Genomic DNA, 117,879 nt, shown 5'->3' on the forward strand with positions numbered 1-117,879 from the left:
CCTTCCTGCTCTGCTCCTACTGAATTAATCTCCCTCCAGCCCTTCTTTCTTTTACTTTCTTGGACTCAATGAATTGTGGTCAAGGCCATTGTAACGTGAGCACTCCCTGGGATGGGATTGGCTAAAGGAGTCTCCGAGAGGCCCCTTTTCACAGGGGACTAATTGCTTTAGACCACCAGTATTTGGGAGCTACAGATGTCTTCCTTAATTTGCCTAGAGAGCACAATTGGCCCCATCTGTTGCATTCTCCCCCCCTTCCCCTCCTCCCTCTCATGTCGCCTTCTTCCTCCTATCTCCAAAGGGCCTAAATTGAAAACTCATCAAAAAGTAATACAAGAGCAGTTTGGCTGGAAAGCCACTGCCGAGGGGGCTCTGGCTTTTAATAAGAGCTCCCCTGCTACTTCTGTGCACAGGCCGAAGGCCAGAGAAAAGCGTTAAGGAAGCAGAAATGACCCGGAGGAAGAATAGGAGTTGGGTGGGGAGGAGTTACAAACCAAGAACCAGATGGGATACTCGCAGGAAGAATAATTTGATGTCATAGCTAAATGGGGTATACAGAGGAAACGGCATGTGTTTTGATGTACACACACAGCAAATAAAAAATATAAAAAAATAGACGGGCTTTCGGAAAGTTCAGTCGAACGGCCAGGGTCATTCATTGGGAGAATATTCATTGCCTTTCTATTTATCACCTACCCAAATGCACCTGTCACTCCTCATCCTGCCCCCAACTAGATTCCCCACATAGGCTTAGCTAGGGGTCGCTAACAACAGGTGAGGTTGCAAACCTGTTTCTGACGTTCACATAAATGAAAGCTTTTCCATAGAGCAGGGAAAATCCATGCACTTAGAAAGCTAGCATGTTATCACTTTTCTCTTGTTTTCTATGAACTGGGTTGTTGTTTTGTTTTGGTATTTAGTCTGTGAGTTCCCATCTGTAGTCTGAAGTAATACAGTGGTACCTCAGGTTACACATGCTTCAGGTTACATACGCTTCAGGTTACAGACTCCGCTAACCCAGAAATAGTGCTTCAGGTTAAGAACTTTGCTTCAGGACGAGAACAAAAATCATGCTCTGGCAGCGCAGCGGCAGCAGGAGGCCCCATTAGCTAAAGTGGTGCTTCAGGTTAAGAACAGTTTCAGGTTAAGTATGGACCTCCGGAACGAATTAAGTACTTAACCTGAGGTACCACTGTACAGGGCAGTATTAAACTAAGCATTTGTACTAGCGCAGTGGAACTTTTACCTCTCTCATTCCTCTCTGCATGCGCAACACCATCCCCATATTTGCCCTGGAAGCTTGTGGGAATTCTCAACACAGATTGGGGGGCACAGGAGGAGGAGGCGAGCGGGAGAACATCTCATTGAGCAAGGAGAAATTGTTGTGCTGACAGAACATTCTCCTTAGCACTACGTTGAATACAACCCATAGTCCATAAACAGTTTTGCCACCAGCTTGGTGTCATGGCCTTGAGATCCACCTTCCCATCTTCAGGGGACGACATGGTGGACCTGAAGCAAGGAGAAGATGGTGAGAGTGAATTGTTCACAGAGTAAGCTAAGATGGTCCCCACTGCCCCAGAATGTCCAGCACTTGAGAAAGTCAGTTTGCTAGTAACCCCTCTCCCTTCTGAGGAGGCTGCATTGTCAACCTGACTGAAGTTCCAACAGAACCACAGTCTAAAAGAGGAAGGGTCCCTTTAAACAGAAGAGCTCCTCCCCATGGTGGGGGGTAATTGAGTGGTGTGGCTAACCACACAGAGCTCAGTTTGAGGTCACCTGGTGCTGTAGCAACATTCTAGCCTTGCTCCAGCTCCAGCATCTGAGGTCTGTTTGGAATGCCTCACCTCCTTGGTCTACTACAGTCATCACTGAAGGATAACATTTCACTGTTTGTAAGAATGTGGTCATTTGCACTATGAGTCAATGTAACTTTCCTGTGTCTGTTCTGCATCTGATTATTTCTTTTCCGGCATCTCTTTCCTTCACTTTCGCTATTTCCCGTTCTGTGGCTACTTGGCAGTGGGGCTCTTCACCTCCAGTACAGCCCATTTTAGCAAAAGGACAGGAACTTACTCATCTTCTTCTGATGAGTGGAGGTAGCTGCACACTCTGGGCACAATGCAATGAAAATGTTTGCAAGAAGTGCTTTGCTGCCTCCTACATGAAAGGCTGTGGCAATTTTCTTTCAGTTTACTAAAACTACAGCATCGCTTTCCTTCTGGTCATGTTGGAACTAGCAAGAAGTCTGTTGGCTGCACCTGCGTGCATTTCTTCCATTTAATTGCATGGAGATTTACAAATGCCACACAACTAGTGTTGTAGCTGGGCCAGTTCTGCATAGGTCTGGCAGTGACCCAGGCTGGAGAGATAAAGATTTTCCTTTGCAATCTGTGCTAATATCAGAACTGACTAAAACACCTGAAAGAACTAATCCCATCTCTTCTCTTCTCTTCTCCCACCCTAACAGTCTCAGAGATAATGTAGGTAAGGTGACACCTTTCAGAAGCAACATATGTGGACGAGGAATTAATCTGACAACCTGAGCCTCATTTTCACTCCCAGCTAAATCCCCATCTGAGCCTAGTACAAGTCAATAAGCAAACCCACTCACTGCTAGAGATATCACACTTACACTTCTGTAGAGGTTACTTGAATCTCATAGTAAAGTTTTACATTTACTCCCCAGAGCCGAATTATACATTTTTTTGGTCTCAATGCATAGCATTGAACAATATCAGCAACCATATTGCTCTATTGCTGTTAGATAAATGCAGGGCAGTCTTGGGGGGGGGGGGTCCTTTCACACTTTACCCGAAATGCTGGTGGAGCTGCTACAGTATGAGTCTTTCCCATTTTACTTAGGAATATCAGAGGTAGAATCCCATGGAGAAGAATTTCATGCCATGGCTCCTTCCCATGCCAGTGTTGCTCCTCCTTAGAACTGATAGGACACTAGTGTGGATGAAAGCTATAGTGAAGTAAGAATAACCAAGAATATGCCTGAGAAGACTGCATTATCTGTCTGTCTGAGCATATCTGTTACTCAGTGGGGGCTGGTGCCCATTGGGACTGGTAGGGCAGAAGGCAGGGAGACAAACAGAAGGTGGAGCCAGAGCCAAGCGAATCTCAGTTTTGTTCCTCACCCTTCTAAATGCTGCGCTCCACAAGGGCAACATTGAGACTAAGGAGGAAGAAGCTGGCAGGCCTTGCCCCTCACTGACTTGGTTTTAAGCAGGACGGTAGGTGTGGGGGGGGATTGTTGATAGCAGACTGAGGTTGGTGGGCAGTATCTCATTTGCCCTAATAGAACAACCTCCACTGCTTATAAATGGAGCCTTTCAGATCTGAGGTTAAGGTCCAACAGAGTGGGGAGAAGAAAGGGGAATGCTGGGCAAGGAGTTGAGATCGCCTTATACTCCTCCCTCAGACTCAGAATGAGGGCTAACCAAAGCAGAACTAATATAGAAACAGCATGGTTTGGTGGACAGTGCTGGGCCTGTGCTTGGGAGAACTAAGTTCAAGTCTTTTCTCACCATGGTACCAGGTAGCCTCAGACCTCTCCATATTTAATTCCCACTGATTCTGCTAGGACTTACACCGTAGGACTGCAGCCTCAAAAGTGCTGACAAGGTGGTAATGGTAGGCGATGTTACTAGTCTGAGAAGCAGAGGCAAGAGCAAGTCACAGCATTTTAATATTGCAGCATATTGCTGACCATGTACCACAAAGCTCTGGATTACCCCACTCAGTGGTTTCATGTAGATGTTAAACAGCATAGGCCATAGAGGAGAAAACTGAACCCTGAGGAACGCCAGATCGAATACTCCATGGGGCCAAAGAACACTCCCCAAGCATCACCATCTGGAAGCATCCATCCAACTAGGACTGGAACCACCACAAAATGGTGACACCCACCCCTAACTGGGACCGCTGCTCCAGAAGGATACCATGGTCGACTTACAGCTGGCCAATCACAATTAGTGGTAGTGAAGAGCACCCTGAGATGGACAAATTTGTCACCTCTAGCAGAAAACAAAACGGATAACAAAGCTGAAGTTGAACTTTGTCACCAAGGAATACCTATAAGCCCAAGATTTCAGAAATAATTTTTAGTTCCATCTGTCAAACGACTGTACCTTAATTTGTTCCTGAATTTTCTCCCAGGAGATTAGCACAAAACACCAGATTTTAAAATTCATTTCAAAGATTAATCCCGAACCTTTGAATGTTTGATCCAGGGGAAGAAAAGGACCGTGCTGTGTCTTAAAGGCAGGGGAACAGAAAGAAAAGGAAAGGAAAGCCTACTAAGAAATAGGTTATCTGTTTGGCAAGATCTCAGACCTTTTGCTGATAACAAAAGCCGGTGGGTTTGACATTTCCATGCAAGTTCTGTGTCATGAGATCCCTTGAGTGACCTTGCTATATAGAAATTGCTACAAATGCTTCTCTATTTCAGTGGCCCCAGGAAAGGGTAGGAGGTTGGTCACTTATCGGAGCAACTGTCTCCTTGGGGACAAGGTGTGAATGACCTTCCTTGAGTTGAGTTATTGGATAGTCTTGGAGAGGTTATATGACTTCCTACTGGGGTGACCCTGAGTCTGCCTTGGCTATTCAAAACACTGTTTCTGTTCCTTTTCTTCTTTTTTTTTTTTTGAGGTAAAAGATATAAATCCAAGAGCTTTCTCCTGTGATAGAACTTCATCAAACATTTCCGCAAGAATAACAGAAAATGGCATTCGTTCAGCTAGGCTAGGCTGAATCTCAAACCAAGGACACCCAATCGAGGATGGCAATAAGAATGGGGTAGGCCCTTACATTGTCATAGCTTTGGCATCACCAACTGGAAAACAACAGCAAACAACAACACTTGCTGTGCAATAGCTAACACAACAAAGGAAACAGCTCAAGCGCCCTGCCCTCCATTTCCAAAAAAATACACACTTGGACAGAGGAACAGGGAGAATTGCAAACTTCTATCCTAATAACCCCTGCCTGTGCTAATAATTAGCTTAGAAAAGGCAGACTTTAAAGAGGCTTTGGCTTTTTGTTCACTAGCATTGTGGGGTGGGGGTGGGGAGGTGGGGGCTAGCAGAGGCTTTTCTCATTTGAAGATCAATGTGAATCCTGGAAAATCCCATTATTCCCCCTTTAGATCAGCAGCCTGAGCTGCTCAGCGTTTCCTCTCCCCAAGGCAACAACTTTCTCCTCTTTGTGCATCTCGTGTCTCTGTGAGATCTGAATGCCTGGGATAGTCCACTGTGCACACATGCACTCACAAACACACTCCTGCGCCCCAGCTCCAAGTTCTGTAGATCATGTCCACTGACGTGAAAAGCCTTCTTCACGCGGGAAGGCAAGCAACAAATGCAGGTTGGGAGAAGCATTTCAATGAAAAAGCGAACTAATTTTTTTAAAGACTATACTACTTAATTATACAAAGATTTAGTCCTAAATTTCAATGAGCTTACTCAGTACATTTTTGTTCTAAAAAAATGTTTTGACTCACCTTTTTATAGTTCCAATCGGGAAAAATAAATACAGCAAATGGACAAAAGTACAAAGATTCACAAAATGTTTAGGGGTATGCATACCCCTGTGTCTCCCCCCCCCCACAAAAGCACTGAGCTTACTTAAAAAGATACCTGTGTGTAAGTTCATCATGGATCCAAGTTGCAGTTGACTGCTACTTTCACCACCAGCAGAAAACACAAAGAGTTATAAGCAAGCTGTGGAACATAGAAAGCCACATTGACTTTTGCTCTGGAACCCAAAAGCAGTAAGAGCAGAACTCACCTCCAAAAATAACCTGATGCATCAAAAATAAATAGCACACAATGTTGTTTTTGTTTTGCCTGCTATCTTGGTTCCAACTGTCTGAATGGATTTAAATACACACACCATCTCTTAGGCATCTGCCTCAGTCATGTATTACAGTGGTACCTCGGGTTACATGCGCTTCGGGTTACATACGCTTCAGGTTACATATGCTTCAGGTTACAGACTCCGCTAAACCAGAAATAGTACCTCGGGTTAAGAACTTTGCTTCAGGATGAGAACAGAAATCATGCAGCGGCAGCAGCGGGAGGCCCCATTAGCTAAAGTGGTACCTCAGGTTAAGAACGGTTTCAGGTTAAGAACGGACCTCCTGAACGAATTAAGTACTTAACCCGAGGTACCACTGTATATGACCATGCCATCATTCTTAAACTGAGGCTTTGTATGCATAATTTCAGTAAACATAAAGCTACAAGCGGCAGCTCCAAATATATCCACACAAGGGATAACTGATAATATACTGGGGTAGTGGAAGAATTGGTTCAGTTTTATACTTTGTACTGTTGACTTTCCTTTATGCTCATGTTATAAGCTGCTTTAAATGGCCTAGTTTAAAACATTATTATTATTATTATTATTATTAATCATCATCATTATTATTATCACTATCCATAATTTCTACACTGTTTAACATATAGGTAAGTAAGTGGTGAACAATTAAGATAATTTATGTTGCAACTAGCACTCCACACACATTTCACTGAAATTAAGATGAGCTTTTGCTGTCTGAGAATGCTGTGATCTTTTGCATTTATTTTCATTCATTACAAACATTTCTAGCCCACGCATCATACCAGGGCAGAGAACGTGAAATCAAAACAACCAACCAAATCATAAAAGAAATAATATGTATTGAAATGCGCCATCAAACAAATAAGGCAGTTTAAAAACAAAAGGGTAGATTAATCACTCATCAGTTTACAAGCCTGAAAATGCCCTGGTAAATACATTTTGCAACCATTATCCATACTTACCTCCCAGCTGGATGAACAGTGCTCCATGCATGGGACTTCCTTTGAAAATTGCAGCCATAACAGCTCAGGGAGATTTTTAATGGGGACTGGTAGATACTAGCACTAGTGGTTTCTCATCCAGAACAGCTTTTGCTCTGTTGCAAGGCCCAATTAAAATGTGGACATTAACCACATAAATCCCTAATTAGCTAGGGGCTGTTGTTGTTTAGTTGTTTAGTCGTGTCCGACTCTTCGTGACCCCATGGACCAGAGCACGCCAGGCACTCCTGTCTTCCACTGCCTCCCGCAGTTTGGTCAAACTCATGCTGGTAGCTTCAAGAACACTGTCCAACCATCTCATCCTCTGTCGTCCCCTTCTCCTTGTGCCCTGCATCTTTCCCAGCATCAGGGTCTTTTCCAGGGAGTCTTCTCTTCTCATGAGGTGGCCAAAGTATTGGAGCCTCAGCTTCACGATCTGTCCTTCCAGTGAGCACTCAGGGCTGATTTCCTTAAGAATGGATAGGTTTGATCTTCTTGCAGTCCATGGGACTCTCAAGAGTCTCCTCCAGCAGCATAATTCAAAAGCATCAATTCTTCGGCGATCAGCCTTCTTTATGGTCCAGCTCTCACTTCCATACATCACTACTGAGAAAACCATAGCTTTAACTATATGGACCTTTGTTGGCAAGGTGATGTCTCTGCTTTTTAAGATGCTGTCTAGGCATATACAGGTATCCCAGCTAGGGGCTAGGATACCTGTATAACCCTGCCAAAACCTTAAGATCTTCACTGGAGGTTATTCTATATGCAGTGAGGTGAGGCAAAGAGAAACGAGGATAAAGGCCTTCTTGGGAGTCACACCTTGACTATGGTTGGAATCACCAGGCCTTTAAAAGCCTTTAAAAAAACCCAAAATTCTCCCAAGTCTTTTAATAACTGTTGCTAGTACATTTTAGTTCTTAACTGTTTTCCTTTTGCTCTTTGCTGAATCTGAATGCTTCTTTTATTTTTCTGGCTGATTTTATACATTCCTTGTGGTGACCTCACGCTGCTTCACACTGATCTTTGGACTGATCCAGCTTTTAGTATATGTTGTTTTTCAAGTTGGCTATAGTGATATCTTGAGTCAAACTCATGGACATGATTAATCAGACTGCATGTAAATGCTCCCAATACAAATGAATAATATTCTAGGAACATGCTGTTTCCTGCTGTACCTTCTGTGGTCTGGGTGGATTCCAAGATAATTTGTTTTACTTTATATTCTGGCCTTGGTTTACATTTGTGGTCTCCAATATGGCACCCATGGGCAGCATGGGATGTTCAGACCCCTCTGAAAGCAAATTAAAAAGGTAAAGGGACCCCTGACCACTAGGTCTAGTGACCGACTCTGGGGTTGCGGCGCTCATCTCGCTTTATTGGCCAAGGGAGCCGGCATACAGCTTCCGGGTCTGGTGAACCAGAGCAGTGCACGGAAACGGCATTTACCTTCCCGCCAGAGGGGCACCTATTCATCTACTTGCACTTTGAGGTGCTTTCGAACTGCTAGGTTGGCAGGAGCAGGGACCGAGCAACGGGAGCTCACCCCGTTGCGGGGATTCAAACCATTGACCTTCTGATCGGCAAGTCCTAGGCTCTATCGTTTAACCCACAGCGCCACCCGCGTCCCTAAGAAAGCAAATTAGTTGGGTGTATATTGGGAGCAGAGTACAGTGATACCTCTGGTTACAAACTTAATTCGTTCCGGAGGTCCGTTCTTAACCTGAAACCGTTCTTAACCTGAGGTAGCACTTTAGCTAATGGGGCCTCCCGCTGCCGCCATGCAATTTCTGTTCTCATCCTGAGGTAAAGTTCTTAACCCGAGGTACTACTTCCAGGTTAGCGGAGTCTGTAACCCGAAGTGTTTGTAACCCAAGGTACCACTGTATTGGCTAATTGGTGAAAGTGTTGCCTGCTTTTTTGTCTTACGTCTTATCTGTTTGGGGTGGGGTATTTTTCCCGTTGGGGGGTAGTAGTCTCTGAGCATCACCAGTTTTTCTTCCGTGAAATGTGTCCTGATGTCCATAACAGTTTGTTTAGATTTCCAAATGTGCCACAAACTGAAAAAGGTTGGGAGCCTTTGATTTATATAGCTGAGCATATACAGCAGTGGTTAGGAATCCACCCAGTGATTGTTGGACTCCAGCTCTATCAATCACAGACAGCATATCTGAGATTATATAAATTGTAATCTCAGCAACCTTGGAAGGGGCACATAATCCCACTGCTGATACATAAGGAGAGTCCTTCTGTTTATCACTAGCAGGTGGTAGCAACCAGTTTATTTCTGATAACACAACAGGAAGTATGGATTCAGAGGCTGGGAGACTCACCCAGCAACCTCTAGGGGCTGAGATTATACACAGGACCCTTTGACTATTGCAGCCACAGAACTCATTGCTAGCAGGTTTTCTGTCATTTCTCATCCTCAGAGTTAGTTTGGGTATGTGATGGTATCGCAAGGCCAACTCAGACTTAGATCGGGATCATTTATAGCTCTTATTTTTGCAGGGCACTGTGACGACTGACATGTTGTGATGTTCTTTGTTGGTTGTATAGTTTTATTGACCTAAAAATGAATTAAAAAACATTTTTAAAACAGCAACAGTTGCAGACTGATATAAATATTAATGCATTTGATATATCAAAATAATTGAGTAGCAGTTAGAAACAAACAATATATATTGATATCCAAAGCCAAAGAATACAGTTTATAAAGAAAAATATATCCACAAACTCAGCAAATGTAGCTCATAAAATATCACATAGCACCAAACTGTCAACAAACTGAACAGTTTATTGACATTTGGTGCTCTGCATTACGTATTTCTTCCCCCGGCCTGGCCACAAGGAGGAGTCTGGAGGCATCTTAATTCCACTTTTGCAATTTACAGGAGTTCTCCATTAGGTTCAAACGGGGGAATTCTGGCTGGTTTAAACTATGGTTTATTAACAAGCTGGGATCAGAAGCCTCACTGGCGGATAAGAGGGGAGGGAAGAGTGTGGACATCTGAGTCCCCTGCTGCTGTTTATGCACACAGCACCAAACTGTGGTGTGGTGTTGCATGAAAAACCAGCCTATTTGAACCAGCAAGATCCACTAAAAGTTCCTGCAGGAGCAACCTCTGGGAAACTATAGTAGTAAAAATATGAAGTTGCTCAAGTAATATCAAAAAATGAAATGACATCTCCTCTTAACCAGCCAAAGTGCGGTGGGTGGCGAGGCTTTCTTAAGAGTGATATAACCAGAGTTAATTGATCTGGAAAAATTAACTGTTGGCAAAAACAAGAGATGGCGAATCTATGCACCTGCACATTGTACTGGCAAAGACTCTGTCTCTGCACACACACCCTTCCAAATCTCTGATTAGTTAAAGCTCTGTAGAATTAATTGGTTCACAGCTGGTGCGTTAACATCTTAATGATTGGGGAAGTTGAGAACTGGTGTGCTGTGTTGGCTTGGACTAGACATTGTGAGCCAGAAAGCCCTGATTCACATCTTCACTTTGAGACTTTACTATTTATTTATTTCATATTTATACCCCGACCTTTGAAAAAGATATTCCACACTGACTTAACAGAACTGATAAAATGATAACAGATGCAACAAAGGCAATTGGGTAAATAAAATTATAGCAGTAGTGCATGGGGGGTGGGTATCAGCAGTGGCAAACTCTATAGTGTCTGGCTGCCACTGCCAACCTGGGTGCCCACAACCTCACTGTGCCCTGTCCCTGTCCTGGTAAATACAGTAGTGCCACCATCACCAAGAGGGTCCTGCTGCTGCTGCTGCAACCTCCAACATGTGCCACTGCTGTCTGAGCACAGCAGACAGAGAGAACTGCTTAAAAGCAGCTATAAGGGATTAAGAATTAATATTGAATTTTAATTTTTGTTTGTTTAGAGTGACATCATAGTGACACTATTGTAGGTGCCAGGAGAACATTGCACAAATGGGATGCCCACCACTCTCTGGCCTTCTCCTCAGTCACTAATTGCCACACCTTAAGGCAACAGAAGCACCCGAGAAAAGCCTCCAATTATGTTCATATGTACATAAGTACATAAACCTCAGCTACCCCAGTCCTAAGCCACCAATACTTTCAAGGCAAGCGCTGCCACTTTGAATTGTGTCTGTAAGTGAAGCAGGAGCCAGTGCAGGTGCTCAAGCAGTGGTGAGATGTGATCCCGTAACCTGGTTCCAGTTTGCAGCCTCATGGCTCTGTGTGGATCAAAATCTCATCTCTGAACTTTCTTCAAAGGCAGTTGGATGTACAATGCATTTCAGTAATCTAACCTGAAGGTTAGCAGAGCATGGATAACTGAGGCCAGGCTATCTCTGTACATCTGGTCCATCAACCTAACAGGTGAAATGCATTCTGGGCTGGTAACAAAGTTGGAATTAGCAAACACCTCCCCCATTTCCTCCCTCCTACACCCTGCTCTGTGTGGTTGTGAGACACAATATTGGTTTTCACCCTCTAACTGCAATACTTGTATACGCTACAAATATTTTTGTTTTGAAAGACAGCGAGAAATGGAAATTAATATGTATCCACTTAAATGAATTTGTTTCATTGATATGATGTGGATGCAATCTTTTACTTTCTGTTACCCTTCTGCAGCGCCGGATTTAGGTTTGATGAGGGCCTAAGCTACTGAAGGTAACAGGGGCCTTTTATATGTCCAGCTGTCCTTTGTCAGCCACAAATTGTTGCTGTTTTTTTGTGTTGAATATATGCTATATGGTAATTTATGGACCTAATAGGTATCTAAAGCCATTTGCACATGCAGAATGTAGGCACTGTATACAGTGGTACCTCGGGTTACATATGCTTCAGGTTACATACGCTTCAGGTTACACACTCGGCCAGTGGCGTAGCGTGGGTTGTCAGCACCCGGGGCAAGGCAAGTAATTTGCGCCCCCTAACCCGTGGATTTGCGCCCCCTAACCCGTGGATTTGCGCCCCCTAACCCTAACCCCCAGATGTTGCGCCCGGTGTGGCCGGGCCCCCCTGCACCCCCCACGCTACGCCACTGCACTTCACTAACCTAGAAATAGTGCTTCAGGTTAAGAACTTTGCTTCAGGATAAGAACAGAAATCGGGCTCTGGCGGTGCGGTGGCAGCAGGAGGCCCCATTAGCTAAAGTGGTGCTTCAGGTTAAGAACAGTTTCAGGTTAAGTATGGACCTCCGGAACAAATTAAGTACTTAACCCGAGGTACCACTGTATATGGAAATGAGCAAACCAGTGATATTTTAGTGAGCAGGCTAGCAGGCAGGGCCCATTACTTACATCATAGGAGCCTACACAACACAAAACACTGTTGCTGTATGTAGGTTTTATTTTATTTGTTTTTTATCTTATATTTCGGAAATGTACATCCAGTTTAAATTTGGGGGGGCAAGAGAGTGGGGCCCTAAGCTATAGCTTGTTTAGCTTATACAGTGGTACCTCAGGTTACATATGCTTCAGGTTACATACGCTTCAGGTTACAAACTCCGCTAACCCAGAAATAGTGCTTCAGGTTAAGAACTTTGCTTCAGGATGAGAACAGAAATCGTGCTCTGGCGGCGCGGCGGCAGCAGGAGGCCCCATTAGCTAAAGTGGTGCTTCAGGTTAAGAACAGTTTCAGGTTAAGAACGGACCTCTGGAACAAATTAAATACTTAACCCGAGGTACCACTGTATGTAAATCCGGCGCTGCCCTTGTGGCATATTTTAACTTTCACGGTGAATGACAGCAAGAGATTGGGTGTTTCTGAATGATTTCTTTCCAAGTTTTTCCTCATACCTTCGGGGTTTATGCTGAAGGTGGATCTCATGACAGAAGAGTCAACATTATAAGCTCTTAGAAAGGTCTGAGTGTCTTGTAGATGGTCTCAAGTGGATGCGCTTTGAGAAGACTGTTATCGCAGCTTACATTAGCAGCTGAAGGGACTTTGTCTCCTACCAATGCCCTGGGCTGACCTTTGACCCCCACATCTTCCCTCTGTGAAGATCTGAAGGGTGTGTGACCACAGTCCTAAGAAATGGAGAGGTCTTTTGTGTGCCAAAGAAAGAAGAACACAAACATGGTGTGTTCTGAAAAGAAACAAAATGAAACAGGGGGGGGAAAGTCCTGTCCCAGGAACAGGGAAAACTATAGAGAGGGAGATACACATTCAGAGACACTGTACACACAGAAAGCACAAAGCTCAGCACTACTGCAAGGAAGAATCGAGCCTTTGCAGCCCTAATTCAATTATAACTCAAAATAATAATAAAAAAGACTGGTTTCATTTCGACCTTGCCAAAGGTCCCTGAGACCTTACGCCAGGATACATTCATAATGTATGTTATAGTTTTAACTCTGCCCTAGCTTTTCAGTTACATTTTCTTCCTGTTTTGATCTGTATCTTAGTATTGTTGAACACAGTCTTGAGACTGTGTTCAGTGAAAGAATAATGGGAGCAAACATTACATGCTTACACCATTTTACATATCAACTTCCACTTTCACTTCCATCAGAATTAAAGTGCACGTCATGTGTCTGTCACAGCCCCAGCCATCATCTTCCTCACAGGCATTTAGCAAATATGCAATATGACCAGTGGTTTATTAGAGTCTGGAGTTCATCCAGGGGGCTGGGAGAGCCCAATCCAAACTGAAAGGGGTACTGCAGATGTCTTATCCCTCCCCCAAATAAAAAAAATCCCCTTTCCATACAACGAGAGGTTAATTTCTAAAATGAATGATAGTCAAATTGCTTGGAAACCACTCATCTCTTCTCAAATTATAGTGTAGGAAATGCCCTTTGAACATGCTCAAAATCACTTACTGATATTTTTCAGGAGAGACAACAATGAATAAAGAGAGAAAATTCTGAAGTATGCTGAATATAATAGGAACAGTGCTGTTAATTATAAATCTGACCCAGTAGCAAAGGGGACCCATAGCTATATTTAACAGTACATAATGTTTGGCTATTTATGATGACTTTTACATAACCAAACTTGATGTGTCCATTTATCTTGCATAGAACTTGCTTAATAGACAAGCACAGTGTGTGTGTGTGTGTGTGTGTGTGTGTGTGTGTGTCTGTGTTGTGCTCTCTCTCCTTATTCCCAGCTGATCAGCTCAATGAATCCAGAGTCAAATGGTCAAGGCCATATGCGTATGAAAGAATGGGTTGAGTTTCCAGCCATTCACTCAACCTCTGCATGGATTTCACACTTTCTATCCTGTTAGGGTGCCCACCGTTTACTTGAATGCTGAGGGCTCCTTTTCTTAGGGCATGTGTTTTCTTTTTCTCCCCCCTTGTGTCATCTGGGTTTAATCTAGTTAGGAGATTTTATGCCCAAAGTTGCACTGTTAACAGCAATTGTTTAAAATTTGGATCAGGAAAGAATGCTTTAAAATCTTTGAAGCCTCCCCCTCCCTCCCTCCATTCCAGCTTGAGCTTCACATACCTAAGCTCTGCCCCAGCTGCATAATTTAAGCTTAATACCAAGAAGAGCTGGGTGTAAGGGGGGGGGTGCTCGATGGAGGCTTGCAAATGGGCGGCTTCGCTGCCTTGAAAGCATCCACTGCTGTCTTCAGAAGCACAAACAGATGCAAATGTCTCTGCAAAAACATGACACAATGCAATTCAGTGAGACTCTGGCCTTTCAGAACCTCTGAATCGCTCTCGAAAGCCAGCCTCATTAGAGTAAGTAGAGGTAATATGCCCACTTGGAGTTTCCCCCTTCAAATTGCCCCCTCCCCTGAAAAGGCTGCTGCTGAGTGACTAGTGGAAGGCATAGGCTGGAGTTGGAGAGGGTGGGGGGGAGAGAGGGAGGCAGAAGAGGGTGCAGAAGATGTCCTTGTTAAGTCATTTGTACTTAAAAGCAGTGGGATGGGGGAAGTGGGGGAGATGTTTTCTGCCCCCTTCTGTAAGGCAGGCAGAGGCATCCCACCAGGCTACACATCTGAGGGAACATGGGGGGGGGGGGGTTGTGATGTTGTGCTCGTGTCATTTGGAACTTTGGTAAGTAAAAGAAAGAAGGCGGGGGAAGAGAAAGAAATGCAGAAGGTACTAGGTTGAATACTTGGGGTAAATCAGTAATAGAGCTAAAGGGCATATGCCTGTAGGGAATATGTTGGCATAAAAGAGCTTTGAGAGGGGCCATTCATACGGACAAAGGGAGATCTGAATTGCTGCCTTCACAATGGCATGAAAGGATGAGCTCAGGGTGTTCTGAAACAAAGTGGAAATCATACTGCCCCGAACAGCTCTAATAAGCTTTTAACTATTTTACATTATGGCTTTACCTCTCTTGCCCAGCCCCCTCTTTTTTTTTGTGAACCAAGTGCCAGGCTCACTTAAAAGTCTGATTTATACTCCCCCCCCCCCCTTCATGGTAACTTTGGAGAAAAATAGACACGGACTCAAAGGCAGTAATTCAGCTTTTTCAAAAGTGAGAGGAGGGGGAAGATGCCATCCCGGATGGCTCTGGAAAAGGAGGCTTGTGTGCATCGCGCTCCCTTGATTTACAACACAAGAGAAGGAGAGTACGCCATGCCACCGACACATCCGTGGCTCCCTAGGCAAGCAACCGGAGGCCTCCTTGCCTGGCTCCACTGGGCTTGTTGGTAGAGGATTTTGGAAAAGGAAACATTGGATCAAAAGAATATCCACAGTTACTAGTACTGGGCAGCGACCACGCGATTCACCTGGTATCTGTAGCATGCAGGCGTAGCTTGATGTCTTTCAGAGCCACACTGTTGTCTGGTTTGATTCGTTATCTGAATCCAAACCTGACCTGTCAAATCCGAAGCTTTGTTTCACCCCCATTGACTACAATGGGAAATCTAAAAATGGCTATAACTATTGCCACATAAGTGGATGGTTTTTTTCAACCAAAAGAGTCCCTCCAGAGAGGATTAGGTCTGCCAAATTTAACGTTTTTTTTTTTTTTCTGACAGAATTGGATGCAAATTGGAAACACGCTCTCCTCTTCTGAGGGAATGTTGCCTGCCAAAGTTGAGACAGGTCCAGGAGCTACCGACTAGAGGATTTCCCCTTTTTAAAATAAAAAACTAGGGAGGTCACGGTTATTTCCCCCCTCAACTTCCTGGATGGATGGTCTGTGAAGAAAAAGGAGAGAGCTGTGATTTTTAATTCTTTGTGAGAAAAAATAATAATTGGGAAAGAAGCAACTTGCATTCTGCTCTCACAAGACTCAGTGGAAACTGAAAGCTCTTGTGAAGAACAACTCTTTCTATTTACTTACACTTCTCTCCCCCAAAATATTCTGATGGGCCTTAGAAAATAACTCACTATGATTATAAGCTAAACATCATAATCAAATGGGAAGATTCACACTACATACTGCTCTACCCTCAATTCTCATTTCCACCCTTTGCCTTATTGCGGGCACGTCCAAAGTCTGTTTTGGGGGCTTAATCTGGCTGCCAGTCAGTTTAATCCGGCCCGCGAGGCAGTTTATTTTTGGGGGTAAAATCCTAAATAAAGCTCAATAACTTCAATCCTTAAAAAAAGGCTAACAACTTTGGTTGGCCCTTTGGTCGGCCCTCACAGCCCTTTACTTCATCAAATCTGGCTCTCTTTGAAAGAAGTTTGGACACCACTGCCTTATTGAAAATCTGGATGTTTCCCCTGTCAGCTTCATTCTGTTTCTTGGAGTGGAGGGAGGTGTGATTAACCTTTTCCAAAAAATGAAATCATAGAACACCTTGGAAGTATGATCTTAAGTTGCCTTGTTAATGGTGTGATCAGACTCAGGAACAAGAGATCATGACCTGAATTTCCCCAGTCACTCCATTATCTGGGGTATGCCCAGAGCCAAAGCACACCCCTAACAGTTACTATTTCTGTTTCTGATCTTACGTCAAAATTGTCAATGTGCCTGCCATTTGGGTGGGGTGGGGGGATCCTGATCTGTCGATACCCGAACTAAACTTTATACTCAAAACAAAATATAAAAACAAAATACTCAAAACAAAATATAAAAAAATTCCTTCCAGTAGCACCTTAAAGACCAACTAAGTTAGTTCTTGGTATGAGCTTTCGTGTGCATGCACACTTCTTCAGATACCTATCTGAAGAAGTGTGCATGCACACGAAAGCTCATACCAAGAACTAACTTAGTTGGTCTTTAACTTAGTTGGTCTTCCTATCTGAAGAAGTGTGCATGCACACGAAAGCTCATACCAAGAACTAACTTAGTTGGTCTTTAAGGTGCTACTTAGTTGGTCTTTAAGGTGCTACTGGAAGGAATTTTTTTATATTTTGTTTTGACTATGGCAGACCAACACGGCTACCTATCTGTAACCTAAACTTTATACTGTGTTCTTCTTAATGATTAAGAGGAGCTGTAGAGCATTCCTGGGCATTCCTTCAACATCAAGAAAGTCCAGATCATTGCTGGAGAACCAAAATGAGCTGATGGTGTCAGAGTGCAGATGCCCAGGAGAATAAGAAGCAGAATTATACTTACGGTAGTTGATAGCAGGCTGCCTTGAACCCAGGGTGTCAAATATTTGAAAACAGCACATGCACTGTGCCAGAGGCAAGCGACCCTGAAAACTCTGTTTTGGCATCAGCTTGTTTCTTCAAGGGTGGAAGCTGCTGCAGTGAAAGCAAACTGATGGCTCAGGCTATGTGTTGACAAGTAGTTTTGTCCTTTGTACGTATTTTATTTCTTTGGAGCACCACACAGTGGTTGTCAGACCAAAACACGAGATACGTTTGTCCTGGATGTGAGTGGCATTGTTGTAAGGCATGGGGAACCTCTGGCGCATGGACCAAATTAGGTATTTGATTGAATTATTATTGTAAATAAAAGTAGTAGTGATAATAATAATAATCAAGAAGCTACCCTTGAATATGATAATATAAAATTGCAGGCAGTGCAAAATGTCGTGGCTCCTCTTTGGAGTGGAGCTGTCAATGGGAACCTGAAAACTCAAAATGACTGCCAATATATTTCCAATCTGAGTTCAAGTTTATACAGATGGCATATAACGTCCTGAAAGAGTGTCTCCCCTATATGTTTCTGCCTGAGAGTTAAGATCCGTCTTATCCTGCTGTTTGAATCTACACATTTGACAGTGACTTAGTGTGAGCCTTTTCAGCTGTGGCACCCGATCTTTAGAATTCCTCACCTTTTGAATCCATCTGGCAGCTTTGATGTTGGCATTTAGATGCCAGCTTGGCTTTAGAGGCCAATACAGTGGTACCTCTGGTTAAGAACTTAATTCGTTCTGGAGTTTAGTTCTTAACCTGGGGTACCACTTTAGCTAATGGGGCCTCCCTGCCACCGCACAATTTCTGTTCTCACCCTGAAGCAAAGTTCTTAACCCGAAGTACTATTTCTGGGTTAGCGGAGTCTGTAACCTAAAGTGTCTGTAACCTGAAGCGTCTGTAACCCGAGGTACCACTGTACTAAGGTAACACTAATGTCAGCTGAAATGATATCTGGGGCATATTGTATTTTTAAATTTCTCCTTGTATTTTTAGTGATTTTATTATCATGTTAATTCTTATTTAATTATATTTTGTTGTTAACTATCCTGAGATCTTCAGATTAACGACAGGATATAAATATGAATAGGAAATAAATAAAAGCCTTATTTTCTACCTTAACATTCATGTACCATTAGGAATAAGATAGAGTTTTAATTTTAGAAAGTTTTCCATGTGGTGAAAAAAGTGCACACACTGTATTTAGGGGGACATTTCCCCAAGCTGATGTGTTTGTTCCAAACATTCTCTTTTACACCCATTAATGTGATTCCTTGCCCATCGGCAGTAAATGCAACGTAAGAGCGATAGTCTCGTAATCTGGGGAACCGGGTTCGCGTCTACGCTCCTCCACATGCAGCTGCTGGGTGACCTTGGGCCAGTCACACTTCTTTGAAGTCTCTCAGCCCCACTCACCTCACAGAGTGCTTGTTGTGGGGGAGGAAGGGAAAGGAGAATGTTAGCCGCTTTGAGACTCCTTAAAGGGAGTGAAAGGCGGGATATCAAATCCAAACTCTTCTTCTTCTTCTTCTTCCCAACTCATCTGATAGGTTTAGGTGCTAATGTTCCACGCTGGCGCAATGGTATCCCAAAGGTTATCCACCGAATGCCTATAAAAAGGACTGTCCATTTGTTCCTAGACTCTGGCTGTGTATAGAATTTCCATGATCTATATCTCATTCCTCCTTGGAGTTCCTACAGCGGAAAATGCACACACATCACACAGTGCCTCTGTTGGCTCAGGCTGAATGAGAGCAGCTGCTGCCGTCTGGCCTCGATTGACAGCTCCCTTTGCCAAGCTGATGCACCCGATACACTGCTCTGAGTCTCCAAGGACCTGAACAAGTGCTCCCCATTTAGGAAGTGACATGGAGAGTGCCGCAGGTGATGATGCAGAGCCATTCAGGTAACACAGATCCTCCTCCTCGAGAGCCACTCAGGACTAATTAGCTGCCACTTGACTTATCAAGGAGCCATTGTCACTCTGTTGGTAACATGATGTTTCTCGGGGAAGGACAGTCCCAGCTGAGCACAAACAAGGGGAGAGGAAATTGTACTGTCCAAAAATTGATTAAAGACTCGTTTGCCTTTCCCTTCAACCTGCTGAAAGCTTCAGTGACCTGGATAAACAAACAGGCAAACTGGTTAGTCTCCCAGAAAGCAGTGGATAAATGAGGGAAGAGAGATCCGTCCTGGCAGACAGAAGCGCCGACAGGAAAATTTCACCCCAAGCCTGAAACACAAGTTCGAAGCAAGTCCTGATACTTAGGAAAATGAGGAAAAATATATATATATATATATATATATATATATGAGGAAACAGCGGTGTCTTTAGCAGATGCGCCGCCGGGGTGCAAAGATCTGCCCAGTGCGTTGAAGCGCCGCCGCTGGCGCAGCGCGTCTTTGGTAAATGAGCACACAAAGTTGAAAGTCCTTTACATTAGGTATACATTTTGGTAATACCTAGGTATATATGTATTTTGTTTTTCTAGCTTGATCAAAATTATTTATTATTTCATAACAGGTAGATAGTTAAGAGCTTCAGCAGTGGGCACCTGGAGCACCCCATAGTTTGGTGCCTGGGTGCCCCACACCTTCAGGTAAAGACAGCCCTGTGAGGAAAACAGGTTTTGTTTGTGAAGAAGAGTAATGATGTATGATATATACATTCTAAATCAAAATCCAAGGAACTTGTATCGAGAGCTTCTCCTTAACTGAACAAAGCACTTAAACACAGCTGAAAATATTTGAGCACCTGCATGTGGGTGTCTGAGGTAGAATGGATATGTATGTAGCTGAGCCAGTCCATCTATGACTATGTGAAAATATAACAGGGGATTTTATTTTATAAAAAAATATATATGTTATTTTGTATTTGTATTTATGGGCTGGGAGGATTGTTTAGGGGGGCTTTTGTGGGGGGGTGTATTTTTATTAGTTTGCATACATTAGTATTGTTTACTGTTTTAATTGTTTTTACTATTGTTTATTTTGTGCTTTTTATATTGTAACTTTATGTTGTGAACCTCCCTGAGACCAATGGGTATAGAATGGTATACAAATTTTAATAATAATAATAATGCCATGCAGATGTGTGAATGTGTTTGTAAACAGAGATGTTTTCAGTGTTGTCCACAGGTGAAATAAATAGATAAACACAAATTGCTAAGAAGAACAAAATAGACTGAGGTAGGCAAGGCTCAGGTGTGCATGAAAGCCCACACCCTGTGAGCTAAAGCCTCATCCCAGCCCGATAGGGATGTGGGTATGTGGTAGGGAGGAAATGTACATACATACATAATTTTATTTCTATGCCACCTTTCCATAGTTAAAGCCTCTGCCAACATCCCAGCAAGAATACCCATGGGAGGTTGAATATGTGACCATACCCCCATAACAGAGGGGACAGGGGCTGTGCTACCTGTTTGCTTCTTGCAATCGCTCTGTTTGCTTGTCATTTAGTGAATAATAATAATAATAATAATAATAATAATAATAATAATAATATTTGGGCGGCTCCCAACAGAATATTAAAAACGCAATAAAACATCAAACTTTAAAAACTTCCCTAAACAGGGCTGCCTTCAGATGTCTTCTAAAAGTCAGGTAGTTATTTATTTCCTTGACATCTGATGGGCGGGCATTTCGCAGGGTGGGCACCACTACCGAGAAAGCCCTCTGCCTGGTTGCATGTAACCTCATTTCTTGCAGTGAGGGAACCACCAGAAGGCCCTCAGAGCTGGACCTCAGTGTCCGGGCTGAATGATGGGGGTGGAGACGCTCCTTCAGGTATACAGGACCGAGGCCATTTAGGGCTTTAAAGGTCATCACCAACACTTGAATTGTGCCCAGAAACTTATTGGGAGCCAATGTAGAATGTGGGAGAAAGGCTCTAAACAGAAATGCCATATTAAGTGAAATAAGCTGTTTGTTTACACAAACGGGGACTATTAACTAATACCAACTGAGCATAATCCATTATTTGTGCAACATATCATATGGTTCAATAATAGCCTGAGATTGCTTTGAGCTAGCCCTCAATGCCCTCTTTCGGATTGCAATGTCCTGTAGCCTCCATCTGGAATGTCAAGTATGCTATAAGCTGAGAAATAACATAGCAAAGTGTTAGGAAGACTAACAAATCCCCATTTGGAAAAATATACTCTGACACAATCAGTCGTAGATTTGAGAGTAACAAAAACCTGCACATAAAGGGATTTTAAAAGATACTCTTATTTTTACTTATTTAGACTCATCTCAGCATAGCTTAACTTCTGCAAGGTGCTTCATTCAGAGGGCCACGCTCAAAGTTGGCCAACCCTCTGAGGACCAAATTTCAGGGGTAAAGGTAAAGGGACCCCTGACTGTTAGGTCGAGTCGCGGATGACTCTGGGGTTGCAGCGTTCAACTTGCTTTATTGGCCGAGGGAGCTGGCATAACAGCTTCTGGGTCATGTGGCCAGCATGACTAAGCCGCTTCTGGTGAACCAGAGCAGTGCACGGAAACGCCGTTCTACCTTCCCGCCAGAGCGGTACCTATTTATCTACTTGCACTGCGTGCTTTCGAACTGCTAAATGTCAGGGGTAGTCAAGGGCACCACATGTACATGCCACACATACTCCTGCTGCGTGCGTGCGTGCATGCACACACACATCATACATGCAGTACCTACACTCACCAAAGGCGACTAGTGCAAACTTTAGGTGTGTGCCTTAGCACATACGCTATTTGTACATGTGCAAGCAAAATGGATGCTTTTGTGAATTGGGTTCTGCTGTCTCGCCCGTTGACCTTCTCAACCTTGGAAAGTGCTGGTAGATGGAGCAACTGCGGAAAAGCTGCCTCTCTGACAGCTTTAGGAACCCTGCCCTAAATCTTTTGACTAATAAGATGTTTTGCTCTAGTCAGTGTGCTTTTCTAATTAATTAACATTAAACAGCCATTGATCAGTTAGCTTAAGTGGGCTATGTGTAGCTCTCCTAAGTCACACAGTCATTTTGTTGAATAATACCATAATCATTAAAAAAAAAAAAAACCCATCTTGATCAAAAGTGCTGAAACCATGTAAGTCTGTTTTCCTTCTTCATTTTTCCTATTCTGCATTTTAGCCCTCAATGTTGTTAATGTGCTAATCCAGCCTGTGTGAGTTTACGATGGAGGTACTACCGTGAGTACTAGATGTGGTGTGTTAACATGTCAGCTAAGATGCCTGGGTGCCAAAAGGCATCCATTAGCTACCATTTACCCTCAGTGGCCAACAACTTGAAAACATTAGCCTGCGAGTGCTCCAATTGCTTTGAAGACGCTTGAACTCAGGACTAAAGGGAGAAACATGCTAAGAGGAAGGCACGCTTGGCAAACTTGGCTACAAGTGATGGCCAAATAAGAAGAAAGAAGACCCTCTGTGGCTATGTGGCCAAACTCTTCAAGGACCCTCCAAACTTGAGGGCCCCCACAACTCCAGATCCCCCCTGGCCCACTCCAGGTTCAACCTTCAACAACAACGGCTTATGCCCCTGTGGGGCCTCAGGCTTCTCCATTTGTGTTACTTGAAATTCAACAACAACTTCCTCCCCTGTCTTCTGCATTTGCACTTGCTCCATCAAATCAGGTTCTTGAGTTGGCTCCTGAGTAATTCCTGTATAAATATTCACTGTTTGTCCAAAAATTTTAACTGCAACAGTCATCAAATTCATCTTCTCATGCAACTGTTCTAACAGGGCACTCGTCTTGCAAAGAGCAAGCACCAAAGTTTCTTCCAGATACATATTTGTTCAAGGTCACAGTCTGTTCCCAGGAACCTAATCACCGCAGCTGGAAAAACCCCAGATCCACTCCAGCAACAATTTAACAAACTCCCTCTAGAGGAGGCAGTTTCTATTTGTATCCATCTTAAAAGCAAATCCAACAAAAGAAAGTTACTTTCACTTTTCGAATTTTTAGTTCCTTTTAAATGCAAAGGGCAACATTGAAGATAATTTGTATCTCTTCTTTAGCTGTCTGTCAAAAGATGTTTCTTTCACGGTCAATGAACTTCGCCAGAAGTCACTGTCTCTGACACCCCGTTCCCAGGTTTAAGACGGTGGAAATTTGTCTTTCTTTACTCTCTCTCCTGCAGGTATAAACAGTCAAATTTCCCCTCTTTACTCCTACTTCAAAGAGGGGTTTGGATGGTTAAAACAGAAGGAATTTTAGATCCTTATGAACAGCTTTTCAGGCTTTAGCTTGCACAATTTTTGCTTCAGATTATTTACAGAAACGGAAGGCGGACTTCCTGTTTAGAACCTTCCCGCTTGAGTGCCAAATTAAAATGTTTCTTAGCCCAATTTTCCGTTCTACTCACGGGTACTTGTTTTAGAGTCCAATTGCCCACAGGAAAAAGTCAGTGCTCTCCGGCAATGGCTGTGCGGCTTCACTCCGTAAAAATAGCGGTCAATTCAAGACACTGCGCCACTCAACCCGACGTCGCTTCAGACCCCCCAAAAAGGGGTCTCCTTGCATGTAGGGGGGCGCTCCTGGTGTCAGCCAAATCCCACGTTCCCAGGCTTCCTCTGCCTGGGATTTTTAAGGGGTCTCCACCTTCGCCGCGGTGGCAAGACCCGATTTTCGCGGAGCGGGTTCCTCTGGATCAGAGGAATTCCACCATTGCCGATGGCGCTAACCCGGAAGTCCTTTCCCTAGCCTTTTTGGTCCAACCTATTCTCCTGGGAAGTGGGTGGCGCTGTGGGTTAAACCACAGAGCCTAGGACTTGCCGATCAGAAGGTCAGTGGTTTGGATCCCCGTGACGGGGTGAGCTCCCGTTGCTTGGTCCCTGCTCCTGCCAACTTAGCCATTTGAAAGCATGTCAAAGTGCAAGTAGATAAATAGGTACCGCTCCGGCGGGAAGGTAAATGGCATTTCCGTGCGCTGCTCTGGTTTGCCAGAAGCGGCTTTGGCATGCTGGCCACATAACCCAGAAGCTGTACGCTGGCTCCCTCGGCCAATAAAGCGAGATGAGCGCCGCAACCCCAGAGTTGGTCACGACTGGACCTAATGGTCAGGGGTCCCTTTACCTTTACCTTTATTCTCCTCTTCTCTTCGATCAGGAAATAACCAGATTGTACTTGCTGAAGGAAGCTTCCCATGCAACCACTTGCAGGCGCTGGCATTAAACCTAAGCTGGACTCCAGCCCAGTCCATTTTGTGGTGACCACCCATCGTACTTGCTTCCCACCAACATGTTTGGTTCACAGATATACTTGAGTAACATACAAAAATTGAAATTGCCTTTAAAATCAGTGAAATTTGTCATCATGGTTGCTTTAATCCTCCAAATGATTTATTTTGGATTTCACAAGCCCCCAGTGAGAAAGGGCTTCACGCTGAACATTTTAATTCTCACCTGCTTCTGCCTTTATAATCTCTTCCCCGTATACAAATCAATCTTAATGGTTCATTAGAGTGACTGAGATCTATAATTATAGTATTACCTTTCATGTGCTCACAGGTACCAAAGTAGGCTTTCAGAGAAAGTCGACATTAAATCAAATCTATAGCAGATTACCATTCAAGGAGATCCCTTATTATAGAGATGCTCTTGTTAGTTGTGGAAATCCAAGTATTGTTCAGGGTTTAATACCAGCATTAAAGATGCTTTAGTTTTTCAAGTAATATCCCAGTTGGCAGCAGGGAACTTGCAGGCAGTAGGAAGTATTGAGTTTGGTATATAATAATGGGATCTGGTTTTAGGCTTGGGAGACGTCACAGATGTTCCTTTACAAAGGAGCAGTGCAGTATGTCAACAATTAAAAAGTGTGCAGAGCAGAAGCATCCTATAAATCCAAATTATGACTATGTTCAGTTGCCTGTGGGAAATTTTGGTTCTGCACTAGACTTTTGCCAAACAGAAATATCAGCAATTCAACTGTCATTTTTATGCTGAGATTTCTGCCTATTAAAACTGTTGCTTTAGTTTGGATGGAGAATTCCATGCAGTGATCGCTGGCCGCAGATAATTGGATATAAAGTTTTATTGCCTTTTCCAGTTGTTCAATATAGATTTTGTGTGCACACATTACATACGAGCAAAGATATCAGCAACAACATGGCACCCCTACCAATGTACAAAGAACCACAGAAAGCCCATTGTCCGCTCAAAAGCCTACTGTATGAGAAAAATCTTACACCCTCTTCAAAAAAGCCAGCCATGATTACAACACAATCCTAAACATATCTACCCAGAATTAAGTCCCGCTGTGCTTAAGTTAAGTGCCTTCCTTGGCTTCTTCTGGAAAGAGGTGCCACAATTTTGAGGCAATTGCTGAGCAAGCCCAGCTCTTCCCTATTGCTGTCCAAACCTGTCATAGGGATGACACAGGCAAGAATCCTCATTTAGATCCATACTGGAAGAGAAGGTCATTAAGATTTGAGTGCCCCAGACTGCGCAAAGCTTGAAATAAAATGAGCATCATGAATTGGGCCCAGAAGCAAATTAGCAGCCAACCTAACAAGGGCAAAACAGATGAAAAATCTGCATCTCTAGATAATAACAGAAAGCCCAAGTCTTGATAAATGGATAACTTTTTATTGTGTATGGTAGCATTACCATGTAGCTGTTGTGTGTGACATTTTACCTCTTTTATGTTTCTAAACACTACTAGCATTTCAAATTAGTTTGCTGTATTACTAATCATATTTAGTTTGTTTCTTATCTCTGTCGGTTTAGTTGAATTTCCCTTTCCCTTGCCTTCAAATTTTGTACTGTTAACTCTTTTAATATTTTTAAGTGTACTAATATCTTATTTTTTTGCTCTTGATCCTTTTTCATTTTAATACTATTTCATAGTCCATTTTATACTGTTACTGTAATGATAATGAAAATAATAAGAAAAAATATGTGCCTGTCTCCCAATACCTGTCAAGAGATATGCAGCGGTGTTATGTACTAATTGAAGCTAGCAACTCATCTTTAATGTTTCAATGCTTTGTTTATTCTCTGATATTGAAAATGTGCGTCTTAGGTCACCTGTGAGTTTACAGGATCTTTCATCTCCATGGAGATAGGCTAAATTTCAGTCCCTGAAGGGCATTTTCCCTAATTTTCAAGGGCATGAATTGTGACTGCGTACATCAAGACTTTATACAAATCTGTGTTTGAGATACATTCATTATATCTGCAAGACCTGAACTGATGATTTAATAAACATACAAACACTTATTTGTCACAAATGGTCCATGAAATCCATATGCCAAGTGGTAATCAAAAGTTTGCAAACTATGTGGGAAATAAGCCAGGAATATCTCAAGATGTTGGATCAACAATATTTCAACATCACAAAAATATACTTTGCAAAAACATACGGACTGTTTCTAAAATCTCTCATAGAATTATTGAACTGCAGCTACCCACAAATCATGTCACACTTAAAAGGCTGCCGTCACACTTGTTTCCATTTTAGCCAATGCCCAATACCTCTTTTGTTACAACTTTGCTAGCCTCTCCTCCCCTCTCTCTTGATTTGTGACATACTTTATAGGCAGACCCATTGCAATCTGTCCAATGGAGTCTTTCAAAACTACAATCTTAGCAAACGGGGTGTTTGAGGTTAGCGAGAGCAGGCTTGCTGTCAAGACATCTCTGTAGCTTTGAGCAGAATCTCAGGCTTTTTGACTCTGCAGGTGCACAACCTATACAGTTTACGGGTGACATTTGTGTGAGAGACGGAGAAGCAGCTGGTCGTGCCAATTCCTCTGCGTTAACAGGTTGAGTGTCCTTATTTGAACTGCACTGGGCCTGGGTGCTGTGTTTTAAAACAACATTCTTAGGCACAGCCATCTCAGCACGCTTCCTTGCATGCAGTAGCAATCATCCATTTGATCGCTCCCGTTTATATTCAGCAGTGCTGCAGCCAGCTGCCAATTCAGAATTGCAATTGCACCGTGTGCTCTCCTTGGAGCAGGATGTGAACCGGGGCTTTTGGCACTTGCTTCCTGGTGCGTCTCCTGAGGGCTTAAGGGGGGAGAAAAACCAGTGTTCTATCCCAGACACGTGCACCTACAGCAGGATTGGAGAGACCCCTTGCTGGAGTCACAAATAGAGGATTTACCCTGCGCTATAGAAATGGAATAAGCTCTCAAGCAAAAGGCTGAGCTGACTCGCTTCCAAAGAGTATAATGGGAGCTCCAAATCCTGTCTCGCACACCCTACGCCAGCTATTAAAGGGAAGGAGCAGAACAATTCAAATGGAGAAAAGATGGACGAGGTAAAGCGAAGATAATTTTCAAGTCCATAAGTTTACTTCTGCGAGTCTCAAAATAGGGGTTAATCCATCTTTATTTTTTATTTATTTTCTCTGCCCTAAGGCCAGACTTTAGTTTCTTTGTTTGTTCTCCTTCGGATCACAACCTGACAATCTTTTCACACATGAAGTGACATATATACAAAGACAAAGCAACTTGGCTTCTACCCAGTGTACGAACAATTTCTCTGCTGAACAAAACGGCTCTTTTCATACCGGTGCACTGAGCATGTTTGTCCCAAGTTGCACGCTATCACAGATTGACGTGCCTCAGGAAGGAAAGCAGTGCACACCAAAATAGCTATTTATTTTTATTTCTTCTCTGATAAGGATTTTGCACATGGTCGTACTTCCCCCAAGGCCATATTTGATGGGTCATGTGCCGCAATAGAGAGAATAGTGTTTTGAGAATAGTGTTTTGAGCTTGTGAGATCCCCTTTCACTCCTTCAGCATAGCACAAGGAGTCTGGGAACTTTTGTTTCCGTTTTTTTAATAAACCACAGCCTGCCATGTCATCAAAACCCAGACAAACTGTGGTTGATCTTAACTGTGGTTAGTTTTAACATGCCATATTCAAGCTATAGTTGATGAAACTGGCTCGCTTTTGTTCACTATAGTTAAGATTCACCACTGTTCAGGATTCAGACTTAAGGCTTAGCCAGGGTCTCATTTTCTGCAGTTTCTCCTCTTCATGTTAATCATGATGCATTTTGCAGTGGAAAAGCATTGCCATGTGGTGATGCAACCATGTGGGAACATTATGGAGTGGGAAGATTTGGGGGTGAATTTCCTTGCCAGTACACTGGCTCCAAAGAACATGCAGTTCTAGGGTTGGGAATTTATATTTACCAGTGCCATTTCATGAAGTAATACAAGAAGGAAGGAAAGCATATTTCTTCTCTGGGGAGCTCAGACTTATATTTTTACAGCAGGGAGGGGAGAGACAAGGACAACAAGGGAGCAAAATGAAGCCACACACACACACACACACACACACACACACACACATGGCTTTGTTTCAGCTGGGGAAGGGGGCTAAGGATTATAACACTTTATCCAAAAAGCTAGATTTTGACTTACCACACATATTACCCTACCCATGTGGTTGCTGATTACAAACATTGGTATAACGCTACCTCACAGGGCTGTAGTGACGATAAGATGGAAAGAACCACTTGGGCTACATTGAATCACAGCCAAGGAAATGCAGGACATCAGTGTAATATAATTAAGCATGGCTGTGGTGTAGAGCCCCCTTCACACAGAAAGGCAGAGCTTTCCAAACTGTTGTGACACATTACTGTGTTGGCTGCCGTGTGTCGTGTGAATGCTCTTATAAGGGGTTAGCTTAACCTCCAGTTTGCTAGTAAAACTGAATTACTGTGCCACAAAATGATGCATGTCCAAAAAGGGTGTCACCAAAATGAAAAGTTTGGAAAGCTCTAGTCTAACCTATCTGAAAGGGTTTTTTGCAGGGATAAAATGAGCTAGCTTCCCATGCGTGCTGCCCTTAATTCCTTGAAGAAGAAAACAAACACAATACAAACTGGAGCAAAAAAAAGATAATTTGTGTGCTTAAGAAAACAAAAACCATTTTAAACACCTTTATTAGCAATAATCTAAAACATGAATTGAAAGGTGTTTGCATGAAATGTAAAGTTTGTTTGGGGATGTGTTCCATGTTATTTCAATATGCTGATTAGTTGTTACTTGTAAAAACTCAGTCCAAAGTTTTCAAAAAGTTTAATTTAACTAAAGAGGAAGGATTAAAAGCTTGAAATCTTCAAGAAAGGTCCCCTTCAGAAAGTGCAAAACTATAAAGCCTTCAAAAACCCATTGCTCTAAGGCATCCACCTGTCACTTCCCACTTTCTCCATAATTGTCACTTTTTATTGACCCTTTTAATCCCTTTTTCTTTGAAAATCTGTTGCCAGCTGATGTTTCATTACACCAAAGAGAACTCTGTTTTTTAGTATGTGTATCCCCACAGGTAGCCTCATGCTGAGAGCTAAACCATGGCCACCAATTTTAATTTGCTTTATTGTAAGTATTAATAGCTTATGTGTGTGTCCAAATTTAGATGATGTAAGAGAATTCTATGGTGTATATTTATTGCTACCTGGATAACTGCTTTTAATTTGATTTCAGATGTTTGTGCCATGACACAATTTCTCCTGTTCGCTAATAAAATGCATCGCCTCCTCTGACAAATGCAGGCTCATTTTTATGAAATTACAACCTCTGGAATAAAAGATAAATCCAAATGCACCCAAATTATAAATGTATAAAACAACATTTATTTACAGCAAGATTTTCTTTATATAAAAAGTACAGCATCTCATTTTAAGACAATGCAGACATAATAATAATAATAAAGCTCTTTATGTACAAAAATACAATTTTCATATGAATGAAAGTTCTTGAATAAATTAAGCTAGAATCAGACCCCGTCAGTGAATGCTCTGTCTAATCCTACTCAAAAACAAGACAGAAGCAGCAGAGGTCAAGATCCATAATGCATGAACCCAGTTCCTTGTCTGCCCTCTTTAGGGACTGATCATGTCAGGGTTCAGAGCTCTGCCAAGAAAAAAGCAAAGCTCCATCCACAGCAATTAGAGTCATTGAGAATTTTGTGAGCTAAGTATCTAGCAGGAGGCCCTGTGCACCCAGCCAAATCAGCCCTCCCTAAGCCTTTTCATTGTATTGTCAGGGCGTTCAAACCAAATTTTCATGCTCATTTTTCTTCATTAGAGTTCTACAAATTGTAAAATTGACTTTTCACCTTGTCTGTAGCAGCAAATCTGTCCCTTTTATTCCCTTTTCTAAATCATATTGATGCCCAAGAGCTCAGGGCCAGTGGAAAAGAAGGAAACAAAGTGGGATTTGTGACATTCAGAAAAGTGCAAAGGAAAAAAAAATTAAAAAGCAGGGGCAGGGAGAGAGAAAGAAAATCTTAGCAAAGGGAGCAAAGTCTTCTAGTGAGCTGGATCTTGATGCCATGACAGCGAACTGGAGGCCAGCCTAAACACTGCATTACGTTGTTCACACATCTGGGTGTGTATGCGAACATTTCTTAACATCACTGACTTTTTGGGTTGGAGATGACATTAGTCTGAGGTTGCTTTGATGTGAAGAGGCCCAAAGTACACCTCCCCACCCTGTGTTTTCATGGGAGCCTAGAGCCCAAGCAGGCCAAGCCACCGGGGCAAGCACTGATCGTTTCGCTATGCTAAGAGAAGGGGCACTGCCCACCCAAGGAGCAAACCGCCCTTGTCTAATGGTACTGCACAAAGCAGGAAGTACTCTGCAACAAGTCTTTGTGGAGGCAGCGGAAGGAGAAGAGGTTCTCCGTATGGCCATAACAACAGTCTTCTGATGTTGTTGGGCTGCCAGGGCTCGAAGTGCAGGCAGAGAGGGAAGAGGTGGCTGGAGAGGCAGTGGATATCCAGGAGCCTGCGTCACTGCCGGGGCTGGGCGGGTCTGCGGAGCTCAAGAAGCTGGGCAGGACCATCTCTTTGGAAGGTTTCTGGAGGCGCTGATCAGCCAGCCTCAGCGTCTCAGAGAGGGCCCAGATGTAGTTGTGGGCAAAGCGCAAGGTCTCTATCTTGGTCAGCTTGGTGTCGTCAGGGAAGGTGGGGAGGACGCTCCTGAGCTCGTCCAGGGCTGCGTTGAGGTTGTGCATGCGGTTCCTCTCCCGGTCATTTGCCTTGACTCGCCTGGTCTTCTTGATCGTATGCAGGACAGCTTCGTTCTTGACCTTGGTGCGCCCCCGACGCCTCTTCCGGTCCTTCTCTTCCTCGCCCTTCACGAGGCTGCGCTCTGGGGAAGCGAGACGCTTGGGGGCGGCCAGGGAAGGGGCCTGTAGGCCGCTGAGGCTGCCTTCGTCATCCGTGAGGCAAAAGGGCACGTCGCTGCTGCTCTCCAGGTCAGAGTAACTGGTCTCCAGGGCCGAGGACATCCTGTGAGGAGGAGGAAGAGGAGAAAAAGAAAGGGGGCACCATTATTACCAACTCTAAAGTGGAAACAGAACTACAAGGGAACTAGAGAAAAGAAGAAAAGGAGATGCATTGCAGAGAGTTGGACCAGATCATCCTTGGGGTTCCTTCATTTTTACAATTCTATGAAAAAAGGAAAACTAAAAATGAATTTTTTAAAAATAGTATTTTTTAAAAACCCCACACGAAGCACAAATAACGTGTGAATGTGAGGGTTGTTTTTTGTTTTTTTTTTAAAAAAAAGCCCAGTCAAGAAAAGAAACTGTAAGAAATGTTTAGCTTTTATTCTGCCAGCGTCAGTGTCGTTTCCTTTCAGGGCTGAAGTTCAAGTTTGTCGTTTGTGTCCAGCCAGCAGAGCTGCACCCTCTTCTGCCCGCCCAGCCCCTGCGCCCATCCCTCCTGCCTGCCCCGCTCCTACTCACTTGCTCAGGGCGGCCGTCCGCACATCCACGCGCGCCCAGCCCCCGAGTGCAGCAGCGGGAGGACGCCGAGAGCGCCGAGGTCTCTCTTCCTCGGAGATCCCGGCGGGGAGAAAAGCGACGGGCGGGACACGCGACCCCTCTTGTCTCTGAAGTGATCTCTGCCGCTATCAAGTCGTGTGAGCAACGAGTGTGGCACACGACTGGCCTCAGACATCTTATATACCCCGTAAAACAATGGGCCTCTCTCGCGCGGCTGGCCCCCGGCGCCCCCCCCCCCGGCAAGCTCCGGCGGGATGAATGAATGAATCCAGGCATCAGGTCTGCCCCGTGCGGCACTTTCCCCTATTTGCATAATTTATGCGCCGAGGATTCCGGGCTCTCACGGGAGTGTGCCTATAATTACCGCCGGCCAATGGCGAGGGAGAGCTGCCGGGGAGCCACGTGAGCTATCACTGGGCTAAGCCTACTTGTTTGAGCTTCATTAGTCTATTAAAAGGGGAGGGGGAGGGGGAGGGAGATGGGAACAAAGTGATTAGCCTTCGCGAGCCCCCGGAGGAGCCTGGGCGAGCGAGGCCGAGCGCTCGCAGCCGAAGGTTCCAGGGGCCATTCATTCATTCATTCATTCAGCGGTGCGCCAAGCGGGAATGCGGGGGGGGGGGGGAGGAGGAGGTTTCTTCCTCCGCCTCCCACCTCATCCCATCCCCGCTTTTCTCCTGCGGGGCTTAGTTCTTTCAGAGGGGACCTTTTCTGTCACCTCGTGAATAAAAGCGCGAGGGATCACTGGAAGACATCAGCAGAGACATAGTATCACCGCAGATTTCCAGGGAGGCACAATGCTCGCTGCTTTTACGGGGTAAAGAAAAATCACCTCCGTTTTGAGGTCTCTTGTCTTCTCTCGACCGACCCCGCAGAGAAAGAGGCCGGAGGCAGAACGGGGAGCGGATCTGAGATATAGTATAAGTTCTTCTTCCCTTAGGCAGCCAGCCTTGTGCTGAAACTCCAAAATACATCTCAATTTAAAGCTTTCATATATTTCTGGCTAAAAGAACGCGTTTGAACTCTGTTGCATGTAGAACACACAGATTTGATGAGAGAGAGAGATTAAGTCTGGTCCTATGCAGGGTTACTCAGTCCCACTTGGTCGGTTGACACTTGGTCCCAGAACCAAAGAACTGGAAGGGACCCAGTGGGTCATCCAGCCCAGCCCCTCAATGAAGGGATCTTTTGCACAACGTGGCGTTTGAATCTACAAACTTGGGCTATTGCAGGTTGAATCGTGCTTTATTGTGTTATTGAAATTAGTTGCTACTAAAAGTGCTAAGCTTTGGTTGCATCACACCCAAATATAACTGGCCATTTCCTCTCAGGAATGGTACCCCAAAATTTCCTACCTCACCTTGCCTACTAGCCAGCCTTTGCTGGGTGTATTTTTAAGCAAATGCTGAATGGCCATCTCTCAAAGTGCAGATCCTAGCAGCCATTCTTGTTGACCCCCAAGGTATCTTCCAACCCTATGATTCTAATATCAGAAAAGTATGCTATTAGATCTGCCTGAATATTATTTGATTGATTGATTGATTGAATTTACATCCCACTATTCTTCCCAAAGGAGGAGGTTAAGGTAAATGTGAAGTGATGTTTACCAATACTTTCTGCTGCAATTTATGATTTGCATCAGGGATTAGCATACTTTTTTTCCTTTTGGGGGTAATCTGGGAGAGGGGGCACATGTCAACAATGAGTGGTGCCAGAGCCCAAAGTTTGATCGGGCCACCCCCCCCTTTTCTATCACCCCCTTTCATACTCTTTTTGCTACCCCCTTCCCTTCCCTTCCCTCCTCTCTCTTTCTGTCTCCTGCTTCTCTCTTTCCTCTTCCTGTCCAATAGGCTACTGGGGAAGGGACAGACGATCTGTTCAAGTTGACAGAGCTCTGAACCCACCACTTGCAGAAGGCTTTTGAAATTAGACCAAGGGCCACCTGCAGCCCTTAGGCAATAGGTTGCCCACCCCTATCTATATAGGGGTTTTAATTTGTAAAGACCGTTAACCATCTTTCTTGCATTTTCCATTCACAACATCCCTGTGAGGCATACCACTGCTCCCATTTTGCAGAAGGGTAAATGCACAAGGCCATCTATTGATGCAAGTTACAGGTCTCCCAATGAGAGGTTTCAATGCACTTACTATAGTAAATATATGCTTCTCTTACCTATGCGAACTTGCACTAGTTGGCTCCCTTTGAAATGAGCAATTTGCCAGTAAAATTCACACAACTGATTATTTGCTTCAAAATGGATCCAGAAGGATATTCTTTTCACCAGTTCCTAGCTATAGTCCAAATTTCTGTTGTTTGTTTAAATAGATTTTTGTCTTCAACCAGCCAGGGGTCAGGCAGAAAAAAAAGTCATGTGCTTTATTGATCAGTACCAATTCACCATAAATAGAAGAGATTTTTGGAAGCACCTATAGGTTGAAATTTGTTTGCATAATAATCTATTCAGTGAACACTTATGAATAGCAAATGCCCAGGAATAATGAGGACTAATTCATTTGCAAACAGAAAGAAATGCTAAATTTATTGGATAATTTATTCCCAATGAATAATTCAGATTCGCTCAATAGCAGGCAGTCTACTAATTTTGTGAATAAATTGTGCAAGCCGGCAAAGATAATACCACTTGCACTTTTGGGGTCTGCGTTTGATGGAAGTCAATTGGAGAAGACTCATTGACATGTAGAACATCAAGAATGGGCATTTGACTGGAGAATATATTAAGATAGTTCCTAGCCTGTGCTCAGATTTCCCTGTTTCACTGAAAAATATTTGAAAGTAACTCCATTTCCGTCACAACATCAGCTTATATTGTGCTTAATTTTTAAAATTTTAACATTGATTGGTATTCAAGGGATGTAATATTAGCTTTGATAATTGATCTATTTTCTGGTCTTTTGTAAAATGATTTTTTCCTTTCCCCCAACTGTTCCTTATTCAAAATGGTTTTTGAAACAGTGTAAGTTTGTTCCTAGTTTTTTGCATTCTGATGCCCAGATAATTTGCTAACATTCCCATCCATTTGGTGTATAAGTTGCTTCACAAAATTCAGAACGCTTTTTTTGTAGAAGTTACTGCAGTTGTTATTGATCAATTGAAAATATTTCTAGTGTGCATTTCAGGGCCATGACCTCACAAATTGGCACACACAACAAAGAAGATGTATAGACAAGAATTTGATAATCAAATAATTATGAATTGCTAAGAGGTAATTCATAGGTCTAAACAAAGCCACAAGATTTCAACACAGAAAATACATAGCTCAAATTCACATAACCTAAAACACATTAAAGGAAGGAAGCCTGGAAGATAAATGTTTTAAAGACCTGTTTGAAAGTCTGCACTAAACAAGCCAAGCATAATGAATTCAGAACGCACTTCTGTAACTGTCAGACCACTACGAAGAAGACCCTGTCTCTCATAGCATCAAGTTTTCTGATCTTAATTGGCTGCCACACAAACAAGATCTCCATATAGGTGAAGGCTGTCATTTAGAAAACATCCATAATTAAAATAAAACATTCACTTAAAAACATTAAAATAGGAATATACATAATTAAAACACACAATAAAACAATCTCATTAAAGTGACACAACAATAAGAGTTTCTCCATTCTTTGAATCAATGGCTGTCATTTTAGAGTTTATCCAGACTCTGGCAGCTTCTCCCATGGCTGTTTCAATGCCTTGATATCAGCTTTTAATTCAATAGTTATATAATATATGTCTATATTAGATATAAAATCAGTCAATAACCTTTTCCTACAAGAGCAGGCTCAGAATGAGTTCTTGTGCAGCACAGTAATATGCATGTTTACTCGTGGGTTGTGGCCTGATTCAAGGTGGGTTGCAACAGGAGCACTAACACCACAGAAGAGTTTGGATTTGATATCCCGCTTTATCACTACCTGAAGGAGTCTCAAAGCAGCTAACATTCTCCTTTCCCTTCCTCCCCCACAACAAACACTCTGTGAGGTGAGTGGGGCTGTGAGACTTCAAAGAAGTATGACTGGCCCAAGGTCACCCAGCAGCGGCATGTGGAGGAGCTGAGGCGCGAACCTGGTTCCCCAGATTACAAATCTACTACTCTTAACTGCTACACCACATGCAAATCTATGGTGAATGAGTAAGAAATGGTAAGTGTGTTAAGGATTACAGCCTTAGAAAATTAATTATGGTTCCTTTTTCAAAGTTTCCAAAGTTCAGATCTCAAATGTATCTTGGATATGATAAATAATTCCATGACTCTTGGAACCCAAAGAAACTTACCGGTAATTTCCATATTTAGAATTCCAAGCATCATGCTTGCTGAGTATGTTTTTAGGTGTATAAATGTTTAGTGATAAGGGTTATAGAGACAGATGTGCAAATGGTGACTATGACATTTGGACAAATGAACTTATTGTTTCAGTGCTGAGGATGTGTAGATTAAGAAAGAAAGAGGGAGGAGACAAGCACTGTATATTTACGATGCTTTCCTGTCCATTCTCTTCTTAAAGAGATTATTCCACAACTAGAGCTTTGCCCGTGCTCTATGTTTATTGATACTGTGCAGCTGGGTGTCCTTTAAGGAGCTGCTCCTCAAAATGGTGGGATATCTTGAACACCGTCATCCACTGAGAATTGTCACTTCTGAGCAAGCGAACAAGAGACATCAGGGGATTTCCCCATGAGACATATCGGAATCACTTTGCAGTTCAATAGTTAAGAGTATGGAAAGAAACAGAGGCTCTTGTGTTTGCTGACACATGATTAACTAGTTAAAAGCAGTCCAGCCACCTTCCCTGTTCAAAATCATCATTCAGCCCAGTTTACCCAAGCCAGACACTTCACTTTCGAACTGCACACACCAGACAGTGTTCGCAGGTTGATTCTCATCAAGGGCATCAACTTCTCACTGCACAGACCTGTCACTTACAACCCCACCAGGCCACTGCAAATCTCCCCGAAATGACCTGCAGCAGGCTGGTGAAATTGGCACATCGGCCATGTTATGGTTAAGTGACTGCCCATGGAAAGTCGGTTTTTAAGGGATTGGTTTCAAGTGGCCAACATCTGGATGCTCCAGTACTCACAGGCTTAATTCACAGGCTGCCACAGCAGCACTGGAACTAATTCCAGACGGTCTGACCCCACTCCACTCTGGTAATACCATTCAGAGGTATGTTTAATAACAGGGTTACTCCCCGTGCCAACATTGCCTACCCCCAGGAAGGGTGATAATGCTGGCATGGAAAGGAACCAAACAATTTGTCTGCCTATGACTCTTCTTTCTTTGGTGATCACTTGTAGCCGAGTAAGATTGTCTTCCATAAACACATTGTTTTAACAATGAGTCCATAAGTGACTGTGGAGGCCAATTCTGGATCCACACATCCTTCCACAGTAGGGCCATAGGTTTTGGGGCGGGAGTTGATCATGGTGTGGATTTGCCAAGCGTGCCTTCCTCTTAGCACGTTTCTCCCTTGCGTCCTTAGTTCGAGTGTCTTCAAAGCCCATGACACCTTTGGTAAAGGCTGTTCTGCAATTGGAGCACTCGCAGGCAAGTGTTCCCCAATTGTTTGTGTTTATACTACATTTAAAAAGATTTGCCTAGAGACAGTCTTCAAACCTCTTTTGTTGACCACTAGCATTACACTTTCCATTTTTAAGTTTGGAATAGAGTAGTTGCTTTGGAAGATGATCATCAGGCATCTGCACAACATGACCAGTCCAACAAAGTTGATGTTGAAGAATCATTGCTTCAACACTGGTGATCTTTGCTTCTTCGAGTACACTGGTACAATCCCTGTCATGGTGGCAATATATGAATCATGCCCAAGCCCTTGTTCCTCAAATTTAAGGATGATAATAGAAATAAATTCTCAGATTAATTTTCAAGCTAAATGATGCAGATCTCAGTTCTAAGTCATTTTCAATGATGTTATGTTTCATTTCAGATTATACATTGCAGCCAGCATAGCCAAGGGACAGAGATGATGGGAGTTGCAGGGCGGCAAATCTTGAGGGCGAAGTATTCCCCACCTCTGGTATGTTACTTCTCATTTTCTCTTAAATTTTATGTCCAGAGTTTGGGAGTGTTGATTAAAACAGTCCTTGCCTTCCCCCCCGTAAACTGAAAGGGTTTTAGTATCTGGGAAGATAAATAGTCAGGAAAGATGTTCCTAAGGGATTTTGCATACACACCACATTTACATGGAAATTGTAGTGCAGTGATCTACATTCTACACTCACAAGTTTGGAAGAGACGCAGTGGTTCCATATTTCCTCCTTTTTATTTTATACACATTTTTGGAACTCATACTGGATTAGTGTTCCCTGTGAGCACCGTGTATTTTGTTTGCAGCAATTACAATGTTTTAATGAGACAACCATAAAATCAACCATTAATTATTTTGTTTCAAACACTTCTGTGTCCTTTTGAGGCAGGTCTATTTAGAAATAGTTTAGAGAGTAGCCTGCAGTTTTATTCTTTCTTCAGTATTATACACAGGAGTGGAGAAGTCATTTATAAATAATTACACAATGTTTTGGGTCTTTGGGCTTGTATAATATATCAAAGCGATTAGTACACTCATTGTTCCATTGTAAATGGGGCTTTCCCCCCTTTGCTTCCTTTCAGTTTCACTTGCCCTGTATTCTATCCAAACCTTTTTCTTGAAATCCTTTGTCTTCTTCATTCTTTTAGCGTGTTACAGTGCAGAGGCACTCTTATTCTTCTTCAAACACTCACAGCATGAGCAAAGAAAGCTACTTCTGTCGCATCTTAAGTTTTTACCATCACTTTCGGACATCCCCCCCACCTCCACTTCCAATTTTCCCAGACTATTGATGAGTGGCCCAATGAAGAATTATAACATCCATCAATTATTGGTGCTCCTGGTGTATATTAAAAGAGGGAGCTTTCAAAGTCTCACTTCCTTGGTGGTGGGGCTTTCTTTAAAGAAGCAGGAGAGAGTGAGTGAGCACGCCGACTGATAACCATTGGCTGGGTTTTGTCTCCCTCAACAATATTCCTATTCCACGGATTTTATGGTTATCAGGGTGTGTATTTGAGGAGGGTGAGGGGTGGGGGGCTTCGCAAGGCATTTAACTTATTTCTTTTATGAGCAGCCTAAACAATACATTTTCAACCCAAACAATATCTGTGCCCGAGTAACAGTTTAAATGTCAGTCAAGCTCTCAGTGGTTGAAAATAAATGATCCCGACACAGGACAGTGTAAAAGCTTCCCCACCCAGCAATTGATGGAAGAGGCCATTTTCAAAGAGAGTCTAATGTTGACGGTAATGTTGTATTGGCAATAGGTGCAATTTAACCTTATTACCCCCTATAAAGTGACAGAATACGGTACTTCTTTTTTTAAAAAAAGCTAGATTACAATCTTGGGGAGAAAGGCCTGCAGCATCTTGAGTTGAAGAGGTCCTTGTGTCTGGCGTTTCTGCCTGGGGATGAAAGAGATCAGCCAAGAGGATTCTACAAGGCGATCCTCTGATAGGATTAGACCTGCACGAGATAGGATTGCAATTCAATACAGGGCCACACGAGACAGGGAAAAACAGAACTTCTTTTAAAAAAAAAGTTTCAATGAAACACCTACGTTATTCAAAAATGTGCCGTGGGAGAAGTTGGGAGAGGAGACAAGAGAATACAAGCCTGGAAAAATTGCTAGAAATTTAGTATTAACTTTGACTGTAGTTTTTCTCCCACCATGGTTAGAACATCAGCAGAGCTTTAAGAAAAACCCGATTTGATTATTTCCTCATTTGTGTGTATTGCTTTATATGGGAACACTGATGCAGCCTCCCCACCCACTTTTTTTTAAGGATGAAGAGACAGATGTGGTAGAATAGAAATGAAATTTTAAAAAAGAAAAGAAAAAAACACACAAATTACTATAGTATTGAACTAAAATTTACACGGAGTAGACCATGACTAAGTTATGTCCATTAATTCCAGTAAGTCCCCTCTGAGTAAGGAAGGAAATAAATAAATATATAAGGAAGGAAATAAATAACAGGCTTTTGGTAGGATTTGAGTGATTGGGCCATTTGTTAGTAGATTTCATTGCTTCCTGTATATTTACTGGGTTTGGGGTATGGTTGTGTGTGTGTGTGTGTGTGTGTATAACATTATTTATTTATTTAACAGGATTTGTGTCCCTGTTAATTGTAAATAAACCCTCTTAAGCAGTTTACAAAAAAAGACAAACTATGCATTTTGGTTGCTATTTGATTATATTTTGCATTAAGCCTTTTTAAAACAAAAAAACTGGTTTTATGTGTAACATGCCCTTCTCTCATAGTTTCATGAAAGCTGGGCTTTTTAATCAAATGCATGGATAAGGTAGGAAAGGAGACGAATATGGTATGAGAGTGAAATTAAGGGCAAGGGAAACAGAAAGGAAGTGTAGCTGTGTGACGAGGTTTGTTTCCCAAATGGCAAGAGTGAGGAGTTCTGGTCAATATCGGCTTTTCCTTGGTTAGCATTTAGCAATCTATCGGGTCTTGAAGCCTGTTTACATATGAACAGCCTGCAAACCCTAACCTTCAAGCCGAATGAATGCACATTGCTTGCTTTGGGCCCTGCCTCTTCTTCCTTTCTCCCTCTCACTCCCCCCCTTCCCTCAGCAGAAGTGGGGATGGATTTGCTGTCATTTGCATAGCAGGTGCTTGATTCTTGTTCATTCTTCGTTAAAGAACTTTTAATATGGGATAAATTGCTAGGAATTAGGTGGAGGCAGGAAATAAGCAGAGGGACTGTGCATAGGGTTCTCCCAGCCTGGAAGGGAAAGTAAAGCTAAAGACCGTACTGATCATCAACAACAGCCACAATATTCTGCACTTTCTCTTGGAGTTCAGTAAAAACAAAATAACTTTCTTCGGCCTGTCTCTAAAACCCAAGCTCGAATCTGGTTAAGCAATAATCCCAAAGAAGACAGTAATACGATTACTGTCCCACAGATCTTTGAGTCAGAAACTCTGATAGGAGAGTTTAAAATGTTAATCCCTGGCATAATCCTTTCCTTTGGCATTGTACAAGTGCTGCAGCCACAAGAGATTTTCCTATTTTTCTTCTTCTCTTGTTTTTTGAAGGGGGGAAAAGGGAGGGGGGAATCAAGCGAGGCAAAATAGGCCCATTGCTTGGAATTATAATGAATGCTTTACTTCAGTGCTTCAATTGTGTTTCGTTGCAGCTCACGATCCTGGGAGGGCTCCCCTTCATCTTGGTAGGAGAGGGGCTGACCGGGAGGGAGGGGGCACAGTGTGTGCACAGCGATGGAATTGCTGGGGGGGGGACCAGAATGCCTGTGCGTTTACAACTGCTGTAGTATCTGATTCCTTTATAACTTGGTGTTCAGGCACTATCCTACTGGAAACTAGTATCATGCCTTCTCTTTGGCAACCTCTGCAAAGTTCCACACAAGCAGAATTATTCTTCCTTGTAATTTGGCTTGCTCATTTTTACAAATTTTGGTTCTTTAGAGCACTGGTCTTTTATTTTATTGCCAGTTTCATTGCCAAAAAACAAACAAACCCCAAAAGAAAACCAAAAACTCACACACACTCCAGAATACAACATAGGCATAATGATATCTCAAATAGTTTCAATTATTATTATTTCATGTATATATCCCACCTTGAAACATAAGCAATCAAAGCAATTAAAAGGGAACATACTAAAGTACATTGACATTAAAAAGTTCTAAAATGGAATGCAAAAGACAGCATCAAACAAACAAACAAATGGCTTGGGAGTACAAAAAGAGTTTCCCACCACATCTAAAGTTGGCACTATTTCCCCAAGGAATTAGCCCACAGCTGTGGAGCCACCACCCAAAAATCCCAGTCAACTAATGTTGACACCAAGGCCATAGCTGTCAACTTACAGATTTGAAAATAAGGGACCAGCAGCCTTGAAAATAAGGGACCAGCAGCCAAAATAAGGGACCTGCAGCCTCACCTGTTCCAGACACTCCAGTCTTCCTGTCCTCCTGCAGTCTGGTCAAACTCATGCTGGGTAGCTTCGAGAACACTGTCCAACCAACTTTGTAACCAGAGGTTCAACTGAATAGAATCTGAATCACATGCACCACAAGGCCTATGCAGCCTCAAGTTAAGATGGCTTCCTGGCCTGGCTTTGCACTGCAACGTTTGCAGCAGCACTTGCAACAAAATGGCATCCGTCATTCAAAAACCTCCTCAGCTTGCATTAACTAGCCACACACAAGGCATGCAAGCTCCACCCCCCCAGTTGTTCTTAGACTTCTTATTGGGTGAGCAACACAGCCAAGCAACACAGTTGGAGCCTCCCTCCTCCCTGGCCAGCAGGGAGTGAGGGAGAGGAGCTGCTTCCTTTGAAATTTAAGGGACATCATTTAAGGGACATCCATCAATAAGGGACAGCAGCGGGACATGGCGCTGGAATAAGGGACTGTCCCTTCAAATAAGGGACACTTGACAGCTATGACCAAGGTCGTAAGGTAGTTTCTCAGCACTACCATCTGAGAATGGAGAACGTCCCTCCAGAAAGGACTGGGGCCTCCATTAACACACAGCACCTGCAAGACCTACTTAGGAAAGGTAACCTAGAGGATTCCATAGTTGAGGTCATCAAAACCTGCTAGGAGATTCAGGAAGATCACCAGGGTCCCATTCCCAGGATGACCAAGTGCTGAATGAGGATTGGAATGGATAATATAATTCTACCTGAATTGCTAGAGAAATAATAAAATAACTCTTTATCAGTCTGGTGAAGAATGAGGTATACTTTTAATGTACATGTGACCCTTTTCCCATGTGATATAGCTGTTCTAAGAGCACAACTCCCTACAGGATGCCATTATACAGTGGTACCTCAGGTTAAGAACTTAATTCGTTCCAGAGGTCCGTTCTTAACCTGAAACTGTTCTTAACCTGAGGCACCACTTTAGCTAATGGGGCCTCCTGCTGCCGCCGCACCACCGCCGCACGATTTCTGTTCTCATCCTGAAGCAAAGTTCTTAACCCAAGGTACTATTTCTGGGCTAGCGGAGTCTGTAACCTGAAGCGTCTGTAACCTGAAGCGTCTGTAACCCGAGGTACCACTGTATACAGAAAACAAAAAAGGACACTGGGGCTTTCTGTGCATGGAACTCACACAAAATCTCCTGTACACAGGCAATGAAAGCATCCCGTGTTAATCTATCCTAATCATTCTTCCCAGCAGTGAAGTGGATGTATCAGAAGCAGGTGGGCTGGACCCCAAAATGAACAGAGGCAGTGAAGACGGCCCCCTCTGAGCTTTGCAGACAAATCCTGCATTTTGAGGGGAGGCACCACCACTTTCCTTAAAGATCCCTTGAACTGCGTGCAGGAAACAGGGAAAAAGTCAGAAGGAAACTGAAATCTCTGAAATAAACCCAGAGATTTACTGAGAAACTCGATGCCTCTTCTCCTCAGTAATCCCTCATGGCAACTGGATCTTTCCCTAAAGGCCACAGAGTAAGACCAATCCCACAAAAAGTTGTACTTCCCACTTCAGCCAGGGAAATCTGCATATGGAAACTGGCTTCTGTGGTTGGTGTGAATGCAGAGGTGGAGCTGGAAATCAGGTAGTACACCTCTATCTATGCTGGTAGTGAGCCAGGCTTATGAACACACTGAATGCATTTTCTGGGGCCACTAATTCTTGAATGTAACTAATACTGAATTTGGTCCATAAGTATGATAAGTATGTGTATCAGAGAACTACTAGTTTTCCCACTTTGTGATACTATTCCTGGGCAGTGCAACTCTGAAAACCATATTACTAGATTCCAATAGCAGAGGACAAAATCTCACCCCCTATGAAGCAGTCCCAATAGTTTCTTCATGGACACAATGGCCGTTGAATTGGGGAACTGGATCCTAAGATCACACATGAAGACAGCCTGTCTCTTGTGCCAGATCTCCATCACTAGCCTAAAACTAAGATTTAGAACTATTAAGCAAGGTATTGCCATGGAGTGCAAATAGGAATGTAGGAATGTAGAGAATTATAATGGGATTTCTTTCTGAGAGGTCATAAATAGAGACAAGTCAGTCAGCTCTGATGCACTTGCTAAGCTTAAGATGTTGCATTAGCTGCAGCTGTGTAAACACCTGCTTTTTTGCCACTGCAAATAAGATAGCTCTCCCATGATCAGCCTGCCTGTGAAATAGTGGTGCTTTGAAACCCAAAACTGCATCAACTGAAAATGTGTGAACAAATATTGCTATGGTTCTGTCAGTGACTGGCTCTGTAACTAAAATGTTAAATTTGTTGATACCCTGGGAGAGAGAGAGAGAGAGAGCGAGAGAGATGGCCCTTACATTCTGCAGAGGCCAGAGGTTGGTGAAATACTTAAAGTTGCTGGACATGTCACCACAGAATTTGGCCAATTTTGCAGGACTTAAGTTTTCACTGAGTCCAATAATTTAATAATATCTCCAAATTATATCTTCAACCCTCTTTCTGGAATAAGAGCATTTCTTCAAGTTGCTGGATTTAAAAGGTGGCAGTGTTTCTTTTTAAATTCTGCACTCTGTCTCACAAGAATCCTGTGTGTATTTAGCCTGGAGACAAATCTGGGTAAACCTGGGCTTTATGTGGCAAAAAATGAGGGTCTCCCATGGCTTCTTTGTCACAGAATTTTAGGTATTACCAGGGACCTGTTGCGTTCCTCCTCCTCCTCCTCCTCCTCCTCCTCCTCCTCTTCTTATGCCACCTATCTGACTGGGTTGTTGTTGTTTAGTCGTTTAGTCATGTCCGACTCTTCGTGACCCCATGGACCAGAGCACGCCAGGCACTGTTGTCTTCCACTGCCTCCCGCAGCTTGGTCAAACTCAAGAACACTGTCCAACCATCTTGTCCTCTGTCGTCCCCTTCTTCTTGTGCACTCAGTCTTTCCCAACATCAGGGTCTTTTCCAGGGAGTCTTCTCTTCTCATGAGGTGGCCAAAGTACTGGAGCCTCAGCTTCAGGATCTGTCCTTCCAGTGAGTACTCAGGGCTGATTTCCTTAAGAATGGATAGGTTTGATCTTCTTGCAGTCCATGGGACTCTCAAGAGTCTCCCCCAGCACCATAATTCAAAAGCATCAATTCTTCGACGATCAGCCTTCTTTATGGTCCAGCTCTCACTTCCATACATCACTACTGGGAAAACCATAGCTTTAATTATGCGGACCTTTGTCGGCAAGGTGATGTCTCTGCTTTTTAAGATGCTGCCTAGGTTTGTCATCACTTTTCTCCCAAGAAGCAGGCATCTTTTAATTTTAATTAATTTTAATTTTAATGGTTACCCCATCCATTTTGGATGGATTCCTAAAAATTAAAGCACAGTAAGACATCAAACATTAAAGACTTCTCTAGCAGAGACTAATGCAATCAGACTAAGTCTAGATGGAACTGCAACAGCTAGGGCCAAGACTAGAAGAAGCTATGACACAACAGCAAGGGGTTTTTGCTCTCTTCTCTCTGGACCAGGGGTGGGGAACTGGATCCAGCCAGATGGCCATCTCTCAGAGTTACGTCAGCTGCTTCCTTCCATGCAGATCCTAGGAGCATTCTTGTTGACTTCCAAGGTCTCTTCCAACCCTATGATTCTAATATCAGAAAAACATGCCTATTAGATCTGATTGAATATTATTTGATTGATTGATGGATGGATGGATGGATTGATTGAATTTACATCCCACCATTCTTCCCAAAGGAGGAGGTTAAGGTAAATGTGAAGTGTTGTTTGCTAATACTTTCTACTGCAATTTATGATCTGCATCAAGGATTAGCATATGGTTTTCCTGTTGCGGGACACATTTCCTTTTTTCACCAACCCACCTAGCTAATATCCAGCCATAATGGTTGGCAATGTTTTGAAGAAATGCTGAATGGCAGTAGACGGCTAGATAATATTGATGACTTGTACATCAATTAGATGGGGGATTCTTCAACATCAACTTTGTTGGACTGGTCATGTTGTGCGGATGCCTCATTATTGTCTTCTAAAGCAACTACTATGGAAAGCGCAATGCTGGTGGTCAACAAAAGAGGTTTAAAGACTTTCTCAAGGCAAATCTTAAAAAATGTAGTATAAACACTGACAACTGGGAAACACTGGCCTGCCAGTGCTCCAATTGGAGAACAGCCAATTTATGTTTATGGAAGATAATCTTACTCGGCTATGAGTGATAGAAGAAGAAGAAGAAGAAGAAGAAGAAGAAGAAGAAGAAGAAGAAGATTGATGACCTGTATGTCAAGTACAGTAGATGGGGGAGGAGAGTTAAGTTTAGGAGAAGTTTGGAAGAAAATCAGTATCTTTTTCAATTGACTGTATTAAATAGTAAAACTACTGTCCTGGGCTGCAATGCTAACCCCACTTACCTAGGAGTAACTGCCATTGAATTCAATAGGACTTACTTCTAAGTAATCATAGGACTGCAGCCTTATTTTTCAGGTTTCTCTGTTGCGGAAGAGTTCATCAATATAGTCCAAAGCATCTTCATGTGATGTGACTTGAGCTGCTACCTGCTGCTTGTGAACTCCCAGTTTAGTAACTTGTCATGGGATACGTTTCCAGGCACATCCACGGCCATATCAGTGAGCATAGAAAGTTAAAAGGCACCTGTGCAACAAGGAGTATGGCCCTGTTCTGAGGATTTCTAAGTATCTGATGGCTGACATGTTTGGAATACATTCTCCTCTTTTCTTTGGGATGAAAAAGGTTGTAGCATGGCTGCATGCACCACAACATTACAAAGAAGTCTGTTCATGGCAACAGCTGAATTTCTCTTCTTACTCCTCCAGAAATTCAGTTTATTTATTTATTTTATACAATCTTTTTTTATTCAGTTTTACACTACATATTTAAATTCAAACATTAGACATAATCACCAGCATTTAGGAGTCCCTGAATCTTTACACTTCATTCTTTTAAGGTTTCCATTTTTAATCTTCTTCAACCGCATTACATATTTTCTCTATTTTTCTTAAAGCAATCCATTTTTACCTTAGTTTTTTAGTATATTACAAGCATTACTCAAATCCTGCCAAAGTTTTTAGTTGTTTCCAGTGTTCTCTTAAGTTAATTGTAAATTTCCCCCATTCCTTATTAAAGTTCCTCTCTTCCTTGTTTTTGATTTTCCCAGTCATTTTTCGCTATTTCAGTGTAGTCCATCATCTTCCTCAGCCGTTCGTCTCTGGTCAGGACCAGAAATTCTGTTTAGACCAGCTGAGTAGTATTTGAATATTTAACACCATAGTGAGCAAATCTGCCACAATTATGTTCAACTTCTTTCCTGAAAGTGTGGAAGTGATAGCATATTTATCAGTGATCTTTTAGAATAATTTCTAAAGAAACATGGAAGGGTGAATGAGTAGGATATATGCACTGTAATCAGAATGCATGGTTAATCTTGTAGTGGTTTAGGATTCTTGGGTGGTTTTTTTTTTTAAGCCCTCTTCAATTCAACATACATTTAATCCCAATTAATTCAAGAGTTTGGCTAATTCACAGCTGTTGCTGAGGACAATACTTCTAATGAGATGTGCATTACATTCCTATTAATCTAAGGCCAAAGTACGGCAAGGCAATAGAGTAGATATTGAGCTCCTTTTATATATGATATTGTTGAGTTTAGTTGTCTGGATGGCTATGAAAGAGCCTGCGATCAGGTAACTGAGTGGTCAGGGCCTTAATGCTCCTTTGCTGGGTAATAATGTCCCTTGACTGTGGTTTCCTGTAAACAGCATTGCCTTATGGGAATGGATAAAATTATGACGTTTCTTTAATGTATTTGAATTTAAAAGATGGGTGTGTGTGTGTCATTTTTTTTTAAAAAAAAAAATTCTGAAGAAATAGGTTCCTTCTTTCTCCACTGAAAATGTTTTATTCCACTGTCAGATATGATGACTGCAGCATAAGATGCACAGGGTTCTATAGCTGGGAGCTTTGGATTACAACGGAAAGATCATTTTTGACAAATCAAGAAGTGGCATTGGAAGTGATTTAATTATATGTGCCAATTAGAATAAATATTTTCTGGGTTGTATCCACTGCTAATCCTACCCAAAGTAGACCCATTGAAGTTAATGAATGTGACTCTCTTAGGTGCATTAATTTCAATGGGTCTGCTTTGGGTAGGATTAGCATTGCATACAACACTCATCATTTTTATTAACTTGTGAATGCTTGTTTTAGAAATGCAGGGGAGAGGGGGGAAATCTGAAGAAATTCTATTGTCCCACATCTCCCAGTACAGTGGTACCTCGGGTTAAGATATTAATTCGTTCTGGAGGTCCGTTCTTAACCTGAAACTGTTCTTAACCTGAAGCACCACTTTAGCTAATGGGGCCTCCTGCTGCTGCCGCGCCGCTGCAGCCACACAATTTCTGTTCTCATCCTGAAGCGAAGTTCTTAACCCGAGGTACTATTTCTGGGTTAGCGGAGTCTGTAACCTGAAGCGTCTGTAACCTGAAGCGCATGTAACCCGAGGTACCACTGTATCTAAAACAGCTTTGATACAGGTATCATCTACAAAATGATGATGATACTTACTTATTATATTCCAACATTCCCCAAACAATGGGATGTGCCAGTGGGGCTCAGTCCACCTTCATGTGGGGGTTTTTGCCACAGCTTGCCCTGTGCTCACTCCCTGTTTAGGGAAGTTTTTTATGTTTGATGGTGATAATAAATAAATAAATAAATAAATAAATAAATAAATAATAATATTTCCCCATCCGCAATGGACTGATGCTGGCACCAGCAACTCCTCACATGCTGACTAAAGGTGACTGGGAGACAGATAGCTTTGGAGAGGGAAAAGAAGTCTCTGAGAGGAAAAGGACAGGGGAGGTGTTTAAAGAAACAGACATAAAAGGTTATTACATGTAACAAAAACAACAACCTTAGGAAGACTGTAAGAAAGGAAAACTGCTGTAGGAGCAAGAAGTACAGTGGTACCTCAGGTTACATATGCTTCAGGTTACAGACTCCGCTAACCCATAAATAGTGCTTCAGGTTAAGAACTTTGCTTCAGGATGAGAACAGAAATCATGCGGTGGCGGCGTAGCAGCAGCAGGAGGCTAAAGTGGTGCTTCAAGTTAAGAATGGACCTCCGGAACGAATCAAGTACTTAACCTGAGGTACCACTGTATGTGTAAAGGAGCAGAGAGGAGAAGAATGTGGCGGCTTGGGAGGATAAAGTACCAGTTAAGTGTGGAAAGGGAAAGGGAGAAGAAATTACAGGGGATGAGTAAGAACACGTTGAGAGGCATTGGGTGAGGGGAGGTAGGGTATATATAAGATAAAAACCACTCCTTTTAGAATGTCTGGGTTGCAACTAAAATAGTGAGGCTGAGTCACTGTGGATGGGAGTCACCTAATGAGTTCTATCAGCAGAAGCCCCGAACAAGGATTTTGTGCAGGGGGGCTTCCCCTCTGCCTGCTCTGACTATCCCCAACTTGATGTGGTTGGGAGAACCCCCTGAGCAGTACAATGGGAGAGGAGAAGAGGGAATCCTGTCTGGCATGATGAAATTCTTGTGCTGATGGAACAATCAGAGCAGCTCAGTGTCAAATCCCTCCCATAATTGCCAGAACTCACTTGAGAAAAGCCAAAACTTTGGAACTCCTTGCCACAATAAAATTGCTGTGCATATGTGCTGAGGGGGAACCGGCAATTTCCAACGACAGATTAGCTGTCACTAGAGAATTATGACAGTAATTGCCAGGCGATTATGCCAGACTCCACTTCTATGTTGTGACTGCTGGGCTTCAGGAATTTTCAGCCCTCTCAAAAGTGGGTTTCTCTCCCCCATTCCATTCCTCACCCCTTTCATTCAGCACGTCAAACTGCACCATAGACAGCACATAAAATGCATGTTCAGTTTAGTGCACCATCACTTAGATGGATGGCAGTCATGATGAAATATTAACAGAGAAATTTGTCTTATTGATTTCAGGTAAGGCTGCAGACCAGGATCAGGAAAGGATGGTAATTGATTGCTTCCTTGTAACGCTGGCTGCAGTTCACTTTTTTAAAAATATAAGTTACAGGATAGACGGTTGAGAGCCTTCTTGTCCCTCAGTGTTAAAGGATGCCCAGATCTCTGCATTTGGAGAACATTTCCATACCCAACTCACTCACGAAAAGTTTGGAAAAGTCCCAATTCAGACAGCATGGATGTTTTAATCTATACTTTTTTTTTTCTTTTTTAAAAAAGTAGTTCAGCTGAACCATATGGTTTGGAGAGCAATAACCAGCAATGCACAAACAATAGGGAAATTGAGAAGGAGAGGTCAGTGGTGCCGAACGGGTGGGGCTGGGAGCCCCCCTTCCAGTCTAATGAAGCCGTTGTCTGGGGGTAATGAGGCACACGCCTCAACCCCTCTGCTTGGTGCGAGAGTCTCTTTCCCTAGGACGTGATTTGTCATACAATCCGAAACTTTGCGAGGAAGGGAGCCGCCCCCTCGAGATGGAGATGAGCCATATGTCCACTTGCTTTGCATCTGAAGGGGAGGAGGGCGGGGGGGGGGAGATGTTTTAAAGGGCACCATTTCTGGCAAAGCTTCAGGCATTCTCTCCATTATCTACTCAGATTTCATGTATACCTTATTTGCTCTAAAGCTCCTCCTTTTGTGTGTGTGTGAGAGAGAAGGGGGGATTTATTATGTTTACATCTATCGTTTATTTGATCCTAGATCTCCCCCCCCCCAATTTTCTTTCATAGACATAAGCGTGTGAATTTATGCTTAATAGTTACAGACCATGTTCTTGCCCAGCTGGAATGTCATCTACTTTATGGTTTGGCCTCACCCTAATATAATTAACACCCTACCTATCAAGCTGAACTCCCCATATTTTTGCATCTTGCCTGAGCTTTTCATAATTCAGCTTGTGTGAATAATGCGCACTGGAGCATAGCAGTGGTGCTGGGCTAAATAAACAAATCTTAGCAGTGCATTTTAGGTCTTCAAAGTGATTCACTGTCATGCCATCTGTGTATCTGATTTGGGGGGAGGGCATTAGAAAACACTCACTATCTAACTAAAGAGTGAATTAACCACATTCCTGTAACCCGGCATTGACCACTGATAGAAGCATCCATCCTGTAATTTATACAAAAATTCGAACCCCAACAGGTGTTACAATGGAAGCAGCAATTATCACTTCCACCTACCCTGATCTGTATCCTTGGCTGCATTCAGGGGGACAAATGTGACAAACAATCCTTCCATTGCCTCTAGGGTGTTTAAAAGGCTGGCTCCATTAGTCCTTGGCGAATAATAGCAAGCTGTTGTTGGTGTGTCACCCAGTCAAAGAAAGCCTTTCGCATCCTTTGTGGGGAAGGAAGAGAGAGTGATGATCTGCTTTCACCTTTCTCCATAAAGAAGTCCTGCTTCCTCAAGCACAGCTGATACCTGTTGCTGACTGCAGTCCACGGACTACCACTGATGGCTGACTTGCTTATCTCCCAAATGAAAAGACTTGGTCTTTGTAGCATCTTAAAGTTTTCACTTAAAAAGAAAGAAAGAAAAGGGCATAGGCTTTTGCAGTCTTAAAGTAATGAGATCTTAAAGTAATGTAACTTCATTGCTTCCATCAGACTTTGAAACGAAAAATACATCCATAGTTCTTATTTAGCTTTTGGGACAATTAGTTATGTTTCTGTATCAGTTCTTGTTCTGCCAACCTCACCTTCCAGATGACCACCCAAATGGATTTGTTTGAGGTCTATGAGAAAATTGCCAATTGCTGCCTGGTGGAACACTATTTCTTTATTTAAAAAGATTTTTTTTAAAAAAAATCCTATTATTTAGCCAAAATAAAGGGCTCCCCAAACAGCTTATAGATCATTATTAGCAAGTTGGTCCTTGCCCTCAGGCTTATATTCTAACAAGACACAACACAAAAGGTAGTAGACTGGGGTGGAGAGCGAAATAAGAAAACTCAGGTACAAGTTCATAGCTGCAAGTCCTTCCAGGCCCGGCTCTGCCATTAGGCAGTTTGGCAGCTGCCTCAGGTGGTGGATGTTGAGGTGCAGGACTAGACAGAGCTGTCTTGCAGCCAGTCCTGACCTCTTGGGCCTGCCCACTGCCCTCAGGTGCAGTGGAGGACGCTGTTCCCTCACCACAGTTGCAATAAGACTCAATTTCAAGTCTAGTCAGTTGCTGTAAAGAAGATGGAGGGGATGCCATCTGGTCTTTGCCTCAGGCAGCAACATGCTTTGGCCTGGCCCTTAGTCCTTTTAATAACAGACTTCTGAGGTGGAAAAGTTCAGGAAAATTGGAAGCAAAAAGCTGCTGGTGCCTCAACTGTGGCAATTGAGTGGTTCTGCATCTCTCTTTCTATTACAGTCAGATGTTATGGTTGTTGGCCGGGTGAAAGCTGATGGAGAGAAGAGCTTGGATCTCAGCAGAGCTGGCTGTGGCCCTGCATCTTCTCTTGCAGCCTGATGCAATGGCTTATATATATTTGGCACATTGCTTTGTTGCATCCCTGAGAGCGATGTTCTCTAGTTTTTTGGTTGCTGGTAATGAGCAGTTTCACAAAGGGATGTGTTGAATTTATCCATTTATTTCTTCAGAACTCCTTGCTGCTGGTTTCACATATCTAATGAAACTCCACAGAGTGTGTCATGTCTCTATAGAATTTCCCAATTGCTTCTGTGCACATGTTTGGATTTTTTTTCCTTCACAAAGTTCCCGCTCCCCCACTTGCCTATGAGAAAGCTGGCTCACCCAGTTGCTATAGTCCTCATGCAAAAGCTGCAGGAACAGTGGAGAAGCAGCAAAGCTTTCTCCCCACCATTGCAAGTCCTGAGAAGCTCCTTAAAACCACTTTTAAACTGTTGAAAGGGCAAACCCTTGCAAAGTATATTGGTTTCATCAGTGCTCTTTGCGGATGGAACTCCCGATAATGCACAAGATCTTTCTTGTGGATATAGCTATTAATGATAAATTAACATGCACCATTAAGGTAAAACAGGGAATATGCAGGAGAAATAATTTTGAGGAGATATGAAGGGTCTTTGTAGAATTTGTACAGTTATCACAGAAAGGGGTCAAACCATTGCAAGAGATGTTGAAAATTTGGGAGGCTGGATAGTTACAATGGAATGGTCTCGGTGGTGGGGTGCACATTTTTATTCTTATTTATTTATGATTATTGCTTTGTCGAAAAATATATTGCTTGCACTACGAGAGTTGTGTAAAAATGTTGCTAAGAGCAACTCTGAAACAGAAAGCTTGAGGGAGAAAAGCCCCTCCATGAAGAAGGGAAAATACAGTGGTACCTCGGGTTACAGACGCTTCAGGTTACAGACTCCGCTCACTTAGAAATAGTACCTTGGGTTAAGAACTTTGCTTCAGGAGGAGAACAGAAATTGTGCTCCGGCAGCGTGGCAGCAGGAGGAGGCCCCATTAGCTAAAGTGGTGCTTCAGGTTAAGAACAGTTTCAGGTTAAGAACAGACCTCCAGAATGAATTAAGTTCTTAACCCAAGGTACCACTGTAATTCACTTGCAGCAGGAATTCTCTAAATTGCTTCAAAGGTGGTGGTGGGTGTATTTCACTAGTGTTCGTTGTAAAAAATAGTGCAGGTAGATATGTAACATTTTGCACAAGCTATACATAAATATCCATGTCTAGAACAGATTTTTTTTTGGGGGGAGGCAATGGGGCTGGAGATGGAGAGAACATTCTGCAGCACAAGGAAAAGTCCTTTCCCTGCTGGAGCTTTAGGACTGCATTGAATACAACACATTGTTTCTAGCAAATCATTAGGTTGATTTTAGACTGAGCGCACATAACCATGACAAGTGTTTGGGAGGTGTGCATACCCAACGTGAACTGTCCACAATCACCTGTGACTTCAGATCTCACCAGTAGTCTCTGCCAGAGCCGGCCTGCCCATGAGGCTGGGTGAGGCAGCTGCCTCAGGCGTCACCCCATAAGGGGTGTCACTCACATTTGACCACCCAGCTTGCAGCCAGCGGCAGAGCTAGCCACTTGGGCACCTGGAGTGGCACACATGCCGTGCACCCGGGGGGCGTGGCGATCCACATTGGCACGGCAATTGGTGCCCAGGGGTGCAGCGTGGTGATCTGCCCACGGGGGATTTTGTCACCCCCCTCAGGGATGACACCTGGGTCAGACCACCCCCACCACCCGCCTTGATACACCCCTGCCTCTAGGGGCAGTGAGGGACTGGCAGAGAAGCTCTGCAGAATGTTTCGAGGAGCCGATGCAAAGGAAGAAGGGGCTGGGCAGGAATTTCCCCCTCTCTTCCTGCCATGTGCTGTCCACACCATTCCCAAAGCTCCACCAGAGGGTTGGGGAAATCCCATTGCATTAGTGGTAATACTTGCATACACACAACTATTTTGTTGACCGCCCGATGGTTGCAGTATGGGTCTTTCTGTTAGGGTTGCAGCATATCCAAAAGGGAAGAGCGAATCTCTGCTTTTGACAAGATGTTCCTTTAATCATATTGCTCTTTTGTCAGTATTTGTAGATACTCAAACCTAGCGCAGCAGGAACGTTCATATGCTGATACTTTGTGTGCATGGGCATTTTGAATTTTACTGCTACTACTTTAATGATGCTAGGCACTTTCAGGAGATTGCTTCATGCAAACACATGGCAGATGCCGTGTGCCACTATTTAAAAGTCGCTCCACAGTCTCCGATATCAGCGAAATGATTGGCATGAAGAGTCTCCATTTCTTCTCCTTGCAGAAGATAGCGCCATCTGTTGGACTGAGGATATTGAATTAAGAATGAATTTGTGCTTGGCATTTTATGTAATTCTGCCCAAAGAGCATGTCAAAGGGGCATATAATCATAGAACTGTAGAGTTGGACAAGACCCTGAGGATCACCTAGTCCAACTTCCCACAATGCAGGAATCCTGTCCCTGGGTGGACTCAAACCACCAACCTTCTGGTTTACAGTGAGAGAAACAAACCCACTGTGCCACAGAACATGTTAAAATCCAAATAAACACTTGGAACTTTCAGAAATCCTAAAAGACCTGTGTATCTAGACCTACCCCATCCCTACCCATATCCTACATTTTAAAGTTACTTTTTGGAAAATGTGAAGGGTCTTGCTGGATCATCCCAGTTTTCACAGTGCCAGATTCTCATTATTTAAATTCCCTATGGGAATCCCCAAAGGAGGACATGTGTGCAAAAGCAGTTCCCAGTTATTGATGTTCAGAGGCATACTAATTTCAGAGATAGTACATCTGTCATGACTAGTAGCCACGGATAGCCTTATCCTTCATGAATCTGTCTTAACACATTTTAAAGCCGTCCAGGTTGGTGGCCCTTACGGCATCATCCTGTGGCACCACTTTTTGCCTGTCCCAAATCTGCCAACATTCAGCTTCCTTGGATGGCTCTGGGTTCTAGTTTTGTGCAAGAGGGAGAAAAATATCTCTTTATCCAGTTTCCCTGTGCCATGCATAATTTTATATACTTTTATAATGTCTCTCCTTATATACTTTTTCTTTCTAAACTAAAAAGTCCAAAATGTTGCAGCCGCTTTTTAGTAGAGATGTTTTAGCCTCGTGGTATTTCTGGCTGTCTTAAATAACTGCCTCAAATAGCTACCTTTCTACTGGTAGGACGGGGGGGGGGCACAAGAAGGTAAAAAAAAAAGGTAAAGGACCCCCTGGATAGTTAAGTCCAGTCAAAAGCGACTATGTGGTGCAGTGCCCATCTTGCTTTCAGGCCAAGGGAGCCGGCGTTTGTCCACAGACAGCTTTCCGGGTCATGTGGCCAGCATGACTAAACCTCTTCTGGCATAATGGAATACCATGACGGAAACCAGAGTGCACGGAAACACCATTTACCTTCCCGCCACAGTGGTACCTATTTATCTACTTGCACCGGCATGCTTTGGAACTGCTAGGTTGTCAAAAGCTGGGACAGAGCAATAGAAGCTCACCCTGTTGTGGGGATTCAAACCACTGACTTTCTGATCGGCAAGCCCAAGAGGCTCAGTGGTTTAGACCACAGTGCCACCTGTGTCCCATTCCACAGGAAGGAAACAAGGTTGGACAGGGGGGCATGGTTGGAAAAAGGTTGAGAAACACTGGTCTAGAATATTGTGGAGTTCTGAAGAGCCCTGGGCTTGTTGGTTGGTTCATTAAATCAAAGCACATAGGATTAAAAAAAAAAAAACTTAATTGAACCTGTAAACTTTTAAAAACCACCTTCCCACCCTCACTGGTCATATAGAAACATAGAAATATATTGGAAATATGGCACAGAAATAGCAACATGGATGAGTGGGGATTTGAAGCCTGGGCTTCCAAATCCTAGTCCAGCACTCTAACCGTTATACCACACTGTCTCTCTATAGGTTTTCATTTGTGTATTCACCAGTAATGAAGCCTAATGTCATTGGCATCAGGTCACATTTCCTAACATTTGTTTTATCATATCTGTTGGGATACCACATTCAAAGCTTTGTTCTGTAGGGCAGAGGTAATTTAGCCTCTTTGATCACAGCAGGATTTATTTCTGAGCATAGGATTGTGTTATTACGAAGTGTTTTCAATGATGGCTTTTGCCCGCACAGCTGAAATTAGAAATAGTAATAATAATAATAATAATAATAATAATAATAATAATATATTATTTATTCCCCAGCCACTCTGGGCCGCTTTCAACAAAATATTAAAATACAGTAATACATCAAACATTAAAAGCTTCCCTAAACAGGGCTGCCTTCAGATGTCTTCTAAAAGTCTGGTAGTTGTTGTTCTCTTTGACATCTGGTGGGAGGGCATTCCACAGGGCAGGTGCCACTACCGAGAAGGCCCTCTGCCTGGTTCCCTGTAACTTGGCTTCTCGCAGTGAGGGAACCCCCAGAAGGCCCTCGGCGCTGGACCTCAGTGTCTGGGTAGAACAAAATGACCAGGAAATTGCAGAAGAGGACACAGTGAATACAGAAGAGAATAAATTTGAATTAAATCTGTCTACATCTTTCTAAATTTTTTGGGGGGTTTGTCAACTACTGGGACCTTTGGAGATGGATATGGAGGGAACCTTACACTTAGGCTCAACTAGACAGGATAGCTGCAACCAGCCACAGATTGCAGAAGGTTTTGAGTTAGAGACCAAGTGATCCTGATGTTCCATTTATAATCTAATGCTTCTTAAACTAGTTCTTGTGCCCTTCCATCATTTTAATAAACTGCCTCTGTTCTGATGGTTTACTTTCCCCTTAGACTTCACCCACTTGCATATTCTGAACAGGAAAGCAACCAATTAATAACTATCACTATGCAAGAGGTTTATAGGTTCGGAGCTCAATGAACTGTCACTGATTTAATACTGCTTGATCAGACAAGCTCTTGCCTTCTCAAAGCACCCTGGAGGAGATCAGCTGGCAAGCCATGAGATGTTGCAACTTGTCACATCCCATATTACTACATTATTTGCAAGCCTTAAAAAGCTTGTAACTATTTAAAACGGTTAGTTCTTCCCAAGGAAATGGACAGTTTCCCTTAATCCTCTCCATACAACATCAGAGTAACTACTATGATCTTATGGACAAAGTAATGGATGTTCTAAGTACAAGCCACTAGATGGCAATCCTGCCTTGTTGTGTGAAAAGTCCTCTTTTGGCAACAGATCTACGAAAAGCTATGGGCTTTGCTGAGTTTCTGAACCATTAGCCTGACTAAAGTTTCTGTGCGATTGAGCCAGAGTAGCAACATACAGATGCACTCAAGTTCTGTGTCAACATAATACCAGTTACATGAGATCATGCTCTTGTTACTCTAATATATTATTATTATTATTTATTTATTATAGCCACATTCCTTCCCTGGTTTGTTGTAACTAGCTGTCATCATCCACAGTGATGACCAAGAAAGGAAAAGGGGGAAGGGGGGAGAGATTCCCTTGATCATGATCACCACTTCACTCAGAATTTATTTCCTTGGCCCTTGCAGGTTCTCTCCACTCCAAGTGTATGGATTTTAATCATAACTGTTATAAAGAGTCTATTTCAGAATTGTGCATTTTTAATAAGTATTTTAAAACACATTCTTCTGGTGTCCAACCCAAATCGATCAATTCCTGATTGCTATTCATTAGTTCTTGTACATATTCCTTCTTTGAACTTCCCCTGGCCCAGTCTCTGGATGGAGATGCAAATCAACTGCTTCCCAGTCATCAGATCAATCAGTGGATGAGCAGGGAGTGGGTGGTACCCCTCTCCACAGAGGATCTGAACACAGCAGGGCTGTGTCTGTACTGGTGGAAAAATCTTTCTTTGTGTGCGCACACACAATAATGTGTTTGTGAGAGGATGGGCAGCCATGCTACTTTTGGCCACACCCGCGGCTGGTATATGGCTGCCAGAGGGCAGGCCAAGTGTGGATGTGGCCCTTAGACTTTTCCACCAAAAAAACCTCCCAAAATAGCCACGCTTCTTCCAAAAATATAAATAAATAAATCTCATTTGATTCAGAAATTGGAACCAACATGGAGACTCAGGAGTAGTAATTAGACTGTTAAAGCAATACTTTTAAACTAAATATCCTAACACCTTGGAAAAGCTGCTATAGAAAACTCTCCTTGCTTTCCTTTTTTTATTTTAAGACACGCACACAGCCCAATGGAGTTGCACACAGATACTTTGCCAAACTAAAAAGAAGAATCTGAAATAGGGTTGAATGTGGCCTAAGAAAATGGAAGTGACACCACCATTACCATCTGGAATAAGCATTACATAACACAGAATAACAGATATAGCAATGCAGAAAGGAATCACACAATTTCCCGGGGATTAAAAGTGAGCTCCTAACTGCCAGAACTTAGCGGGGCCAATGGAGGCTGTTGTTTAGCCTTCAGTTTCTTTTGAGCAAACATCTTTTCTGGGGAGTGCTAAGTGTTCAGATATAGCACACTTAGTGCCTAGTTACCTAACAAAGCAGTGATTGGTGGCTGCACAGAAAGATTTCTTTTCCATGTAGGTTCCTAACTATGAAAAGACACAAAGTTCAACTGCTTTGGAATCCTTAATTAAATGCAACAAAGAAGGGCAATTAGAGTGGTGTTTTCTTTTTGCCATCCAGAAAGCCTTCCGCAAGCCCTGAAAAACATTTTTCATTCCAAGGTTTCCAAGAACAGCTAAATCATAACAACGCTTGCAAAAATTATCTGTTTTAAGCAGAGGCCAGAAATTCTTTCCAGGGTGCTTAATTGTACCCCACTTTTTGGTACTTATGGAATGATGTCCCTCCCACAAGTTTCCTAGACTTAAACTCACCATTTGTAGAACTGTAAGCTGAATGTCTTAATCAGAAGTGGAACTTTTACATCACAAAGAACAGAGAAGCAGCCCAGTACAGCAAAATCCAAAGATGTCTACTCATGTCTACTCAGGGAGAAACATCGCTGACTTCCAGATAAATCTGCATAGGTTTTGCAGCCTAAAATCATTAGGATGGGTATGCAAGCAAGAGGTTTTTTTTCTGGTTTTCATATTGCACACTAATGACACAACAAGTGACAACTATCTCTCTGTTCCATCTGAATCAGAGGTGGCTCAAATGCGAGACAGGTGCTTGGAGGCAGTGATGGGTGGATGTGGGCCAACAAATTGAAACAGAATCTGAAAAAAACAGGTGTTATGGGCTCCAAGTTCTCAAGTGTAGGAGGTGGGAATACATTCTGTTCTGGACCAGTTTGTACTACCCAGCAAGGAGCAGGTTCATAGCTTGGAAGTACTCCTGGACCCAACATGGTCACCTGTGGCTTTGGTGGCTTGGGATTCCTATTTCCAGCTGCAGCTGGCCCCCTTTGGACAGAGATGACTTGGCCACGTTACTCCATGCTCTAGCAACTTCCAGATTGGATTGCTGCAATGTGCTATATGGAAGTTGTCCTTGAAGATGGCTCAGAAGCTTTAACTAGATCATGGGCTGGGGTTGCCTTTAGAACATACAACTCCTGTTCTCAAACATCTGTATTGGTTGCCAGTTTGTTGCTGGGCTCACTGTAGTGTTTAAAGCACTAAATGATTTGAGCCCCCCAAATATGAGAGACCACCTCCTTCTTCAGATACCTTCTTGGATGCTAAGATCAGCAGAGGAGGCCCTCTTGGTCATTCCATCACCCTTAGAAATTCTGGCAGCTCAGGAGAGGGAATTCTCTGCAGTGGCTCATAAGATATGGAATTGACCTCCCCAGAGAGGTGCATTGGCACCTACACGATACAGTTTTTGACAAATTCTGAAGATGCGCCTCTTTATCCCAGACTTTGGCAACTGAGGTGTGTGTGAACCAGCCCTATACCCATGGCTGTAATATGTTTTTAATGCTGAATTTTAAACTGTTGTAACCTGGACCTACTGGTGAGGGGCAGGTAATAAATCAAATACCGCCACTACTACGTACTAACAACAACAGCTTGGCATTTCCCTCAGTATGGTGGTCTCCTGGGCATTGATTCTGTCTATCATTTCCATCAGAAGAGACAACAGAGAGTTTTGATCCTATCAGGACAAGGGATCAGGGCTCCACACAGCAGAATGAGTAACAGGGCCCCCAAATGCAGCAGGCTTGGCTTATCACATTTTGAAGTAAGCAAAGTGCCTCACCAATTAGACCAAGAGTCCAACATTACATAAGTGCACCACTGGTTTTGATGGTTCCTTAAAACTACATGGCTTGAAAAGCATGGAGTCAAACAGAAAAGAAACTCTCATAAGATCTGTCATGAAGATGGCTGAGGTATGAGGTATATAATCTGGTACACTCTGCATAGTGGCTACACAAACAGAGGACACTGATCACTTGTGGGCTCTTCTCTGGGGATGTCCCTATTTTCATCAGAGAAATGTTGGAGGGTATGGAGTTATGTGATTCCCCAAGCCAAGGAGATAAATAACTGTACAACCTTTAGAAGACATCTGAAGGCACTCCTGTATACAGAGGTTTTATTATGGTTTTATATGTGTTGGAAGCCACCCAGAGTGGCTGGGGAAACCCAATCAGCTGGGCAGGGTATATTATTATTATTATTATTATTATTATTTCCCTATTTTCATCAGATAAGTATTGGAAGGTATGGGAGTCAATGGTGGAGAGTAGACATGTATTAGCTTTAGTGCAGTTCTGACACAAAAAGGAAGGCATTCATTTATGTAGGAGAAAATAAGGAGGTGGGCTGCTGGGATGGTGATTAAATGCATCCTCTGCCCCATTTGGGGTGAGGGGTAGGTTTTGTCCCCTCAATTTACTTTAAATTCAAACTAATGGAAACTGTTGAGCATTTAGCCAGTCCCCATTTCTCAAAGGACTGCAGCATAGCCTCATTCCTTCATCCGTGCATCTCTTCCTTTGAATCTTTGTAAGAAAAGCAGAGCAAAATGTTCCAAAAATAAATTTAAATCCTCCAGATTGCAACAGAAGCCTTTGAAAGATTGCTTTCTGCAGCACCATTCAGAAAAAACCTCGGCAATGTCAGTCTGAAAAGTCCGTTTGCCCTTTCCGGGTGGGCGGCTTGGCAGGCCGGCACCATGTCTCCCCTATGAACCGGCCTATGGCCTGCCATATCGTACTCCTGCCACTAAATTGGCCAATGGCGGCAGGTATGTAGGGGGCGTCACCGGGGTGTGGTGCCAGCTGAACAGTAGTGGTGCTTGGCACCATGCCCAGGGGAAGGATAAACACCAGGCCATCGGGGCCTTTTGACCTCTTTCTTGCCACGCCACCTTTCACATCAGTTACCAATAAAGTTGTGTCCTTATTTGATCCCCCAAACCCAATAAACTGTGTGTTGTCTAGTTATTTTCACCTTGGGGAATAGGGTGGTTGTGAGGCCTCGCCACGCAAATAGGAGGGACTTCCAAAGCAATCCTGTGCATGTGATGCAAACGTTGCTTTGTTGCCACCAGAGTGGCCATTTGGGTAGTATATGACTTGAGAGCCCGTGTGGTTAGACCATGACTTGCAGAACCGGGATTCAAATTCCCACTCAGCCATGCAGCTCACTGGGTCACCTTGAGCCAGTCACTGGCTCTCAGGTTAACCTACCTCACAGGGCTGTTGTGGGAGGTTCAAATGGTGAGGGGAAATCTGTGTATGCCACTTTGAGCTCCTTGGAGGAAAAAAGTGGGATATCAGTGTAATAAAATAAGTAACAAATATGATTCAACATTCTGCTTTGCTGTTAGGACATGTTCTGTGTCTAACAGTTGAAGCCCTTTTGTTGTGTAGATGCTCTAAATATGGTTTTCTCTGTAAGGAAAAAAAATGATTCTCTCCCTCCCCCCCCCCCTCCCAAGAGTCACTCTGTTACATTTAAATATGAGATGTGTGAAGAACAACACAACCCTGTTTAGGTTCTCTGGGAAATTATCACATAAACTTTTTGGGGGATGTTATACGACTTCTGTGAATGTGTGGGGTGATTGAACAGAATAATAATAATAATAATAATAATAATAATAATAATAATAATAATAATAATAATAATAATAATAATTTATTATTTATACCCCGCCCATCTGGCTGAGTTTCCCCAGTCACTCTGAGCGGCTCCCAATCAAGTGTTAAAAACAATACAGCGTTAAATATTAAAAACTTCCCTAAACAGGGCTGCCTTCAGATGTCTTTTAAAGATAGGATAGCTGCTTATTTCCTTCACATCTGAAGGGAGGGCGTTCCACAGGGTGGCAAGACCCTGCCCTGCCCTGTGTGCATTCTTTATAATGGGTGAAGACACTGGCGGAGGAAGAGGTATGCAGGGGCAGCGCGATCCCAGCAGGGTGCCATTGCCGCTGCTCCACCGCCCGCGCTGGGCGCCATGCCCCTATGGGTGGCACACCACGCCCCCAAGATGCGCACCAGCCCCGCCCCCACCTGCTCTCTGCCACTGGGTGAAGAGATCCCACATCTCTTCATGAGGAGGTCTCTTCACTTATTATCGTAACCCGAAGCATAAAATTCAGGATAGAAACCTGATGCTATGATGTGATCCCATTTTCACAAGAGTCTCGTAATATCTGAAAAGAGTCATGGTTCAAAGAGAGTTGCCTTATTTAAACCAAAACAATATGCAAATGCTTGACAACACCACTAGATGTCATTCTAGCTTCTGATCTTGTGACAGTATTTTAGCTCTGGAACACATCCTTCGTGGGAGTTTGTTCTGACAACAACAGATAGGAGATGCAGTGCCCATCCACTGCTGTGGTATACCAAGCTCAAAGGTGGTGTGGAGGGAATTATCTTCTCCCTGCTTTTAACACAAAGGGGAAAGTAAAAATTTAAAAGTGTTCAAGGAGAAAGCAGGCTTCGTACTAGGGTTTCTTTATCGTTGGGTTCAGAAGTAAGGTACACTGAAAATACTTTCTTATTCCACAACTTATATAACCAGGAGATGATAACTGTATGAATCTCTTTTCTTTCCATCTTGAAAACCTATGGATTCAGTTCAGCAACAGTGGGCAACTCTACTTCTACTCTACTTCTACCTGGTAGGGTCCTTATTTTCTTTCCTGACAAACAGAGCCCACTATGGTCCTTGTCTCTTATTAAGGGTCAGTGTGGTGGTGTGGTTAGAGAGAACCTAGGGCTCTCTCACTGCAGGCCCCGTGGGAAGTAGCAATGATGCTTATGTATTTCCTCCAGTCTTTATATTTATTTATTTATTTATTTATTTATTTATTTATTTATTTATTATTTAGCTGTATTCTGGTATACTTTTGACCACCCTTCTCCACCTTACCACACATCACCGATGACAGCTTGAAACAGAGAAAATAGTTTTGTAAGAATACAAGCTCATAAAATGAAAAACGTTGACTCAGGATAGTAAATCCTGAATTAGCAGCCTCTAAAACCATTTCAGATATCTATGGTTCTCCAAATGAACTCACTTTAGTTGTAAAATATGTGGGCTCTCTTACATTGGAAATAAACTTTATTGTATACATGTAGCTTTATTTTAGGGGAAATGGTTTGGCTCTGCAGCAAATTGCTGTTACACAAAGAGATACTGTACTATGGAAATGGAATGTTAAAATGGAAAACAAATTGGAAATGAGTGCAAGGGAACAGAGCAGAGGCAACAATAGAGCTTTCTTCCATCTCTCCTCCAATTTGGCCAGCCTTTGAGTGATATGTAGGCCCAGTCCTGGACAGGCGAATAATGGCTGAATGACATGTGCCTTTCTGTTACAGTGAAGCTCCATTGGCCCTTCTGCTGATCTCTCCCTGTGAACCCTTCATGTGCCAATGGGTTGTGCTCTAAATGTTCATAAATATATTAATGGATCCCCCCACCTCAAATCTGAGCTGCCTTTTTCTAGCCTACTTTTTTGGCCCACCAGATTGGCTCTGTAGAAAATGCTAGAAGGCTAATTTGATCTACTTTGCTTAATGTGACATTGCTGCAAGGAAATGATGCTCAATGAATTTTTATATACTGTATACAGAAAAAACCACGCTTCTCTCTTCTTATTTGGTTATTTCCTTCTGAGTAAGGCAAGGCTTTTGCCCCAAAATAGGTCATAAAAGGGTGGTGGGTTCACAAAGAGAACATTTAGGAATGGGACCCTGCTGAGATTGTAACTTTGCTTTCGCTACTGTGCAGTTTAATTGAACAGTGTTGTGTGACCAGCATTAAGTACTTGAAGGAAGGAGAACACATAAGATGGAATTCCACAAAATATTAATAAAAGCAGCTGAAGCTAATTAGCCAGCCAAGAGTGGGGAGACCTTTAATGGGAAAGAACAGTTTATAATTAAGCCAGATGTTCAAGCAAGGGAGAATTTCCAGAGAGCTAGTGTGAGCCAGAAGGGCTGAATGCCTTGAGCTGTGGCCAGGAAGAGAGACCGTATTTTGACATTTGAGTGGATTTGCATAGAAAAACAGACTATATAATGGAGAAGACAATTGGCTTCTCCTGCACATGAGTAGTACAGAGGATGGATGTTCAGCCTTGAAAGAATAGGACTCACATAAGTGACTCCGTAGGCTCTGCTCAAAAAAAGTCATGCAACCATATTTCATTCTCGCTGGATTGGGGATGGGTACATATCCTCTCGGGACGCAGGTGGCGCTGTGGGTTAAAGCCTCAGCGCCTAGGGCTTGCCGATCGAAAGGTCGGCGGTTCGAATCCCTGCGGCGGGGTGCGCTCCCGCTGCTCGGTCCCAGCGCCTGCCAACCTAGCAGTTCGAAAGCACCTCCGGGTGCAAGTAGATAAATAGGGACCGCTTACCAGCGGGAAGGTAAACGGCGTTTCCGTGTGCGGCTCTGGCTCTGGCTCTGGCCAGAGCAGCGATGTCACACTGGCCACGTGACCCGGAAGTGTCTCCGGACAGCGCTGGCCCCTGGCCTCTTAAGTGAGATGGGCGCACAACCCCAGAGTCTGTCAAGACTGGCCCGTACGGGCAGGGGTACCTTTACCTTTACCTTTACCTTTACATATCCTCTCAGTTGCAAAGTACTGCAGGTTGCCTTCTGGGAAATAAGATATGCCCTCAACAGATGTGCCACCTTCAGAAAAGACCCTCAGATTCTGTTGGCAAATGAATCAAGAACTATGCATTTATTGAGTTCTAATGTGATCATCTGGACTGGCCATGGAAAGGTCAAATAATGTACAGTTTGCTCCCTGTAGACTCTCCTCAACCATGGAATACTTGCCACACAACAGAGCCTGCTCAGACACCAAACATCTATGTACCAATGCCAACAGACAGATATATCCCATGCACCGACGTGATTCTTGTGTTGACTGAAAGTTCAGGGATCACAAAAAGTGACAATAAAGCCACTTGCCCATTTCAGCAACCATTTCCTAGTCCAGTTGTTGAGGTTCCAGAAAGCATTGGAACACATATGGATAAGGTATTCTCTATATTGTGGGAGGAGATTAATTTGGGTTGCACTTCAGATGTGGTTGCAAAAGAGAGAAAACATATACTCCACTAAAAATGGCTTTGTAAGCAAAAGAGAAAGGTAAACTTCAAGCAAGTGACCTGGGAGAGTTTCTGCACGTGAATTGTCCAAATCTTGGAGTACTCTCAAATTATGAACTTGATCCTTCAGGAGACGTGCAAACCCTCCCAGAACAGGACATATAACTAATTCCTGGGCATGGGAACCACCCTTTCTCCACAGTGCTTCTGTATTATCAGGATTCAGCCTCAGTTTATTAGTCTCCCCCACAATCCAGTCTACCAGTGCCTTCAAACACCTGCTCAGCACCTTGATGGCATCTCCTGATTCTGATGGAATGGAGAGACAGAGCTGCGTGTCATTAGCATGCTGTTGACACTGTGCTCCAAATTCCTGAATGACAGCTCTAGATGGTTTTGTTCAGGTGTTAAAATAGCATAGAAGGCAGAATGGACCCTTGTTGGGATCCCACAACACAAGTAATGGAGGTAAACAGTGAACTCCTAGTAATAATAATAATAATAATAATTTATTATTTATACCCCGCCCATCTGGCTGGGCCTCCCCAGCCACTCTGGGCGGCTTCCAACAGAATATTAAAATACTATGATACATCAAACATTAAAAGCATCCCTGAACAGGGCTGCCTTCAGATGTCTTCTAAAAGTCTGGTAGTTGTTGTTCTCTTTGACATCTGGTGGGAGGGCATTCCACAAGGAGGGCGCCACTACCGAGAAGGCCCTCTGCCTGGTTCCCTGTAGTACTACTTTCTGGTAGTAACCTGGCAGGTAGGACCCGAATCACTGTAAACAGTACCTGCAACTCTGCTTTATAGATGACAATGACAACAACAACAACACTTTATTATTTATATGCCACCCATCTAACTGGGTTACCCCAGCCACTCTGAGTGACTTCCAACAAATTAAAGGGCACTAAGACATCAAACTATCTAGATAATTTAGGCTGCAATCCTAACCTTGCTTACCTGGGAGCAAGCCCCAGTGAATTTAATAGTACTTATTTCAGTGTCGATGAAGGATTACGCTGTTTCTCAAGTACGTCTTGACTTAAATGACTGTGGTTTTCAGCTCTGCATAGAGATTTTTCTTTCCTCAGGTAGTAGTAATTACAGTTACTATTGTGGGCTTTGTTATGTCTGGATTCTTTTGATTATGTAATAATATTTATATTGGATTTTTATTTTTGGAATTCTAAGTAAAAAAGAAATGAAGGCAGTTGACATATCCATACCACACTGCCTCTTAAAGTAACCAAAGTTTTAAAACATGCTAAAACTAGTCTGAAGCTACATTTTCAGCTGGGGGTGACTTCTGGTGGAGTGGGGGAGGGGATTTTGCTTTTACCCTTTTAAAGGGATGTTTCTAGCGGTTTCCCTCTTTCAAAGGGTCTCACTTTTTTCACTGATTTAAAATAACCTAGTTAAAGATTGTTCAAATTTGCTCTTATCTGACTTCTAAATAATATGGATTGATATGGCCCAGAGCAGTTTGGGATTTTTTTGTACCCCTCTTCCCATAGATGCCTGATTGTGAACTAAAATTGCTAGCTGTAGTAGGAAGATAGCCATTGTTCTTTTTATACACTGATTCTTCTTCATGCTCACTTTTATCATTATAATTGATTTATAATCCCATTCTATACAAGTGTCTCAAGGTGATTTTCATGTAAGATGATTAAAAACACCCAAACATCAGTGGATGGAGTAAGATAGCTCAGGTGGGAGAGCATGAGGCTCTTAATGTCAGGGTTGTGGGTTTGAGATCCATGTTGGACAAAAAGATTCCCATATTGCCGTGTTTGGGAGTAGATTACCCTTGTGGTCCTTTCCGATTCTATGATTATAGGTTTTAAAATAACACTGAAACCCTAAAGAAGCAGACACTCATGGTAAAGATCCATTCATCCAGCTGGGAATATCTGTTGGAACAAAAATACATTCAGTTCTGAGATTGCTAGGAAATTGACTAGCCAATGCCAATTTTGTTTCATGGATTACCGGTAACTTAAGTAGGGGGGGAAATTCTTCTGTAGATTCCTATCCGGTATTTTGGTACAGCCCATCGGTTTAACACCAATGGACCATGGAAAGTTAATAAGTTCAATGAAGATTGTTCGTACAATGCTGCTTAATGAATTCCTAGTGCTACATACACCTCACCACTGGGCCCCAGTGGCTTCCCAGTATGTTGAGGCATGGTGGACACCTGGTTTGCAAGAGCAAAACACAGAGCCTTCATGTAGATCACGAGACATTTATTAATAAAATGTTGGCCACTTCTGCCCTAGACCATATAAGAACAAGTGACATGTAAGTGGTGACAGGTTCTGTATCCCATTACTAATTCCATGTAATACTTAAAGTTGACCAAAGGCAAGGAAATGTTCTTTCTCCCCCCAGTCCTGTAGTGTGCTTTTAGCACAGCTGCATGAGTTACTCTGGCACACTTATTAAAACAGAAACTGATACAGTATAATTGCAGAATGGATGCAGCCCAGATGATATGTAATGCTAAAATTAAAGGCAGAGAGAGAGGGAGAGGGAATAAGGACAATTAAGAGAACTGACAGCGGGAAGAACTGAGGGAGGGGAATTGACTAGGTTCAAACAGCGGTATGGAACAACCCCAGTCTCATTAGCCTCAGAACGTTTTGGATCAACTGTCAAGGTGAGACATCACTGCCCTCCTGGCTTTCTGAACCTGGGAAAAGCTGAGCAGAAAGTTCAGAAACCTGGATTTAGGTAAGATGGGTTGCATTAGGCAGCCCGCCAGCATAGCCATTGGTCAAAAGTGGTGGAGAGCTAAGGTTGAGGAGGGCTAGGTTAGGACAAAGCTGGATGCCTTCCCTACTTTTACTAAAGGTATGCACCTGTATAACTTGAACTCATTCTATTTTTATGCATCTTTACCCCTTGAATCTCATTAAAGCTGCTGACATCGAACTTTCTTCACTATGCATAGCCTCAGAGTGACAGATGGTCAAACCCACTAAGAAGCATAGGCTCTTGCTTAAGAATAGGTAAAGAGAGATGGAAGAATCTTGTCAATTTAAGCTTCTCATTTTTCCAATCTTAAATTCAGTTCATGTCATTTCTGCAGCCCATGACATCATCATCATTTAAATGTATGTAAAAATGTCGAAATATATATAAAAATAAAAAAATTGTCCAGTAGCACCTTAGAGACCAACTACGGTAAGTTTGTTCTTGGTATAAGCTTTCGTGTGCATGCACACTTCTTCAGGTACAATGTAAAAATGTGTTTGGCTTTTCAAGCGCAATTCATCTAATACACACAATTTTGTACACAATTTTGCCAGCTGCTTCCTGCAGTATATTGTGTTTTTGCATATTGCTTTCACGAATGTGCACACTTTTGTGAAGCCATACAGGGCCGGCCCACCCAAGAGGCGAGGTGAAGCAACTGCCTCAGGCAGCGGAGTCCACAGGGGCAGCAGATCTGGTCCCCAGGGAATGCATCATCTGCTGTTGTGGAGGTAGTGGCTGCAACAGCTGCATCTGACATCTCAGCAACCCCCCTAATGACATCTCTACAGTGACCTCTTGGCGAATAGGAGGTGCTGCTTGTCTCCTTCCATCCTTGTTCCTGATGTAGATTGTCACTCCTTATTCTCTGGGAGAGTGCCATTTTGTGGGTCATCTCAGGTGCCAAATACCTTGGGCTGCCCTGCCACTAATTAACCCATTTCTAAAAACTGGTTCTTATTTTAATCAGAGAAGTGGAAATATTGATGGAGAGTGGCATTTTGGTCCCCAGTATATTGGCTCAGGGAGGGTGCATTAGGTGGTTTTGCATTAAAATGGAAACCAAAAGGAATTTTACCCAGGTCCGTAAAGGGTAAAGGGCAATGGGGTGATGGCAGTAGCATAACTGCTCAGCACAGCATGGTGTGGAGTGGGGATTACAAGAATTGTTACACTGTCTTCTTTGAAGGGTGAGTTGGGGTTGACGAACATGTTAAATGTTAAAAGACCAATGCAGAGATCATTAGCCTGCAGCAGGATTTCACACTTCTAATCAAGCAAAAAATAAAAACCATGGCCATCAACCATTTAAAATGTTTTTTTTTATTCTTTATGTTTCCATTTGTCATAGAAAGAAATATGAAATCTGCATGCAACTTCCTAAATATTTCAAACATTTAAATAGCATATGATAATTTAGCAGTACAATACATTATACGGCAAGATAATAGAGGAAAATCTCCTGCAGTATATTTACAATTGAAAAGGTAGTTTTGTTATTTATAATTTTTTTAAAAAGAGGAATGCACTGCTTACCGTTGAAAGTATTACATTCAAAATAAAGATGTTGCTTTGTGACTAAAACAGATATATCCACTCCCCTATCAGAGATTCACCACCTCTCATAAAAGGTACATTTTTAAAAGAGTTTCAGACTACAAATCAATGGAACCATACACAATATACCTGAAGCTTAAAATATCTCAAGCCTTTTAATAATAAGAACCGCAGGTGGGGGAAAATGTGCTTTCTTCGTATTAAACTGCTTTAGAAATATTTTTCCCATACAAAATAACAAAAAGAAAGGGGTAGCATATTACATATTACACCCTCTGCAAGGATTAACAGGTGAACAGCTTATATCCAGTTCAAAATCACTGAAAAACCTTATTTCTGAAATTGTACTGCAGAATGTATCAGGCATCCTACATAGAAAATTTTACCTCAGCTTTTCCTTTGTTCTACAGAAATGGAAATCTTCTACAACTAGAACTCTTTACAATGGCATAGAACATTTCCCAAATGCCAAAGAAGAGAAATTATTTTGGAACACCTTTTTTAAAAACAACAACAACAACAACAAAACAAATTAATGATTCGCTGAATGAGCTTATAAAGCCCAGTTTCCAGTAACGGTGATGTATGAACAGCTATTGAATGAAGGTTTTAAAAAACAAAAACAAATGACACCAATTTGTAAATGAAGATTACGTCTCATGAGATTTCTCTCTACAAAGAGGGCTTGTATGAAATCTAGTGTGTAAAAGACCCTTATGAAATCTGGCAGCTTTTATTTTTTATTTTTTACAGCTATAAAATGTAAAAAGTGATCCTTGGTAAAAAGTGCTTTATAACAATATAGATTTTGTGTCTTGTCTTGCGAGAAGTCATCTCCCTCCATTGTCCATCTTTTCCTCATGTCTGCCACAGAATCCCATTTCTTCTGCTAGCTTTCTGCCTTCTTACTCTTCATAAACTCTGCTGAAACAAAAAGAACCAAAATAACAGAAACAGAACTTGCTTTTCAGCTGGCTGGATTTAAACAACAAAACAAGCAACCTCGGAGCGACCCAGGAAACTAAATGCCAAAGCACAATACCTGCCAGCATCCCAAAGCCAATAACTGCTACAAAAGGCTGGTTGCCTTTATGTCATGCCCTCCATAGTCTTAAAATACCTGTCAACATCCTCAAGGCAAGTGAAAGGCTCACCCAGTGAATTGGCAGGTAGGTGCCTATTTAAAATGCCCATCTTTCCAGCCATGTCTTAAAGGAAACCCCTAAGGGAGCTGCCTCAGGTGCCAAAATGTCTTGGGGTATCATATCACTTTAAGCAATCACAGTTTCCCCCAAAGAATTGTGGGAAGTGTAGTTTGTTAAGGATGCATAGCAGGGCCATCTTACCCATAGGCGCTAGAGGTCTGGGGCACCTGGGCGCTGGACTTTCAGGGGTGCCAGGCCGAGAGTCCGGGGCCTGAGAGTTAAGTCTGGGGAAGAGCCTGCCCATTGGTCGGAGTGCTGCAGTGGGCTCTTCTGCTGGTGGCTCTGCACCGCGAGTTCGGGGGAGACCGAGCCAGCGAGATGCTGAGGCGGCTGGCTGGCTCCACCCTCCTGCGCGCCTGGAACTGGGCACCTGGGGGGGGGGCGCTGGGCGGATCTTTGCACCCTGGCACCGCATATGCTTAAGACAGCCTTGATGCTGAGTGTCCTTAGCAGATCCTCATTTCCCTCCCAGGACAACAATTCCCAGCATTCCCTGGGAAGAGAACTTGATTTAACTCTATGAAAGGACTCTATGAAAGGACCAAGGGGTCTCCTAACCATTCTCAGTGCAATTAATTAACTTTCAGTGTAATTAATTAATGTATTAATTACACTCCCCAGGATACTTTGGGGGAAAGCCATGACTGTTTTAAGTGATAAGATGCTGCTTTAAATCTCCAAGGCAAGAGTGAGCCTTTCAACCTCGCCGTCAAGCTTTTCCCGGACTCTTCCTGCTTCATTCTAGCTGCTCTGCTACTCAAATACGAAATGGTTAGATTCCGTGGGTGGAGAGTTGAATACACACCAGCTGCTTTGTAAGTTACCTTATCACATATCTTCAGGGCACTTCCCTGTGAATCTTAAACAAGAGTTTAAGAGTCAATTACCATGGAAGAAGTGTACAAGTACAACAGCAGCAGTTGACTGGGCACAGGGGCTTGTGTTGTTTATATCAAATTGCTGTAACTTTCAAGCTCCACCAGCACCGTAAGAGAGGTTATGTGACAGGAGAGGCTGTGAATGCCAACAAATAAGGAAACTGTGAGCCTGTTATTCTGCAGATCTTAGCTGGGTTGTTGGATAGTGTGCTAGACACAGAAGTGTTGTAAAAAGGCAGTTGATAATAGCATAACTCTATACGTAGTATACACCGGAGTTTATTTTTTATACCTAGGACTTCTTTGTAGTTTGTTGTTATATAACTAGGGAGAATTGAGTAAGGAGTGTTGGACTCCTTCCTGACTGATTCATTTCAGAGAAATCATTAGGGGGACACATCTTCATCCCTGTAAATTGGGACAGGGGAAAAAAGTTTACTAGCTCAACAGGCACTTTGCATTGAGGACAGCCTTTTGGAGACCACATGACAATAGTGGCTGGGAGGCAGAATCAGAGGCAAAAGTGGGTGGCGCAAAGGATGTGACTCACCTAGGGATGATGGATAATTCCATTGGAAATGGAAATACAGTGGTACCTTGGTTTTTGAGCGTCTCGGAAATCAAACATTTCGGCTTTCGAACACTGAAAACCTGGAAGTAACTGCTTCGGTTTTCGAATGCTTTTCAGAAGCCAAACATGCCACATAGCTTCGGTATTGTGTTTTCAGGATGTAAATGCTTCCGGAAATGCATGCTTCGGTTTTTGAACATCAGAAGTTGAAGTGTCTTCTGGAATAGATTACGTTTGAAAACCGAGGTTCCACTGTAGAAGCAGAGATTGCCACAATTGGCCTGTTTGCCCAAGGTCAGAAATAGAAACTGTGCATATAAGTGGTATCCACTGTCTTTCTTAAGTACATTATATTTCTTAAATATATTGCTTCCTGCATTGTTTTGATACTTCCCTTGCATTCTGAAATCCTGGACAGCTGCTGCCAAGTGAGAGTAGACAATGTTAATCTGGATGGACCAATGGTCCTCCTTGTTATAAGACAGCTTCCTGTGTTTCTTTAGCATGTTAGAGAGTCATAGAGCTTCCACTCCAATATATCAATCAATTTTACAACTGTGCAAGAATTATTGTCCCCATAGTGGCAGTGGAGTGAGAGATGGTGACTTACTTAAGGCTCCCTAGTGAGTTCATGGCAGGAGTAAAATGCAAACCATGAACTTCCTGACTCTCATTGCAATCTTTCAGACACTTTGATGCACCGCTCAACACCACATAAAGCTAAGGATCTGAAATCCCAACTGTAGTTTTGCCTTCAGTCAGGCAGAGCTTCTGAATTTAAACTGGTGCAGGCAAGACAGAATATTCAACAAATGTGGATTTCCGTCTTTTTTGCCATCCCATAACAGCAAACTGGAAAGATGTCAGAGTGCATATTCAGCCACTTTTTTTGCTGAAAAGGTTGTGGAATGATTTTTGAAACTACAATATGAATATTTGCCAGAGGAATCCTGTGCAAGTCCCACTCTGTTCAATAGAGTTTATTTCTAGGTAAGTGCATATAGGGTTGCAGTCTCAAAAATGAACAACATAAAACTTCTACTTTTTAAAATGGTTGTGGGGAGGCAATCCAGTTGCTGCAGTTATACAAACAAGCTATGAAGCAGCACGCCATACTTGGGATTGGCCTTATTTCTGGGAAGGAGACGTGCAGGCTTTCATTGCATTTATCTTTTTAAAGCCTCTAATACCTAATTAAAAAATTAATCTGTGAGCTGTGTCCAGCTTCTCCTGGCAAAATCCCCACTGACCTCTATGGCAGTGGGATTGGATTCCGTGGCTCGCATGTTCAGTGTTTTGTCTGTCCCTTAAGCTTGTATTACAAGGGAGGTTCGCATGCAATCAGGCTCTTTGTTCTTAATAGTTCATCTGCTTCTGCTGTTTCACCCCAGGGCAGGTGCGCTGAAGTTCAATGAACCCTGATGCTGAAGGAAATCGCTATTTACATAAGCCTCTATTCATCCAAGCTGTAGGGAGAAGCAAAGGTGCTCCCATGATCAATGTTCTGGCTTTTTAACCTAGGAAAGAGAAGTTTACTTTGTTCTTTCACCATGAGCCTCTTGGGTGAGCTCAGGGTTAGTCGTGTAACAAAGATTTTTGCGGAACGCTAATGTTGCTTTAGTTACGGTACTTAAGATTCAAAGATTTGCTGCACCAGTGCTCAACCAGAGGCATTGTAGCCACTGTGCCAACGTAACACCAGAAATTACAGCATCAATCTGGAATTTGCTGGTATAATAAGGCAATACAGAGGGTGACATGTTATATTCCTGTGAGCATAACTGAACTTTCCCAAAATCTGAAGGCTAATCTTAAAGGGCTGGTATCTGCAGAGTGGTAAATGAATGGCAGGCAGTTGCATGAGTGAAACAGAGCCAGAGGCTCTCATGTGGCATAATGCATAATAAATACAGCTATTGAAATGGGTCTCTAGTTGAGCATGTTACGAACCACAGTTTCAGTTGCTTTTTGTCTGAAGAAAAATAGCTGAACTTATGCGGGATGGGGCATCTTAACCATCATAAATTGCTTACCGCAGATCTTAAACCTGAGACCTACATAGTATTAGAGATCTAACCAGTGTACCATCACACTGAGCTCTGCCCAAAAACAAAGAATCATGGGGTGTGGAGAGGTCATATATGTGGGAGTCACCCAAGCAGCGCATTGGCCAGAACAGGTCATGTGGCATAGTCTGTTCTCTCTAAGAACATCCTTGTTAGACCAGAATAATGGTCAATTCTCCCTTAATAGCATCTTTATTATAACATTTGGTTAATGTATAGAGAATAATTTGATTCCTGTCAGGAAAGTGAAATGTCACAAATCTGCAGGTGTCTAATTTCCTATTGCCTTGAGCATTAAAAGAAACAACAATCCACAACAATCCTACGTATGTTTACTCAGAAGTACTCCACATTGAATTTGATAGGGCTTACTCAAAAGTTAGGGGTATAGGATAGCAGCCTTTAAAACATTTTCATTCACAAACTTTGGGAGAGTCGGTGAAAGCAATCATTAAGGACACTTTTCAGAGGACAATGTTTAACTAGCATTTAATTGGGGCCTGTTGTCTGATCTTTATCTACTGCATTCACCATATTAGCATCCCTGTATGCCTCAGTGCCTAGGACTTGCTGATCGAAAGGTCGGCGGTTCGAATCCCTGCGGCGGGGTGCGCTCCCGCTGCTCGGTCCCAGCCCCTGCCAACCTAGCAGTTCGAAAGCACCTCCGGGTGCAAGTAGATAAATAGGGACCGCTTACCAGCGGGAAGGTAAACGGCGTTTCCGTGTGCGGCTCTGGCTCGCCAGAGCAGCGATGTCACGCTGGCCACGTGACCCAGAAGTGTCTCCGGACAGCGCTGGCCCCTGGCCTCTTAAGTGAGATGGGCGCACAACCCCAGAGTCTGTCAAGACTGGCCCGTACGGGCAGGGGTACCTTTACCTTTTTATGCAAGGAGGACTTAGAACAAAGCACATCTTCAGTGCTATAGCTCAGTACTGGAAGCTGCAAAGTAATATGAAAAGAATTCACCTGATCATAAACAAAGTGCTTTTTTTCAGCCCACCAGTGAATGTACCTCAAGGGAAAGGGGGCAGGTTTTAGAGCAGGAATAGTGAGCCTGTGTTCTTGTGAATGAGATTGGACTCCAACTCACATCAGCCTCAAGCGTTGGTCAATTAAATTTTACCCATTGGAATTAATAGACTTAACTTAATCATGCTCATTACTTTCAGGGGATCTACTCTGAGCAACCTAGCAGTTCGAGAGCACTTCAAAGTGCAAGTAGATAGATAGGTACTGCTCCGGCGGGAAGGTAAACGGCATTTCCATGCACTGCTCTGGTTTCGCCAGAAGCAGCTTAGTCATGCTGGCCGCATGACCTGGAAAAAATGTCTGTGGACAAACGTCGGCTCCCTCGGCCAGTAAAGCGAGATGAGTGCCACAACCCGAGTCGTTCGCGACTGGACTTAACTGTCAGGGGTCCTTTACCTTTACCTTTTACTCTGAGCAAAGCCTAGCTGAATACCACCCATTGTTTCCACTTTACACTTACAGTGGTACCTCGGGTTAAGTACTTAATTTGTTCTGGAGGTCCGTTCTTAACCTGAAACTGTTCTTAACCTGAAGCACCACTTTAGCTAATGGGGCCTCCTGCTGCTGCCACGCTGCCAGAGCACAATTTCTGTTCTCATCCTGAAGCAAAGTTCTTAACCCGAGGTACTATTTCTGGGTTAGCGGAGTCTGTAACCTGAAGCATATGTAACCTGAAGCGTATGTAACCCGAGGTACCACTGTACAGGTTTGTTGTGTAGTTATATGACTTGTTTCAGCATCCCTATGTATTTAAATGAGACAGCAAACATGAGCCTTTAGACGGTGAGTGAAAACAGCCACACAGTTTTGTTGATGTGGGGGTTATACTGTTAGCCATTTCAGTCCAGACTATGCAACTTCGTGTGTGTGTGTGTGTGTGTGTGTGTGTAAAATACAGTGACCTGTCAGAGAAAGAATTAACGTGATCGGTCTGACAACCCAGAGGAATCCAGAAATTAAGAATTAAGCCCTTGGCCTCAGGCAGCCCTCTTCTCACCAGACATCCTCAGTTGTGTGGCATCTGGATGTCTAGGCAGGTTTACATCTGACGTGCCTTGCTCTTTACAAGCCAAAGGCAGATTCTTAGCATTATTTAAACATAAGATCTTGAGTATTTTATTTCCTCTGTGGTAGCCTTTAAAAAGTAAACAAGAGGAAATGAGGTTACATAATAGTTGACATTTAGCAGAGCAAACCATTTTCTCTCCGGCTTCCCAAGTACTACCGCAAGAGAGCTGGCAGACAATCAGGCAAAACTATCAGCATGACTGAGGAAGGGACAAAAAAACCCAAAAACAAAACAAGGCTCTCTAGGAAGCAAGTCCTATTGGACTCAATGGCACTTACTTCTGAGTAAACATCTTCATTTCACAGACAGGCTAAATTACTGTCCCAGGATTTGAGTCAGTACCTGCCAAGGCCTTCACGCCAGCCTTGTTTGTCTGACGTGGTTCCTGAATGTCACCCAGACAGCTCAGAATGCTGTAGAGTACATGAAGTGTGTCCCACTTTATGTTCACAACAACCCTGTGATGTAGTTTTGTTCAGAGTGTGCGATTGGCCCATGACTGCCCAATGAGCTTCATGGCTGAGTGTGGATTTGAACTCAAGTTATGCCACCCACTCTCAAACTCTTTAACCACTATGCCACACTGTCTTTCTCAAAAACTAATTGTGCTCAAAAATAGCTGCAGCTGCTGCTCTTACTCATATTCATACTATGCATTTAGCAGCTGCACAGTGACAATACAATTCAAGAGAATGACACCTGCCATAAAGATAGTCACAATAAAATCAAAAGAGCCAAGGATTTGGGGAAATGAGGCAAAAAAGAAAGAGGAAGTAGTAGAAGTAGTTCCAATTTGTAGATTGATTTCTCCTACTACATTGGCTGTTGGATCTAGTTGTTTGGTCCTTAAGCTGACTTGGATTTATGCTTAAGCCCTTGTGTCCAAATTGCGAAATAAAAATGGAACTGTCATTTGAAATGTTTGATGTTTTTTGAAATCTGGGATTTAACTTGACAGCTCAACACTTTCCCTTTAAATTACATTGATACCACACTTCCAATATGAAAGCCAACAGCGATGTCACACTTGTCACTGTGATTTATGGGTCAAGTGTTCAAGTTAGACAGAGACATCTTTTCCCAGAATAAACACATGTACTTAATAACCCAAGATACCTCTTGCTCATAGGGGCAGGAGGCTGTCCTGCGCTCTGGACACGAGTGATACCCACCTCTCTTTCTCTTTCCATATTGTGTACCACTTAAGTAATCTTTTGGTACTCGGGAGTTTGGGATGCAAGCAGTACTGGTGGCCACCTCGGAATCGGGATTTCATTGTGACTCTGAAAGGAAAGACAAGTTGTGAAGATGGAGCTGCCGTAATAATGTTAACAAACATGGATTCTTAACAGAACGATAGCTAGCAGTCTAATCCTAAGAGGTTGTTATATAGCACTGGTCCCTCATCTCCCCCACCCCATCCTGTAGTGTATTACATACACACCATATTGTTGTTTGCTGCACTAATGCCTCCAATCCCAGTTGGTTGGGATGGATGTGATGTCATGGAATGTTTATGGACATTCCAACTCTGAATAGGGCTGTCTCATTTGAAGCCCATTTGGAAGCCCATGCATTGCAAACAGATTGTCAGTGTCATTGAGCTTCAACAGCACCCATCACCTGCTGGAGGGGAGAAAAGCAAGATTGGATACAGTCTTCTTCCTGCCAGAATGGCAAACAGCTGACTAGACCAACTATTTGTTGGCTGGGGAATGTACAAGAATAGGACACCATCAAGCATGGATCATCAATGGCACAATTCCAGGTGGCTAAATGGATTATTTTTCACTTTTAGTGGATTGAGGCAACCATGTGCTACTTGGAAGCAGCTGCTGGGGCTGGCAAAGTGAATCAAAGCTGATCTGGGGATCTAGTGAGCCTTTTTGGTGTCACAGCTGTCAGAAGATTCTCAGGGTTGCCACACCCTCTTGGGGTGGCCACTTGTGCATGCATGGCGTAAGAAGAGAACTTGCATCACCATGACAGAGGACCCCAAGCTGCATAAAATTTGCTCATGGTAATTTGTATGTATGAGTGCAAATAATCACTATAATTTAAAGAATCTCAAAATCCAAGAATTGTACAGTTGGAAGGGACCACAAGGATCATCTAGTCCAACCCTCTTCAATGGAGGAATCTTTTTGCACAATGTGGGACTCACACCCATGACTCTGAGATTAAGAGTCTCATGCTCTACCAACTGAGCTATCTCAGGTGACAAAATAGCTCACCATAATAGGGAAGACACCAGCGGATGTGTGTGTGCCTGCTCAGTCTGCTGTACAGATGGTCATTGTCAAAGTTCATAGACTACTTCAAGGCTCCTGCTCCCCCTTTTTATGTGGTTTCTTATTTTTAAATGAACGTCAGATAAACAGACCTTCAAAACAGAGGACTGCCCTCTGACACATGGTGACCCTATATCCATCCAAGCAGCCCATTAATTTCATTGGGTTTGGCAAAGCTGTGAAGCTTTCCATGTCATGTTTAGTCTTTGCCTGGCCAACAATAAATTTGTCTTGCATCAGCCAGACATTAGCTCTCTTCCTTTACTTTGCAGTATAATGACTTTCCTTCCAGTCTGTTCAGACCTCAGGGTATTGTGTCCCCAGCGTTCCAGCTTTTCTTTCTTGTCTATGTCTTCAAAAGGTTCAGCTTTCCAACACAGTCTTACACTGAGTCAGCTAAATAATTATCCCACTTTCCTATTTTCAGACCTGATTAGCAACAGCTTTTATATCTACCGCTCCAGGATCTCAAATATATCTAGATATATATTTTCCAGCTGTACTCCTTAAAATTCCTTACCTGAGATGGAATGTGGAATATCTTAATGGCAAAGCCATGCAAACAAGCAATGACAGACAGAACACAATGTTCTGACTACGTAAAGTCTGATGCATTTTTTTAAAGGATTTTAATCACTTTTGGGTTGTTGTTTTTTATTACCACAATGACTCCAGAAAAATCTAGTAGTTGTTAACAAATCTCTTGTTGTTTCTTTGAAAAGAATGGGATTCCAGTCAAAATGAAGAAAATGATCATGTCATGATGGTTTCTTCATGAAAAGTTTGTTTCTTAAATACTGCAATAATTCTACATGCAGAAATGTGGGAGGAGATTGTTAGGAAAGGCTGCCACACATTTCTTTTTCTTTCTTTCTTTCTTTCTTTCTTTCTTTCTTTCTTTCTTTCTTTCTAATAATGATAATAACAACTAAATTTATGTAACATTTAAGAGGTGGCTCTTGCAGCAGTTTGCAAATTTAGTCAAAACTCCCACTCCATGCTGCAACAAAGTGCAACCAAACACACAAAAACATTCCTGGTTCAGTCTCTTCTACACTAATTTCCTTCAGAGCAGCATTGCAGTTTCAAACATTTAAAAGAAAAGGAGAAAGGGAAAGGAGGAGGAGATATACTGAGAGGGAACAAACTTTTAGGGCTGTGAAAATGTATCTGAAATATTGAACAACGTCAGCTGTTCTTGAAAAAGATGAGAAGGGAGAGTTTTGCACTCCGGACCTTGTTTCATATCTAGAGCTCCACTCCCAAGCGGGCTTAACTGTGTGCGTTTTCTTGATGATTTTTCAGGGAGAGTGTAAAGTTTCTCTAATGGGCATTTCATTTATGTTTGTACCTCACGGCTTCTGCCTTTTCATTTGGCTGCCAAATCTGGCTGAGCTTCTAAAGGTCTGGAGCACACGTCTCTCCCATACCCATCCTGGAGAAGCTTGCTATTGTTTTTTCCTTGACGGCCTTTCAGCGTCCTTCTACTGTTGGCATCTTGTTTGTGAGAGCATACTGCTGTTTGGTTTTCCCATCAGGCAGGCAAACTCCGAGGCCCAGACTCCAGTCCTTGGCAGCCAAGGCTTGGGCAGGAAAGCCTCGCACTGCTTTTGTTATGCTGATGCACGTTTCTGAACTCTTTGTCAGCCCTGGGTTACTGATGTAATGGAGACATAACTGTGTATGCGAGCTGACTGGGAAACTGCTACCTCCGCACCTTGTGGGAGTTTGCTAATTTGTAAGGACCTGTCAGGAAAGGAGGTCACTGGCACATCGGTCCACATGGAGGGAGGGTGGAACACCCATTTCCTGGTGTTCACATAGAAACTCTGGCTTATATTTTTGGACGGAGGAAAGAGAGAGCAAAAAGGGAGGGGTGGCCTTCGTCCTTGGCGATGGAGTGAACGGTCTGGCCTGCTATTCCAGTACACAAGGTAGGAAGAAAATTCTGCATCCCCACCTTCCTCTTGGCTGGCTCAGCCACTCCTTTTTCTGGCCCAGTTTTTCCCACTAAGCTACAATACCAGCCATACCAATGAATTACTGTCCTGAACTTGCCAGTTCTTCCTGGGAGTTTCTGAAGGCAATTTTCTCTCACCATCCGAGGACCACCTGAGTCTCCATCACATGCTCTTGGGTTTGTTGCCCTCCCTAGGACTATGCATGAGACAAAGGAAGCTCAGAAATTCAGTTTTCTTCTGTCCAGCCTCCAACACTCATTGGCCATGGACTTCTAAATAGCAACCACTGCTATGCTGCCACTTTGAATGTAATGTAGCTGCATATATTGGCACCACCCTATGTTTCTATATATACAGGGGTGAATCTGAACTCCCATCAGCTCCAGGCAACATGGTCCAACAACATCATGCTCAGCAAGTAGAGCAGAAGAGACTCTTAATCTCAGGGTTGTCAGTGTGAGACCCACACTGAGCAAAATATTCCTGCATTACAGGGGGTGCACCAGATAACCCTTGCGGTCCCTTCCAACTCTACAATTATGTTCCTATGATCATTTGGAGGTCAGTGTTCAGGGATGATGGAAATTATAGTCCAACACTATGTAGAGCACAGAACATTTGATGTATGGAATGCTATTTCCAGAGGCAGTATACCCTGAGTACCAAATCCTAGGGGGAAATAGTAGTGAACAAAAAATGAACATATTCGCTTTTTATGTACTTCTGGAATATTCTTCCTAGGTAAAACCACCTGGTCGTCTCACTTTCCCCCCTTATGCAAATATATTTGTTTATTCAGAAGACATTTCTTGACTGCTTCTTTTACTAACTCTGCTGCTGCAGCAATGATACTTTTTATCCAGGCTGAATGTTGATTGCATGATTGATGTACTGGTGGCATTTTGTGTTATAATTGTGCTTTTGTGATGCTTCCTGGATTTTAATATTTTTAATTGTGCATTTGACAGAAAATGTGCCTTGTACGATTTTAAAGAAACAAGGGTTTGCTGTTGAATCCTGAAACTCTGAATCCACCTGAGTTCAGCTCTTGCAGAATCTTAGTGCATTACGGCAAACCTGTTAAACTAGGCTAGACTGAGCCAGGGAGTCATGGAGAAAAGTGCCGGACTCCAGATCGCAGTGGAGAGAAAGTTTACGGAGATAAAACCTTTTCTTGTGAGTTAGGCATGCATAGGAAATTTTCCCATTGGAGTTCCCCCCGGATTCTGAATTATCTGAAATTGTGTGCAGAGCAGTACTGATACAATAGCAACCTTCCATCTTTCTGTTTTTGATTTCTGGATTCCATTTAGGATTCTGCACATGTACGGTTTTACTCTTTTTCCAGGTTGTGTCTCCCCACTTCCCCTCCCGCCTTACTGGTTAGCAATCTGCAGAAGCACACACATGTGCATTTATTTAAAAAACAGCAAAAAATGAATCTTTATGTTATTGTACAAATACACAAAAAGGGGGAGTTACAGGCTTTAAACTATGAAAACTGTGCATGTGCCAATTCCTAAAATTAATTTCAGAATTATCAACAATAAGCTGGGCAAAATGCAAGGCAGAGCCGACCTGTTAAAATGAATGGGCAAAATGGAAGAAGGGGCGTCTGCTGATCTCTGTTAGCAGCCAGGCGTGCTGAGGACAGTACATCTGAAGATGCCAAAAAACACAAGCCAGGCAGTTCCAAATAACCAGAATATGGGTGGTGGTGGTGGGGACCTTCTTCCTAAACTATATGAGTATAGTTGTTCGGGTCATTCCAAAGCAGGAATGTCAGTATGAGGATTAAGTCATTTATTTCTTATAAAGAGATTTAGCAGAAATGTGTATCTAGTCACTGACACAGCATTTAAGAAGTCTGTCCCATATAATGTATTTTGGGATTATGAAAGTGGAAATTATTATAATTTAGAAATATCAACATGGGTGTCAAATCAGCGTCTTGGGCATTATGAGTTGCATCCAATCATGCAAGCCGTAAGATCCTCACACAATCTACCTTTCTCTACCCTTCACCCCCTTTCTCTGTACCTCCTGAAAAGCCTCTGCATCCGAACAGTGTGGGCTGTGTCTTATGGGGCTGCAATGAGAGTGGGGATAATCTGGAATCAGGCAGAAGAAGCCTTGAAGGGAAGTGTAGTCGAATGTGCTTTGATGGAGAAACAGGTTTCTACTGGGAATGTGCTAATCAGCATAATTGTAAGAAAGCTTTGTCCCATTCAAAATATTTCCAATGTAATCAGGGAATACAACATAGTTACAAGCACACACCTCTTTTAGGCTTCAAAGATGCCTGTATCTTTACCCAACATGAGTAAAAGTAGCTGCGAGGAGAGGGGTCAGTGGAGAATGGAATAAAAGGAAAGTTCTATAAAGTCCCTCTACCCAACATCCAAAAAAAGAATCATAGAACACCATGAAATGTATAACTCTGCCCTGTGAAAAAAAATCAGATGAGTTTTGGCAATTTGCTTGGTAGGCTCAGTTTGATCCAAAGAAAAACTATTTGTGCTTCCCACTAGAAAAGCAGATCATGATTTATAGACATGTTTGGAGGCTTTTAGACAGTTACTATAAAATAGAAGACTTTGCTTTGCCCCCAATACTTTGCTTTGCCCCCAATACTTTGCTTTGCTCCCAATACTTTATGAGAACCACTGTAATCGAAACATTAGTTGCCAGGGTTTCGATTTCAAACCAACTCATCCAAGTGTAGTATGGTTTGCTTTTAGTACATGGTTCACACAACAACTGTCCGCCTATCTGACAAGTGTTTTCCATTTTCTTGAACACCTGAGCATTTCTGTCACTGCAACAGAAATCAGTGGGCATCAGCTGCTTCCAGTGTGGAAATAAGTGGTCTATACTGTGGACTCACCCATTGACCTTAAGCCAAGGAGTGCAAAGATGCTATTTCTGGTCATTTTCTTTCATACCAACCATTTCCCAACCACTGAAAACCCTATAATCTTTCTCATTTCTAGGAACATTCCATTCAGCGGCAGATGGAGCAAAGCTAAAAATCAGAATCGGATGGATACACTGGAGGCCTTAATCTGCTGTCTGTAAAGTGAGTAGATACAGGTCATTAAGTGAGGATTTGTTCCCAGTCACGTTGACTGGTTCTTAACCTCTAGGTGTGTCCCAATCCACAATTAGCCACCAGTTGTTTGGCATTGCATTCATGAGCTAGTCAGCAGGTTCCCAGAACCTTTCAGTGCAGCGGGCCAGTCCCAGACAACAACAGAGATGTTGTGAGTCCTGAAAATGGCCATTTCCCCTTTCCATATGCCCACTCCCATGCCCCTCCACATTAGATTTACCATTTGGAAGCGACTGAGCTTCTTTCTGGCAACCTTGCTATGACTGAGAGGGCTGTTGTGCATAAGGAGGGTTGTGTTGTGTTTCTAGCAGCAGCTGACGCAAACAAGACCCAGTTGTGATGCAACACAGCCTTCTCTCTCTCTCTCTTTCTAAGTAGGGAACAAGTTGGTTACCACTTGTTATGTAACTAGTTCCAAAGGCAGCATCCCGAGGAAGAATTCTAATTGTTTTATTTCATAATGTTGGCCTGGCCCCGTTCTGACAAATGACATGGCAGTGTGAAAACAAACAAACAAAAAGTTTCAGACTTTTAATTTGGCACGCCTCACAAGAAATGCCTAAGCAGAAATGATCTCATTCAAAGTTGTGCAAGTTGAAACAGGTCCCCGAAGATAGAGAGGTAATGTTTATATTTGAGGCTGAGCACTTTGATTTATTGACACCGGTTACTCCACGCAACGAAGAGGTGTTCCACATGTACAAGCCAATATTTATGTGGAAGTTCAATTCCACGGAGTGTGATGGGATTTATGGCAACCTTATGGTGCAATCCTGAACTCAATTGCTTTAAGCCCACTGGAGAGAATGGGATGAAGGTTGCAGTCCTATATTAACTTATCCGAAAGTAAGTCCCATTGACCTCAATGGGGCTTACTTCCGAGTAATGTATAGGATTATACTGCCAAGCACTTGTGCAATATTTCAGCCTTCTATAGCAGATATTTGGAAGCTCAATGAAATAAAGATAGATGATAGATAGATAGATGATAGATAGATAGATAGATGATAGATAGATAGATGATAGATAGATGATAGATAGATGATAGATAGATAGATGATAGATAGATAAGGCACCTAATGTTGCTCATTACATTTATGGGCATTTTAATATTACCCTCATAAGCCTTGTCTTCTTTTCTAGCAATTTACAATTAAGCAGATTTACTATATCAGAGACAGATGGAACATTTTCATAACAGTTACCAATTGTGCTGGGTTTAACATGTTACCATACTGTCATAGGCATTTTCTCTCTCTTTAAAATATTAAAAAGGCAGAAAAACAATCTGATTGATACAAACATATTTATTTTGATAGTACCCTTAAAAAAAAGGTGTGACTTACATGATCATTCTTTCCTTGCAATATGGATACTTTGGCTTCTCTTCCAGCTTTTGTATATCACTGAATCTTATCTTGGGGCCCTTTCTTGCGCATCTGCATTTTGATCCTAGAAGAAAAAGTATTTACCCATTAGTGTATATAAAATTCATTTCATATTATACATGTCCTTATCACTGCTCCCAAACTCTCTTTAATTCACGAGCTATTTAAACATATACAGTATAGAAAAAGTTCATCTTTTCTACAGTTTAATATAAAAGAGGACATTACTGTATTTTTTATCTAGGCTAGTTGTAATCCTAAGCAACATATTGCAAAAAACAAAAATTTTTCACTGAGCAAGATCTTAAGATTGCAACCATTGTATATGGTTAAGTGAATTCCACTGAAGTTAGTAGACTACCCAACCAATTTATGTAAGTAAGAGCTAATAAGTTGACTAGGACTAATTCACAAGTACGGTAAGTGTGCACAGGTCTGCAATCTTTTGTATTTGAAGCCATGTGGCGGTCCTGTCTTTTAAAAATGCACCTGCTGTGATCAAACTTTGTAAAAAATATGCACATTAAGATAAATAAACAGTCAAGCCACACTATTCAGATGATGGTTAAATATAACTTTTGCTACTGATTGCTTCTTTTTAAAAAAATTGGAAAAGGAATATAAAGACTTCTGAATTCTTTTGGAATTATTTGATATACAAATTGTCAAAGCAGCATCTGAGCTGGGCAAAAATCAGCCCTTCAAATTAAAGGGTGGCCAATTTAAAACCATTCCCAAGAGCATGGGACCAGTACTTAATGGGTTGCAGAGTTTGGCTGAAACTGTACCGGTCAAAGTTCTAGTTACTTTCCCCACTGTGCCTTAATGTGTGTGAATTCACCATTCCAAAGGAGTCCACACCAGATTAAATGCAAGGGGAATATTTCCTGTGATACGCACTTCAGCTCAGCTAAAGTTGGGAAGAAGCTGGGGTTTCTGCCTTTCTGGTGTTCTTGCTATACAAATCTATAGCTTAAAATATATTTGCTCTGGGATTTTTATTTTTATTTTAGTTCAGGTGTCAGTTGCTTCTAAGTACATTTCAAAACTATTTCAACAAGCGGTAAAAGTGAAATGTGTGTGCATGAGAGAAAGAGAAAAAGAGAGAGAGGGAGGGAATGAGGGAGAGAGAAAAGGTGCTGAAATGCATGGTAAGTGAATAACCTGTAACTTACCTTCCACGCTGGTAAAGCAGATTACAATGAACAGTAAGAGGAAAACTGCTGTCAAGAGCTTCATGATAAGAAGACCTGGAGGAGCCTAAAGGTATGCTCTCTTAGATTTCACTTGGATAAACTGCTGTCTTCCCTTTGCCTCTTTGATCAGACGCACTGGTCAGACTGAGACTTGGTGTTGCCACACTATAGATTGCAATGTGAATGAATGCCTATGATCTGCTCTCTCCTGGTTGCTGCTGCTGCTATTGCAGCCCTGTCGGTTTCAGCTGCTGTCTGTCTGCGCTCTGCCGCTTCCCTCCTCTTTTAAAACAGCTCCCGCTGCCCTTTCCTCAAACTCATTAATATGCAGAGAGACTAAATTACTTTCAGCAATTTCGCAACCCCAAAAAAAGGGGAGGGACTTACAGGGAACGAAAATAACTGATTCTGCTGAAGGCACCGAATATTTTAGAGGATAACATACACTGCAGAGAAGGAGAAGATGAGGAGGAGGGGGGGGGATTGAGAAAGAGGTGGCTTTTAACTCTCTGCACCTTTGGGTCTTTGAGGTGGCAAAGCTGCCCTTTTTAACAAGGTGGCGTTGCAGTTGGTTCTGTGATGCTAGATGGACCCACAGAATACGTCTCTTTCCCTCCTTCAGAAAACCACATTTTAAAAATGTGCACAAGCAGTGAAAGAGCTACAAGAACTTCAAGATAAGAATTTGTTAGATCACCGCCATACATTGTAATGCTGTGATCTGAGCTGGGAGCAGGTCATTGATATGCAATAAGTAAGGTAGCCCAGTGACCTTGGGGGCTAGGATGTTGCATGACAGGTGGCTTTTGACAGATCTGAACGTTTTGAAGAATTGCTTCTATAGGATTTCATCCTTAATCGTAGAACACAAAGACTATCCTTCATTTTGCAATAGCTTTGGGTGACATGGAAGATTCATCACACATCAGCTGTGTTTTGTAGTTTCAATGTTTTGATATGGCAACCCACCCAATTCCTACCAAATGTCTTGGGAAACGGGAAGTATGCTTATAGAAACAATGGGTGAAATCCAATCCTGCTGCCCCATTTGTGGAAAGGCTGTTGACCAAGTCCCTTTCTCTTTATAAACCCTATGCCATCTGTCACACTGTGTTGGAGGGTCTCTAACTCTCCGGGGCTGATTTTCAGGGAGTGCAGAACCCAAAGAGTGCTCACTAATGGTTCCTCATCATCCTGAAAAAAGTGACAAGTAGAGTGCCACAGAGTAGTGTCCTGGGCCTGTTGTTGTTCAACATCTTTATAAATGACTTGGATGAAAGTACAGTGGTACCTTGGGTTACAGACGCTTCAGGTTACAGACGCTTCAGGTTACAGACTCCGCTAACCCAGAAATAGTACCTCAGGTTAAGAACTTTGCTTCAGGATGAGAACAGAAATTGTGCTCCCACGGCAGCGGGAGGCCCCATTAGCTAAAGTGGTACCTTAGGTTAAGAACGGTTTCAGGTTAAGAACGGACCTTCGAAACGAATTAAGTTCTTAACCTGAAGTACCACCATACTGAGGGGGTGCTCATCTAATTTGCAGATAACACCAAACTGGGAAGGGTAGCCAATATCACAGAAGACAGAATCGGGACTCAAGATGACCTTAACAAATTGGAGAGCTGGGACAAAACTAACAAAATAAATTTCAGTAGGGACAGATGTAAGGCAGGAAGAACCAGCTGGACAAATATAAGATGGTGGACACCTGGCTTGCCGGGAGTACATGTGAAAAAGTTCTAGGAGTCTTAGTAGACTGCAACCTTAACAAGAGTCAACAGTGTGATGCAGCAGCAAAAAAGAAAAAAGAAAAAAAAAGGTTGATGCTATCCTAGACTACAGCAACAGATTTATGGTGTCCAGGACAAGGGAAGCAATCCACTCTCTTCTGTACTGTGTCCAGTTCTGGTTGTCATCATTTAAGAAGAATGTTGACAAGCTGGAATGTGTGCAGAGGAGGGTGACCAAGATGATAAAGTGTTGGGAAAGCAAGCCATATGAGGAGCAGTTGAGAGAGTTGGATATGTTTAGCCTCATAAAGAGGAGACTGAGAGGAGATATGGTAACCATCTTCAAATATCTAAAGGGCAGTCACATGGAAGATGGAGCAAGCTTGGTTTGTCCTGCGCTGAGGGTAGGACCCAAACTGATGGACTCAAGTTACAAGAAAGGAGATTCCGACTAAACATCAGGAAGAACTTTCAGATGGTAAGAGCTGTTCAGCAGTGGAACTGTCTCCCTTGGGAGATGGTGGACTCTCCTTCCTTGGAGGTTTTCAAGCAGAGGTTGGATGGCCACCTGTCATGGCTGCCTTAGTTGAAATTCTTGCCTTTCAGGGCGTTGAACTAGATGACCCTCAGGGTCCCTTCCTACCCACACATTTCTATGATTCTATTACTCTTCCAATAGTGGATGCTTCTGGCAAATCTAAATCCCTTCCATAAGTGCAAGGGCACCGATGGGATTCCCATAAATGGTTGCTTTCAGATTTGCCATAAATTAACTTTGAATTAATTAACTTTTCTCTTGGAAGTGTGGCTTTAGGCCTCGGCGTGGGACACTTTTCTGGTTTCAATATTTATTTGGTACTCGTTAGCTTCTCTTTCCTCAATTATTCTGGAACTAGTGATGCAGCTTCTTGAGATTTAATAGTCAGTGCTCAGTGGTAGAGCATCTGCTTGTCATTCAGAAAGTCCCAGGTGCAAGACAGTCTCCAGGTAGGGCTGGAATACCCCCTTGCCCTGAAACCCTGGAGAGTCACTCCCAGTTAGTGTAGACAGTGCTGAGCTAGAAACTAACTGCTTGGTAGACCAACAGTCTGACTACCTATTGACACAGTTTTCTGTGTACCTGTATCAATACGAGACCCAGTTCACATATCTATTCAGAGTCCTGGCACTGGCTAGAAAGGCTTTCACAATCACAGCCAGGCTACGCAGTGAAGCAACTTCTTGCGTGACTCCGGCTATTTTAGCATCGTGCTGCCAAGATATATATATATGTGTGTGTGTGTATGTGTCACATGGGTGGCAGTTTGTAGAGCAGCACAAATGCAACAGCCATTGCACCACCAACTGCATGAGTAAATCAAGCTTGAATGAAACACTCTGCAATAACTGACTGCTATTCAAATGAAATATATTTGAGCACATTGTTGGTGGGGAGCAACAAAACACGCCCCCAGCCTTTTAATGTCTTTTAATGAATGTATCTCTTTGTCCTTGACATCTTATAGACTTGCAAGTGCGCGCGCGCACACACACACACACCCCAACAGTGTAACGTAGGTATCGTCCTTGCTATCTCCCGCATTTCCTCATCTTCTACACTTCCGATTTCAAAGGATCTCATTGTTCCAGAGCGCAGCCTTGATCTCATTTTGTAGAATGCTGAATTATATGCCCTGTTTTCACCCTCGGTTGCAATCCGTGGAGCTAAAGGGGTGGAATTTTCATATTTAGATAAATCAGGCCTTTATGGGAAGCGATGATCCTGGTCTCTGTTAGTAAATGCAGAACCTGGAAGGAGGAGGTGTGGCGGTGATCAGTCCCCCATTAGCTAACAAATGCATACCCAGCAAAACCAAACTAGAAGAATGACCCAAGTCCTTGTAAATTTGTTCCATTAATATGATTTCTCCCCCCTTGCGTTGAGCTTGCATCCGGTCTTGTTTCCAAAGTCTGGGTGTTGGCAGGTTAAGCAGTACATGCATACCACACGCACAGTGAATATGCTGAACAATGCATCCGTTTCTCCCCCTCCTCCAGCATGTTATATACCATTCATGTGAGACGTGCTGCTGACATGCTTGGAACATCCTGAATATCCTTGAGGCTTTGCTAATGAAAATCTATGTGTTTGTTTCCTTCCCAAGACGTGCTTCTTGTGTACCATCAAATGCTTGTGTGTGCGTGTGTATGTGTGTGCCACACAGGAACAAGCACTCGCAAGTTGCAGGATATGGCAGTAAACATGCCAAATGAGAAACATCCGATGAGCTGCTCTACTGAAGCTCACCTACTTAAATAGCTTTTATTTTTAAAGTCCTTTTATTGCCACTATTATTTATTTAAAAAAAAAAAAAAAAAACACCAAACCAAACCAAAAGAGGGTCATGAAAAGCTCTAAGCTAGTAGCCTTTGAAGATTTTAAGGCAGTTGCTTGGGAAAGAAGTGATTAAAAAATTCATAAAGCGGTTGTTGTTTTTTTAAGCTAATTGGGATAAGGGTTTAGGGTGTGAAGTGAGAGCAGATGAATCTACTGTGTGTATCTTTCCCCACATTTCACTGGGGCTTTGAGGAGAGAAACTGGGTTATGGGTCATTGTGGTGCTTATTATAAACCACAGATTAGCACCAGTGGATTGGGTTCAGAGATGCATGGGCAGAACAATGCATGTGTAGGGGGCATTTCCTGGCTCTCCCTCTCTGCAGAGGTCCTATACTACGCCCCACCAAAATTCCCAAGGTTTGAGAGACCCTCTGGGAAAGTCTGGGGTGGGGCATGGAGGGCCAGACTGGGACAAGGAAATCTTCAGAGTTCAGGGAGGCAGCCATGAGCAAGTAGAAGTGCCTTTGGATCACCTTTGGAGCCAAGTTCACATGTTTGCCTTTCGCACTCAACACCCACGCATACATTTCAAGCACATGACTTCCCCCTGGGAACTGTAGTTTATCCTCTCACAGAGCTGCAATTCTCAACACCCTTAACAATCTACAGTTCCTATGATTCTTTGGGGAAGCCATATGCTTGAAATGTATGGTGACCCTAACAGAAACGAGAAATAGCCCTTTAGAAGGAAGCTTTCAAAGTAAGCACCATTTGTGTTTCTTTGTTTATTTTTTAAATTCTTTTTTTTTTCTTGAGAGTTCAAGATAACTTTTTAAATATCATGATAAATATCCAATTGGATAAGTTTTTAACACTGGGGATCACACACCTCCTTGTTTCTGTATTGCAGTATAGCTGGAAATATGGTTTGCTCTGACTTCAAAGAGCCATATCAGGCCTATGCCAGACTACTTTCTTCCAGGTGATATATCTGCGACAGATCATGCCAACCCTTCCCCAGTTATTAAATCCATTTATATCCCACCTCTCTAAGAAGGATCAAGGTAACATACAGTAATGAAAATCATAGGCAATGGAAAGCCATGGAAAACCATTCAAAAGCCAACAAAGCTGTAAAAAAGCACACACTAGGAATAAAATAGAATATTCACTAAAAGCAGAAGCATCCCAACTCCTGCAAAAGCCTGCTAAACACATGGGACTTTTCATATCTTTCTGAAAATCAGTCTGAAAAGGAACTGATACACTTGCTTTGGCAACTTAAAAGGTAAAGGTAAAGGTACCCCTGCCCATACGGGCCAGTCTTGACAGACTCTGGGGTTGTGCGCCCATCTCACTCAAGAGGCCAGGGGCCAGCACTGTCCGGAGACACTTCCGGGTCACGTGGCCAGCGTGACATCACTGCTCTGGCGAGCCAGAGCCGCACACGGAAACGCTGTTTACCTTCCCGCTGGTAAGCGGTCCCTATTTATCTACTTGCACCCGGAGGTGCTTTCGAACTGCTAGGTTGGCAGGCGCTGGGACCGAGCAGCGGGAGCGCACCCCGCCGCAGGGATTCGAACCGCCGACCTTTCGATCGGCAAGTCCTAGGCGCTGAGGCTTTAACCCACAGCGCCACCTTAGTCCAGAGCTGAAGCTGAGCGGCAGAGCATCTGCTGTGCATGCAGAAGGTCCCATGTGCAATCCTTGGTATCTCCACACAGGGCTGTGGGAGAACTCAAGAGCCTCTGTGTGGCCAGATGGACCAATCGCATGACTCGATTTAAAGCATGTGAACCCCACACCATTGCGAATTGAGTAAAAACCCTCCTCCCCAATGCATTTTCCTTCACGTGAAGTCTCTCTACCTGCATTCAGTCCATGTGTTAAGGGGATTGCATGGATGCAGGGATACACCATGCCTTGGATACCCCCAGCCTGCTTTTGACACACATGAGAAGATGCTGTACACATGTAGTAATATACACACGTGGAGTGCCTCCATTTAGGAATGTGGGTCCTGTTGGCCCATGATCACTCTTATGTTCTTATGTGGAGGAACTCTGCTTATGGGCTCATCTTACACACACTGAATCCATGGAGGTGGTGAGGTTCAGCTTCTGGTTGCACTGGTGGTGTGGTGAGTCTGCACAGGGCCCTGCTTGGTGCAAATGTTGGTTTCCCAGATCCTCTCCCTTTTGGATAGGTTTTGTAAGTACTATGTTCATTTCTAACCCAGGAAGCAGAACTACGTCCCTCCGCCAGCCCAGTCCTTTTTTCACCTGCTTGATATTGACAGATGTTGGCACCACTTGCTTTTGTTTCGGGGCTGTTGTTCTCACGGATGAGACCGGACAGTGATTGAGTTGTAGTCTGTATCGCTTACCCTCGGCTGCCACAGTTTTCCCTGGGAAGAAAAGCACCATACAAATTTCAGAATAGATAAAAAGAAAAATACCCTGTTTGTCTCCCTCATTGAGATGGATGACGGGCCGAACATTTATTCTCATTAAACATTCTTTTCAGCTTTTCTTTTCAGAGTTTGTCCTCAAGTTTCTTGGCTGCGGCACCCCAGTGGTGAAAATTAAACCACTGAGCAGACGAGACACGGCTTAGCGAATGAATAGAGGCTTGGTGCAATGGGTCATGTGACCGAGGGCACTCATTTGAGCCTGCAGAGTGGCTGAAGGCGTTGTTTGGTTCCCAGTCTTACTGGGTTGTGCACTGAGCTGCCGATGGGGAATGCAAAGCAGGAGCATCCATCATAAGCAACCACAGACCGATTGTGATCTGGCAAAAGTGTACACAATAAGCTGATGTCATAATCAAGCTATTTAAAACCAAACCAAACGTCCGGGGAAGAAGAGAAATGAGGAGAGGGAGAAAGTCCTCTCTCAGCGATGAGGCACATGAAACCCGTATAATTGTGCAAAGATCATAGCTGCCATCATCTGTCATCACGGTTTCATTAAAGCTGTGTTGCTAAGGGACTTGTTGGCCCCTGCCACTTTGAATCGCCGTACTTGCAGTCTGATGTGAATTTATTGTGCCTCTAAGTCAATGACGGTGCCTGCCCGTGCAAGGAGTAACTAGAAATAACCTTGAGGTATAGGATAGTTTTAAGAAGACACAACAACAAATCTCTTTCAGCCAACACATATGACTTCAGCTTGCTTCAGTTCACACATTTGCAAAATACATCTCTGGCCATGCTAATACGACCAATGGCTTATCTGTTCTCTACCTGCTAAGGGTTTTGTGACCCCAGAATGCAGGAAATGCAACATGCCAATATTTAATTTCTTCTTACCAAAATGCTGTTGAGTAGAAAAATCCATTTATTTTTCTTCTTGTACTTAACTCTCAACCAGTGCCTTCTTTACTATATTACTGCACTTTTATCCATTCTACTTAGCAGTGTACCAGCTCTCCTCCCTTGCTCAATATCTAAAACCACTCTACTTATGAAGAAATCCAGACTTGAATAAAAAGTTATCTGAGCTAGAGTTAGACCTTAGAATCCATCCGCAATGTTGTTTAATGTGGAGAGTGAGCACCCTGTACCTCCATTAATTCTCCATTATCCATATGTCATTGGCCTACAACCACAGCTGTCCCACATCTATGGAAGGGGCAAATGTTAGCCACAGTGTTGCTAGCGAGCCTCTGATTTCTTGAAAACCCTGAAAATTGAAACTTGAAAGTTGAAAGCCCTGAAAATTGAGAATTGATGATACTTCACATTCCCAGTTTTTTGTGCAGGACAGACAATATCAATCATTTCTTACGGGTGGTATGCAGGTGGACAAATGGTTCCACAGAAAGCTTTAACTTCCAGTTTTGAACTTTTAAAAAATAACCATTTGCTGTGTTTTCTAAATGTATGATACTCCATGCACTGCTGGAAAGAGCTCACCTTTTCTCCCAGTAGTCCTTTTGAGCAGCAGAAGTTTGGTGCATTATGCAAAGCATCCAGCTGTGCTTCAGTATCATCACGTCCTGCCTAATATTTCCCCTGTAAATGTTTGGGCAAGAATGTTCTTGGAGAAGGATTCCCTGCAAAGCTGAACCTTCTACTGCTCCTGAGAACCATGCTCAACTTTGGCACTGTGAGTTCAGGGAGGGGACCCCATCTGCCCCCCACCTTAAAAAAATAAAATCTCCTACAATCGTTGGCAATGCTGGGCAAGTCTGCAGTAACAAACGTTGCAACTGCAAATAGGGGACAGATTGCCTTGGTGGTGTTTGTGGCCCGACCTGGTATTCCAGAGTGATTGTGGTCCTCTTGGACATATGGGGGAAGCTTAATTTCAGGGACTACTTAGAGCCAGCCATCGCTACACAGACCATTCTGTCCATTGCTCATCAGATGAGTACAAGACGATAGGAACAAAGGCAGAATACAGGAGAGTATTGACTCACAGGTCCAAATCCAGGTAACAACAGGGTCACCTTGAAGAACTAACACAATATTATTCATGGGGAAAAATGAAGTGTGAAACCAAATAGGGTTCAACATCATCTGGATCTTTTTAGAAGTACAGAAGAGGAAGAATAACCTTCAGCTTTAGTTTATGGTGCTTCCGGAACCATGAAAAGACCGTCACCAGCAGGTCATGCTGTGGCTTTCTGTGCCACACAGATCTGGCTACCGTTAATGCTCGCAGCTACACAGGAGACTGTAATTGTGATAAGCAATGCATGAAGGTTATTCAATTTTGTATTGTACCTGGCTTAGAGATTTGTAAAATATTAAGAGGTTTAGAAATGAATGAGTGGATGAACACTGCAATTTGTTTCAGGGTGTATATTTTTGCTTCTTATTTCTCACCACTTTAATGTTATATAATCCATCCACATCCTTTGGGTATGGTGAGGCAGATATTAAACTTAACAAATGTATCTTTTTTGTAGTTAGAGCCATAGTTATAGCACGTTTCACTTTTGTGATAGGATAATTTATCTCCATATAAGCTCTGCGCACATGGCAGATTCTGCCCTTTATAGCTCACATTCACAGGTGTGTGTGTGTTTTAAAAGGCATATTTTGCTTGAGAGATAGCCTAGATGTTTATGCATGTCCAATAACCATAGAAATTCAGCTCTCACGGAACAAAGTCATAAAGCAATTCACATCAATTACTGTAACTTAGAGTAAGGAAGTACAGATACGAAAAGTTTCATCTCAGACAAAATAAGCAAAAGTGTGCATGACAAAATAAAGGCCCCCATTATTAGGTGCACTCAGGAGGTTGGATTTTTCAAGTTGGACTTTTGACTTTCAAAACGCACGCGCGTGCACACACACACACACACCACCTGCTCCCAGCTTTGTATGGCAAACCATGTGGCAGATTCTCAAAGTTTCAAAAGTTGCTTGCCAACAGAGCATTACTGTTAAAAATCAAAAGTATCACACTGTGCCCAAAACTACTTGGAGCCATCAGCGTGTAGAAGAAGGCAGGCAAACTGCAGAGCTACAATTCATGTGTGCTCTGAGTGGTGGCCTTAAGAGGACAAGTTGCTCCACTACAGACAATTATGTAAAGCAACAACACTGTTTAATTCCCACTGGTCTGACTTATCTTGATTTCCTTATATTGGGTGCATTCCACACTTCTTGAATAACTCTGGAAAAAAGTGAAAACAGAGATGCTTTCACGGTGTTTCCAAAACATGAGAAGATGAACAACCAGAACTTGCTGAAATGACATATTAGATGAATGGGGCTTTCATGCTTGGAATTTACTGTTTCCCATATTGGGGGTTAGAAATATTTCCCCCCTGAATCCGACTGCTTGGAAACCTTCCCTTTCCACACGACAGAAAACTTGAAATGGCTGGCTGGCTGGGCCCTTGCCCCTTTTCTCTCTCCTAGGGAGGAATTAATAAAGCATGCTTTATTTGTATAGTGTAACTTTTAAAATGGCATTTTGGAAGTTTCATATTCATTCAGTTGTTCCTCAGAACTTCCTGCATCTGTTTGCCAGCATTGGCTGTTAAAACACAGTTGTCAGTAGAACTGGGATTCTTTGAAAATCATGTTCACACCACATCATATCCCTCCCATGCATCAACAGTGAAACCAAGTTGCACTCAGATTAATTTGAAGCATGATTTTACTTTTAAGTGGTCATTGCCTTCATCGTGCTGCCTTTAGAAAAAGCTGTGGAACATCTGCAGCATCTGGGTTGAGGGCATTAGGGATGAAATGGGCCGCTATGGACTTGTTGTATGAGTATGTAAGAACATAAGAAGAGCCTGTTGGATCAGGCCAATGGCCTGTCTGGTCCAGCATCCTGTTCTCGCAGTGGCCAACTAGATGCCTGTGGGAAACCAGGGAGCAGAACATGAGGTAAAGATCACACGTCCCTCCCTTGGTTTCCAGCAACTGGTATTTGGAAGAATTACTGCTTGAGCATAGCTGGAGAATGCAGGCTGGCTAACTAATTTCCAGGTTGATCCTTCTCATTTTCCAGCTCTAACATAGAAGGAAAGGGTTCATGGCACGTTTCCTCACAAGCTTTTTTCTCACATGTTGCAGTGGATCTTAGGGTTGCCATATTTCAAAAAGTAAACAACAGGACTCCCCGAAAGTTGTTGAGCTTTTCTTTATGAAAACACACACAAAAAAGCATGATTTCCCCTGGGAGAATCTAGATGAATGGCAGCCCTAGTGGATCTCTATACTCATATAGATGCATCGGGAATCCCAGCAATGTGTGGGCCTTTCCCCCATGTCCACCCCATTGCTGGCCATTTCACCAGGAAGGCCATAGTTTCATCCTTGCCACTGAAGCTCCAGATTAGTAAAGGTAAAAGGACCCCTGACCATTAGGTCCAGTCATGACCGACTCTGGGGTTGCGGCACTCATCTCGCTTTATTGGCTGAGCGAGCCGGCGTACAGCTTCTGGGTCATGTGGCCAGCATGACTAAGCCGCTTCTGGTGAACCAGAGCAGCGCACAGAAATACCGTTTACCTTCCCGCCGGAGCGGTACCTAGTTATCTACTTGCACTTTGAGGTGCTTTTGAACTGCTAGGTTGACAGCAGCTGGGACCGAGCAATGGGAGCTCACCCCGTCGCGGGGATTCAAACCGCTGACCTTCTGATTGGCAAGTCCTAGGCTCTGTGGTTTAACTCACAGCCCCACCCACGTCCCGAAACTCCAGATTACTTCCACTTAATTTCACACGAGAAGCCTGCAAGCAATGTAAGATAAATCACTGTGATACCATTTTCTGCCCACCATTATGGCACTTCAATATAGTTTGGATTAACTGATTCTGATTTGCATATCACAGTCAGTAGGTAACAAAACATTCCTTTCTAACAATTTCAAAGGAAAAAAAACACATAGAAGAACTGCTTAGAAGAGTTTGCAGATTAAATAAACTGAGGTTAGCAATTTCTGCTTTCAGGTGTAGTGATAAAGATCTTATCAGGAGCTGTACTTGTTAAACTGTTGGCAGCTATATCCATTCTCCAATTCTGCAGAAACGAACATGACTCAGCATCCCTTTTTCCTTGAAGTGCATGTGGTAATGTTATCACACTGAAGCAAAAACCACAGCAAACACAACTCACCAAGTGAGAGATACAGTGTGAAACAGTCCACAGACAAGTTTTAAAATGCAAAGCACTCTGCTAAAATAAGGCACAAAGGACACATCTTATAAGACTGCTGGGTTCCTTGTTTCTATGCTACAAAAACCATGTATATTTTCCCGCATTTTTGAACCAAAGGGCTTCACACAGGCCTCTGCTTAGCCACAGTGAGAGCAGAATACTGGACTAGATGAGCCTTTTGGCTTGATTCAACAAGGCTCTTCCTGTGTTTTTATGAGTCCACCGATTGAACTTTCTTCCTCTAAATCATGGCTATTTATGATGTTACTGCTGTACTGGTCACTGGGATTGCCATTTCCCCATCCCATACCAGGAGTGGTGTTCACTGTTCTGTACCTGTTTGTCTTTTTATTGTATCTCACTCTTGATCCATTGCCACTCATATTTCATTAAACTTATATAATCTCAGCCTCATCTTGTAGTATGCTAAAATAACACCATTGTTTTCATCCTCCTGACCGTGTTGTGAGCACCGCTTTTCTGACAAATTCTGTCACAGAAGCGAAGAGAAGGTGGCATTTGCTCACCAAATATATGTCTCCTCACATATAAGTACCACAAATGAAATGAAAACAATCCTAATATAATGATTTTAAGGTGCTGTTGTTTTGTATTCTACAAAGGCGAGGCTATTATCAAATTAGTTCTTCTCCTCGAAACCAGCAGGATAATTTACCACACAGGTGTGGTGGTATATGCCTCTCCAATACGGGCAATTATATTTTCAAGTGTGGCCTGAAAGTGTGTCCAGCCAGTTGTGAAGAGGCTTGCCCCTTTTACATGGCAGGGTTGTGCAGGAATTAAAACAGAATTAGGACCAATGGTGAACACCCGGAGGCAGTGGATCCTGAGGTTTGCCCTAAAGGACTATGGGACTATATGGAGCAGAGAAAGGACCTCCCTTGAGACCCACTCAAGTTGTTGTTGTTTAGTCATTTAGCCGTGTCCGACTCTTCATGACCGCATGGACCAGAGCACGCCAGGCACTCCTATCCTCCACTGCCTCCCACTCAAACCATACCCCTAAAGTAATGGGGCTTGAGGGGAATGGAGTCTTGAGAGGGTCTCCCTCAAGCAGGAGGGGGTTGGCAAGGCACTTGCTCTCAGGATTGGTGTGCCCAGAGAATGCAGGTTAGGAGAAAGTGGCAAGGCCATCCCTTGCTTCAGATATGCCCACACAGCTTAATTGTTGTAAATTATGTAAAGTTGTGGCCCTTAATCAACCCAATACCCGAGTCCTGTCTCTTTATTCCTGATTGTGGGTGCAATTATAGTGATTATGTGAAGCATGTATGTTCAACCATTGAGTAAAATGGGGGGTCTTTTATTTCTCTCAACCCTTTCCCCAAATAAACACTGACATAATAATGGCTGTCATCAAAACAAGTGGGTCATGAGTAGACTTAGTTCCAGTCAATTGAGAATAGATATGTCATGTTAGAAGTCCAAACCCCCAACAACCTCAGATGTAATCTTTCACCAATGCCATTTTGGGGAGAATGTGGAAGATTTCAAGTTTTGGAAGTTCTTGCATGGAAGAACTGCTGCACATTAGCTCACCAGACAGGCATAGACAGTAGAGCAATCAGCATTTAAAAATAATTAATTTCACATTACAAGCTAGAAGGAACTAAAATGGTGGCACCCATAGGAACCTTCCATCTACTCTGGCAGTTAGGTTTAGACTTGACCAATCCAATTCAGGACTAATTCCACAAACCAGCCTTCTTCAAACTGGTGCCCTCTAGATCCTTTGGAACGCAATAGTCTCATCTCTCACCACTGGTCATTGCTGGGTGGGGCTGATGGGAAATGAAGTCCAACGACATATGGCTGACACCAGCTTATGTAAGGCTGCCATAAGATATGAACTGAGCAAATGTGGGACAAAATAAGTATCCTGGGGATAAGCACCTGGTTGTTTTCCAATTTTATTTCCTGCCATTGTGGACCTAATTGGGCCTCTTTAAGGCAACTTGGAATTCACTTCAGGTTTTGATTCCAAAGTGCATGAAAACTTGGCTCTGCTATTTGATTGCTGTTGTCTTCTATCTGTCTGCAGAATGTCGCATGTTTATCGTTCCGTCCACACATCTGCACACACTTCTCGAACTGTTTCATTGGTGCAGGTGGGAGAGGGGCCATGAGAGAGGCGGAAGCAACCGGCTGGGATACGGAACCCTGCCACTTTTTTGTTTTAAAAAAGAGTTTATGAAGAAAAATATGTGAAGAAACAATAAAAACTCAGAGCACACACATATATTCCTTGGGTTACAGCAAAAATACGAGAAAAACAAGCCAACAACAGGAACACTCCCTCTGTAACCTGCAAGCTTTGACCTAGAAAGTGCTTTAACCAAACGTTTCCGCCTAACAAACTGCAACGGGCAAAAGCATAGGGAGGTTCTCTCTATGAGTGTGCAAGACCTGATCTTGACCAATCCACTCCCTTCTCTCATGCTGCCTTATCTTCAGTGCTATTTAATATCTATATGAAGCCACTGGGAGCGGTCATTAGGAGATTTGGGACAAGGTGCCAACAACATGCAGGTGAAACTCAGCTCTGTTTCTCCACAACATCTGAATTGGGAGAGGCTGTTGAATGCCTGGACCGGTGCCCTGGACACAGTGATTAAAAGCATGAGGGAAAACAAGCTAAACTTGAATTCTGGCAGGACGGAGGCATTGTGGGCGAGTCATTCCCATGTCCGAGAAATTGGTCCATTACCTACTCTGGGTGGGGCTGCACTCCCCCCGAAGGAGCAAGTTTGCAGCCTGGGAGTGCTGCTGGATCCAGCTGTGTCCCTGGAGGGAGGCCCAGGTAGCCTCAGTGCCTGGAAGTGCCTTTTGCTATCTGTGACTGATGCAACAGCTATGGCTATTTCTGGACCAGGAAAGACATGCCCCTGTAGTTCATGCATTGGCTACTTCAGAACTGGGTTACTGTAATGCACTATGCGTGGGGCTTCCCTTAAGCTTGATCCAGGAGCCACTCTTGGTGCAGAAGGCTGCAGTGTGATTCCTGACAGGAGCGAGACCCTGTCATCATATGACTGCTCAGAGATATGAACTGGCTGCCTATTTATTTGCTACTGGGCCAAGTTTACAGTGTTACTATTACTATCCATGCGACCGTGGTGAACTCCTGTTGCTCTGTCCCAGCTTCTGCCAACCTAGCAATTTATCTCTGCCTTACCTCATCTATGCCCACTTGACCACTTCAATCTGTGGTACTGGCTTTGTTACAGGTGCCACATAATATTCTGTATATATTTTAATATGGCAGCTCCCACTATTTGGAACTCCCTGCCACTTGATAACCAGGCAGGCACCTTCACCGTGCTCTTTTCAACATTTTTCTTTAGGCAAGCTTATCAAGAGAAGTAGAACGTTGAGAAGCATTTTAATCTGGTTTTTAGTTTATCATTCATTTTAATTATTTTAATACAGTGGTACCTCGGGTTAAGAACTTAATTTGTTCTGGAGGTCCGTTCTTAACCTGAAACTGTTCTTAACCTGAGGTACCACTTTAGCTAATGGGGCCTCCTGCTGCTGCCGCTGCGCCACCCCCCACCCGATTTCTGTTCTCATCCTGAAGCAAAGTTCTTAACCCGAGGTACTATTTCTGGGTTAGCAGAGTCTGTAACCTGAAGCGTCTGTAACCTGGGGTACTACTGTAGTTTTAAACTTTACTGTTTCATTCTTTGAGGTTTTATTACAATCAAGCAGTACGTAAATCTTGTGAAACAAATAAACATTTCCATGCTTGCAGCCACCACCGCTTGATATACAGCTAAGGGAGCTAACTCCAGATCTTGCATAGTGACTAAATGGTCCTCACCTCTGAATGAATTGCTCCCATGCTTGAAGGGGCCAAGGATAAGAAGCCTCATGTAAACGGACTAGAAAATCTTAACAGGCCTGCTTTCTGTCTGAACTGGGAGTCTTTGTTCTGCTTTCTCCAGATGATAGACATAAATAGACGGGGCAGGTAGAATTAAGTCAATTTATTCAAATGTATACAGCAGCCTATAAGCCCACGCAGCTTCCATTTATTATCCTGTCTCTGGGTTTGAGCGGCAGCGAGAGACAGGGAAAAGGGCTGTTAGTGCCTGTGTACCAAGTGACTAAGCGGAGGCATTCACACACACGCAAGGAAGATCCCATGGAAAGGCAGTGGAGGAGAAGAGCTGCAAGACTGCTGCAGTGGAGTGGAAGGAGAATGTTACGAAGGCAAGGAGAAGGGCATGACCGTGCCCAGTGGTTCTGGCTTGGAGGGAGAGTGAGTCATCACGCTGAGCAACCCTGTCAAAGGACACTAGGGAGCAATGGGGGAAAAAGACACAGCGTGTTCATTATGCAAGGATTTGCCTCTCCTTGGGCAGTGTTTCCACACACATTCCCATCGTTCGGTAGGCGTACCGGTCACTTACTTAAACTTCACTTGAGTTTGCAAGTAGGGACCTGTATATGTGCGTGTGTTTGCATGTGCATTTGTCATGAAGCACATTAATACGTTTATAAATATTTAGAGCAGTGGTAGATGTTGTTGGAGAGCAACTCACATCATCCCTCATCACTGGCCACATTGTCTGGGACTTGGCGGCCAATGGCATCTGCAGTGCATCATGTTGGCAACACCTGATTTACAACATGGCTGATTTGTTGGTTGTTACATTTCACAGGCTATTAAGTGCCTCTGTGTGGCCACATTCTGGACTAGAAAACTGATGGGAGAACCTAGCGCTGTGTACACACCACACCTTTAAAACAAATTTAAAGCACATTTCCGACTGCCAACCCAAGAATCCTAGAAAGTGTAGTTCACCCCTCTCAGAGCTAAAATTCCTAGCACTCTTAACAAATTTCCCAGGATTCCTTGGGTGACTGCAGGCTGGTGCGGCCTTGCACCAGGTTCGCCAGTCTCCCAACACTGTGCAGGCTGGTGCAGCCTTCTGTGACGTTGCGCTGGGCCCCCTCAATATTGGGAGGGGGTGTGGGGGCCCCTTAAAACAAATATTGAGGGGGCAGAACACCTTTGCCCCCTAGAGTTTGCATGCCTGGGTCCAGCTGATGTCTCCACCAGCAGGAGAGGAGGAGTAGCAATTTTGTCTGATTACCTGTGACGTTCCTGATTGAATATGAGCTCCATAAGGCTCAGGGGCCCTTCATAAGAGGTGGAAGATGGTATGGGAAGCCCCCCTGAAAGGCAAATAGGCCAAAATAGCTGGGCTTTGTTAGCAGAGGTGACTTCCACATCAAAAGCATCTTCTGACCACAAAGGCCCACCATTGGATTCTGCCCTTCATTTTCATTCTGTCCGTTTTAAAGAGATGAACATTTTAAAAGCTCTCTCTCTAAGTTGGCCCTATAGAATACATAATCATAGTCTTCTTTCTTTTGTCCCTCAGGCAGTAGGCATGGGGTGGGGTGGGGGGTTCTTTCCATGCTACACTCCTGTGCATTTCATGTTACTATTAACCCCCAAGTCACTAAAATGTGCATTCGGTTCGTGTAGAGCAGATGAGAGCGTATGTGCTTTAATTTGTTTTCTCAAGTGCCAAGCCATTATTTTAACCTTTAATTTATACCCTTGTCTGCACAAACCCATGCAGGAATGGAAGCAAGATAAGACAAGTTGGTCTTCAACATTCTTTGTGTTCTGTTTTGTGCTGCTAGGAAACTCTTTAAAGGGTGAGGCAGGAATTATTCGCACGTATTTCGGCACCTAATGCGGCCAATTTTACATTTTAAAGACTTTGTGAAGTGGTGCCCCATTTATCAATGATTAAGTGAGAAAACAGAACAAAGCAGTGTATTTAAGCTTTCTTGCTTAAATGTGCTTAACATGACCATAGTGCTCTTTTAGATTTAAAAAGAGAGAGAACTGCAAAGAACAGAAAATAAAATTGAGAGAGATTTTATCAGCCATTCCCATGGTGGTGTCCTCCAGTGGTTGGGGCAGCGGTCAGAGATTATAGGAGCTGTAATCCTGCAACACCAGTAGCCAGAGATTCATTATTCTAGCATCTGTCCACTGAAAACAAGCCTTGCTTGAACTCCTAATCCAGTTAGGAAACTAAGCAGCCATCCTTTAAACATGCACTTTCTTCATGGTACAAATCCTGTTTCCAGTCAGGGGTTGAGCCCCACAACAGGTCTTGAACCAGTTACTTCCAGGATCTCAGGCAAGACCTTAACCCAAGTACCACCACCCAGCCATGGCCAAGGATGAGAAGCCTCATGGCAATGATGAGCAATAATGGGTGAGCCTAAGGATATGTAATGAGGGCACCAGGTAAGTTTCCTTAGAGGGAGCATTCCACAAACAGAAAGCCACTGCAATGAAGGCCAGTCCTCCTGTTGCCTCTTTCCAGACCTCTTGTGGACAAGCCATGCAAAGAAGAGCTTCAGATGGTGAATGCATGGTCTAGGTTGGTTCATATGGGGAAAGGCAGTCCTTTCAGCCCTGAGGTGTTTAAGTCTTTATAGGTCAAAACCAGCATTTTGAATTGGGCCTGCAAACGAATTGGCAGCCTGTGGAGTCGGGCCAGGATGAATATAATATTCTCAAACTGTCTTGCCCCAGTGAGAAACCTGGCTGCCGAATTCTGCACTAGCTGAAGCTTCCGAATCATCTTCAGAGGAACCCCTATGTATAATGTGTTAAAGTAATCCAGCCTAGAGGTTACCAGAGCACAGACGGCATAAGTTAGGCTATCCCTGCCCAGATAGGGGTGCAGCAGGGCCACTAGTCAAAGCTGATGGAAGACACTCCGTGCCACCGAGGCCACCTGAGCCTCAAGCAACAGGAAATGGGTATCCCCAAGCTGCATACCCACTCATTCAGAGGGAGTGTAACCCCATCAAGATCAGGCGCCCTCTCATCCATTTGGTCTAGGGAACAACCCACAAATCAGCCATAGCCATAAAGGCTTTATAAAACAAATCCACCTTAGAAAGTGCAGGGTTACCATGCTCCCAGCAGCCAAATCTCAAGAAATTAAAGAAGCACAATGGTTAAATTTCTTCACACACTCATAAAATTTATTTATGAAAATGAGTGGATTCCTAATTCTGGCTGCTCTCCCTTGAAGGCCTCTAGGGCTTGATAATAATTCTCTTCAATGTCCTCAGGGGAATCTCTTCTAGATTGTTTAGTTTCTCACGTTAGGACTTGTATCTCTGGGTGGAGTTATTCCATTTATTTTTAAGTGGTCTAAAATAATGGCAGGTGTCAGCAATCCAAAATACCACCATAAATAATGTATTCCTTGAACAAACAGGCAATTATTTGAGGCCCTTTGAAGCTATCACATTTTGGGGAGGGGGGGGGGACAGGGATATAAAAGCAATGAAATATTTCCTGTATGTTTTCCATGTTGCACACATCGTAACTGCTTTATCAGAAGTGGAGCTGTGCCAGCAAACTATATTGCTTTAGCTTTCTCATTTGGTTCATTCTGTTTATTAAAACAACGTTATCTGCTTCTTAGGCATGAAGAACATGACTTCTTGATCATGGTAGAGTCAGAGTCTGGCTTAAGATCAGATTTGTATAGCTAACACATCTATGTGACATCCACACACACATCTATTATCAGCGGAGACAAATGGTGAAAAATTTGGGGAGATGCTATGAATAAGACACCATGTGCCAACAACAGCACTATCAGAAATGGCATTTGATGGCGCTGCTTGGTTTAAGAAGTATTCGCATGATCCTCTGTGCCTAGCTCCTTGATTTATAAGTTCATATCTTGAAAGATGAAGATTAAGAGAGGTTTTGTTTTGGTTTTTTTTTACAATAAATGATTGTAAAAGTTGTTCAATCTCCCAAATTGACTTAAAAGCAAGTTGTTGTTGTTTTTAAATAGGGCTGGTAGTTCTCCACTGGGTAACAAGTTCAGCTGACTGCCCTCAGTCTGTGAAGTTAGCTCATAAGATTCAGGCTATTCCTGCAGCCCAGAAGATGCCACTGGCCTATGGAGCCTAGTCTGATTGGCTGGTCAAAGATTCAGGGCACAGAGGTAAAGCTCTGAAGGTTGGCTTCCGGAAGCCCCAGTTCAAGACCTCCCTTGGAGTCTTACAGATCTAACACAGAAGATTTGTGTCACTTTCTGCCTCCTTGAAGCTTGAATAGTACAGAAGGCAGTTTTCCATAAATTTGAAAGTGAGTTCTGTCACACTCCACCTGTCTTATTCTCTGGCATGCAACAAAGCCCAATCAACAGAATAATTTGCTTTATGTATTATGAATAATCAATGACATGCTGAAAAAGGATGTGAAGAAGATGGGTCTCATGGAAAAAGTGTCCAGCTGCACAAATTCTATCTCAGTCTCATGACATTATTATTTTTTTGAAAAATTTAAGCACACGCAGTGCTACTTACACCCTATCATACCAAGAGCCATACAAAAACCCCACAACATAAATACCATACATTTTTTGTATTTTCCCCTCTTGTCTTTCTAATAATTTTTATTGATTACAAGAAAACAAAATAGAACAACTACATAATGGAATCCAGTTAGAGACATAAAATACCCAGGACGGAGTCAGACTAGATTACAGCAAATGACTTAATAGAATCACAGAATTGTAGAGTTGAAAAGAACCATGAGGGTCATCTAGTCCAACCCTCTGCATTGCATCTTCCGCCCAATGTGGGGCTCAAACCCACAACCCTGAGATGAAGAGTCTCATGCTCTTCCAACTGAGCCATCCCATTACCAGTTTTGTGTGATCAGTATGCACCAAATAAAGGGGGGGGGAAATAAAGTCCAGAATCCGTCAGACCAATCTTTCACCACTTCACTTCTCATCACCTGTCTGTGTCATGTAAGAGACAGTGATGTATCCCAGACATTACTGAACCACCATTCCTTAGGTAGCATTAAACATGACTTCCATAACTGACCAATGATAATCTGAGTCGCCACCAGTAAAAACAAGACCTGATCTTCATGCTTAACTGTCTGTTTAAGGTCACTTTCCAGAGATAACAATGCCAAGGTGATTGGTTTATGGCAGATTAGTAGTTTAATTAAGCAAAAGGTCTTTACCAAGTGGCGTTCCAAACTCTAATGAGTTTTTCATTTTAAAACTTTTGGTTCCCGGTATGTGCTGTGGTTTGGCAAAAGATGTGTAAACTTCAAACAACTTTGCAGTTTTCCTTCAAAATGTTGGTTTTGCACATCCCAGGTAAGCATGCATAGGATTGCAGGATGATGGGGTCAAAAACTCAAGCCCATTCTTTTGTTGATTGTCAGTGTTGAGACCATTTAGCCAACCATTTGCCCCCAACAAACATTTTGCTCCTGTACTTTAAAATACGTTTAGATGTAACTCTGCTCTTTCTCAAATATGCTTTGTCATGTTCCTAAAACAAGGAGAAGGGTGAAAAGGGTGCAAGATTAATTTTCTATTTTATTTATATTTGGGGGAAGGTTTGACTTCTCTGATGGAAGCTCATAATAGTATAATCTGGGTGATTTATGCTGCAGTGCTGGAGAGTAAGCCCTACTGAATTTAGTGGGGCTTACTTTTAAGTAGATGTGTACAGGATTGTGTTGTTATTCACTTGTTCCCCTGGTAAGGTTCAAACACCTCTTTTTGCAATAGCAATCAGGGGTTCTGATAATTAAAATGTCACCTTCAGGGATTGGTGACAAATGCCAATAGACTCATCTATTTTACCCTAATGTTATGAAGAGGTAGCTTTTTGGAGGATGCATTCTGGCTGTAAAATCTATTACCTGTTATCCTCACATTCGTGCCCTTTTCAAGCTGAAAATATTATTTGAGCACCTAGGCTTCTGGAGTTACAGCTGACTTTACAGAGTTACACTAGGCAGGTATTTTTACTGGCAAAACACAGAGGGGAAAAAGACATCAATGAATGCAGTCAACTAGGACAGAAAACAGAAAAAAGGATTAGAGTTCTATTTTCTCTTCCTGTGTTTTGTTTCTTGAAGATAGCCTTCAATAACAGACATATGGCCACAATCATGATGAGATGCAGTTTCCCCAAATGGCTGATTTCTGATCTTATAAGAAAAATATTCCAGAATAAAAAATATATATTAGGAGACAAACTTCAAAAGGTGATAAACAAAATTATGCGCAGGTGCACTTAGATGTCTTCCACATTCCATTTCAAGGAAGTTATAAGTTGCTTCCAAACTGTTACTATTTTGCAGGAGAGATTCAATTGCATGCTGGAAAATTAGGTTTGCACAACTGAAGTGAATTAAAGTGCTTTAACAAAAACAAAACTTTTTGAAGTTAGGAAAGTGACAAGGAAATGTGCTTAAATGTGGGATTGTGGTAAGCTGATAGAGAGAACTATAAGCTCATTGCAAACAGATCAAAATGAATGTGCAGTAAAGAGCAGATATCATATAACCAATTCAGGATGAATTCTCAATAGGCAGATTATTTGGGGGAGACCCTGGCTAGGGTTGCCATGTGTTCTCTTTTCCCAGGACACGTCCTCTTTTCCAGGGATAAACTTTGGGACAAATTGTATTTATTTGCTTTGAATGGCCGTCATAGCGTCCGCATTTTTGCTCTTCAAAATATGGCAACCCTACGGCCTATGCATCACCATAAGCAGTAACCTCTTCTGACTAAGATGCTTCTTCTTCGAGATAAGCACCAGTCAGGGAGTGGTTTGATCTCTGCACAGCTGACATTCTTTACAATCTTAAAAAGGAAAAGTTAAAGGGACCCCTGACCATTAGGTTCAGTCATGACCGACTCTGGGGTTGCGGCACTCATCTCACTTTATTGGCCGAGAGAGCCGGCATACAGCTTCCGGGTCATGTGGCCAGCATGACTAAGCTGCTTCTGGCGAACCAGAGCAGCACATGGAAACACCGTTTAGCTTCCCGCTGGAGCGGTACCTATTTATCTACTTGCACTTTGACGTGCTTTTGAACTGCTAGGTTGGCAGGAGCAGGGACCGAGCAACAGGAGCTCACCCCATTGCGGGGATTCGAATCACCGACCTTCTGATTGGCAAGTGCTAGGCTCTGTGGTTTAACCCATAGCGCCTTTATGTGTCCAATAAGCCGAATGGTCTCTGGATTGAGAGCAAACGGAAAACAACACTACCCTAGAATTGTAGAATCGTAGAGTTGGAAGGGACCCTGAAGGGCATCTAGCCCAATCCCCTGCAATGCAGGAATCTCAACTGAAGCATCCAGTACAGATGGCCATCCAACCTCTGCTTACAAACCTCCAAGGAAGGAGTGGCCACCCCCTCATGTGGAAGTCCATTTCACAGCTGAATGGCTCTTACTGCCAGAAAATTCTTCCTGATGTTCAGTCAGAGTCTACTTTCTTGTAACTTGTATATCCTTCATTCTTCATTTCTCATTTCTTCCATTGCTTATGCACGACCTTCTTATATCTCAGCTCTTGCATAAGCTTCGTATTCAGTGTAAAACAGCACGCTAGCAATCTGCGCTGCTGGTGAAGATGCTGCAAAATGTGACATTCTTTTGCATCTGAAAACACTCTTTGCAAGCCCATGCTGCTGCAGAAGGATTTGAGATGACTGGCCGAGTCTTTAAAAAGAAGGAAAGAAGGAAAATCACTTCAAGGGGTTGGCTGTCACAGGAGTGTCTGCTCCTCAGAAACCTGTAACAGATAGCCAAAAAGTTCACATCCTCCATCCTCCCGCCAAAAACGGATCACCTTTTATGTCCCGCTGTACTGATAAAAATCTGTTGCCTGAATTCAGTGAGGTAATGGTATGCATACAGTGGTGTTGTGACATTGAGATTAGGCCCTGGATGCTTTTATGCCTTAGGAAAACCACCTCATGAGCTGTGGTGGGTCTGTTCCCACCCCCACCCCCAGCCCTTGACTGCAGCATCTGGATGGAAGTGTGAAGTCAATCCTATGTGGGGTTTTACTGGTGATATAAGGAAATATTTTGCAACAGTTCAGCTCCCAGCACCTGCATGGGAGCTGCTAATATGCCATAGAGCATTTTGTCCATTTTGTAATTTCATTAACCCTTTCCTCAGCCACATTACGCAAGCCTCAAGTGAGCAGAGTATCTCTGGTGGCCCCGGACCAAAGACCTTGCACAGCAGCAACAATCACCACGAGGGGCCGTGTGCTAAGCTGAGGCAGGCAGGAGTTCCAGGAAAGCTGTGGTTTCTAGGAATCTAGATCCAGACAGTGGTCACTGTAGCACTGTGGCCTGGCAAGTCTGAGTAGTGATGGCAAAAAAGCAGTGTGTGTGCCTGGATGAGTGAGGTAGGCTGGTGGGGCGAAGCTCTCATATTGCTTCGAAATAACCCCACCAGCTCTTTGGCTGAAAGCTTCTAGTCAGTTTTATGGAGTGACAAGAAGTTCTAGTCCATTTCTCTCTGTCTACTTTTTGCTTCCATTCACTATCTTATAAACATCTTTTGCGGCCCCCTCACACTTTTATTGGCTAAAACACTAAGGGAAGTAGGATTTCAGCATCTCCCTCATGTTTAGTCCAATCATTACAAATGTTTTTTAAAACATGCGTCACTACTGAATTGTCATCTGCCCCATGGTGTGGAGACAACAGCTTTATCTGCAGAAATAGACAGGTGGAGTTTTCATGGCATGGAGAGAAGCTGGAACACCTGCTAAGGCTTGCAGATCAGATTGACAGCAATAAATTGTGAATCAAGGGAACAATTATGTGAATGGTTTTTTTTTGGTCAAATCCATTTTGACAGCTGATGAAAGGAAGTTACATTTTTCTGTCTTATATTCCTTTAAATCCCCGCAATAATATCATAAAGCATACAAAGAACAGTCATATGTAGTTCTTTTAGCTTTGGTAGTGATTAGATCCAAAATCAACAGTATTAAATCTCAAATGCACACAGTGTATTTATAGTGATTCTATTTACATGTTCTTTTGTGGCTTTGAATCCAGACTCGCCTCTGGTTTTTACATCTGTCTCTGTCTGTATCAATATTTCTCAAAATGGGAGTGGAGCAGGGGGATACATTTATAACACACACATGCAGGATCTAGTCCAACACAATTGTCCAGGCACAAATATAAGGGTTATTTTAAAAGAAAAGGATGAGTTCCAATTGAAAGGCACTGTGTACATGTAGTACAATTGCTTCAGGCAACTGTCTGCCTGGTGACTTTCAAGAGAGGATGGAACTGATTGTGGAAACCTCTTTTCTGCTTAGAAAGGGTAACTTTCCCCTGCCATTTAGTTTTGGTTTCAAGGCTCTGTGTTCATTATACTGGTCTCAGGAGTGGTGCTTTTAGCTGTCATTTTGAAACTGTGCCTGCCACTTTGAAACCCTATCACACGGCCAAATGACATTGCTTGCCTAAGCCGATGAGCCCTTTAAAACATCAGACAAAATGTATAACTTTCGTGCATGGATTCTGTGCCACCTCCCAGTTTATCTATCGCAGAAGGATGAACATAACATCGGAAAGAAAGTGGGGGGACATAATAAGCTCTAGGTCCACAGCTGAAATCTTAGCTCAGCCTTGAACTCATAGAATGGCCGCTATCCTCAGCTCCTCATCACTTCCCTAGCCATAGCTGAAAGATAATAATGCTGGTCAACCTCATAAGACAGATTTAGGATAACTGAAATAATTGAAATGCTTTAATCACTTAGAAAAAGCACTAAATAAATCCTATATATGTATGCTTTTGATGTGGACCAATGACTATAAAAATGGACAATGGGGCCTCATCATAGCAGATTATAGAAATTCATCACATTGTTCTGGGAATGAAAAAAAGGAAAAGGAAGGCTTAATAATTGGTATGTTTGAGTGATTGAAAGCAAGAGAGCAAGAGAAAGAAATTCAGTGGTAGAATACAAGCACCTTTACCACCAAAAAACTGAGATGGCTCTTTGAGAATCTCTCTGTGTTATCTCCCTTGACAGAATTTAATGCTCCAAAGTAGTTTCCACTGACACAAGTCACTAGAATCCCAAAACTTAGATTTCCTGAGATTTTTCTTTTCTTTTCTACTTGGCACGCCACTGTTAGTATGTGGGAGACAGTCTGACGTAGACCAAGGCAGGGAAAACGCCAATGAGATGTAATGTCTGCTTCAGTCTGAGTGTGAAAAGATTTCTCAAGCCATGCAGATGTGTAGACTTTACTGGAGTGTTCACTTTCTTTATACCTAATTATGTTTCCGTCCTGCTCTCCCAGTCTCCTTCCAGCCAGCTCAGGGAGCCCTTAAGCCAGCGCAGGTGCATACAGGACTTCCTGCACTAGTGTTACACTCTCTTACTGGGTTTAGTGGCAGCATTACACACATTCTGGTACAGATGCTGAGAAGACTTGACCCCAGGACCAGCGGTTTTTCTCCAGCTCATGTCAGATTTCCTGGAGGTGGGGTTGATCCCTCTTACATGCAGTCCCCCATTGACACAAGATCCTTTTCCTACCAGAAAAAAACCAAAATACTTCCGCGGAGGAAATTGCAGGAATCCCATGTGTGGTTCATCGCAAGTGATGGATGTGTGTGTCTGCTTTGCTGAGTGTGCACACTTGGTGGGAAGCCACAGTTGGCAATGGTTTCCCACCACGCATACATGCTGTGGCAAAAGAGATCTGACGCATATGCCGAAGTACACTAAAGGTCTGTACTACTTTCCATATGGCAGAGATTTCCCCAGAAGAAATTCTGATTTGCACGAAAGTATTATTTTCATTTATTAATCGTCTCAAAGCAATTTCACAAACACAATAGAAACATACACGAAACAAAATTTCAAATCCAATCCAGATACCAAATGGGATCTGAAATGACCGTCAGGATAATTTATACCGATATAAACAGTTGTGGTTACTCAATCCACGCTAACGCATCCTTCTGCAGCCCATTAGGAGATGTCACAAGACTATGCAACGGAATATGATTCTTCCTCTCTCTGCAGAAGCATTGGTATTGGAAGACCCTGTACCAAAAGCCAATTTTCAATCATCCAACCACCATTTTGAAGTCACTGCAATATACAAATTTACCCTCAATCTCTCTAAAACAGGCTTCCTCAACCTTGGCCCTCCAGATGTTTTGAGACTACAATTCCCATCATCCCTGACCACTGGTCCTGCTAGCTAGGGATCATGGGAGTTGTAGGCCAAAAGCATCTGGAGGGCCGAGGCTGAGGAAGCCTGCTCTAAAATAAACAGTGCATTTCATTGTTTTTCTAAGGTCTGGTATCTGTTTATTACTTTCTGCTAAATGTTGTTTGAGACTGTGAAACCCTAGCCTGTTTGCAGCACAAAAATGAAGTTTTCTCTCAATCTGGATTCATGCTCAATGTGCTGCTTTCAGTCCAGATTGATTCTAGATCCTGCCATGAACAAGCCTGGATGTGGTCACTTGAAACCTTCAAAAGCTCTCCCCTTGATTAGGTTATCCGTGCCTTTTCCTCACTGCACATGCCCCAGATGAATGAAGAAGGAACTGGTGATAGCAATCTTGCCAGAGGGCTGCCTTGGTTTCTGAACATCTCAGAAGTCGAACGTTTCAGTTTTCAAATGCCGAAAACCAGAAGTAAATGCTCCAATTTTCAAATGCACCTCGAAAGTCGAATGCCTACATCTGAATGTTTCTCAGTTTTCTCAATTACATTTGCAGACCACCTTTTGCACCTAGGTTTTCGAACGTTTCGGAAGTCGAACAGTCTTCCGGAACAGATTACATTTGAAAACCAAGGTGCCACTGTATATGCCCACCACAACACCATTGGACAGCCTTTATTGTTTGGACCACACCATAGGGTAATGGAATTAATCTGCAACAAGCTTTATTTTTGGAATGAAACCTATGTCTCAAGAAGCACTTTTCAGGGGCAACAAATATGCAATAGATCTAGATTTGCATGGAAAACATAGAAAAAACAACATACTGAGTCTTCACTGATTCTAAAATGGAATATCGTATCTACACAGCCTGAAATGCATTTGTTTCTAAAGCTTCCTTTCAACACCCATATAGGGAAATATTTGCATTTCAAATCCATTTCTTCTAGGAGTTCAGGTCTTCTCACTGTATTTTGTTTGGTGTTGTGCATGCAGATATTGTCTTGATCAAACCTGGGTTTCTGTAAACAAGATGTAATGTGAACTACAGTTGAGTAAGCAGAGAGCATTTAGAAAATGAATTTTCACATAGTATGCTCAGTTGTGGGTGTATGGATTTTATACCAGTGAGCTAGTCACAAATGCCAGACAGATCCTTGCCCATAATGCGGAGTACACAGTTTACTTTACAAATCAGTGACTTTTCTGAGATTTGTGCAACTTGCACAATATTTAATTCTAAAGTGGTTCCTGCAGATCTGCAGTTTAGTAATATTTGCCTCTGAAATTACATGAATTGCCTGCATCTATTGTATGTGTGTATCTCTGACACCCGAGGTGTGTTTAGCCTAATAACTATAATTTAAGTTCTTATTCATTGAGTTAAAGATCATCACAAAGCCATGATCAAGTTTCAAAAGCAAAGCAAATTACAAATTATGGAATTGTGTAATTGTAACCTGGAAGCAATTCTTCCTTCCTAGTGGCACAGTCAAGGGATCCATGCATTGCAAAGAGTGGTTTCAGATGTGTGATTATTGTGGGATTGGTGCTTCACATGCATCCAAGGGCTTCACAGTGTCCACACAATGCCATTGACATTTTCCATGGAAAATCTGATGAGTTCGCTTATAAAATGTTGCCATTTGTGAAGAACCCATTTGCAGTATTAAGCCCTCATTTGGAAGCACCCAGAATCAGTCGGTCTGTATACAATCTTTCTTTAGATTTGGGGCAATGTGGTGCAATCCTATGCTTGTTTACTGTAAAGTAATTCCCATTGAGCTCAATGGGTCTTACAAGTAAATGTGTATAACACTGCAGCCTTGGTTACTTTTCTCTTGGAAATTTAAACAAAGCAAAACAAATGGAAATGGTGTCATCTGACTGGAGTGTGATTCCAAGCCCATTCTGTTTTAAACACAGCATGCAATTATTTTGGGTTGCTAGGAGAATATTGTTGAGCCCTGAGGCTAAAGCCTGTCTTGGTAAAAGCAGGTGCAACTTTGCTGAAATTTTCTAGGAATTGTTCTTTCGTTTTTGTTCATAAATACCAGGTTGTAATTTCAGCAGCAAAGCTCTTGATCATTGATAGGGGGATTCAATAATTCATGGGACTGTTTCCGCTGTTAGATAGTTAGGCATTTGATTTATGAGTTTTAATATCACTTACAATGGAAATATTATTTTCCTTGAATTATGCACTGACTGGTTTCAATCTGTGTTTGCTGGACACTGCGTGGCAAGTTCTGGAATATGCATGGAATTTCATTCCAGTTCACAACTTCCCCCCCACCCAATGTGTTTCAAATATTGATACATAATTGCAAATAAAGCCAACTGGAGTGATATTGTTCAGCTTGAAATGAGACCAATGTGTCGTTGCAAGACGGAACAAACAAGAACACCCAAAACATTCTAAGAAATCATTGTGTGCATTTGAGGGGACTTGTTTGAATTAGATTGGGACAGAGAATACAGAATACCATTAGGATTTTAAAACATATATGATAGAAAGTGAACAATCTAGAGAACTACAAACAGAATCACATGCAGTTTTGGTCTATTGCCCCAGAAATTTCTTTTTTCTTCCAAAAGACTTGCAAAAGCCTGGAGTTTATCCATTTGAGCACAGTCCCCCTGAAAAGAAACTCTAAGCATGTGTTTTAAAACTTTCTCAATGAAATAATTTTTTAAAAAATCTTTTATTCAGTCATGCCTATCATCAATCATCATCATCTGCCCTCACCAGAATGTCCTGTGGGATATCAAAGTATATTATTGTAATTAAATAAGCAATTTAGAACATTCGCTCTGTAGTTTTACAATCAAACAATAATATTATTTAAGACTACACAAGAACTTTAAATCATGAGCAACCAGATAGTCTATATGAAAACCATTATGTTTATCAGGAAAATGTGTATTTAATTTTAATTAATAACAAACAAACAAAATTCTGCTGCTAAATAAATAATGGCCAAATTGGGATGGTTGTGGAAAGTGTTTGGTCTCTGAACCAGTTTGGGTACAGAACTAGAAAACACACACACACACACACACACACACACACACACACACTGCAAGACCATAGGTTGGTGGAAAGAGTCTGATATTGCCAGTAGAGTTCAGTGCTCACCAATGCATATTTATGGGTCTAAGAGAATTTAAAAATAAAAAGCCTACCAAGTAGAGCCAGTCTTTGCATAAACAATCTGCCCTAGGACCAGGGGAATAAAAGACAGACTAAAGCACATCTGACAAGGTGTTAGCAACACTGCATAATGTACTGCTCACATACACTAGGGGAGATGGCAAAAGAACCAGCATACCTTATATAATTGTGTACAGTGGTACCTTGGTTAAGTACTTACCCGATAATTCGTTCTGGAGGTCCTGAAACTGTTCTTAACCTGAGGTACCACTTTAGCTAATGGGGCCTCCTGCTGCTGCCGCGCCGCCGCTGCACGATTTCTGTTCTCATCCTGAAGCAAAGTTCTTAACCCGAGGTACTATTTCTGGGTTAGCAGAGTCTGTAACCTGAAGCGTATGTAACCTGAAGCGTATGTTACCCGAGGTACTACTGTATATATTCAGATGTTATTGAAATGTAAGCTTCTTTCATGTGAATCAGTTGTCGGGCAACAACACCTGTCATCCCCAGCCATGTGGACAGAACTGGTGAAAGTTGGAGTCCACCAACGCAACTGATGTGCCGGAGGTTCACAATGCCCGATTTAGATTCTCTTGATAGTAAGATAGAAGTCTACCTACATGCAAGGTTACCTGCCAGAGCAATGGTTTTTAATGGCTGCTGAATGTGTATCAGTTGCCATGAACTTCCCTATGAAAGCCAGGTTTTATGTAAGTCGCCCTTTGCAAAACTCTCCCTAGCCGACAGGTTCTGTGACGTTAATGCTCAGACCAACCTGAAGCAGAGGTCAGGCTAAAGGGGTCTAAAGCAGTTGAACTGACAGGGAGCAAG

The 117,879-nt window shown here is 42.8% G+C and overlaps 2 protein-coding genes across 3 annotated transcripts; both read right to left on the reverse strand.

The window, feature by feature from the left end:
* Positions 1–29,934: 29,934 nt before the first annotated feature.
* Positions 29,935–32,218, reverse strand: NEUROG1 (neurogenin 1). The gene is made up of 2 exons (XM_079967063.1): positions 32,034–32,218; positions 29,935–31,575 (listed from the first exon to the last, which is right to left on the reverse strand). The coding sequence occupies exon 2, from the start codon at positions 31,572–31,574 to the stop codon at positions 30,891–30,893; it is 684 nt and encodes a 227-aa protein (XP_079823189.1). The 5' UTR covers position 31,575; positions 32,034–32,218; the 3' UTR covers positions 29,935–30,890.
* A 37,890-nt stretch (positions 32,219–70,108) lies between these two features.
* CXCL14 (C-X-C motif chemokine ligand 14) lies at positions 70,109–87,415 on the reverse strand. 2 transcript variants are annotated; one of them, XM_079968172.1, is made up of 4 exons: positions 87,110–87,415; positions 85,893–85,998; positions 78,355–78,465; positions 70,109–71,287 (listed from the first exon to the last, which is right to left on the reverse strand). In XM_079968172.1, exons 1-4 carry the CDS (start codon positions 87,171–87,173, stop codon positions 71,269–71,271), a joined length of 300 nt encoding a protein of 99 aa, XP_079824298.1. In that variant the 5' UTR covers positions 87,174–87,415; the 3' UTR covers positions 70,109–71,268. The 2 variants fall into 2 exon arrangements, with proteins under 2 accessions (XP_079824298.1, XP_079824299.1); XM_079968173.1 differs by having other exon boundaries at positions 70,109–71,284; positions 87,110–87,411.
* Between the last annotated feature and the right edge of the window lie 30,464 nt (positions 87,416–117,879).

The sequence above is a fragment of the Podarcis cretensis genome (assembly GCF_951804945.1).
Source record: "Podarcis cretensis genome assembly, chromosome: 2".
Classification (NCBI taxonomy): Eukaryota; Metazoa; Chordata; class Lepidosauria; order Squamata; family Lacertidae; genus Podarcis; species Podarcis cretensis.

Coding starts and splice junctions, on each gene's coding strand:
- NEUROG1 (XM_079967063.1), bottom strand. CDS start 31,574: ATGTCCTCGGCCCTGGAGACCAGTTACTCTGACCTGGAGAGCAGCAGC.
- CXCL14 (XM_079968172.1), bottom strand. CDS start 87,173: ATGAAGCTCTTGACAGCAGTTTTCCTCTTACTGTTCATTGTAATCTGC. Junction 85,999..87,109: donor CTGCTTTACCAGCGTGGAAG/GTAAGTTACAGG, acceptor TTTTTCTTCTAG/GATCAAAATGCAGATGCGCA. Junction 78,466..85,892: donor TGCAAGGAAAGAATGATCAT/GTAAGTCACACC, acceptor CTTTCCTTTCAG/AGTCACAATGAAATCCCGAT.